At 33.6% G+C, this 144,179-nt stretch overlaps 4 protein-coding genes and 1 long non-coding RNA gene across 9 annotated transcripts; 1 reads left to right on the top strand and 4 right to left on the bottom strand.

Moving 5' to 3' along the window:
• Positions 1 to 367: 367 nt before the first annotated feature.
• Positions 368 to 2,240, top strand: LOC107422561 (probable F-box protein At4g22165). Its single transcript, XM_016032023.4, has 2 exons — positions 368 to 651; positions 925 to 2,240. Exons 1-2 carry the CDS (start codon positions 607 to 609, stop codon positions 2,041 to 2,043), a joined length of 1,164 nt encoding a protein of 387 aa, XP_015887509.3. The 5' UTR covers positions 368 to 606; the 3' UTR covers positions 2,044 to 2,240.
• Positions 2,241 to 22,252: 20,012 nt separating this feature from the next.
• Positions 22,253 to 32,201, bottom strand: LOC107422559 (uncharacterized). Of its 4 annotated transcripts, XM_016032022.4 has the most exons (18): positions 31,705 to 32,188; positions 31,354 to 31,412; positions 31,100 to 31,181; positions 30,886 to 30,953; positions 29,885 to 29,954; positions 29,500 to 29,581; positions 29,119 to 29,183; positions 27,634 to 28,680; positions 27,430 to 27,492; positions 27,300 to 27,346; positions 26,700 to 26,745; positions 26,504 to 26,586; positions 25,429 to 25,542; positions 24,904 to 24,985; positions 24,238 to 24,363; positions 23,531 to 23,611; positions 22,763 to 22,888; positions 22,253 to 22,561 (listed from the first exon to the last, which is right to left on the bottom strand). In XM_016032022.4, the coding sequence occupies exons 1-18, from the start codon at positions 32,005 to 32,007 to the stop codon at positions 22,484 to 22,486; spliced, it is 2,622 nt and encodes an 873-aa protein (XP_015887508.3). In that variant the 5' UTR covers positions 32,008 to 32,188; the 3' UTR covers positions 22,253 to 22,483. The 4 variants fall into 4 exon arrangements, with proteins under 4 accessions (XP_015887508.3, XP_024931688.3, XP_024931689.2 ...); XM_025075920.3 differs by lacking the exons at positions 29,119 to 29,183; positions 29,500 to 29,581; XM_025075921.3 differs by lacking the exons at positions 31,354 to 31,412; positions 31,705 to 32,188 and having other exon boundaries at positions 31,068 to 31,179.
• A 1,823-nt stretch (positions 32,202 to 34,024) lies between these two features.
• LOC107422557 (dihydroxy-acid dehydratase, chloroplastic) lies at positions 34,025 to 39,280 on the bottom strand. Its single transcript, XM_016032020.4, has 14 exons — positions 38,588 to 39,280; positions 38,387 to 38,458; positions 37,992 to 38,039; positions 37,124 to 37,278; positions 36,816 to 37,010; positions 36,629 to 36,740; positions 36,420 to 36,489; positions 36,278 to 36,336; positions 36,028 to 36,151; positions 35,846 to 35,916; positions 35,129 to 35,230; positions 34,876 to 34,956; positions 34,518 to 34,676; positions 34,025 to 34,421 (listed from the first exon to the last, which is right to left on the bottom strand). Exons 1-14 carry the CDS (start codon positions 39,119 to 39,121, stop codon positions 34,371 to 34,373), a joined length of 1,833 nt encoding a protein of 610 aa, XP_015887506.2. The 5' UTR covers positions 39,122 to 39,280; the 3' UTR covers positions 34,025 to 34,370.
• Positions 39,281 to 55,509: 16,229 nt separating this feature from the next.
• Positions 55,510 to 58,704, bottom strand: LOC112492284 (uncharacterized). The gene is made up of 5 exons (XR_009638238.1): positions 58,433 to 58,704; positions 57,833 to 58,181; positions 56,288 to 56,473; positions 56,028 to 56,183; positions 55,510 to 55,918 (listed from the first exon to the last, which is right to left on the bottom strand). It is a non-coding gene; the product is annotated as an uncharacterized LOC112492284 (long non-coding RNA).
• A 25,932-nt stretch (positions 58,705 to 84,636) lies between these two features.
• On the bottom strand, positions 84,637 to 88,291 carry LOC107422591 (receptor-like protein 50). 2 transcript variants are annotated; one of them, XM_016032059.4, is made up of 3 exons: positions 87,704 to 88,291; positions 85,046 to 87,568; positions 84,637 to 84,921 (listed from the first exon to the last, which is right to left on the bottom strand). In XM_016032059.4, exons 1-2 carry the CDS (start codon positions 88,219 to 88,221, stop codon positions 85,081 to 85,083), a joined length of 3,006 nt encoding a protein of 1,001 aa, XP_015887545.3. In that variant the 5' UTR covers positions 88,222 to 88,291; the 3' UTR covers positions 84,637 to 84,921; positions 85,046 to 85,080. The 2 variants fall into 2 exon arrangements, with proteins under 2 accessions (XP_015887545.3, XP_015887544.3); XM_016032058.4 differs by having other exon boundaries at positions 85,046 to 88,291.
• Positions 88,292 to 144,179: the final 55,888 nt, after the last annotated feature.

Here is a 144,179-nt window from a genome sequence, read left to right as displayed (position 1 = left end):
TAATTTTTTATTCGGATTTTAACACATGGGGTTGAAAATAGTATACTATTTAAAAAAAAAAAAAGAACTATTTAAATCGTTTACTATTTAAAAAAGAGTAAGAGTTGACAAGTAACTCTTTTTAACAAATAGCTTGCTCCTTAAGAAAAGAAAAATGATAACTGGCTGTTTCCATGGGGCAGACACGTGTTAAAAATAAAAAATAAAGGGTTAGTTTGGATAGTGGGTTGTACCTAATTCCAGCTCATTAAGATTCGGTGAGAGAATTGTTCAGTTCAAAATTTGAACTTATAATCATGATTCGGACACAAATTTAAAAAACAAAAAAAAGTGTATTTCCTGTGTTTTATTTATTTATTTATTTATTTTTTCATTTTTTATTACTGAAATGGAGCTTATAAGTTATAACTGATACTGATAGCTGCCACTTGTCAAAATATATGACGAAATTTGCGTCACCAGAAGCTACAAGCTCCGAAAAGCTCCAAATTTTCTTTTGTGTCGGAAAATCTTCAAATGAAAAATGTAACCCCATATAGCTATTATCTAGTTGGTTGACTTTTGCGATAGAAGAGGAAGCGATTTCGTGGTGGAAGAGAGAAAGAGATGGAGACGATCAACAAGAAGCCCAAGAGTGGCAATCTCAATTATGTACCAACTCTCTCCCTTTTATACTTTCTGTATCTCTATATGTGCCTTGCCTTTTATATACTCTGTATCTCTGTGGTTGGTTTATAATGGAAAAAATTATCACATCCGGATATTCCGATTTTGTTAGGTTACTGTGTATTTCCGTGGATTTTGTTAGGATACTGCGTATATTTCTGTGGGATTTTGTTAAAATCAGGATGGGAGAGAAATACTGTGTATTTTCAAATGCATATAAACTGTTTGATGAATTTCCTCTTTGAATTTTCTTTCCAGAACTCAAACTGGTCCGATCTTCCATCGGAAGTCTTGCAATTAATCATCAAAAGGCTTCCATTCGTGGACCTCCTCCGCTTTAAAGCAGTCTCTACATCATCTCTGTTGCTTCAGAATTCCTATGTCTCTTCTCCTTTTTACTCTCCAGTACCTCAAACTCCATGGCTGATGCTTCCTAGCGACCAAGAAGATGACCCCAATTCTCGCTGCTTCTTCAGTCTCTCGGAGAAAAAGGTTTACAAGCTCAACAACTTGCTGGATGGCTTTCGCGGCCCGATTCATTATGTAGGATCCTCATATGGGTGGTTGATAATTTGGGATGACAAATATAACCCAACTCTTCTCAATCCGTTCTCAGGGGCTAAATTTGCACTCCCACCAACAGTACCCAGGAATCTTGTTTACCCATCTCCCCGAAAATATAAGGAGTTGTCAATATGGATGGGAATTCGTAAAGCTATCCTCTTCTCCGATCCTTCTCGTACTGAAGACTTTCTAGTTGCAATGCTTTATGGCATTGGAAGACTTGCGTTCTATAAGCATGGTGAAAGTAGTCCATGGACCCACTTGACGAAAAATAGTAGAGAAACAAGGTACCATGGTATTGCATATCATAATGATAAACTCTATGCTTTACATGAATCAGGGATTGATGTTTGGGACTTTGGCAATCCTTTTCCGACAAAAGTTTCAACCATTGAACTTTCTAGACATATGACTCTTCACAAAAACCGATCCGATTCTAAAAACTTTAGATGTTACAGAAATATTGTGGAATCAATGGGGGAGCTTTTCTTTGTTTATCTATTTACTTTTTGCAATAGCTCTACTAGTACTAGAGGACATGAAATAAGAATCTATAAGTTCAATCCAGGTGAGAATACATGGGAACAGCAAGAAAATTTGTGTGGTCGATCTCTTTTTATTGCTAATCACCAGATTATGGCTGTATGTGCTAGAGATTTTCCAGAATGGGAAGAAAATTCGGTTTACTTTGCTGATGAATCTGATTTGGGGCTATACAAGTTACCGATTAATGGTGATGTTATGGAACCATTGTTTCAACAACGTAAGAGCAATACTTATTCGCCACCTTGTTGGATTGTTCCTAACTTCTGAGTTTTACATCTTTTTTTTCCTATGTAAAATTGTGATATATACAGTGTGATATGTTTATTGAAAAACAATATTCCATGACTTCCCAAGTACAATTTCGTGTCTGTAAGTTGGATTATAGCGGGGAAGGATGGAAAAGTTTATGGGATCTAGAAACCATCCGATGTTTTGTATAGATATTTTCCAGAATGTGTATGATACATTTCAGAATTTGTACATAAAAAAAAAAAAAAAAAAAAAAATTGTTAATATGGTTTTTTTGAATGCTGATGCTAGTATATACCAGTACCATACGAAATAAACAATAACATGCTAAACCTTGATTGTATGCTATTTATCCCTATCCTGTTTGTTGGAGTAGGATCTTGCAACAGTTTGGTAATTAGATCCTACATACTGTTGTTTCAAAAAAGGAAAAAAAATGTCTACATTCTTTTAAAAATAGATAAAAGTGGCTTGGAACCCAACTCAACTTACAACAAAGACATTGATATTGATTGAACAACTGAATATACAAAGACTAAAAATTATAAATATCTTCGTAGAAAGATGCTGCAAACAGTATGTTGAACAAAGCTTAGTGCGTGGAAAGGATGAAATCTATTGTGATTTTTATTTTAGTACATGATGTGGAAGATTCAACTCAGAATCATCCTTCGGAAGCAAAAATTAATAATATTAATTATAATAATGAAAAAAGAAATAAATATAAAAAACTCAGAATCATCGTCCTCTACAGGAAATTTATTGTGATTTCTTTTTATTTAATAGAGTAATGGGGTATTTGAACGGGAATCGTTGCCGCTTTTTGAGAAATTTATTGTGAGTTTTACATTTATAAACTGGATGTAAAAATATTTTTTTTTTGTTGAAGTTTCTATTAGCCACTTCAAATCTTTTACAAGTGAAATAACATCTGTTACAAGTGATACAAGATCTAGAGTAGACAAAGTTAAGCATGACTACAGGAGAACATGTCACATGCATATATATCATATCATGCTTTTGTCTTTTCTTCATCTGTTACAAGTGATACAAGATTTAAAGTAGACCAAAGTTGGCAATTCCTGCAGGAGAACATGTCACATGCATATCATATCATGCTTTTGTCTTTTCTTGTTTGCTTGTTTGTTTGTTTGTTTGTTTGTTTTTGTTTTTTTTATATTTATTTATTTATTTTTTTGACGATAATATCATATCATATTTAATTTTGAACCCGATGTTCTCACATGCAAATACAACTATTTATTATGCGAAAAAAAAAAAAAAAGTACAACTAAGGCATATTTAGCTTTATTTCACCTTCACGAAATCGGCTCAATTCATACGATAATATTGATATTTGAATGATAATAAATTAAAAAATTTTTTAAAAAAAGAACTCAATTTCGTCTAATTTCATTTAATTAGGAAAATACTATCTATCATCATACTGAGATTATTACTACTCATATATCATATGCTTTTTAACAACAACAACAACATAATAATAATAATAATATATCATGTGTAAATTTTAACTTTTTTGGATGATCATTTGTACAATCCATATTAAATTTGTTTATCTATATTAGACATAGTTTAGAAAGTTAAAATATAATTAAATGTAACTAATTAATACTATTTATGTTAATATTGAAAATCACCATAAATCATCATTGACTATTACAAACGGCAAAATTCAAATATATAGATGGGATGGTTGTAATTCCACTTCGTTTTAAGGGTGGTCTCTTTTGCATTTTATTTTTCATATTGTCACAGTGTTCAATCCACCCCTGGACTTTATCTTTCATATATGCATAATTTCGTGCGTATTATATATTGTAAATTTTTTTTTGCATATTATCGATCTCTCATTATGACAATAAGAGGCATCTTATAAAAATTAAAACCTGTTTGAAGATTTGCAATATTGAAGATATAAAGTTGCAGCCTACATCTTCTTGTTCAAATTTACCACTCCCAACCAATTTTTCAGTGTTCCAAATTGAGAGGGAGTATTGAATTCAAATTTGCAATATTAAGTTTTTAAGATTTAAGGGTCAACACAATCAATATGACTAATTAACTTTGATATTTTCTTGATCAATCATAATATCTAATGTGATTGATATAGTTCTTGTATTATATATACTCTAAAACATATATATAAGCATGGATGTTTGTTCATGAACTATAAAACAAACGAGAGTATAATGAAAATGTTGCCTTCTGGGTTCTATATCTTCTTGATGTATACCGTTATTGATCGAATCATGTTAAATCATCTTCATTATTTGTCTCATCTTTTACTCTTTTGTTTCTTCATGTTTGATTAGTAATTCCATTGAATTATATAAACTATCTAGTTGCAGAAATCATATGTATAATTAAGCAGTTGAACTAATTTACGTATTCAAATTGTTGAAACGGAAAAATAAGGTCCTGTTAATTTTTGGACATCGCCGAACTACATGCCTGCATCGCTTACTTTACATTTGACACAATGTCCTTTAAATGAGTTTTGACACCATCTCTTTTAGATGAGGTTGTAAATGACTCAGACCCTAGCAAATAGATTGGTAAAGAATTTGAACACTGATCAGTCTCATGGTTGATTGGGTTAAAAGTTCTATAACAGTTTGTACACATACAGAGTTGTGTTATATGTATATGTATAATAAATTCAGGACGATTGGACTTCTTTAAAATTAGAAATTACTTTCAAATCCTGACACGCGCTTAATTAATACGTATATATGCATAAAATTCCTGTTTATTACATTATCCAAAAAAAAGGTTCTTGTTTATTATTTTAGATTTTATTAAAATTCAAAAATTGAATATTGACCAAATCCTACCAATGGTCAAAATTAAATTTTGAAAAATGAAACACACATGACTTGCTCTTCCTTTCACTCCAAACTTTACGAAATCGACTTAATAAAATATTTCAAGGTAGCTGGTGATTCAACCATGGGACGCCTTGGGCAACCGAAGTTTTTTGTACTAAAATTAAATTGAAATTTATTGTGCAGGAGTGTTTTATAAATTTATAAGATGAAAAGAAATATAAAATGGAATTATATAATACTATTTAAGGATGTCTTGGTAATTTAAATTCTTTTGTCTTGATAATATGATAATTAGATTCGTAAAAGCAACCCTTTTAATGATTCTCAAATTTGTTATATAACTGTACTGAAATTATCAAATGATCCTGATAAATTTGATTTTATGAAAGAGTAAAAGCCTTCTAAATTAATGCACAATTGATTTTAGGAGGTCTAAAATTAAAACCAAACTAACTCTAAGAGCATCTTCTAACAACAGGCTTTTTAAAAATCTTTTTTTTTTTTTTTAAAGTTAAATCTCTTTTTATAGCTTTAAATTTTAATGCACTTTTTAAATTGAAAAAAAAAAAAAATGAGGTTTGGCTCTTCATAGAAAGTTATACTCATTTTTTAAATAAAGTTTTTAATACATACATTCATTACACCAATATTTTTCTATACATAATTAATATAACTTATTTGATTTCATTAAAAAAAAAAAGAAAAAAAAAGTAAATATTAATTATTTATTAAAAAATGAAAATTAAAGAGTGTAATAACAAACTCTATTAAAGTAAGATAATTTTTTTTTTTAATTTTCTTTTATAAGATTCTTCAATATGGTCATTAAAATAAACAAGGGTTAGGTTGATTTATTAAAAAATATTTGTCAAATTTTTTTGTATTAATGGCAATACATTAAACTCCTACTACGAAAAGTAGAGGAGGAAACAATTTTTGTTGCGTAGGAGAAAAGGATGAGGACGATATAAACAAGAAGCTGAGGAGTGACAATCTCAACTCCGTTGAACAGCCCCTTATTATACTCTCTGTGTCTCTCTACCTGTGATTGATTTTTATATATTTAATTATTTGAATGATTTTATATATTTAATTATTTGCTTGCGTATAAACTGTTCGATGAATTTCCTATATGAATTGAATTTTTCCTAGGTGTGAAATTTGTCCCAACTTCCAAAGGAACTCCAGCACTTAATCGTCGAAAAACTTCCTTTGGTCGACCTCCTCCGTTTCAAGGCAGTCTCTTCGGCATCTCTCTCGCTTCAAATCTCCTGTATCTCTTCTCCATATTACTCTCCGCCTCAAACTCCATGGCTGATACTTCCTAGTGGCCAAGAAGACCGACTCATATTCATGCCGCTTCTTCAACCTTGCATAGAGAAAGGCTTATAAGATCAACAACGTCTTCGTAGGCTTTCGCAAAGGTGTTTGGTATCTGGGATCCTCGTGTGCGTGATTGATAATTGCGGATGACAATGAAAAACCATCTCTCCTGAATCCATCATCAGGTCCTAAACTTTAACTCCCACCAATATTTACCGAGAATTTTTTCCTCAATTGGATTCCAGTGTACAAGCCTGCAAGAAAATTACGTAAGGCCATCCTCACATTGGATCCTTCTCGTACTGAAAACTTTAAAGCTGGGGTTCTAGATAGAGGCCAAATTGCATTCCATAAGTAAGCATGGAGAAAATGCATGGACTAGCATGGAAAATGGTACAAATATAGGCTACTGGGATATCACATTCAGTAATGGCAAACTTTATGCTTAATGTCGAAGAACAATTGAAATATGGAACTTTGACAATCCTTTTCCCACTGAATTAAGTTTTTATGTTTGAATTACATTCTATACCAATATACGGTGGAAGGTATGCAAATACGGATATAGTGGTCTTAGACGGTAAATGTATATAGTGGAATCGTTGGTGGGAGCTTTTTATTCTGCTTCTTGGGACTTTTCACCTTAGAGGCACAGCAAATAGAGCCCATGAATTCTTTTTCTACAAGTTCAATTTCAATGAGAGTAGATCGGAAAAGCAAGAAACTTTCTTGGGTCGGTCGTTTTTTGTGACGAAGACCACATTATGGCGGTCTGTGCCCGAGATTTAACACAATGCGAATGAAATTCGATATATCTTGCTCATGATGATTCTGGGCTATCCAAATTACAGAAAAGCAGTGTTGTAGAGCCTTTATGTCAATGTGGTAAGAGAAAGAATATGCCGCCACCACTTTGGATTGTTCCTAAGATTTGAATAATTTTGTTCTACTGAGCCTAGTTGCCCAGGTTATTAGTAAAAGCAATCTTTCAGCGTCTAAGGATTACCGACGCCCACCATAACCCAGATGACTATGTTCGGTGGAATGAAACTGATTGCATGAATTTACTTTTTATATTTTGAATTCCTATTATTATTATTGGTAGTAGTACAGTATTTCTGGAAGGAAGTAGCTATTTCTTTGTTAATCAAACTGTTTTTATTTTTTTATTTTTTTTTAAATCTTATTCCTATGTAAAGCTGTCACCTTGATATATTTACTCTGATGACAAAAATTAAATTTGGTATCTACGTGTACAATTTAGACAAAAGAAAAAGCATATATATATATATATATATGTGCATAACAGTTTCATATGAGTGATATTGCATATTATAATGGCAAGCTCTATGCTTTAAATTGAACAACAAGACTTTGGCAACCATTTTTCCACGAAATATATAGATTTGTGTAATATGGTTCCTCCCTGCAAGGATAGCAGGAGAAGTGAATGAAAACTGTTAATTAGAAAGTTAGATCATGCAACAATATTCTGGAAATTAAATCTCTCTCATTATTCTAAAAATAAAATAAAATTAATATTAAGAAAATGGTATCTTTTAAAAAATACCATCAATCTTATATTATTACTTTTTAATCAAAAAGCTTCAAATTTAATGATTTAACCGAGGGGCCGGGACCGTTTTATTTATCGATAAGAATTTATATATAATTATATTGTGAACTGTTTTAATACTAGAATTAAATTCGAATATATTGAGTAAGAGTGTTTTATAGGATAATGTATTATAATAATTAATTAAGGGTATTTTGGTCTTTTGAGTTATTTTGTCCCAATTATAAGACAATCAGATTTTGAGTAGTTTTATCACATTACAAAATTTACCATGCACAATACATTTTTAATAATTTTTTCATATTTAAAAAATACTCATTTATAAAATGTTAAAGATATCCTTAAATACTTAAATAATTAAATATAAGTTAAAACGTTTCATTGAATTTAATTACTGTATATTTTTTGGGTTAACCATTTACTAGACATTTTTTGTTTTTGCTTGAAAACCATTTACTAGATATATTGATACAAAGAATAAGCTAATTTATGAGAATTTTTAACTGGCCGATTCCTTGAGTTATATGTATATATATATATCCCATTGATTATTGTGTTATTTGTTATTAATTAAGTCAATCTGCAAGTTTCAAAATATGTATCTAGTTTTATTTTTCCATTTTAGAGTTGGTTCTAACTTTAGTTTATGAAATATTAATCTATATATACAACTTGTTTTTACATATGTTTGAGAATGAAAGTGGTGGTTTAAAATTTATTAAACAATGATGCTTATTTCATTTTTCAATATATAAAGTTGAATATCAATTTAGTTTTTAATCTAAAGAGTTTTTACTATTCAAAAATAGATCCTGTTTATTAATCTTAGACGCAGATATGGTCACTTTTCCTATTTTGAATGAACTGTAATTAATATTTAGGGTTGACTTTCTTTTGAACTCATATGTTTGCTTTTAATTTCAATTTATACCTTTATTTCATTTTTTTTAATTCGGTTTCAATACGCTAAAAATAAATAAATAAAAATATTGTCAAAGTAAATGTTATATTATAATAAAAATATATTATTTATACTTTCGATCAAATAAAATAGTTACCATTTTTAAAGTACTTGCAAAAACTTCAATTTTTTGTTTGTTCTAATTTTGAAGATCTAGATTTCATCATTTTTTTTAAATACAAAAATTATTTTTTAAAGAATTTTTATTTTTTATACAAGACCATCTTGGAAGAAAACATGCTTTATAATTTTTTGGGTTAGGTGTTTGATTAAAAATATATATATATATATATTATTAACTAAACATTCTATTTACTGCCAAAAAAAAAAGAACATTTTTTTAAGAAATAAAAACAAAAAATATTACCTAAACAAATTTTTTTTTTAAAAGTATAAAAATAAAAAAAAAGTATTGAAAAAAATGTAAAACTATAGAGTGACTTGAAAGATGAAACGAATAAAACCAAAATTGAAATTGAGCCTAAACAATAACACTAAAAGCACATCTAATTTTTCTACGGATTGTTAAAATTTATTTGCTATATTAGAAATATAAACACCCATTTTTAAAAAAAATACATACTCTCCAATAGATTTGTAAGCACCTATCAATTTGATGGGGAAAGAAAAATAAAAAAAAAATAACAAAATAAACTGTAGCATCAAATTTAAGAGATAGCCAAAAAAAAAAAAAAAAAAAGAAAGAAAAACATGGTAGCTTCAAAGCAATATTGAACTTAAACAGCCGCATCATTTTTTTTTTTTTTTTTATCATAAAGCGATATGATATAATTTAAATATATATATATATATATATATATTTTTTTTTTTTTAAAAAAATTTTCCATCACCAGAATTTAATAACTCTAGCACAGTTAAACCGTCCATTAATAGAAAAAGAATTGTTAAATCCTAAATTATAATTAGGTGAAAGTTAAAAAAAATAAAAATAAATAAATAAATAAGGGGTATCCCTCGATAATAAGTATGATATGGCATTAATCATTATCAACACAATTTGAGATAATAAATTAGCATATTATTTTGTGCCCGCCCTCCCCCCCCAAAAAAAAAAAGGCATATTATTATTTTGGAGCACCTTTCTTTAATTATTTATTAGATTTTTTTTTAAAGTTTATTTATTAGTTAAAAAGAATAAAAATCCAAATAAAAAAGAACTGTCCTGCGAAATTAGGGTTGACAATTTAGGTCATGAGATGGAATAAATGACTTTGGATTTATTATAAATGAGCTCGGGTCATAATCGGGTCAACTTGGTTAACACGATTATTAATCGTATCATTTTTGGATTGATTCGTTTAACTCGAAATTGACCCGTTATGATCCATTTATTAAACGTGTCAGTTTCAACTCGACACGATTATATATCAATTACAACCCATTTAAATTTAATTTTAAATTATATTTTTACCCCTAATATATTATTTAATAAATAAAAAATATTATAAATTAAAAAACTTTATAAAAGTAATTTTTTATAAAAGCACATATATTGAGATTTATGTATTGTGGATTAGAATTTGCAAATATAATTTGAGGGTATATTACTATGAAATTTAAAAATTGTATCTTAATTTTTTAATGTTTAAATTATTTTTATGTTGTTTTTTTCATTATTATTTTTAAATCCTTTTCAAATAAGGAGCTTGATTTTCAAGTTAGTAGAATAGATATATTAATAATACTAATAGGTATATTAATAAACAAATTAATTTTCAATAAATAGGTTAATTTTGGATTAATAAGTTAATTTTCAATAAATGGATTAATATTTAGATTAATAGGTCAATATTTAAGTTAATAGGTTAACAGGTCAACACGATCTATTAAAGTAATCGTGTTCAATGGGTCATGTTGGGTTGATCTATTTATAAACAAGTTGGGTTAGTATTTTAAATGTATGACACGATTAATAAATGGGTCGGGTTAGAGTTGAGCATTTTTGACACGATTATTAAATAGGTCGATACAAACCCGACACGTGGATACGAATTGCCACCTCTACGCGAAACCCATCCTCTTTAAACAGAGAAAAGTCCCGCGACCCAACAATTCTAAAACCACTACAGATAGCCCTATCCTCCTTAAGCTTACCTTAACTTGTTAGCCTTTTCAATCTTCAAATCTCTTCCTCCTCATTGTCCTTCAAATTGTTGAACAGCCACTATCTATCGGCAAATGGATTTGAAGATCGATTTTTGAAGCACTCAGAGTAGTCACTATCTGTTGAGGTATTCGATTCTTGAAACCGATTAAACTTTGTATATTAGATTCTTGAAACCGATTGAACTTTGTAATTTTGACCCAAAAAAAAGAAAAAAAAGAAAAAGAAATTATGTATCAAATTTGTTCTTGATTCTTGTTTCATTTCCTTCTTGATTTTTCTTAACATTGAAGAAACCGTAGCAATCTAATTCAATTTTTCAGTTGCTCTTATGTGAACAATTTCATTACATTCAGGTATATCTTATCGAATTATATTACAATTTGTGCAAAAGAAAAAAAAAAAAAACTTGAAAATACATGCAAATAATTTAATCGTAATTCATTCAATCTTGATTTTCCATTTAATTTCAGTCTTGAATTCCATCCTTGCTCCAAATAGAACAATCAAAATGCCTCCACATGTGTATAATGTGGGTGATATGATAGAGATCATCGAGTGGGAGGAAATTGAAAATGGTGGTGGAGTCAGAAACAACATATTACCAGTCTACCATGAAGGTGCATATGTTAGCGTGGATGCTAATCTTGCAATACATATGGTCATATACCATTTTCATTTAGATGAGCCAGTACGAAATCTAAACTCAAATGTAAATTACACTTCAATATGCCCATGATATCCATTTGAAAGTGAAACAGATTATATGGAAGGTGATCTTGTGGATGAGCAAGAAGAACAAGCTGCACCTTGGAGGATGTCAGGCTATGATTTCTTGGAGCTTGAAATGATTGCCAATGGCCTTCTGTAACACCGCGTCCTAAAGTACATCGGAAATTTCTCAAATTTGACCAAGGTTCACCGGGTTTGATCGTCGTTGACCGAGAAGGGATCAAATGTTGACTTTTTGCTTCTGGTGGAATTTTACATTGACCGAGGTACCATTAAAAATTACACATTGTCACGAGTTCATAGACTAGTAGCACGTCGAAAATGGAGCTACGGTTTGAAAGTTATGAGCAAAACAAGTTGAGGTCCAAACTGTCCAAGGGGTGCCGGAGTTGACTTTTTGTTCATGCAAAGTTGAGCTTTAACTTATGCATGGTTGTGAAGTACTTGTCGATACGAGTTTATAGACTAATGGCACATCTGATTTGGACATGTGATTTGAAAGTTATGGACCTATAGAAGTTTTCAATTACAGTATTATTTTAATATTATTTTTAAATATGTGAACAGTGTGCCATGTGTGACTTAATAAAAGATGCCATGTGTCACAACGGTGAGATGCCACATGTCAACTATAATTAAATACCATATTATTTTATTTTTATTCTATACAATAATATTATTTAATTATTTCTTTTATTTTCTTTTTATTTCTTTTTCTTTTTTTCTTTTTTTCTTTTTTTTCCTTCCCCCACGTGGGAAAAACACCCCCCCCCTTCTTCTTCTTTCTTCTTCTTTCTTTTTCTTTCCTTTTTCTCCTCTTAGGCCCTTGCTGTTTCTTAGATTCCGGCCACACGCGCCGGCCAGGGAAGGAGCCCATTTCCCGACGATGCCACCCTCCAAATTTCCCCACCAAATGCCGCTGGATGGGCCCAGATCGGTCCCGTGAAGTCGGCGACGGTGGGTTGAGTTTTCCGGTGATTCTCGCCGTTTTTGACCAACCCAGTCCGATCTTCCACCCCTTTTCCCTTATTTTGGGTCCTCTGAGTTCAAATATGGTCTCCAATTGTTTAAATTCGAAGTGGTTCGCGAGTTATGAGTTGGTGAATTTCGGCCGGTACTTCCCGGGCAAATTCCGACCACCACCGGTGGAATTTGGGTCAATGGAGGCCAGTAATGCGATCCTTGTTCCATAAGCTTCGATTCGGTATATTACTTGTAAATTTTGGTTAACGTTTATGTTAAACCCCCCGGATACCGGGTATTATTTACCCGAATAAAATATTAATTTATTTGAGTTGTGTAATATTGTTGTTCTAGGAGCACGTGTGCATCGTAGAATTGATCCCATGGAGGATCTTGGATTAATTGATTGCTCGAGATAAGTGACCCACCTTTAAAACTATTTTAGGGTGATTAATTATATTTATTTTGTGTTAATTTGATATTTAGAAATATGCTCATGTGGTGGAATTTAAATATAATTGTGGTAAATTTTTTTATTTTATATATATATAAATATAAATACTCTTATTGATGCTAAATGAAAATTTAGTTTATTAAGGAATTCTTGATTATTATTATTGTGATTTAATTGTATTTATTACGCATGAGCAATGTGTTTTCATTTAATTAATTGTATTTGGATTTTAATATTATTTTTGGGCATGATTTGATTTTAAATATTTCGAGAAAAATATTGATTTAAGTTATGGTGCTCTGAAAATATATATTTATGCACTTGAAATATTATCTAGTTGATTTTATGATATGAGAAAAAGTATATATTATTGATGGATTTATGCTGGTGTTATCAAACAAAAATGTGGGAATGTGAAATTGAAAAGCGATATAGTTCCAACAGTGAGTTTTGGAAAAATTGTTATTTTTAAAAATAATATGTTTATTTGTTTTACACGTACTCATACAGTACTGGTGTTCTGTACTGTATATGTGGATGAGCGCGCAAGTTATAATATCTCCCGTGAGTTGCCATTGGACCGAGGGTAGGCAAGTTTGATATTGACCATAAGCCGCCCCCCTCCATGGCCGGGATGATGGTTTAAGCAGCGGCGCTGTCGGGATGCCAAAGCGACCATATGCAAGTTTCTCTCTTTAACCTCCCGCCAGATGGTGCTCGGGACGCTGGATATCATAGGACATCACTGGTATATAGTGTGGTACGTCAAATATTATTTTTCTGATATAAATTTCAAATCCTAAAGTTTTAAAGCAGTATTTAAATTAGAATATATTTAATGTTGTTTTTATTATTTATTTCAATTGGAGATTTTAATACAAATTTTATGGAATTTTATTATGTTTTTTAATTACCTATTTATATTAATGTTTTAACAATGCATTTTATCTTTATTTTACTATTTACATTGATTTGATGATTTTAAAGAGATCTTACTATGTTTTTACCATTTATTTTAAATGGAGGTTTTAATTTGGTTTAATTATTCCTTTATTTAATTGTTCAATTAATTAATTAATTCTAATTATTTTAATTATTTCCTGAATTGTCTTAATGTAAGTTTCATTAATATTTTTATATTATTTGTTTATGACATTATCAATCATTTAGTAATTGTTACAAAATTATTTTTATTCTATTTCTATTTTATTTTCATTATAAATTTTGGATCCTTGATCTAGTATACTTTATTTGATATTTGGTTGATTAATTGTTTCCTTGGTTTTCGGGGCATACAAATAGCAGGTTTTGTAAAATGTTTTTAAAAGGGGAACATTTCTAATAGAGTGAATTGTAAGAGTTTTGAGAGAAAACATTATTTCAAATATTTATTATAATTATTTATCTAATTGTTTGGTATTGATTAATTAAGTTTCTTTTATTGTTAATCACTCATTGAGATGATTAGCATCTCATATTTCTAAATTTCGTTCCCCTAGGTACAAGGATTGGGAGACGTTGATCATCCGGGACGAGCCCGACGTCTCAGTTCATTGCCAATAGTCCAAGAAGCATTTCCTCCCTTTTTCCTCTTCATCTTGTATTGCTTCCTTATCTGACATTGAATAAATTTATATTTATTTGTATAATGCTCTGTATACTGTATTGGACACATTTTATTAAATACTGCATTAATTCCTGGTTATTATTTTGGAGTGCTGTAAATTTGTGGAAACAAATTGTAGTAAGATGGGAGGAATAAGGTGATGTTTATAGAAGTGTGTTTTCAGTACAGGAAATTTATGGTAAGTCCAACCCTTAGGGGAGGTTCTGCTGGATTTTCCATTGGAAGGTCCGGTAGGGTTTCCCTGGGATTAGGGCTTGTCTAGGATTCCGGTGAGGAATCTTGGACGGATCCTGACACCTTCCATGGGATCATCATTACTCGATGATCAGGCATCACTATGATGTCGTGAATGAGGATGATACTTGGATTTTAAGGTAATATGCTTTCTCTATCTGAGTCGATCTTGTTTCTACTAGTTAATTAATTTTTTTTTTCATGTTTTTTAGTAGGATGTGCATTTATGTGGGTTTATTATGTATTTATTATGTATATCAAGCTCTGGGTCTAATATTTCCCTCACTTGTAGATCATTTTTTATCTTTACAAGTATCAATTTCTTAAATGGATGGTAATTCAATATGGTATCAAAGCTCAAAATCCTAGGTTTGAATCTCATCCTCGGTTCAAATCCCACTACCATCACATTATTACCTATTTAAGAAATTGATACTTTTAAGAAATGGCCTACAATTGAGGGGTTGACACTTGTAAGCTATCGGGGTTATTGAGGGGTTGACATTTGTAAGGATCAAACGTTTGAAGGGTTTTATAATGTTTGTTTGTTGAAGTGTCAAAAATGGATGGCCTACATTTGAAGGGATTAGTTTGAAGGGCTTTCTATCGAGGGTTTTACAATGTTTATGTTATTTTATCCTACTATTGAGGGATTGACACTTGTAAGGATTAAAGTTTGAAGGGCTTTCTATCGAGGATTTTACAATGTTCGTTTGTTAAAGTGACAAAAATAGATGGCTTACAATTGAGGGGTTGACACTTGTAAGAATGAAAAGTGTAAAGGGCTTTCTATCGAGGGTTTTACAATGTTTGTTTGGGAAATGTAACAAGGGAATTGGTGAAAATGTAACCAGAGAATTAGGTTATCGAGGGTTTGACACTTGTGAGGATCAAAGGTTTGAAGACCTTTTATTGAGGGTTTTACAATTTTTTTTTTTAATCCTACAATTGAGGCTTGACACTTGTAAGGATCAAAAGTTTGAAAGGTTTTCTATCAAGGGTTTTACAATTTTTGTTTGTTGTAGTGTCAAAAATCGATGGCCTACAATTGAGGGGTTGACACTTATAAGGATCAGAAGTTTGAAGGGCTTTCTATCGAGGGTTTTACAATGTTTGTTTAGGAAATGTAACAAAAGAATTGGTGAAAATGTAACTAGAGAATTGAGAAAATGTTCCTATGGAATTGGGGAAATGTAACTAGAGAATTTGCTCAAATACAACTAGAGAATTGATATAGGCTGAAGTTGAATGGCTTTACGGTTTTACTGAGACAAGTTTATGATAGATTTTCTTTGAACTACTAAAAGTAAATGGTATTAAATTCTTTGTTTACTAAATCTAATTGTTCAATTACAGTTATGTTATAGTGATTAAATTTTATGTTCTTTATGAGTTTAATGATTAAATTTTATGTTATAGTGGATCTATAGATTTGGAGGAAGATCATGATATAGTTTGATAGGCATAAGCTATTTTTGATCATACCTCATTTGTTTGAGCCACCTAGAATATCGTTACTTTATAATTCACTGTTTTTGAGTTGATGCTCAGCATTCATCATAGTTTGGTGAAAGGCACGTGTTTGGGTGGCCTTTTTTTACCCCGTCTTCCCCTTCTTCACTATGCTCTGCTTATTTGCCAAGCAAGTTGGGTGCTAGGTAATCATTTGAATCTCACATTTAAGTAGGCATAATAAAACTTGGGAACCTAAAGTTCATACTACAATCGTGAGCCTGTTAGTGGAAAGTCTACAAGGTTAGAAATTTTAAGGGGGAGCAACTGAATGGTTTTAGACCAATTACGAGGTCTCATAAGCAAGTGAAACTAGTTAGCATGTCTGTTTCTTATAAGGACTTGGATGATTTGTCCCTTTGAAGTGTTTGATTGATTACATATTCTGTATTTGGAAGAATTATTCAAGGTAAAAACTATGCTTTTCTTAAAGAAGCAAGACCTTAAGATAGACTATAGTTTTTAAGGAAGCAAGACCTTAAGACAGACTGGTCGGTATAATTTTGTTATCTGTGATGCTAGGGACTCTTGCATTTGGGCGTGCATATTCTCAGGCCATAAGCCCATTGAACAAGAATTCAAACTTATTCCAATTTAGAATTAAAATCCAATTATTCGATCTTAATCTAGTTTTGGAAGTCCAAGTAATTTTTTCTCTTTTATTTTTTAAGTAGAGCCAAATGCACACCATCCCTGAGTTTTATAAAATTTACAATGACCCAATTTTTTTTGGTTGCAAAATAAACCTCGAACTTCAGTACGAAACAAAACATATGTCATCCTGAAGAAAAGAGGATAACCAAGGAGGCTCATCTTCCATCCAAGATTGATACAAAGACAGAGACAGGGAAAAACAAGCTAACTCGTGAGTGGCTATATTGTTTTCCCTGGGACAATAAGAACAAACGAAAGATCCAATAGAATTAAATACATTTTTCACATCCTTTATTAAATAACATTCCATTCTCACATATTCATTGTTATCATTAAGTAGACGGACAACTTCTGATGAATCATATATAAACTCGCCACTAGTAAACCCTGCAGGCATGCAAAATAAGTGTCTCTTTAATGACCAACATTTCAACTGTCAACACACTATGGAACTGATGAACCGGCTTTGACAGAGCTCCCATATGCTGACCATAACTATTTCACACAATAATAAGCCCACTCCAACAATTCCATGATACTCCGAAACAGCTCCATCTACATGCACCTTATACTCACCAGTAAGGGAGTAGAACCAAAGGATGTCACAGCCATATTTGTAGTAGCCTCCATATATTCAACATGAAGGTCAGTCACACTATCTAGCAGAGACATATCCTCTTTCGGTTTACTACCATGAACAATAATATTTCTTTGATTCCACATGGCCTAGCATAAAAAAATAACAATAATAAATAATAAAAAAAAAGAAAGGAAAAACCCTTTCTTGCTGCCAAACACTCAAAATAGTTAAAGCTTTGACAACAAAGCTCCCCAGAGGAGGAAAATCGCAATCTTCTCAAATCCATAACAAAATCCACATATTTCCAAACATTCTTCGTATTTTCACATTGCCAAAGAGCATGAAAGAAAGTCCCCTCATCAATATGACATAGGGCATGCGAACTGGAAGGAATCATCTTTCTCTAGCACAAAAGATGAGCACAAGGCAGAACTCTATAACTTACAGGCCACAAAACAGCTTAACTTGTTCGGGATTTTTAAACTCCAAATCAACTTCCACCATAAACAACTACTCCTTTTGGAGCTGCTTCACCAAGCTTCCTCGCCACACAGTAGTCTGATTGGACAAACTAAATTCCAAAAGATGAATGATGCCAGCTCACTTGATCTCTACACTGAAGACCACCAATTGGAAGCTTTAATATTGATTCAACTTCATCAACAGAGAAACAATTTCACACCAACACCTCATTCCCCCCTCCAGAAGGCGTTAGTAACTCTCCCACATAAGCATTTGTAGCAAGAATACAAGTAGATAAGATGTGCAAACAATTTAATGTGGCAACCCAAGGATTTTTGTAAATTTTTATTTCCTCTCCATTGCCAATACACCATACACAACCACTTTCAAGGACTCCACGACCCTAGCACAAACTTGCCCATAACTAAGAACCCCTTTTTCCCCTAGAAGTTTTTGTTAGAGAACAATTTGGAAAATAATGACCCTTTAGAAACGGTGAACTAAACTATATGGATTTTGTAAAAGGTGCCAACATTGTTTTGCCATAAGTGTATAGTTGAACTTCTCCAAGGAACTAAAACCAAGACCACCCATAGCTTTCGGTTGTCAAAGCTTTTCCTAACTCTTCCAAAAAATCCCACTCCTATCTCCCATATTGCCCTACCAAGACTTGCCATTAACCCATTCAGCTTTCTAACCATATACTTGGGAATCCGAAAACAACTCATGGAGTATGTTGGAATTGATTGGACAACCGCTTTGATTAACACCTCCTTACCCGCTCTAGACAATTATTATTTTTTTTTCCATCCCTAAAGTTTATCCCAAATCCTGTACTTCAAAGCCTGAAAGTGCTTCAACTTATTCCGACTAATGAAAGTTGGCAACCCCAAATAATGGTCATGACCTCTAGAGCAAGGAATTTAAAAAAAAGTGATGGATACAAGCCTACATATTAGGAGGGAATTAGGACTAAAAGAGATAGTAGTCTTCTGAAGATTAAATTGCTGGCTAGAGGCAAGTTGATATTTCTCTAAAATCTCCTTTATTTTAACCTTTGATATACAAGCTTTTGCAAATAGAATTGTATCATCAGCGAAAAACAGATGCGACATTATGATGCGCCACTTTAACACCATGCAAAATTCCCACATCTAAAGTGTACTTTAAAAGATTAGAAAGACCCTCTGCACAAATTAGAAATAAATAAGGGGATAAAGGGTCCTTTGTCTAAGACCACGTGAGGTTGAATATGATCATAAATCTCACCATTGATAATAACCAAAAAAAAAAAAAAAAAAAAACAAATGTTACAAAGAAATACAACTCATTATCAACTTAATCCATTGGCCAGCAAATCCCATATGCATCATCATATCATGAACAAACTCCATTCCACTCTATCATATGCTTTATACATATCTAAATTCAAAGCAAGTAAATGCTCATCTCCTGTCTTCTTTCCCAAAATAGAGTTCATGGTTTCAACTGCAGCCATAATATTATTAACTATCGGTCGATCCGGAACAAAGGCATCTTGTTCTTCGGATATGATGAAAGGTAAAATATTTTTCAAACGATTCACTAAAGTTTTTGTAGTCACCTTATATGAGACAATGCATAAGCTAATTGCTAGGAACTCTAACATAAGAGAAACATTATTTACCTTTGGAATGAGAGCAATCAATGTATGGTTTAAACGACCAAAAACTACCACCATGATTCAGAAAATACACACAAGCTGAAGTAATATCACCACCTACTATAGAGAGCTGAAAGACCATCAAAACCAGGAGCTTTTGTTGGGAACATCTGAAATAAGCTCTTGTGAATTTCCATTGGCGTGAATGGGAAACAAAGCATACGATTCATTGAATCTATAACATGACCTTCAATTCCATAGAACACCTCCTCACATAATCTCGAGCCATCAGATTAAAACAGCTTCTGATAAAAGTCAACGAAGGCTGCACCAATCTTATCATCACCTTCAACCCAACTACCATTAATGCCCACAATCCTTGGAATAGAATTGTGATGACATCTAGACCTCTTATAATTGTGAAAAGCCGCATATTTCCATCACCTGGGATGAGCCAATTGGCTCTGACCCTTTAGACTATCGACCTCGTTAGTTTGAAACGTATATTTTATTTGGACTTCTTTTAAGTATGCATTAAATTAATTCCTAATGCTTTGAAAATTATAATTAATTCCCCTAAAAGAGAAGATTGATATTATTTGAAAGGGTGTACATGCATGCAATTATCAGTGGAGCAAAATAAAGATTTTTTTAAGTAAATAAATAAATAAATAACCACACATGAAAAAGAAAATTCCTTTATTTATTTTTTTAATTTTTTTCACATGAAGAACAATGGGTAGGAAACGTTTTATTTAACCTAACTATTACTAGTTGGTTCAATCCAAAAAGTAGAGAAAGAATAGATTTTGTGGGGCAGGAGACCGAAGATGGTGATGGTAGACAAGAAGCCGAGTAGTGGCAGTCTCAACTTTGTAGATCGCTAGCTTCTTATACTTTCTGCATCTCTTTCTATATGTGATTTCTATTAATTATTTAATTATTTTAAAGCACATATAACCTGTTTGATGAATTTCCTCTTTGATTTTCTAGAACTCAATTGACACCCTTCTATCAAATTGGTCCGATCTTCCAACATAAATTCAGCAATTAATCCTCAAAAAGCTTTCTTTCGTTGACCTTCTCCGTTTCAAAACAATATCTTCATCATCTTTGATGCTTCAGAACTCCTATATATCTTCCCCCACATTACACTCCATGTCTGATGCTTCCTAGTGACCAAGAAGGCGAATCCTATTCTCGCTGCTTCTTCAGTCTCACCGAGAAAAAGATTTATAAGATTAACAATGTCTTCACAGGCTCTCATAACGTGTTCCAAGGCTTTTGGAAATGTGTTCGGTGTGTGGGATCTTCATACAGTTGGTTGATAATTTCATATGAAAACCAAAACCCATCTCTCCTTAATCCATTTTCAGGTGCTAAAATTGAACTTCCATCATCATTAACCGAAAGTCTAGTAATACCCTTTATCCCCTTAGCGTGATAAGAAATTCTGAGTTTGTGAGAATTGAGAAAGCCTTCCTTACCTCCAATCCTTCTCGTACTCAAAAACTTCAAAGGTGTGATAATATACAGAGGCTATCAACTTGCATTCCATAAGTATGAAGAAAATGCATGGACTACCATGAAAAATGGTACAAATAAAAGCTACTTGGATATTATATACCATAATGGCATGCTCTATGCTTCAACTTCAAGGACACTTGAAGTTTGGAACTTTGACAATCCTTTTCCCACAAAAGTTTCAAGCTACGAACGTTCTAGGCCTGCATTGATGGTAGCTAGATACAGATACGATTTTGAGAAATATGGATATTACTCATATATGGTGGAATCATTGGGGGAGTTTTTTTTTTTTTGGTCTAGTTCTAGAAAGATTCTACTCTAGGCTCAAAAAATGGCCTTCATAACTTTTTTATTTATAATTTCAATTTCAATGAGAGTCGATTGGAAGAACAGAAAACTTTGTTGGGTCGCGAGATTTTCCAGAATGCCGAGAAAATTCAATATAATTAGCTCATGGTGAATTTTATAACAGCTCAAACCACCCGCATGAGATATTGTCTGCTTTGGACCCAGCCCACACAGTTTTACTTTCTCTCATGGGAACGTATCTCAGGGGAACCCCTCTTAGGGCCAGCGTCCCTGCTGGTACACCGATCCGGATACTAGCTTTGATACCAACTATGATAGTCCAGACCACCCACATGAGATATTATCTGCTTTGGATCTAACCTGCACGGTTTTACTTTCCCTCATGGGAACTCGTCTAAAAGAAAATGTATCTATACCTTCTTATAAGGCATGCTTCATTTTCCTTTCCAACCGATGTGGGATCTCACAATTTGGACTACACAAGCTATAGAAAAATAATGTTATGGAACCTTTCTGTAATTCGGGTAAGAGTAAGAATATGTCGCCATCTTCTTGGATTGTTTCTAAAATATAACTGCTATTATTGTAAGCATTCTACTTGTGGTAGTAAATAGCTTATTAATATTTGTGTATATATATATATATATATATATATATCTAAGTATACTTCTCTCTATCAAATCCTATTCCTATGTGAAACTAATATCTACAATTTGATATGTTTATTGAAATACATTATCTATGCATGCCTAGCAATGTTATGTCTATAAGTTGGACTGTAGTAAGGAAAGATTTTCAAGTACAATTCAATGTACTTAAGGATAATATAACAGGGGAAAAAAAAAAAAAAAAAAGAAAGAATCATGATGCAATCATATACCATTGCTATACAAAATATTAACACAAGTAAGTATTACTAGAGATGCTAAATCTCAGTTGATTGTTGGCTGTCTCCTTCATTGGAGTTGAACCTTGCAACAGTTTGGTAATTAGATCTCACATTCTGGTAAAAATAAATAAAAATGGCTCAGAACCCAACTAAAGTTACAACAACAATGACAATTAATGAATAATTGAACAGGAAAACATTCTGAAAATTATCAAGATTTTGAAGTAATATGTTGCAATCAGTTTAATGAATAAAAATTTTATCCAAAAAAAAAAAAAAAAAGAAAAAAAGAAAAGAAGAAAGGGTGAAATTTACCTCTAGTAATGTGATGTAATAGAAATCCTCCATATGTTGCATAAGTGCACTGCCATCTCTGATTGATCGGAATATGTTTATTTCGGTTTGTAGTATTTTTTCAACAAGTTCCTTCTCACCCTTCATCTGTATATAATGAAGTCAGCAATTTTGTTGTCGAAATAGAAAAAGCTATATATTTGGAGATAAAAATATCAACTCATTGAAGAAGGATCTCCAGCTCTTAGAAGATTGCTAAAGATGAATACTAGGAATCTCATCAAAGAATGATCTCCAGCTTTTTGAAGATTGCTAAAGATGAATACTAGGAATCTTAAAAATCTGATGGTAAGCACTAAAAATTTTACAATAAATATAACTATATTTCAAGACTATCTTCCAGAAAGCAACAGAATAGGATTGAGATCATTATCAATATGTGGGTTATGCCTAGTTCATTTCACTTTCATGGGATTCCTTGAACTCTGCATTGGTGTGTTATTTGGATACAGTTTTTACAAAGCCACAGTGGGATATCAGAGGATAGATTTAGAGATCCAGTTAGACTTGAAGATGAAATATGCTACACCTATTTCTCTCCATCCACGGGCTCAAACAAAATGCTCGAAACACAAGTACACACAAAGTCAAATTTAAAACCATGCACAGTGAAGTTGAAAATGTTAACATCAATGCATCAGCACATCCATACTCATTTTGATGACATAACATAACAACAAATATTGATGTAGAAAAAATATAGCCAAAAAGAGATTAAAAAGTACGTACAAATTCACTGACAAGTACATCTGGTGTGGACTCCCCAAGCACATCACCCTGGTAATCATCTCCCATAAGCTCCAAATTTTCCTGGATAGCAGATGTTGCATTTATACATGATGTTATAGAAGGGAAAAAAAAGATACAGATTGGAATCATAAAATGTAGCATAAACTCCAGCTTTTGTTGTTGACGGTTACCAGAGAAAAATGAGAAATGGGTAAGAGAATTTATGTTCCCTTGGGACACGAATTTGATTGGTTCGTTCACAGGAATGCATCCAGATAATGAGGAACATCCTTTAAGAGTAAGCGCTGGTAAAAGCACTTAATGAGAAGTGAAGAAAACAATCACATACTCCAATATGCTAAATATTCCTCAGAAAGGACAGAGAGATTGGTAGACCTTAAAAACACAGGTCAAAAATGGCTCAAAAAGGCTTTCAAACAATTGAACTTGAGTGATGCTCAAAGGAACTCTAAACTAAGAACCTAAGCATTCTCCGGTGTCATATAGAATTTCTCTTTGAAATTTATTCTCAGAACCCAGCCACCTAACATGATGACTCCATTTTGTTTTCATCAATAATAAATATATATAGCACAGGCCATTAATATTCATCAGGTCAGCTAGTCAAATGGCTTGAACTCAGTTTCATGAATTTTGGCATATAAAAAGAGAAATGATCGGTCAATAAAACCGATAGAGCTACCTACCAAAGCATTTCTTAGATCGCCTGCTGCTAAATAAACAGGTTGAGCTACATGACAATAGCCCATCAAGCGCGGAACTGTAGGTATAATGTCTCTGTGGTTTACAACTCTCCAGCTATCTTTAACTTTCTGCAAATGCAAATGGCAAAAGTTATGTAGACATTCGCCAATAAACATATAGCTTCCAATAAGAGTAATTGAGAAACCAATCACTATTGTGTGAGAATGATTTCTATCTGACAGACTTAATATTATGGGTGGGTGGGGTTGTGCCTGTGGGAGAGGAACTGTTGCACATAAAAATGTGGTTCATCTGTGTGTTGCAGAGAGAAAAGAGAGGTCAACAACATATATTTACATTTTGGTATGTCTGGCAGTGGTAAGCATTTTTTGTAGCGCTATAGTAAGTTGGTAGCTAAGAAATGGGCCAGAATTCAGCCTTCTGAATTCCGATTGGTGACTGACAGAAAATGTGATTTTCCAACCAGAAATGACTTCAACAGAAACATAAAGAGTCATGGGGAAAAAGGAGAAGATGCTATTTACCCAAAGTGTCATTCAAGAACTTAAAAAAGTTAAGTAGAGATAGAAGGAGCCATTGTAAAAGAAAGGAGACAATGTCTTTGCGTCATAATGAAAGATAAATACTCATAAATATGTTTTTGTTACCTGATTATAAACTTCTGCAAATCTTCTGTTACCAACTCTAGGAGATCCAAAGTTATACATGGTCACAGAAATCGCCCCACGCCTAATATGCAGAAATATAGAACATTATGTTTAATTATATTGAATTTACTATCTTCTAATTATGTCATATTTAATATATTTTCGCATTAAACAATAATAAGATATCTGGTTTCAGATTACACGGGCTCACAACTTTCTGGAATATCCAACTATTATAAAAAGGTCATATGCAGCTTTATACTGGAATATAATTAATGTAGATGACTAAGCTAAGTTACATGGACTCTTCACTTTACCCTGTACTCATCTGCCAACAGAATATGGCCTTATTGCCTTGATAAGGTATGATATGACTAGCATACACTCGAATATGCAGAAATACTTGGGACGAAAGAAATTTGATACTTAGACTGGAGATGTATCATCCTCAAGTTTATGTACCGTGGAAGCAGGCAGATATTAGCATACATCTAATAATTTAACTGGTTTGGAAGAAAAACTCACTTTGCCAGTTGGCTTGACGAAAGTTCAAGAGCAAGAAGGGTAGCCAATGCACCACCTAGACTATGTCCGGTCACATAAACATGCCATTTGGGTAGTGGATCAGCATTATCTTCACTGTCATACAAAAACACATTGGTTTTGCTTAATGAATTGGAAGCAAAGAATAGGATTTCATAATACATATGCGTTATAAAGTGAAAGAAAATCAATTAAGTGCTCAACTTATACCAAAAGATTTTCCTTTATGTCCAAGTCAAATAATGTCCTGCAATATAACTTCTCTCCCTGTTGTTATTTTTTTTGTTTTTTCCCTTTAAAAATTATATAATTAAGAGAACTTGACAAGCAAGAGGATTCAACTATATATGATTACAAAGAAAGAAGACGTATGATGACATCCACTTTATAAAATCAACACAATCAAATCTGACTCAATTACATAACATATCAAATGAAATACTTGTTTCAACTTTAAATGATTACAAAGAAAGAAAACGTATTACTATATTCAGTTTATAGAGTCTGTACAATCAAATCTGACTTAATTTATATCATATCAAATGAAATACTTGTTTCAAAGATACATTAAAGATGATATGTTGTTATTGACGATCAAGTTATAATGTCAATCAAATGTAATGTCAAACTTCCATTTATTATTATTATTATTATTATTTTGTACCTTTTCTTTTCTTTTACTTAATACAATATCTGTATTGGAGGATGACAACTAACTTGTAGAAGGCATAAAATAATAAATGAAAACAGCAAGCAATAAATTGAGAGCAGGCAAATCAAATATTTTTAATATCATATTTAAGTTTGTCGAAACTTTATGCAAATTTATGTTTGATATAACTTTAAATGATACTAGAAGCAGTAAAATCTGCAGAAAGTTGACAGAAAGTATAGGATTATTCAAGCAAAAGTACATGAAAAAATCCTAATATAAATTAGTTCCACACAACTATTTCACATATCAACTCTCCTATGATAGGTTCTACCATCAAGAATAAAGAAATCAGTTTCATGCTAAGACCTAAGATATATAAATCTGAATGCAAGCATAACTTACAGATTATAACCAATAGCCAATTTAATGAGAGAGATGATCCTTATCCTGACTGAATCATATGCACTTAAAAAACCGCTGTGAACCTGAAATAGCTTTATCACAATTAGTATATGTAAAAGTTGGTCTTGTTTGTTTCAAAAAACCCTTTCACATGGTAAATACCACTTAATATACAGTTTATGAATCAGTTGCTCACCTGAACTTCTTGCTTGAAGTCTCCGCCTATCCTTTCAGGATTTAGCCTATAAAATATATGAACTCATGTCAAAATTATAAGATCTAAACTTAGATTTTGGAAAAGAAAAACCAAACTGGCAAAGAAAGATAGTGTATGTGAAATTATTTCTAACACCAGAGGGCAAATATGCTCCTCAAGACAAGATTTGCTTGCATGCAGTATGAGCAGGAAGATATCTTAGGAAGAATAATTGCAATAATCGCTGCCCTAAATATAAAACTTACCAATCATAGTAGCATATTTTTTTCTACCAAATTACCATGCAACTACTTATTTCTTTGCTGTTTAGCTAAAAGCTAATTTGAAATACAATTGAACTGTTTTTGCTGTCAACCAATGGAGTATTATTCTGTTCTGAATAATGATGTGACAATTTATATAACATAAAGGAAACCTCAACACTAACAGTAGCTGCCAACTTTTTTTTTTTTTTTGGGGACCAATAGCCGCTAAATCAATAAGGTTGCAATATCAGTTATGTTGCCACAAATGAGCTCTAAAAAAATGCACTTTTAATCATGAAACAAGTAATAACTTGGATAAATGAATAGATATTACCCAGCAGGAACCAACATTAGATCCGTTCTCAAGTCTTTCCATCTTGCCTGAAAAATTCAATATGTAAGCTTTTAAGAAATTAACATGTATGATATATCACAACTTCACGAACAATAGCGATATGAATTACCTGTTCTGTTCCCCGAAAAGCAATAACTAATCTTCTCCGCACAGAATCTCGCCAAATTGCCACCTGCAGCATGCTATAATTTAGTTATTCATAGAATATAATCCTTAAAACCAGCAATTAAGGTTTCACCACATACACCTCTTGTATTCTAAGAATTTTAGAGAAATATAACAAAAAGAAAGTCTCTATAAAAGAAAGCATTACTTGTGTGTCAGTTGTTGAATTATCTAAGAAACATATCTTCTCAAATTCAGATTTTATAAAACTTGGATGTCCCAGTGAAGTAGCAAGCATTGCCCAAGCCTCCATGGCAGTTTCTGCAGTTGAAAAGAGTGCTTTCATCTCCTTGGCTTTATTTTCATCCAACAGTGATCCATCTTGTAAGCTACCAAGCTCCCCCCTCTTGGAATATTTTAAAATACCATCTTTCACATTGGAAGCATCCTCTTGCTTAGAGTCACCCTTTCCAAAAAGACGTGCTTCCCTATTTGATTTAGAAACTGCAGCAGTCAAAACCATTAATGCACCTAAAACAGAATCGGTTTGCCTCAATAGATCCTCTGTTGCTTTCCTTATATCTGGTAGTGAAGACTGAATCGTGTTAATGGCAAGTGATCCATTTTCTTTATCTTTATCATCATCCATTCCATCTGGAGTTGCAAGTCCTGATTCAATATAGCCTGCTTCGGCTATCCTTCTTGACTGTAAACCAATTCTATTTAATAAGTCATATCCATCCCACTTCAGTTTATCCATAATTGGGAGATCAAGTTTCTGAACAACATTTTGATTGATAACATTTGCAAAGTTCTTCCAGAAATGCTTATCCGATTGCATTTCCTCACCAATTTTTTTTACTGGAACAGGGGCATCTCCATTGCCCACTCCATCATAGTCTCTGTTAAAATCCTCTAAATTGTTCCCGATATCTTCACTTGTGCCTTTCGAAGGGTCGTCAACAGTAATCTCCATCTGTGTAGAAATGTCTGTCAGAAGTGTAAGATTATTAGATTCTCCACTGCCTTCTGTGGTAGCACTGTTTAAAAGCTTATCCTTCCCAAGGTATGCATCATTGAAGGACCTCAACTGCCCAAAAGCATATTCCACAAACTCGCGTGCTTGGACAGTTTCCGAGCCAACAAACTTTTGAAAAGCAGCCTCAAAACCCTTTTGACGCAAAAATTCTGAAACAAATGGGACCCTCCACCACTTCTTTTCCTCCTCAATTTCATCAAAAGTTTTATACTTCACCTGAAACCTCACCATTAGAAATACAGCTCAGAATATTAAGTTGAAAAATTAACATGTTGGAAACATAGATCTTACAAGTTTATAAGTGTCTATGAAGCAATTTTGGAAAACTTAGAGAAACACACACGCACACACGCACACACACACACAAATGTTGTAGTGAAAAATAAATAAACAAATAAAGGACAATTAAAGAGAACAAGGAGATCACTGAGTTAAGGAGAAAACTAAATTATGTCAGTACCCTTATCAAGTGCACTTAAAAAATAGTAATTAGATTGTAAATTAAAAAAAAAAAAAAATTAAAAACACTTTTATGCAATTATCAGTAGTTGAAACAAATAGGAAACGATAATGTTGCAAATAGGAAACGCTGCAAGGTTCTTCTTCTCCCTGGAACTCTGTACCAATTGAAATTTTGCTTCACCAGAAACTTACCTCTAATTGTAACATTCCCCCACCTCCCATTCCTTCCAATTCAACCACTACCTCATGCGAGTTCCCTAGCAAAAACACAGTTTTTTTATTTTTTAATCATCTTGAAAACAAAATTTTGCATCTGTCGTTTCAATTTAAGCTGCTCAACATTAGACATCTTTCCTATTTATGTTCCTGGAACCACAACTTCAACTCAAACTAAAGGGCAATGCATGATAATAGCCCTACTGGCAATTAACATAGTTGGAGTATATTACAAAAAGCATAATGACACGTTTGCTTGGACTAAAAGAGAAAACAACTCCCTTTAAATATATTGCAGCATAATAATCCAATTAGTTTAAACATCAATGTCATGAAAGAGATTCATTGGACGCTCACCATCAAAGACATGTTCAAGACTGATGCCTGCATTCCCCATGCGTTTATGTGGAGTTACAAGGTTTGCATCCCAAGCTGCAATCTAAAATCTTACCCACTTGTTAGCTAACTAGAAACAACGAAGAAATTAAACTCCACAACCAACACTTCAAAGTAATTCAACTACGGGCACATCCTTTTTCAACTTAATTGTCCTAAGCAACTGAGAATCACTTCCCAAAAGAGGCATTCAATAAATGTATAATAATAAAGCAGCAAAGTTTTAACTAAAAGAAAACCACAAGCTTGTAATTTCAAGAAGCTAAAAGATAGGCTAGAGAGAGACAAGACTAGATCTTTGTGAAAGAAAAATTATATCGTAGATTCAACAAGGTTGCATAGTGACCTGAAGATTTTTGTTTGGCAGCTGCTTGATATTGAAAGTGAAGTCCTCATTCCACGTTGGCTCTTTTGTCCTGTCAATAATTAAACATTTGCACTAATCAAACCGATAAGTTGGGACAATTGACAATTCCATGGTTTCTGCATCAACTGAACTTGAGGCCATATTATATCATGAAAAAAAAATATATATGTATAGCTCTTAGATTTTCATTTTTTCTTGGACAACAGCTCTTACATTTGATGGCAATATTACCAGAAAGTCCATGGTTTCTAACCAATTAGACAGTTCAATATTCTTGAATTAACAAGTTTATTCTATGCTAAATATTCCCACCGGAAAATCCCAAGAAAAAAAATTTAAATCAAATGTAACTGTTAAGTTTTTAAGTAATAATGATCACTTTCCAGAGGTGCTTTAGAATCAAGTACTAAGAAGGAAATTGCACTACACACAATATTCAAAAAAGCTTTTTAACAAAAACATATTCTATTAAAATATAATAATTGTAAGGTTGAATAGATACAGACATACATGTATATTTATGTTCATATGATTGGATATCCTATTTTTCCCTTCTACACCAAACCTCATATAAAGAGAAATTTAAATTATCATCACACAAATAAGAAGGTAATCTCTTCCCTCATAGGCCTTTCCCTGGAGGGTAGAGTCCATGATGGGAATTATTCTCTACTCCTTAAACGTGAACATCATGAGCTATGGTAATATTGTTAAGTAATAATTATGTAACCGCTATTCTTGAATAATAACATATACCTTATTATGTAAGACTAAGTCCAGATGTAAGATCATTCTTTTACTATACAAGACAAAGATGGTCTATAGCAAGATATTTCTGAGAAATTTGACCCAAAAGAAATGTATCTCTATGAATCATGAAGATTCTTATTTTTCCAAGTCTCTAGAAGTTTTCACAAATAAATTTGGAAATACCAAGAATTTACCCCATTTAAATAAAATTGGAAATTCCAAGAATTTACCCCCATTTAATCTGGCTTTTGACTACTTGACCGTCCAATTGCATGACGACATAAGGATCACTAGTCCCCTGAGACAACATAAAAATTGTAACCGTAAAACAAAACAACTTCTAAATGAAAACATCAAGTATAGAGACAATAGAACAGAAAATTATTTGTCACGTAAAAAGTCACAGCTAAACCTCAACACAAATTGCCTGAAAGTTCAACCCACCCATGGGTCCATGGCAGGAAGATTGAAACCCTTTTGCAATTTTACAAACAATTGGCCATCATATATATCACGTACAAATGACCTGCAATGATAAAACTCAAATTTCATCACTGATGAAAGTTTATGAATTTAATAACCATTTTGCTTGTAATTTTGTTTTGAGTTGTGTTCATGGCAACAAAATAACTAAAATATTTTCATAAAAAAAAAATAAAAAAGAAACAGCTTAATTTTTATAGTAAGGAATTGCATACTCTGACAGATAGACTGTCTTGCAATCTGCAGCATCAACTTCTCGCCTACCAACATTTTCCTGAGCAAAGCATAGCCAAAGAAAATCAATCCCAATTAAAAACATATGGGATTCTTCTAGTAATTTTCTTTTAAACCCATTTCACCCATTCAATTAGCTAGAACGCACTTGAAAATGATCGCCATTATTACAAGTTTTCCAAAATTTTCTTTTTTTATACTTAAGTATCGGCCAACTCAACAGCAAATTTTTCTTTCCTTTCCTTTTGCCCCAAGTTTCCTAGTAACCAAACAAAACCCTTCAAAAAAAAAAAAATCAATAAAATGGAAATATGCCAAAGAAAGATTTATACGGGAGGGCTAGTATAGGCCTCGAATGCAAAACCGGCAAGAATAACAGCCAGATTGATATCGAACGGAGGCCGTTCGATTTCTTCCTCAACCGAAACCTTTCCAATCTCCGTACCAGCTTTGCATGGGCAAAATTTGCCTCTGAAGTTTACTCTGGAAGCCAAAACCCTAACTTTCCTAGAAACCGAGGGTGCCGAGAAACGCTGAGAGAGCTTACGGTTTCTTAGATAATAGAGTGTCGATGGGAGTGAAGAGAAACAGCGGTGAAATTGGAGATGGTGATGATGGGTTTGCAGAGAAGCCATGGATGAGAGAGAGAGAGAGAGAGAGAGAGAGCTGTGGAGCAGAGGGAGAGTAAAGGAAGTGAGCTTTTTGCGAAGTGTGGACGGAAGTGGCAGATGTGTAATTATGGAAGACGAAAGAGGATGATTTGGTGAATTGTGAATGTGGATTGCCTTATTGTGTACGTCCACGTAAGTGGAGAAGAAGCTCTGAGAAGAGCCAAGTCGTTTCCCGGTTGATGACAGTTATGGCTCTGAAAGCCAACGGTCTATTTTTTAAAATTTTTATATTTTTATTCTTATTTTTAGCACGATGTCCTGGTTATTAAAATCTTTAATTATTATTAATAAACAAACACAATTTATTGACTGTTCCTTTTCAGTGTATGTCAAAAAAAAAAAAAATTGATAAATTATGATGACAAAAGTGTTATAAAATACAATAATATTTACATCAATTTGATTTGGGTAGCAATTTTTGTCCTGAATAAAATGAATAAAGTTTCTTTTTTATTTTTTATTTTTTATTTATTTATTTTTTTTATAGGATGGGATATTAGTTTCTGTTGTGGTTTTCTAATTAACAATGATTTAAGCTGATATTTGTTTCTTTATTTATATAATTTCTCGTTTTGACAAAAAAAAAGGGGGTTATAAAATATAAAAATAATTAAAAAGCATATGATAAAATGTACTGTCATATTATTGTGCAATATGAAATTGTTATGGACATGATAAATAAAAAGCTTAATATTTAATAGAAAAAGAAAAGTCAAATAAAGATTCGAGTGAAAAGGACTTTAATTATTGATTTTGTCTTTTAGATATTGATTTAGAAAGAAAAAAAATAATGTTTTTCAAACACAAAATAGTGTTTAGACGATATATAATTCGATTGAATATTATAAATAGAAAAATACATAGAACAGAAAAGATAGGCAACCAAAAAAAAAAATGTTGGCTTATTTTGAAGGAAAAAAAATATGGATAATCATCCTTTTTTTTTTTTTTTGGATATTATAATTATTTAGGAGTGTTATAGGTATTAATTTGTATGTGCCAAAAGTTATAAACCATTAAAATCAACCTAAAATCAAATTTTTATTTAATATTGAAACTCAAAAAATTTTCTTTAAAATTGATTCATTTAAATTTTGGATATCTTCAATACAATTGATTATGAAAGTTCTAAAATCATAGTCCTTCATGGATTATAATAGAATTAATTTGTTCTGTTAATAGATAGTCGTTGTGGCATTAAATATATACTCTGTTTCAAAAGAATTTATTTGTTTTTAATAGTTGCAGTTGCATTTAGTTCATACTCTGTTTCATAGACTTATTCACACCAATATCTCTTTGAAATATCTATCTTTCACCAATATATATATATATATTTGAAAAAAAATCGTTATAATTATCCTACTACTTGTATTTTAGAGAACCCACTATGTAAGTTGTCTATGTACCTTTGCTTCAATGAAATATCGTTCGCAGCAAATAAGAGTAGAGAAAGAAAAGAAACAAACACGAATCAACAGGCATTTTTTTTTTTTTGGCTGAAGTGAATCAATAGGCATTGAAACCAATGATATACCCAGCTTTTATATTTCTCATTCATAACCAACATCTTGTGCCTCATACATGAATAGCTCTCTCATACAGCTTTGGCATAAAAAGGTACAATTGCAAATATTAAAGATTTTTTTTCATCATTTACTACAATTAAGGTAGAGGGAAACTTGCTTGGAAAGCTTATAGATGAATATGTATATGTAGTCAGATCTGCCATAATAAAATTTATACTACAATATATATATACACACATAGTAGCTGTTCTTGGAGTCAGGGCCTTCTTTTCACACTATCATGGATACAAAATTAATGGGAAAATTTTAATTCAATTGTCAACTATTCCTATTAGAAATAGGATTGATTACTTATTAGGGCAAAAGCACATGGTTTCATAAAACCATACTATTTTCCCGATCTAAATAAAGCAAGCAGGTTTTTACATGAAAAAGATTTGACAGAATAGAAGGATTAGCAATACTACAATAATACATTCCAACACTTGGACCATATAATGCAATGGAGTGTTTGAGAGCAACGTTTCCAACCGAAAGAGGCAACTAAACATTTTTTTTTTTTTCCACCACAATTAAGCTGGTGAAATAATGGCGAGCTCAATACAGAAAAAACCTTAAAGAGGAACTTCTTAAAATGTCAGTCATAAAAAATAAAATAAAATAAAATAAAATAAACATGCTAGAGAGAGAGAGATAGATGTCCTAGAGAACCTCATCATAGATCCTGGCACGCTTTGATACATAATACCTCAAACTCGCTATCGAACTCTATAAGCCTCCTATCATATTATTCTTTCCTTACTCATCGGTCACACATCCCTTGGAAGCTGACTGCACATTCTTGATGTACTGAGGGGTAAAAAAACAACAAATAAAGGTATATTTTGTAAATAAAGACGATTCAAAACGTGGAAATCATAGTCGACAAAGCAGGTTTACATGTACCTTGTATAGCACTCCACGGTTAGCCTTATATGGTGGTGAAATCCATTCTTTTCTTCGCTTTGCCATCTCCTCATCTGTTAACTGAACATCAATTCTCCTGTTTTGAACATCAATATTGATGATGTCTCCGTTTCTTATCAAACCAATGGGACCACCTTCCTGGAAACAATATGCAATGGTTTCAAAACAAACAAATTTATCAAAACATAAATAAGAACTAAAAATGCAACCAATTAAACAAAAAGGGAAAGCACCTGCTCTTCAGGACATTCATGGATGACAATAATAATATTGGAGTAAAATTAAATTTATTAAACACAAGAACTCAAATGCAATAGATAACAAAATGGTAAAGCACCTGCGCTTCAGGACAAACGTGACCAACTACAAATCCATGTGATCCGCCTGAGAACCTACCGTCTGTCAATAATGCAACCTCCTGCATAGTTCAAAAGCAGCATCTAGTTCAAAAGACATAAACCATATCATAGTAAATAGTAAATCGGTATAATGTAGCTTGAAGAGAACACCACTAATGTGGTTGATCGTATGCATTATTTTCCTTTACAACTGGAAAAAGAGGGAAAAATGCCAACTTAGTGTATCTATACCTTCCCTAGACCAGCTCCCATTATTGCACTAGTTGGTGTCAACATTTCAGCCATGCCTGGTCCTCCCTTAGGTCCTTCTCCTCTAATAACCACAACTTTACCCTGGAAAATACAAATATAAACAAGAAATCAGACATCCAATTCATCATGTTAGTTCCGGCAGAACATGTGCAATGCTAAACATTAGGTATGCTGATTTAATGTGCTACCAACTTCTGCAACAAGAACATTTGACATATAATACTCCAAACATTGGAATTTTCAGTTGGAAACTCATGAATTAATTTTCATATAGATCCATACTTTATTGAGTTGGATAGGAATAAAAAACTTGATGTAATTAAATATTCATGTGAAATGACCAACATCAGACTAGATTAGAGAAGAGGTAGAGTCATGATTTAAGGAAAAAATGAGCTAGAAGAAAGAGTACTTGAGATGGAAACAATAATTGGCAGAGAGCCATGTTTTATTTACAAGTTCCAAATTATGTCGGAAATTCTAAAACCTCACATGATTACTTATGAAAACTATTAAAATAAAATAAAAAACCAACTATTTGAAATTGTTTAACGTAATGATGAAAATTAAATAAAGTATATATATATATATATTATTATGATTGCTGAAAACTCTGGTATGATAATTATATGCCAAAACCATATATCACCAACCTCAAGGAATTTATTATTCTATCATACAGACTAGAAGTTGCACCTTAAAACTCATTGGATTCTCTGAGATAGCTGCAATCATTGCTTCCTCTCCTTCAAAGACAAGTGCAGGACCTGGAGAACATGTTCAAATCAACAATTCTTCCTAAAAAGTAGATTGAATTTTACCAAAGATTTGGGATATTCTACAAAACCGATAAAACAGATAATAAGACAGATAAGTACCAGAGAAATAAAGCCCCTCCTTTCCAGTAATCTTTGCTACAGATCCCTCTGGTGCAAGATTTCCGTACAATATTTGGATGTGACCAGTTTTTTTTATGGGGTTTTCCAATGGTCTTATAATATCCTGAGTGCCAAAGTTACCAAAGACAGAGAAAGAAAGAAGACAAGAGGGATCGAACACTTTCAATAAAGATGTCATTTATAAGATTAAGATAACATGCGTAACTGTAAGGAATCAAAAGCACCATACCTGCCCTTGGGACAAAGGAAGGAAACTTTTTGCATTTTCAGCTAGTGTCTTCCCAGTAACTAAAAACAATTGCTTCATTAAGAATAGTAATATAAGCTTAATTAGCTTCCTTAACAAGTGCAAAAAATCCAAACATGCATACCCGTCATACAATCCCCATCCAAAAATCCAAGCTCCAAAAGGTAGCGAATGACTGCTGGGGTTCCTCCAATCTATCAAAATCATCATTATCAACTAATGAGGATAAATAGCTAACATAGGATAGAAACAGACTGAAAAACATCATAGTCAAAAGCATTGAGAAAATCACATCGAAGTATTTAAAATAAAGCTAATGTATAAAATACAGACCTTGTGGACATCCTCCATAACATATTTCCCACTAGGCTTAAGATCTGCAAGAAATGGGACCTCATAGCTAACCTTCTGAAAATCATCAAGGGTCAATTCCAGACCAACAGACCTGTCAAGAACTCGTCATCAGCTATTTTAATGGAATGCAAATATTTTGACTGCCCAAGGAGATCTGGTTCTTCACCTTGCAATAGCAATCAAGTGTAACACAGCATTGGTAGACCCACCAAGTGCCATGACAATAACCATCGCATTACGTAGTGACTTTGGAGTGATAATATCTCGTGGTTTCAAGTCCATTTTCAATAGTTCTAGAAGATATTTTCCAGCTAAACGACACTCATCTAGCTTCAATGGGTCCTCAGCGGGCGTTGAAGAGCTATTGGGGTTTTAAAAGGGACAAAGCAAAAAATAAATAAATAAGCAAACAAAACGATAAGAAAAAATTCAGAGCAAAAATAAATTAAAGTCACCTGTGGAAGGATATTCTACCTGTATGGAAGAGACATTCCCATAGCTTCAATGGCAGAGGCCATTGTGTTTGCTGTATACATTCCACCACAAGCCCCGGCCCCAGGACAAGAGTTCAGTACTACATTCTTCCTCTGCTCATCGCTTATGGATCCGCTAACATATTCTCCATAACACTATGATGATAATCATAAGATTACAAATGATTGAGTTGGGATGGAGGGAAAATAAACATATAATTTTGTCATACTACTTGACATGTTATTCAAATTTCACTATCACATTACAAACTTGCCACATAAAACTAGGGACAAATAAAATAAGAAGCAACTTCAAAATTGATCAACAAAAGCAAAAAATAATAAAATCTATTCAAGCAGCATCCAAAATCATAAACTGTAGGTATACAGTATGATCATGTAGTGATGACACCATGGATTTCTCCTGCAACACGCAGGCATCCTTCCTGAGACAGCTATGTCACATTGCTCACACAACCACTCAACACAACTACAAGGTCAATATTCCCTTTACCCTTCTAACAACTATGTTGAATTTTTTTTTTTTTGGTTGATTTTCTTTTTTTTAAATACAGTTTAAGATTTAAAACCCAAAGGAAATTTCTGTTAGTTAGAAGGATACCATAGAGTGTAAAGCACAAATAATAAGTTGTAAGAAAGAATAAGGAATTCTAGTTTCACTGGACTAAATACCCAAAAATTTATTACTTCATCTCAGAGAGATGGTTCCAAGGAGGAAACAGTAATAGTAAAAAGCAAAAGCAAAGGCAATAGGAAATGAAAATTGAGATGATTTGATGAATATATATAACTCAAAAACAAGTTCTCAAATTAATAAGCGAAGTTTAAACAAAAATTAGACTGCATACCTGGAAGGCAGATACTATATCATACGTATGACCTTGAAAATGCCCAGGCTGCAACAAATAGAAAAGGAAGATAAGTAATATAATCAAGGTAATAAATAAAATAACAATAATTAACTTACTAGAAAGTTGAAACAGATTATAATGACCGGCTATAATACACATTAGAGCTACGTTTCCAGCAGTGGAAAATTGACCCATTACTAGTACAACCCAAATACTTGAGCAAAATACAAAATCATCCCAGACCTTATTCTTTTTTAAGCCTCCCTAGCCGTAATGTTACACTAAGATAACTTTATCCAGAAAATTGAAAGCTAGAAACCAGTTAAACTTAGGGTAAAGAATTTTGTAAGCTAATTATAAAACAAAAATCAGAGGCAACAGTAGTCTTTTACCTTGATAGTTCCACCGTATATCATAATACTTGGTCGGTTAAGCCGGCCCATTGCCATGATTGTACCTGGCATCTGCAACAAATAGCAGCAAAAAATTAAACATTTTTGCCAAAAAAAGAAAAAAAGAAAAAAAATACATATAACTAAGCCACAGAGTGATCATATATGAGAACAAAACCATAAAGTTAACATCTTTCTTACATTTTTGTCACAACCAGGAATTGAGATATTGCCATCATACCACTGAGCACTCATAACAGTCTCAATACTATCAGCAATCAAATCTCTTGACTGCAAACTATAGCACATTCCTCTAGTACCCATAGAGATAGCATCACTGACCCCAACGGTATTGAATCTAAACCCAACCATGCCAGCTTCTGTGACACCCTGTTTCACAGCCTCAGAGAGGCTCAAGAGGTGCATGTTGCAGGTGTTCCCTTCGTACCAAACCGATGATATCCCAATCTGGGGTTTACTTAAATCGTCATCGGAAAGTCCAACACCATGCAGAATTGCCTGAGACCCACCTTGGGATTTGGGCTCAGTGACTCGAGAGCTGTACTTGTTGAGCTTCTGGGTAGGTGGGGATTCGACAGCAATGGAAGGAGGTGACTGAACAGCGTCCGATACCGATGCTCTGACGGTGAACGGAGCTCTTGGGTGGGACCCATTTTGGGTAATGAAAGTTCTGATGGTGGGCCATGAAGATGGTGAAATCAGAGCCGCTTGCATGGCGGCGCGTGAGTGGAAAGCTGCGGGGGCTGAGAGTGTGAAGGGGGGTTTTGGGGGTTTAGGGAAGAATAGGATTGGTTGAAATATTTTTCAAACGTACAAAAATGACACAGAGAGTGAGAGAGAGAGGGAGAGGGGGGGAGAGAGAGAGAGAGAGAGAGAGAGAGAGAGTTGGGGGAACTGATTTGTTTGATTGAATGCTTTTCTATTTGTCTTTTTGTTGTGAGAAATGCGTTTTTTAGTTTTTTATTTTTTCTGCTGCTAATCATGTGCAAATCTGAGAGAGGTGGATGTGGGCTTTTGTAATTATGTTCGGAGAGACAGAAAAATGTGGAGGGAAACACAGATTGAAAGGAGTTAAAAAATAAACAACAAAAGAAGATAATGATGAAAATCCAGGATTTCTTTGTTTTGTTTTTGACTTGCTGATAGGAAATAATTATCCTTTTACAATAATCAAAACCCCCAAAACATATTGTTTTCTTCTCTATTATCTTATGAAAGTAAATAGTAAATACCTTATCATTATTTAGACTCAAAATTTTTTTTATTTGGCAGTTTTTTAAACTTTTTCTTATGCCGTTGAAAAATAAGAAATTAAAAGAAAGAAAGAAAAAACTGAAATAAAAGGGTAAAATTTATTGTAATATCATTCAGTTTGTATTTTTAAACATAAATACATATTATCAGGTAAAAAAAAAATATATATATATATATATATATATATAAATACATCTTTACTTTCAATTTCCTTTACTTATATTTGGGCTTCTCTTCTGTATAAATTGGGCTAGCCCTAGAAAATAGGCCGAAGGAACTAACTATCCAATGGGCTAGACAATCTTCTGTTGGCCTATTAAAAAGACCCTCTAATCTTCCCTAATCTCTACGTCACTCACATCGCTTTTGCGCAATTGCCATGTACTTCAGAAGTATACTATCAAATCAATGCCCTTTTCCAATTTCCAAATTAATCTGATTCTCAGATTGTTTCCTTTTCCAGCTCGTCTATATATCCACATAGATCTATTTGTTTGATTTTATTTTATTTTTTTATTTTTAATTTTATAAGAGCTCTTTTTTGTTTTTTTTATCAATAAACATAAAAGATTTTATTAATAAAACTTTATATTATAACAAACGGCGATTATTAATTAATTTTTATTCCCTTTCCAATTGATGATTATTTTTTTCGCTCTTTGGAAAATAGATACTGGTAATATCGTACTTTCCTAGTCCAAATCTAAATATGATTAATACAACTATATATATATTTATAGAAAACAACACAGTCTTTATTGTTTTTCTTTTTCTCTAGGTATAGAAATACTCAAGCTTCCTCATATACTACACCACCAAAAATGCCCCCACCCACCCCACCCCGCCACCCCCCCCCCCCCCAAAAAAAAAAAAGAAAAGCTGAAAATTCAAACTGGTCAGGGCTACCAACGGACATTCTGCAACTAGTACCAAAAACATATTCCTGATTTCCTCAATATTATCAGCTTCAAATCAGTTTGTTCATATGGTCCTATGGCTGCAAACTCCTACAAATCCTCTCCGCTTTACTCTTCATCACCTCAAATTCCATGGCTCATGCATCCTACTAACAAAATAGACGACGACAACGAAGAAGACAATGATGATGACATCGATTCTCGCTGTTTCTTAGGTTTTACAAACAATGAGGATTTCTTAAATTTCAAAAACAAAAAAGTCTACAAGGTGAAGAACATGTTCGAAAGGTTTGATAATTGATGGATTGGATCTTCATATGGATGGTTAATTAATATTTTTGGATCAAGAAAACAACCCATACTTCGTCAACCCTTTCTCAAATGTCCAAATTCGATTCCCACAGATAATTGAAATTCATGTTAGAAAAGCTAAAGCCATTCTTGTGTCCAACCCATCACATACAAAAAGCTTTACGGTTGTGGTTAGTGATAAGTATGTTAATAGTTCATTCCTTGTATTCTATAGGAATAATAGAAACCAGTCGTCGTCGACTCTTAATTTCGGTGTCGATGATGATGAAGAAGAGGTAGACTACTATTCGGTGTGATGGACTACTTTTGGTGTCGATGATGAGGTAGACTACTTGGATATCATTATGTGCTCGAGATTTTCCAAAGTGTAGAGCAAATTCAATGTACTTTGCAAATTATAATGAATGGGGTTCTATTGATCTTGGAATATGCAACTTAAGGAAAAATATGTTTCCAAGCTTTGTGCCGATGTGGAAGAATATAGTTCACCTCCTATTTGGATTGTTCCTAATCCGTGGTGATAGCATACACATACAACAATTCTATTATCGACATGGTTATCTAGCTTTCATGTGTTTATATGCGCCTATATATTAGTGTAGGAAGGCTAATAAGAGAATTTTTGTAAATTTCTATATATATATATATATATGTTAGCTAAGTTTGTCATGTCATTTTTGTTATATACTCATTTTAATTTCTTTGCGGGTATGTTTAATTTACAGTTAAAATTAATTTGTTATCTTTTAGCAAAAGGTACTGTTCTTTTCATTTTGGCACTTATAGTTATGAATGTGGGTTTTCCTTTTTTCTTTGTTTTTTTTTTATGAAATTAATTCTTTTAAAAGGAACTGTGCGGAAGGTGTTCTCGGCCATGGTGAATGAAAATAACTATGCCTAATTAATGAACAAACCTTTCTGATACCACTGATAGAATTTACTGAAAGATATCGTGGGATACTCTCGGCGGTGAAGAAAGAAAAAAAAAAAAATATATATATATATATATATAACTATTTTTTTTAATATAATTGTTATATATATTGTAGAAGGAATAGTTTCCTATTTATACAAGTACAAGGTGGATTCTTTGGTCAACTAAACCATTCATGAATGTTCTAAGTTCTAATAAGTCAAGTTTAATTTAAACATTTACATCTATAAGGAATTCAAGTCAAACTTAAACACTTACACATATGAATATTCTAGAAAATTAAATTAAACTTAAACATTTACACAAAATATCTCCATGTCTTACTTGCCACCTAAATAATTCTAAAAAAATATTTATTTATTTTTAATTTCTCTTTAGAAATGTGCAGCATTAATTGCAACAGTTTGATTTGGGAAAATGAATTGATTACAAAATCAAAACCAAAAACATATTGGCTTTGTTCTCTATTCTTTTCTCTAGCAAACATCATAAAATATATTATTGACAACCAAATTTAATACTTTTATTTATAGATTTTATGCTGTTTTTTTTTTTTTTTCTTTGATAATTTTTTTTTTTTTTTTTTTTTTTTTTTTTTTTTGCTGCTGATGCACAAAAACATGTGCTATATGCTTAACATAGGGAAGTCGGACTCTAGAAATTCCTTTTAACTGGGAACAACTCCTGTTCATTAGTGTCTCATTTTCCCGAAAGCAGGAAGCATCGCATTGTTCTTATTATATGAATACAAGCTGCTTGCTTATCAGCTGATTCAATTGCGACAAAGCAGCCTATTATGAGACTAAAGTCCCTCTGTGCATCCTACTACTAGCAGTTCCTTCTATGTCCCTTTTTATACAATGCACATGGATCCAGGAATGACATACCCATTCGTACCAAAACAATATAGTTCACCGTCCAAAATATTTTTATACCAGAAAAAAAAAAAAAAGGGGTAAAATTAAGCGAATAGTGAAGAGACAAGGGAAAAGAGGACCAACCTTGGATTTTGATTCTGACCAAAGCTCACCCTCCCAAAATTCCTTTCTTACAGACTCTAGGAGAGTTTGATGAAATTTCTGTGATTTTTTCGTCTGCTACCAAAACCAATACTTTTTGGTTTTTGCAACATATATATATACTGCGAAGACAGAGCTATAAAGGAAAATTCTTAACCATTTTCTTGTATATTTATACTGGACTCTGCTCAGCCTACCTATGTATACGTTGCATTAAGTATCATCACGAGAGCTTTATTGACTATATAAATGATTATATTTCCCACATTACTTGAAAGATCTTATATTTTGTATTTTTTACTCTTGGAAAATTACAATTACAGACAATTATATTATGTTATATTATCTTTTTGTTAGCTAACACTTGAACACAAAATCACAACTTTAATCATTATAATGTGTATCAAATAAGCCAAGAAAATATGCAAATTATTTTAATCAAGAAAGAATTTGATTTTAGTATATGATTTTACTCCTGCACACCAATTTTCATTATACATAACAATAGTTTTATTTTTTTATTTAAGCAAATACTCACGTTTGATGAAGACAATTAAGAGTAAAATATATATTTCTATTTTTTAATTTTTTATTTAAATAAATACTCACATTTGGTTTTATGCATTCCTTAATTCTTTCATGATTCATCCATCTTATTCATTTATACTTTTATCATGCACTTTCAATTAATAGCATTCAAAAACAATTTAAAAAAAATTTAATATTCGTACATATAGTACTAAAATAAATAGCTGACAAACATTTTTGGAAAATACTTAGTAGAAAAACTTTTTCTTTTAGAGATTGTTTGAGAACTAAAAAAAGGAAAAGAAAAAAAAAGCCTTTTGGCAAAATAATAGAAATTACGTAAAAAAAAAATGAGCAAGTGCTTTTCGCTTTCCTTACTTTTTTCCCGAAAGGCCTTCTTTCTTGTACTTTCTTGCAAACATTTTTGTGGTCGTTTCGTCTGTGATTCTTGTTATTAACAGCTTTCTCTGGTTTTTTTATTTGCTATTTGTTATAAAATAAATGGTTGTTTGGTCCTGATTCTTACCAGTTATAAGCCTTATAAGCCTTATAGCAAGGGCAAAGCTGAGAGGAGTAGAGCTTTTAAAGCATCAGGCACAAGGAAATTGTCATCAGCTGCCACATTAATGAGAAGTTAAAGGCCCAAACCTGTATGATAAGAAGACCCCTCCACCACTTGATAGTTTCAAGATTTTGCTTTTTTTCTTCAGTTTGCTTTTGTTGGTTGAAATGTCAAAGCTCTCAACATACTGATTTGAAGCCTCCAACTCCTCAATGGCTTTTTTCCTTTAGCCTAATATACTCAACAAAGCAGAAAACCAAAATATATATTCGGAAACTATGATAAACCAAACAAATTATCACACGACAAAGAAATTCATATATTTTACAATAAACTATCAAATGCAGGATATTTATTGACAAAAAAATAAATAAATAAAGAAAAGGAAAAAGGAAAACACAGGATATTACCTAGCTGAAGAAAAAAAAAAAAAAACTGCAAACTAGAAAAATATCTTCAATAACACTTTGGAGAGACTAGTAAAATAATGAATCAATTTTAAAAGAAAAACATAAAATACATAAATTAATGAACATTGAAAACTCAAGAAACTGTAGCAAGAAAGTAAAAATTTATGATAATAATATAAAGATGCAGGGTTTTGATAGAAACAGAAACAAAGAGAAAATTCAAAAAGAAAAAATTCATAGAATCAACAAAACATGTGAAAATCCAAGATGCTGTGGGAAGAAAGTAAAAAGTAAAAGTTTACGAGAAAGAAACACACAAATAAAAATAATAATAATAATAATAAGATGCAGCAATCAATAGAATCAGAAACACAAACAAACATAGAAAATCAAGAAACTGTGGGAAGAAAGAAGAAAATAAAAACGTACCTGAAGAAACATAAAATAAAATAAAATTACTATGAGATAAATTACTATAACCCGATTAATAAAAGAAAATAAAATAAAATAAAAAATGTATATATAGACATTTAAAGAAATTTTCAAATAAGGACTGTGTCCTTCCAAAGTTTAATTAGCAAGCTTACTACCAGCAATACAAGTCACAACAATGTCTAACAGTTGCGCTTAAAACAATGTTTACATTCTTTTTTTTATTTCATCACAAATTTATTATTATTAATTTTTTCTTAAAAAAGCTGAAAATATTATAAGTAAATTTTTTTTTTTTTCCCTTTCAACTTCTTCCTCTACATTTATTATTATTATTATTCTTGTTGTTGTTGTTGTTTTAGACTTACACGGTATAGATATTAGGCTTGTAGTTTTGGACTAATGGATCCAATTAGATCCATCCAATCCGCTACCCAATAGAAAGCCCCAGCCTTATTATTTCTTTATATGAATTCCCTCATTTTATTTTATTATTAGTAATTTTTTTATTAAAAAAATTATTTCACTAATTCAACTCGATTATTTATACCAAAATAAAATAAAAAAGAAACAAATAAAACCTAACTTTTCAATCACATTGCAGCACATCCAAGATGTAGCTAGTTATTTATAAAGATTTATTTTGATATATACATGGCTTGTTTTTGGCTTTACCCAATCACTTATTATTATTTTTTTTTAGTGTAATAAAGATATACCTATTTGAATGATATATTGAATCTATATATAAATACTTCCATCAATATGTGAATAATTTTTTGAGCCTTTTAAAGCCATACCAGCATACTCTTCTAAGTTTTACAAAACTGAAGCTGCAAGCAACAATTAATGGCGGTGGTCCACTCTGAAGAACCAATTAATTGGTTGGATCTTCCAGCCAATCTCCTTCAAACGATCTTCAAAAAACTAGATTACCATATTTCATCTGCTTGAAAGGAGTTTCTTCTTCATGGTACAAGACCTTAAGATTCTGTTTTCACCTGCCTCTTTGGGGTGCTTTGTTTCCATAGACCTGTGTAATATTATTAATTAGTAACAATTGAAATTAATTACTTAAATCTTGTTTATCTAGCGCCACAAAACTTCATCGGCGTTCATTCACATATTTTCCAACAAAACTTCTTCAAAAAGATTAGGATTTTTCTAATTTTATTTACTTATTTATTTTTTCGTTCTCTCTACAAAGTAGAAACTCAAAAGCTTCTCATATCACAAGCAATGACTGAAATATCGGAACCACAAATTGGAATCAGAGCTTCAAGACTTCAAACGGAACTTCTCCAATTAATCCTCCATAAACTTCCTTTGGTCGACATCCTCCGCTTCAAAGCAGTTTCTTCCTCATGGTTTTCGAAGAGAAAAAGGTATACAAACTCAAGAACCTGTTCGAAGCTGTTGATCATGAATTTTTATGCGTTGGATCTTCGTATGCATGGACGGTTGATACTCCATAAAAATTCTAATTTATTTCTCCTTAATCCTTTATCAAAATCTAAAGTTGAACTTCCATTCTTCAAGGTAAGTGTTAATTAAAGTCCAAAATGGTTTGGAATGTTGTATGGACAAGAGAAATTATTATTATATTCGTAAAGCTATCCTCATGTCCAATCCTTATCATAGCAAAAGCTTTTCAGTTGTAATTTTATAGAGAGGAAGATTTTCATTCTATTGCATGGAAAAATTTATACATGGATGAGGTTTGCTATATGTAATGCTTGAGATATAATATTCCACGATAATAAGCGCTATGCATTGTATATATGATCAAAGGTCACAAAATCGAAGTTTGGGACTTTGAAAATAATTTTTCCAAGATAATTTCCCAAAACAATATTTAAAATTCAAGGATACAAAACTATGGGGTTTTGTGAAAAATGATTTTAAATAGTGGAATCTTCCAAATGGAATAAATTAGTAAGGGTTTGAGATAAAACTATAATTCTAATTTTTTTTTTAAAATTTCTTAATTTACCATAGCCACTATAAAATTGTTAATTTCCTAATTAATTATTTATTTATTCATTTTATTTACTTATTCTGTTTTAGTTATTTATTTAAGTATTTATTTTTGTTTATCAAATATTATTGTTGGTGATTAGATGGGTGCCACTCACTTAGATCATTAAAATCTCATTAGTATTTTTCTTGTTTTAAAATTTATTCCCCTAGATCCAAATAACTAGTGGATCGGCCGTCCGATTACGAGTTCGTCTGGCTATGTTATTTCGTTGCTGCAACCGAAATAGAATTCTTCTTTCTATATCTATGTATTATTATTATTACTTCTACATATGTATTACCTTTGTTTCTTAAAATAATTTTTTATTGAATTGTGGATGTGTTGATCCATTAGATATTCTTTATTACTAATTATTATTTTGTGCCTAATTCCTTTATTATAATTTTTTTTTTTTTTAGATTGTTATAATCTTATAGAAAAATTGTGTAATAATGGGGGAGAAATAAGGCGGTTGAACCTTTAGAGTATATTTTTTGTATAGGGTATTTCTAGGGTAAGTCCAATTTTAGGAAAAATGTTGTCGGATTTACAATAGACTTTCCGATGTGGTTTCTCAAATCAAGGCTAGCCTAAGGTTCTAGTAGGGAATCCTAGGAAAGTCATGATAAGATTCCTACCACGATGCATTTAGAATGCTAAAAGGTAGTGATGAATTTTTTCCCCCTTCACTCACTAACTTGTGGTCTCTTGAAATGCTAAGAACCATATGGTAGTACCTAGTAAATAATATGGTTGGTATACATGGTCGTAGATACGCATGGGGGTTTAAGACTTAAAATGGTGGATTAAATGTTTAACATACAGTCTTAATGCTTGATTAAATTTGTGGAAGTTGTGTTGATTGTTACAATTAATTATTGTTGACTTATTCGATGGACAATTTTATTTGTTTAATTACACTTTTTGGTGTAACAAATATGCATTTTATGAAATGGTTTAAAAGGGGAGCTTTTCAAAAAGTGGATGAGAAATCTTGAGAGAAAGCTTTCAGCAAAAAAACCTATATATAATGACCAAAATTAGATGACCCAAGGCTCATATTTTGTAAGAGATAGTCCACTCGATGCCGAGTTAAAGCTTCAAATTAGTGACGAATTAGATAAACCAAAAACAACTCAATGGGTACCCACTGAGAAAGAAGTCATTCGGTCCAGGCTGAACTAAAGCGACAAGTAGTCTCGGACTGAACAATAAAAATCATAAAAGCTCGATTTGGTGTGCAACCTGAAGGGTTTAACCAGATATAGTCGAGCATCAACAAAAAGAGTTACAATTCATGTCCCACAGAAATGACAAGTAACCGATTATAAATGCTACAAAATGTTTGAACATAACATTACGAAAGCCATTTTTCAAAGTTGGTAGATTTAACATCAGCAAATGGAAAATGGCTACATTCCTATCTACCAACTTTCCGATCTAAATTAAAAATTATAGATCGGACACTGGTTAAATAAAAGTATGTTGCAAATATCGGAACAAATACGTTCGAATGAATATAAAGATTTTATTTTGTTAATGAATAAATCAAGGTACAAAATTAGCTTGCATGCTCAATTACAATAGTAAGCATGAGTATTTCCTAAAAGCTACAAATCTTCTACAAAAAGACAAATTTCTAAGCGGAAAGCTACAAAACAGCAGCAACTTAAATGCCATACAATTTTACCAGCTGCTCGGAACCACTTACGGGGATCAAACGACAAAAATTTTCCACCCTAAGGCAGATAAGCGGATCCAATTATCAATTGGATCTCTTCTTGCTGAAGAATTGAGATGCTTGAAACTTCGAAGCCTTCTTAAATGACACCCATGAAACTCAGAGAAGAGCCGCCCAAAACACTTAGAACTTCGGAGCCTCCTTCAAAATATATTCGTGAAACTCGAAGAAGGGCCATTTGAAACTGAAGCAATGATCTTCAAAAGAACATTCTAACAGTATTTTTATTATCCAATCAAGCTTTGAAAGTGCCATATACTATATGAAATTTATTCGCAGAAGATCGCAAATTGAAAGATCTGGTTATTATTTTATTATCCAAACAAGCACAAGAGCAAAATGTGGAACTTCTTAAAAAGCTCCATCGCATTTTGGTAAATCAAAAGCTTGATTGAATAATAAAACAGAAACCAGTCATTTGTTAAAAAAGCTAGACAAGTTCGACATGGCAACACTAGCTATAAATAAACAGCTTCAAGAGGAGTTTAAATTTTAAAGCAAATAAAGGAGTCAATAACTCAAAATTCAAACCAAGATAACGATAATATATATCTGCAAGTACAAAAAAGCTACAAATTGTGTTTATCAACAAACACAATAATCAAAATTTGAATTTGTCCAAACATTATCCCAAAAAAAAAAAAAATCATGCAAGCTTAGGATTTCCAGCCGCCACATCAAGGTTTTCGTCTTCATCGATCATGATAGGTGACTTCGGATCCGCCAAATTAAAAGTAATCAAGTTATCATTCGAAGCCGTAGTACTAGAAGGAACAGAGCCAGTATCGGTCATTTCTATTTGGGGTTAGCAGCAAGTTCAGAGTCCCCCACAGGAGCTTCATCATGATTCGGACCCCAAGTCTCCTCTCCACTTTCAATATCAGAAAGATTGAAAATGATATCACTCGACAAAGAAGCATCGGGAGATGCAATTGGAGGACCCTCAATTGCATATTTTTTCTTACACTCACTCCAGCTGCGACGATATCCTTTGTTCGAGTAGTTAGCCTTAATGAGACTTGCTAAGACCATGGCCTTTTTCAAATCCTTAGAAAGTTTTAAAGCCTTAGCAATCTTCATTTTTAGTGCTTAAATAGCATTCTCAGCTATAATTGTTTTTTCTTTCACATACCTTTTCAGAGTCTCGAATTCGAATCGCAGTTTATCCATCTCCTCTTCAACCTTAGCAAGCTCTTCTTTTAGCAACATTCAAAGAAATTTCGGCCTCATGGTTCTTCTAAGTCAAAGTTAAATTCAAAGAAGTTAACCTTTTCACGTTATCTTCTAGAAGTTTGACTCTATCAGCAGCCACAGTACAGTTTTGGGCCATCAAATAAAGAAGAGTAGTGGCTTGTTTCATAAGTCTAGCAGTAGTATTGTTTGCCATCCTGTTCTCGTCGTCAGGAGGTAGCATTGCCACAGTAAGATTAAGTAGATCCTGATCTGACTTGCTCACTAAAAAACCCTTGGGAAAAGTAATTACAACCTCCTTCCCATTAGAAGACTCGGATTGAAAAATCCTTCATAGGTTTCTGACACCCTCGGATCTTACTCTCTTTGGAGGAAGAGCTTTCTCCCCTCTACGAATAGAAGAACCAACCAAGTCCACCGAGCCAGCAGAAAGATTTGCAGATGTAACTTGAGTTTTTTCGGAAGCTCGGATATAATTCAAGACAGCTTGCATTTCTCATGTAAAACTTCTTCGACGTGAGATGTCTTGGGAGCTTCTTTCCTTTTTTGCATCTTGGCCTTCTTAGCTTCTTTAATCTTTTGAAGCCTAGATGGATCCATATCAGTCACGATTCTCTCACTAGTCATGTGAAGACCAGCTTTCTCAAAATTTTTGGTAGTAAAAATTGTGGGTAAGAAAAGACTTTCTACTATTGCTAGCTGGATTGAAGCTGCAATTTGTACCTCCGAATATTCTGGAAGAGTATTTAAAGAAAGATCTGTGAAAAGGAAAGGATGTAATTAAAACCAAAACAAGAGGTATCTGTATTTTTTATAAAGACACAAATAAAGAGAAGCTCACCAAAATGAAAATTTCAATCCGTCTTAACTGGCCTCGAATCTAGGACCTCCCAACCTCACTCGCCAGAAACAAAGAAATACTTTTTCTTCCAATATTTATCACCAGAGGAAGTCTCGGTGAATAATTTCTTATTTCGGCGGGCATGCAAGATATAATGGTGATAGTCTTAAGAATTCTCTCTTACTTCGTACCACAATAAAAGAGTATTTACGTTCAGTTTAATGTTACAGAGATTAATCAAAATCTGGATTGCTAAGAGGATACGCCATGTGTTAGACATCAACTAACTAGAGGAAAGGTTAAAATATAAAAGGAACTCACGAAAGGCAAAGGAAAATGAAGACACAAGTCAAGAAAATATTCATACATGCATCTGTCGAAATTCAAATAGCTTCCAGCTAACCAAAATGCTTATATGGCAAGGTGTTGACTCAATAACAGGTTGATTGATGAGCTGAGGATAATGCTGCTGCAATGTTTGCATGAAACTGTAAAACAAGGAAGAAAGAGATCACAAAGCTACCTTAGCACTGGTGTGGTTCCGGCCAAAGGTACTCCGCTGCTTAAGTCAGGCCACAAATAGATAAAAATGTATTTTTGTTGGGGTGAAAGAGTGTATTTTTTCATACCTTGAACTGGGTGCCATTGTCACCTTTATAACGGTTTGAATATATTTTGAACAAATTTGAAGCATATTCTCAGGAGGGTTTTGGGTGTTCTGTTGACCTGATTTGAATTTGACTTATATTTCTTCGAAGAGGATCTTGGTTGTTGCCTTAACCGTTTGAATCCTAATCTTTAGGGTCTTTATTAATAAAATCCCCATATTTATTCGAATGTTGTTTCAGTCCTTGCAATTGTTCTTGGTAATTTGACTTTTACATCGAATTCTGTGGTATTTGGAACTACCTCGAATAATTTATCTCGGATGAGTATAGTCTCAGATGAACACCTCAGATGAACTATTTTCGATCCGAGTTATTTACCTTCCCCCAAGATATTGTACCATCGCAGTATTGCTGATGTGTTATTTAATTCACACGTGGCAATGTTGTCGCTATCCATTGGACCATGTTTTGTAATGTGTCCTTAGTTCATTATTCTACCCATATAGTTAGCCCCCCCGAACTCTTGTGAGTGAAAGACTACGTCACTTATAAAAGTTATAATCCCACTAAGGCACCTCGTTTATTGGTGTCTTTTCACTTCTACATGCTCGCCAAAAATCCAAAATGTCTTTTCAACTTTCTTGGAAACAATGTTTTCACTCTAAACCGTTGGATGCGAAAAGGATGGTCATAAACTTTAACAAAAGGTATAAGGAGCTTTTCTTCTTATTTCGTACTTCAAAATTTTGTGGAGCCCTAGCAAAAAATTTAATATTTCTTTCCTGCAACTTATGCCGACTGGAGAAAATCTGGTATAGGTCCTTAGTTTTTTACTTTCCTTCTTTGTCAAATTGCTTTTGCCTTTGGTGCTTTCTGAAGATTTCCTCTGACTTCTTGGTTAGTTTTCTAATTTTCATTCTGCTTTTCCATCATTATGCGTTGTGTATTTGTCTCTCTCATTAGCTTAGAATGTCGAATCCAAAAGATAATACTGAAACTTTTACTAAGTACAGAGATCCCCTTGTTAATAGTAGTGACACCTCTTCTTCTAGTGATGACTTATACACCTCTTGGGCTGAAACTAAAACTAACTATACTCACGATCCAATTCCTCCGAAGATTTAGAAGACAATGAAGAGGAAGACGAATTCTTTCCTTCGGTCAAGGGTAAGAAAATCGATCCATCTAGTTTTAAATCTGTTTATACATCCATAGATGAGTTAAGTAATATCCGAGCCAAATATATGATACCTAATTCGGTCAGGTTATCGCTGGCTAAAAATGATGAACGTGCGGCTTTAAACCGGCTTGGGTATATATGCATGTATGAATATTTTCTTGACTTAGGTTTTCGTTTTTCTCTACCTTCATTCATTCGTGAGTTCCTTTCGTATTTCAACCTTTCCCTTAGTCAGTTGATGCGTAACACATGGTGTATCCTCTTAGCGACCCAGATTTTGATTAATTTCTATAACATTAAACTGAACACAAATACTCTCTTATTGTGGTACGAAGTAAGAGAGAATTCTCATAATTATCACCGTTATATCTTGCATGCCTGCTGAAATAAGAAATTATTCACCGAGACTTCTTCTGATGATAAATATTGGAAGAAGAAGTATTTCTTTGTTTCGGGCGAGTGGGGTTGTGAGGTCCTAGTGTAACAGCCCAGACCACCCGCATGAGATATTGTCCTCTTTGCGCCTGGGGAATCCTTTTACAACCCAGCCCTCAAGATTTTAAAAGGCCTCTCAAGGGAAAGGTATCCACATCCACTTATAAGAAGTGTTTCGTTCCCCTTTCCAACTGATATGGGACTTCACAATCCACCCCCCTTGGGGTCCAACGTCCTCACTGGCACACCGATCCAGGTACTGGCTCTGATATCATCTGTAACAGCCCAGACCACCCGCATGAGATAGTGTCCTCTTTGGGCCTGGAAAATCTTCTTACAACCCAACCCTCAAGGTTTTAAAAGGCCTCTCAAGGGAAATGTATCCACACCCACTTATAAGGAGTGTTTCGTTCCCTTTTCCAATCGATGTGGGACTTCACACCTAGATTCGAGGCGGCCAGTTAGGATGGATAGGAATTTTCATTTTGGTGAACTTCTCTTTATTTGTGTCTTTGTCCAAATACAGATACCTCTTGCTTTGGTTCTGATTACATGCTTCCCCTTTCACAGATCCTATTTTAAATACTCTTCCAGAATATTCGGAGGAGCAAATTGCAGCTTCAATCCAGCTAGCAACAGTAGAAAGTATTTTCTTACCCACAATTCTTACTACCGAAAATTTCAAGAAAGCTAGTCTTCACATGGCTAGTGAGAGAGTCATGGCTAAAATGGATCCATCTAGGCTTCAGAAGATTAAAAAAGCTAAGATAGCCAAGACGCAAAAAAGGAAAGAAGCTCTTAAGACATCTCACGTTGAAGAAGTTTTACGTGAGAAACGCTAGGCTGTCTCGACTTCTATTCGAGCTTCCGACAAAACTGAAGTTACATCTACAAATCTTTCCGCTGGCTCGGCAGACTTAGTTGGTTCTTTTATGCATAGAGGGGAGAAAGCTCTTCCTCTAAAAAGAGTAAGATCTGAGGGTGGGTGTCGGAAACCTCTGAAGGATTTTTCAATCCGAGTCTTCTAACGGGAAGAAGGTTGTAATTACTTTACCCAAGGGTTTTTCAATGAGCAAGTCAGATCAGGATCTACTTAACGTTACTGTAACAATGCTACCACTTGACGATGAGAACAGGATGGCAAACAATAATATTGCTGGGCTCATGAAATAAACCGCCGCTCATCTTTATTTGATGGCCCAAAATTGTACTGTGGCTGCTGATAAAGTCAAACCTCTAGAGGATAACGTGAAAAAGTTAACTTCTTTGAATTTGACTTTGACCTAGAAGAACCATGAGGCTGAAATTGCTTTGAATGTTGCTAAAGAAGAGCTTGATAAGGTTGAAGAGGAGATGGATAAACTGCGATTCGAATCAAGACTCTTAAAAGGCATGTGAAAGAAAAAATAGTGACAGCTGAGAATGCTATTGAAGCACTAGAAGTGAAGACTGCTGAGGCCTTGAAACTTTATAAGGATTTGAAAAAGGCCATGATCTTAGCAAGTCTCATTAAGGCTAACTACTCCGATAAAGGATATCGTCACAGCTGGAGCGAGTGTAAGAAAAAAATATGCAATTGAGGGTCCTTCAATTGCATCTCCTGATGTTTCTTTGTTGAGTGATATCATTTTCAATCTTTCCGATATTGAAAGTGGAGAGGAGACTTGGGGTCTGAATCATGATGAAACTCCTATGGGGGACTCTGAACTTGCTGCTAACCCTGAAACAGAAATGACCAATACTGGCTCAGTTCCTTCTATTTCTGGGACTCCAAATGATAACTTGATCGATGAAGACGAAAACCTTGATGTGGCGGGTATTCAGAGAATCAATGTTCCTCGAGTTTCACAAGAATCAATGTTCCTTGAGTTTCACATATTTGTTCCGATATTTGCAATATACTTTTATTCAATCAGTGTATAATCTTTAATTTTCAATTTAGATTGGAAAATTGGTAGACAGGAATGTAGCCATTTTTCATTTGCCGAGGTTAAATCTACTAACCTTGAAAAATGGCTTTCGTAATCTTATTTCCAAATATTTTGTAGCATTTATAATCGACTACATGTCCTTTCTATGGGACATGAATTGTAACTCTTTTTGTTGATGCTCGACTGTGTCTGGTTAAACCCTTCGGGTTGCACACTAGATCGAGCTTTTATGATTTTTATTGTTCAATCTGAGACTGTTTGTCGGTTTAGTTTAGCCTGGACCAAATGACTTCTTTCTCTGTGGATACCTATTGAGTTGTTTTTGGTTGATCTATTTCATCACTAATTTGAAGCTTTAACTTGGCATGGAGCAGATTATCTCTTACTAGGTACGATCATGCCAAGGTGTTGACTCAATAAAAGATTGACCTATGAGCTAAGGATAATGCTACTGCAATGTATGTGTGTAACTGCAAAACAAAGAACAAAAGAGACAAAGCTACCTTGGCACTGCTGTGGTATCGGCCAAAGGCACTCTGATACTCAAGTTAGGCCACAAATAGACAAAAATATATATTTTGTTGAGGTGAAAGAGTGTATTTTTTCGTACCTTGAATAGGGTGTCATTGTCACCTTTATAACAGTTTGAATATGTTTTGAACAAATTTGAAGCATATTCTCAGGAGGATTTTGGGGGTTCTATTGACCCGGTGTGAATTTGACTTGAATTTCTTCCGAGAGGATCTTGGTTGTTGCCTTAGTCGTTTGAATCCTGATCTTCAAGGTCTTTATTAATAAAATCCCAATATTTATTCGAATGTTGTTTCAATCTTTGCAATTCTTCTTGGTAATTTGACTATTACATCGGATTTTGTCGTATTTCGAACTACCTTGGATAATTTACCTCGAATGAGTACAGTCTTGGATGAGCACTTCAGATGAACTATTTCGAGTCCGAGTTATTTCCCTTCCCCCAAGATATTATACCATCGCAGTATTATTGCTGATGTGTTATTTAATTCACACGTGGCAATCTCGTCGCTATCCATTGGACCATGTTTTGTGAGATGTCCTTAGTTCATTATTCTACCCATACATCCTCCTCCTCATCATCATCGTTGTCGTCATTGTTGTCGTCATTGTCATCATTTTCATTATCATCTACAGTTTCCACCTCTTGATCTTCAGAATCAACACTGTTTTGATCATTGTACAAGTAATCTATCTCAGTGGTGCTGGCATCGAGTATATAAACATGGAATTTTGAAAATTCTTCGTATCTAAATACTAAACAGTATCCCTTACGGATAGAATAATGTCTTGTAAACGTTTGTCATCCATCAGCCAATGGAAATCTAGCTTTCTCCAACCAAGCTTCCACTTGCTACCATTTGGAAGAGAAATGGAAGCAATTAAAGACAATCCCCTGCCATAAATCTGCACAATTTTTTTTGGGATTTTCTGCAAAGAGCAATTAAGACAGTTTATATATTCTGTTCCGCTTACTTTATTCATTTCTCATAAACCAAACATAGAAATGAAAGCAAAAGAAGAACCCCCATCACCAGTTTTTTGCTGTCCAGGATGGATTGAAATATCATCCAAAAAACTGTGGTACCGGCTTTGTCTTGGAAGAATTTGGTTCATGAATAGTATTTGTACTTCTGCTTGGCCCTACTTTTTCCCCGCCACTCCTTTGCTTAGCAGCCATTGAATTTCGCTAAGCTAGTTGACAAGGATCCCCTGAAAATCTGTCATATATAATACAAGTTTTAGAAAAATGTGCATCCAGGTAAAAAGTTTACTCTCTATGTATGGAAAAAATAAGTTTTACTATATTCATTCACCAATGACACGGTAATAGAGTGACCAATTTCTTATACTCCAGTTAATTTCTCAGAATAAGTATGTATGTATATGTTAATTCTCAGTTACATCCAAGACTAAATAGTATGTAATATTCCTCAAAATATCAATTTCATATATACATGAGCATATATATGATAATGCCATTAAAAAATAATAATAAAATATGAACTAGAACTGATCAATAGGAACTTTATGACTAATTAATCCAAGTTAAATTTCTATTGCTGTGTTTTGAGTCCTTTCATAGAGATGCATGCCAAAAAAACAATCCATTGCAGAGTAAACTGTATGATTGATCTAATCAAGTAGTGTTTCAATTCTATCAATTTTCCATGTGCAAGCATGTTTCTCTCCAATTTCAAAGAAAAATAATCTTCCTATTGTGAGAATGATTTTTAAATTCTTTTCTTTTTATAAATTAAAAAAAATAAAAAATAAAAGATGAAGATTAAATTGGTTACTAGCAGGGGTACCCGCCTCTTCTATGTTGCAAGAACAATATCACATCCCCTGTATGTAAGTATTAAAACAAAACTCTCTTTATATATATTTAAAAAATCATGAATAAAAACAAATTGATAAGACGAGATTATCAATTCCAAAACAGCAAAATTTCACTCATTGCAAATTGTTGAGCTTGAATATAATATATTTAATCACATAAAATAAGCCAATAGAGATCTATGTGAAATTAATTAATTATTCCCCTGTAATTATTAACCTACAATAATAATTATAATAATAAAACATTTGGAAAAGGGGGGGGGGGGGGGGGGGGGTGGGGTTGTTGGTGAAGTCATTGCATATGTGCTTTGAAGATTCAATACAATGCAAGAAATAAACAGATCTTATCCATGTTCCATCAAAATAAGGTCAATCACAAAAGAAGATGAACTATGCAGATCAGAAAGTTACATTAGCTGCATATGTCAGAAAATTAAAAATAAATAAATAAATAACTGTGGGGAAACTAAAAAAATAAAAATAAACTGAGAAAAAAAAACAAAAAAAGAAGTTCCTCATCAAAATGTTTTCCGGGAAAAAAAAATTAACGAGGAAAAGTGGAACCTTGTTCCTCTCTATGAAGCTCTTAAAGTGTTTACTAGAAAAAAAAATAAATAAAATGTGAAAAATTAAAAAAAAATAAAAAAAATGAGGAAAAAATAAATCAATAAAAAAAGAGTTCCTCATCAAAATGTTTTCCGAGAAAAAAAATAAATAAATACGAGGAAAAGACGAACCTTGTTTCCCCCTCAACTATGAAGCTCTAAAGTGTTTTGCTCTGTCTATCAGAGAGATTTTCTTCGCAGAGTGATTTTGGAGAGAAAAACAGGTTTTGCCATAAACAAATGCTTTTTGCTTTCTCTATTTCTCTCTCTTCTTTTAATAATTTAAAACAGAGATGGTACTTGGATGTCATTGGGCAATGGCCACTGAGCTATATCTGCATATTGCAGTGATATCGTAACTGCATTTGTGTTTTGAAGATTCAATATGTTGCAAGAAACAAACAGATCTTATCCAAGGTCCATCAAAATAAGGTCAATCACAAAAGAAGAGGAACTATGCAGATCAAGAAAGTTACAATAGCTGCATATCAGAAAATAAAAAAATAAATTAAAAAAAATGGAAGTTCCTCATCAAAATGTTTTCGGGGAAAGAAAAAATTACTAGAAAAAGTGGGATCTTGTTCCTCCCTATGAAGCTCTTATAGTGTTTACTAGGAAAAATAAAAACTTGAAAAATTAAAAAAATTAAAAAAAGTGAGGAAAAAAACAATAAAAAAAGAGTTCCTCATCAAAATATTTTCCGTGAGAAAAAAATACCAGGAAAAGACGAACCTTGTTCCCTTCTCAACTATCAAGCTCTAAAGTGTTTTGCTCCGTCTATTAGAGAGGTTTTCTTTGCAGAGTGATTTTGGAGAGAAAAACAGGGTTTTGCCATAAACAAAAGCTTTATGCTTTCTCTATTTCTCTCTCTTCTTTTAATAATTTGAAACAGAGATGATACTTGGATGTCATTGGGCAATGGCCACTGAGCAATATCTGCATATTGCAGTGATAGCATTCCTTTTTGTGGCAACCTGCTATCCTATTCTCCCTAAAAGCACAACACCGCCATTCATGAAACAAGTAAACTATGCTGTCAACCAGCTGGTGATCTTTATATATAAGTAACAAAGGCTTCGTTTTGATCAAAAGTAAATTAATGGGCCTGCCATATTTATGTATTTTGTCGCTGAGTGGTAATGCATTGCTTCTTTTTTTTTTTTCTTTTTCTTTTTTTTTCTTTTTTTAAATATTTACTATTATTATTATTATTATTATTTTGGGTAAAAACGGTTTGGTTTGGTTTTCATCTATTTATTCCAATATGATTTTTTTGGGGATTCGGCAATTGGCAGAAGATTTTATAAAAAAAAAAAAAAAAAAAAAAAGAAGAAAATTATTGGGACATGAGAGTTGTTTTTTTTTTTTTTTTTCTTTTCTTTTCTGAATAATAAAGTTTAGTACTTCTACTGTTAGGGACTGATTTATATATATATATATATATATATATATTTAAATCTCCATATATGAGGAATTAATAAATAAAAAAATCATAAACCCTAAATACTACTCCAAATCTCAACGATTGAAAGCAATTCAATGACTGGTAAGGAAGATTCGGATGTGAGAATTTAACTGGATTTGACTGGATTATTTTATGTCCACTTCAATAAGGTTTCAGCTAGGCATTAGACTAGATTTGAAATAGCTTAGTCCAATCTAGCCTAATAACGAATGATAAAAAATAAAAATAAAATTCTAAATGCTTTTTTAAATTTCAAAGGATTGAAGCAATTCGTGAGAATTTCTTGCTCTATATATATATATATATATATATATACACATTTGAAACATGATAAACCTAATAAATTTCAATCTGATTCTCTATTTTTTCACCTCTTTTTTCTCTGCCCTTTAACAATGGCCAAAATCTCTCAAAAATCAAAATCAAAACAGTCAGATATTCTTATCGAGCTCCTGGAACTAATTATCAAAAAGCTTTCTTTTGTTAGACTTGTTCCACTTCAAGGCTGTTTGTCGTTTTTGGTTAATGGCCCCAAAATCCTATACTTCTTCTCTGCATTACTCTCGGTCGCTTCAAAATCCATGGCTCATGCTTCCTCCTAGTAACCAAATAAAACAAGACGACCATGATTCTCGCCGTTTCGTAACATTTGGAGACAAAGAGGTTGACAACAATGTTTTCTTAAGTTTTAGAGAAGAACAAGTTTGCAAGGTCAACAACGTGTTCAGAGGTTTTCATGGATGTATTGGATCGTCATATGGATGGTTAATACTTTTGGACAAAACAAATAAGCCATCTTTCCTTAACCCTTTTACAAGAGATTTAATCGGACTTCCATCGTTCAATGAGCCGATTTACGTCTCATCTTTTGCAAAACAATATCATGCTAAAGCTATTCTCTTGTCCAATCCATCACATACGAAAAGCTTTATTGTTGTTGTTATAAATAATATATTCAACGCAGGATTTGCATTCCTTGCATTCTATAGGCAAGGAGACGAGTCATGGACTACTTTCGGTGACCATGGCAATGAAAAGCTACCCAATTGCTATTTGGATATAATATGCTACAATGGTCAGCTCTATGCATTAAAAAAAACGACCATATACTAGAAATTTGGGACTTTCTCAATAATGATAATAATCCTAATTTTCCCAAAAAGGTTGTTACTCTTAAACCTAGTGGCAAGTACATACTGTACGATTTTAGTAGCCAAGTTTTTTGTTCTGGTTTTGTTCATATGTACATTGTGGAATCACTGGGAGATATTTTGCAAGTGATAATGCTTGCTTATAGGAAGGGTTCCCGGAAATTTTATGTCTATAGGTTGGAGAATAAGGAGAATGAGGGGACTGAAGAAATATGGGAAAAGGTAGAAAATTTGGGGCATCAAACTCTTTTTTTAGGTAGAAACCATTCGATATCATTATGTGCTCGAGATTTTCCAGGATGCGAAGAAGATTCAATATACTTTGCAGATTATGACATCAATGGAACTCCTAATCTTGGAATATACAACTTAAAGAAAAATCTTTTAAAGCATCATTCTGTCGTGGGAGAATATAGTTCAGCACCTATTTGGATTGTGCATGGCTGATCTTTTGGTAATGTGTATTTATATAAACTTGCTATAGGGGATGTGCAAGTCTATCATATAGTGGGTAGTTGGACAATCTTTCATAGACTACTTTTTTGACATGAATTTGTAATCAACAGTTTTTCAGCATCAAAAGATTGTTCATGTCCATACTATGGTGAGTTGTGAAGAGCCAAAATTTTAGTCTTGAGGATCAATTTAGATGGGATACAAATAACTTATTACTTGGACAAATTTGTTGGCTGAATTTGTCATTTTCTTTTTCTTATGTAGTCATTTATTATCTGTGAGCAAGAAGTACTATTCTTTTCTCTTTTTGGCAAATCATGGTTCTGGGTTCTTTGTTGATAAAATTATTCTTTTAAGTTACTTCAAAGTTGTGGATTATATCATATCATATGCATAATTTTTGAATTTACCAGTTTTTTTTTCTTCAATAAGCTAATAAGTAGTAAAATTATTTTATAACCAACCAAAAATGGGTTACTTTATTTAAATGAAAACCTTAAATTTAACTCCTTTTGATAATAAATTTTAAAAGCTTAAAGAATATTCTATTTCAATCGGAAATATAGAACTACATATATAAAGCTTGGAAAAAACGAAATCATTTTTTAGTAGATTAAATCATGAAGATATAATTAAAGAATACATGAAGATCCTAATTTAGACTTCGTTTTTTTAACAGAGTTTTTGCATGGTGGAATTATTGGGTGGGATCCACACGCGTATATTTCAGAACCCAACAAATTTATATCTATAATGTTTTTTTTGAGAGAAAATTTATATCTATAAATTGATTGGTTTATTTTATTTTTTTATTATCATTTTTTGGTAAATATAAATTGGTTGGTTTATGGTGATGAGAAAAAGGTTGACATATGAAGGTTAGGCTTTGTTTTTTAGGTAGTAGTTAATCGATTTTAGTATTTGCTCGAGATTTTTTCAGAATATATATCTGTATCCTTCAGAAGGTAAATGACTATTATAATGATCCAAAACTTGGAGTATACCATAGAGAAAAGTAAGGTTCCAAAGAATTTCTATTAATTAATTGGGTAAAATTGATCCATATTACCCTGTTGGATGACCATGTGCAATTTATGAAACACACTGAATTTATGGATGGCCATGTGCAATCAAGATTGGCTAAAAGTTGGTTGGTAAATTTGTCAGTTTACTGATGCGCACCGTTTCACTTATTTTAAAACGTTGTCGTTTCGTTTCAATTTGTTTTGTTTGTTCAGTTTGTCAGAGGCTGTTGCTTAAAAGTTAAAACGCAACGTTTTGATGCCTTAATTCATGCAAAAATTAAATACCTCGTCTTCTTCGATGGAAGACAGACGTTGCTATCCGCCCATTTGGTATTCGCGAAGCTGGCGGGTTTTCAGCTTGTTAATAAAAGCTTTTTGACGCCTTTGACTTTCAGAGCATTTTGGAGTTAACCAAGTGGGTTTTATTCAAGTTTGTTAGCTTACTTCATCAACAAACCTGTCCCAAACTGCCTTATTAAAAAAAAAAAAAAATGTAATTATATGTCCTAAAAGAGAGAAAAAAAAAAAAACTTGAGATATATAATTCCCTACTGCCAAAAAAATAAAATAAAAATCCATATTTCCTATTTATCAAATTAAGGTAAAATATATATATATATATATATATATTTTTGGAACGTAGAATAAAATATATGACTCTTGGTTGTGTAGCTTTACTTATAATCAAATATCAAGGAGAGTTGCAGCCTGCAAAGAATGGTCCGGCATAGAGGCGTTAAAATGGGCCAGACAACATAGGTTCAGTACGAGCACATCACATTAAAATTGGGTACACTATGCATGGAATGGTACAAATTGTGCAATATTACGCCCAAGTATGGAAACATGTAATGGACCGTACTTGATTAAAAACGGTACGAGTCCATGATAGATCAGATACGATACCAATTCATGACACGACCGACCTGGATAATAAATTATATTTATTTATTTATATTTTTCATTATTTTGTTATTTTTTTCAAACTAATCATTATAATGCTTTATTAAATTAATCTTTATTTACAATTTAAATTTTGTAGTTGTTTGTACTATCATACTTTTTTTTTATTTAAAGTTTTTTTTTTTTGCTTAAAAATTATGTGATTAAATAATTGTGTAATTTTTCCTCTTTTATGTAAATATTAGTTGCCTAGTAAATCATAAAAAAAATTTATTGTGGAGAATTTAAGTTGTTTGTTATTTTTACGTTATATAATTTATAATTTAAATCAATAAATAATTAAAAAATAAAAAAAATATTGGCACAAATATAAAATGAGTTGGCATGAACACAAACATACTAATATGGGTATGGTACAATAAATAAATGGACTAGCATAAACATGGCATGATAAATAAATATGTTGATATTTTTTTTATTCAGAGTTTCATAGGAAGTTATCCATATTTAAATTACTCTCGCCTAAGCATGTTTAATTTTAAAGTTTTTCAAATCATGCAGCTAACTACTTTAAAAAAGTTTTGGTGTTATGAAAGTGACTATTATTACATTTGAATCATCTCCTTATCTATGCCTAGACAATGTGGGATTAGATACTAAATAGTATGCCAGTGCCCCAAATTTGCCCACATTAGTCGTCATAATCCACTCTCTTTGAGGCTCAGAATCATTGCTGGTATACTTTTAATTAGATACAGGATCTTATACCATTTTTAATGTCCTGCCTCCAATTACGGACTTTGTCCCAAATTTAGCCACCTTATTTGATATGAAATTTTTTGTTCAAAGCTTCCCAGGAGGTTATCCATCCTAATTTCCAATTTAGCCCCAATTCAGCTACCACACTCAATATGAAGTTTTTTGTTCAGAGCTTTCTAATAGATCATTTATTCTAGGATACTCTCACTTGAGCATATTTAACTTCAAAGTTATTTCGATCCTTGAAAAACCTCTATATTATGAGAGTGATTATTATTATATTTGAATCATCCTCTAATCCATACTCAGAGGATGTGGGAGTGGACATCAGGTAGCCTACTGGTGCCGCACATCCACCCACACTGATTGTCAGGACCCGTCCAGAATTCCTTCCCCGGAACCCTAGACAAGCCTTGATCCCAGGGAAACCCTACCGAACCCTCCAACGGAAAATCCGGCAGAGCCTCCCCTAAGGGATTTACTTACCACAAATTATCTGCACTGAAAACACACTTCTATAAACATCCCCTTATTCCTCCCACAAACTACAAATTGTTCCACAAATTTCAGCACTTCTCAAAACAACAACAGTCCAGTGCATAAATAAAACAGAAGTATCCCAATAGTATACAGAGCTTTAAGAAGTGCTAAACAACAGAAATACAACAAGGCTAAAAGAAATAATACACTGAAATGAAAGAGTACAGAAGTACTTCTCGAAACACAACAGCAGCGGAAAACTTGGTTCGCTCCGGAAGAACGTCTACCACCACTTGCACCTAAGGGAACGGAATTTAAGAGTGTGAGATGCTAATCATCTCCGTGAGTAACCCGAACTACTGAACACCTTTTGTGATAATAAAAATAATAGTAATAGCAATTAAGGAATAGAACACATACCAACAATTAATAAATAAATAATAATAACGGTTGGAAAATAATAATTTCCCTCAAAATTCTCACCAATCGCTCCGTTTGAAATGTTCCCTTTTTAAAACTTTTTCGCAAAACCCAATGTACATACCTCCCGAAAACCAAGGGATTAAACCATTTGATAAACAATGAATAAATAAAAACATACCCCAATATATATAATAAAAATATAATAAATTATAGTAGATAATTTTGAACACCTTTGGGGTTTAAACCATTATTTGCAATTTATACCGACGCACCACACCATATACCGGTGATGCCCTCCGATACCCAGCGTCCCGAGCACCGACTGGCGGGGGGTTAAAGAGAGAAACCTGCAACGGTCACTTCGGCGTCCCGACAGTACCGCTGCTACAACCATCACCCGGCCAAGGAGGGGGACGGCTGTGCGCAACAATAACCTTGCCTGCCCACAGTCCAATGGCAACTCACGGGTGAAGTAATAACTGCACGCTAAACCACATAATAACCGCGTGCTACCACGTGTCCATACACCATACACCAGAACACCAATACTGTATGAGTGCGTCTAAAAATAAACATTAATAACCAACCGTACCGTTTTTCCAAAAACCACCGTGGGAAGTATACCAAATTTTCACAAAACACCATCCCACATATTTTTATTCAACAACCCGGTACGAAACAGCGATAATCAACAAACCACAATTTTCTCGAAGTACGAGATGCAACCATAAAAATACAGCGGGCATAATTTATAAAATATAACCAAATATTTTCGTAAAATATTTAACCCAATTATGCCCCGAAAAATTAATACTGAAAACCATGTACAATACTACCGAAACATACTATGCTCATGCATAATAAATAAATTAAACCAAAATAAAACCATAAATAACCCACACCACATGAGCATAATTTAAATACCAAATTAAATACCAATTAAATATAATTAATTGCCCAAAATAATTTTTTGAAGGTGGGTCACTCACCTTGAGCACGCAAATCAACTAAGATCCTTCTCGGGATCAACTCCACCACTCGTACGCGCACCTAAACAACCACAGTGCACCAACCAAAAATATTAATATTTTATTCGGGTAATTCCCAAATGGGTACCCGGGGAGCGAACACCAAACGACATCTAAAGGGTTACGAGTTATATACCGAATCGAAGCTCGCGTGATGAGGATCACAGATTCGGTCTTACTTTCTGGTGATCGGACCCGACGGGGTCGGAATCTCGTCGGAAAGCTTTTCGAGTTTCGGCTCCGCAATTCTCCCAAACCGTCGCGAATTGGTGGAAACGGAAGCCAGATTCGGGTTCAGAAGGTCGAACACAACGGACTAGAGCTGGCCGAAAAACTGGGTACTCGCCGGAACAGTACTTTCCGGTGAGCCGCCGCGGTCACCGGCAACCGTCGCCGGCGGCCAGCTCTAGTCCGTTGGTGAAATTTTGCAGATTTGTAGATCGTGAGGAGAGCAACCCAACGGGACCGGCGGTGAGCAAAACGGAGGTCGGACGGCGGAGAAATCACAGTTTGAAGTTTTCCGGCCCCTTGCCGGAAAACGCTCCAATCCCGGCGCATCGGTGGTCCGATGGCCGTGCTTTTTGGTGGGTCGGCCGGACTTGAGGAGAGGATCAAGGGTGTACGGCACGTGTGGCCGGAAAATGGCCTGAAGTGGGTCGATTTGCGGTGGCCGGCGGTGGAGGGGAAAAACTCACCGCCGATCTTCGGACGTCCAATCCGGGCGCGTCCGGCGGCCGTTCGCCGTGAAACTTGGAGGTTTTGCCGAAAATGGGGAGGGCAACCTTGCTGGCCGGTGCGTGCACAGTAACTCGGTCGCAACAGTGGAAAAATTTCGGTGGCCGGCGGATCCTCTCTCTCTCTTTCTCTCTCTTCCCCGAGAATTTTATCAAATAAAAACCCATGTGTGACACTGTTCATGCCACGTGGACCAATCAGAAGCTGACACGTGGCATTTCACTGTTGATCGACCCAAAAACATTAAAATATTACGGTATCCGGTAAGCTTCAAACGTCCATAACTTTTTAACCGGATGTCCGTTTTGAGCGTGCCGCTAGTCTGTGAACTCGTATCGACGAGCACTTCACAACCATGCACGAGTCAAAGCTCATTTCCCCATAAATAAAAAGTCAACTTCGGCATCCCTTGGACAGTTTGGACCGCAACTTGTTTCGTCCATAACTTTCAAACCGTAGCTCCGTTTTCGACGTGCTACCAGTTTACGAACTCGAGGCATCGTGCACTTCGCCACAGTACCCTGGTCAACTCGAAATTCCCATCGAGTCAAAAAGTCAACTTTTGACCCCCTTCGGTCAATGGTCAACGGTCAACCTCGGTCAACGTGCATGGATTCCGGTGCGATTTTGGGACGGGGTGTTACACTGATCATCACAATCCACCCCCACTCCCTTAGCACTCAACGTCCTTGCTGGAACACTTTCAATCAGGTACAGGTTTTGATATCATTTGTAACATCCCATCTCCATTGACAGATCTGTTACTCTTTACTGTTATTGTCTCTAATCTAACCACACACTTGGTATTAGATTTTTTTATTTAAAGCTTTTCACGAGGTCATTTATCCTTAAATTACTCTTGCCTGAGCAGTTTAACTTCCGAATTCTTTCGAACCCTGAAGCCAACCGCTCTGAAAAGACTTTGACATTATGAGAGTGACTATTACTTTATTTGAATCATCTTCTAATCTATATCAGAATGATGTGGGATTGGACACCAGGTAGTTTACAAGTACCCCACATCTGCCCACATTGATTGTGACACGAATGATCAATTATTTAAATGGGTCATGCTAGCACAACAAATCTTGTCCAACAAGATCAAGCCACAATGGAGAAGTCTTTTACATATGTGGAGATAAAATATGCTATTTTTGGTCAATAATATAACATAATATTTTGCTGGGAACATATTTATAACATAAGTGATCAAAATCATTGCTGGTGATTTAAAATTTAAAATTTATTTGGGTACATGATAATTCAAAATTATATATGTATAAGTTTGTGATTTGTCACCCTATCATTATAAGTGAGACCTGCTAATTTTGCATGTGTAATTGTTAATTGATTATTTTATATTTTTTCCTACTTTTTAAAATTTTAAATCTTATATATATATATGTATATATATATATATATATATATTTTTTCTCCTTTGGAAGAAACTCAAATCTAATATGGGGGAAAAAAATACTTATGCTTTTAGGCAATTACATTGTCAGTTAAGTATATATTTGTAGGTTCTCGGCTCAAAGAAATGCCACAGTCGAAGTTGGTACTTTGATGATAATTTTCCCTAAAAAGATAGTGAATGTGTCAAACCTCCTGATTATTTGCCAGAAGGAAATTTTGATGGAGCCAAATTGTAATATCTTTATTATTTGGCAGTATCATTGGGTAAGAGATTTTATATGTCTTACAGGTTGTTGCTACATTTACTGGTTAACGCCATACCAGTGATCATTTTCATGTGTATAAGCTGGTTTAATGTGGCAAAAGATGGGTAAAGGTGGAGAATTTTAAAGGTTAATCTTCTTTTTCAGATATAAACCAATCCATATCGATATTTGCTCGTGAATTTCCAAATTGGGAAGAAAATTTAACATACATCACATTTTTTGAATTTCATTGAAAGATTTCATCCTTGTTGATTTATAGTCTATAACTTTGAAGAAAAAACTATGAAGCCTTGTTTGAAATTGAATGATTACAGTACAGGAGATCTTGATTATTTAGCGTGTTTTTGGATTGTTCCTAACTTTCGGTGATGATGTGAGATATCGCCATGGTTGTTTTTAATTTTTAAATAGAGTTGTTGAATTTCAAACTTTGGATTTCAAAGATTTTGACTTTGGTACCAAATTAAACTACTATTTTTCTGAACTAATAGGAGGTGAATTATCACTTCTTTATTATGTTTTTCTCTAATATTGATTTGTAGGTGTGTTTTACGGCAAAAGAATTTTTCCTTTTTTCAAAAAGCCAAGTGTTTGTGTCAGGACCTGTCCAAAATCCCTTCTTGGAACCCTAGACAAATCCTAATCCCAGGGAGACCCTATCGGACCGTCCTATAGAAAATCCAACAGTATCTCCCTTTAAAGTAAAACATGCCCAAAATTTATCTACACGAAAATGCACTCCTATATGGTACCACCTTATCCTTCCCATCTTACTACAATAATTTCCACAATAGCAGTACTTCGATAACAATTTATATAAAATATTTATACAATGGAAGTAATTTAGTAAATAGACAATCAGAGTATACCATCATTGATTTTCGTCCGCCCACACCACCCACTTAGTGTTGCGAATTTCAAATACATTTCAAATGTCGTTTTACAAATATGTCAATACGTAATATAGAAAAAGGTGTACAAACCAATTACCACACCAACAATAATAATAGTAAACATTTTAATGATAATAATAACTATATTAGTACAATTCATCTGAAGGCTACGTATAACCATACATATTCAAAGGTTATCACATAACCACACCTGCACTGATAGGAGCCGCCCCGGGAATCCTCCCAGGACCTCCCGGGTGATCCCGCCTAGTGAGGTCCCATTGGTCAATCTCTAGAAAATATCCAATGGAACCTCACCTTAAAATGTAGATAATCAAACACCAGCATTAACATTAATACCTCAATATATATATATATATATAAATAAGTCCACAACTGGCCTACTATGCTACAGGCCATAACTACACATATAAGTACCATGGTCTCTATTGAGTCCCATATTTAAAATCAGAGCATTCTAACATTGTCCACAAAGTCTATGAGTACAAATAAGTAATAAATAAGTCCAGAATATAACAATAGGTAAAGAAAAGATAAATACGGCTGCTGTCATGGAAGGAACAAAACGATAAGCTGTGGGTGAGGTAGACTGCTACTAGTTGCCTGGGCCTAAGGGAACGAATTTAAAATAATAAAACGTGAGATAAAGAAATCTCAGTAAGTGGTATAGTACAATAGAAAAATAATGATTTATTTCTGAAAAATCTTTCTCTCAAGACCTCTCATTCCACTTGTTTGAAAAGTTCCTTGTTTAAACATCATTTCACAAAACCCAAACTTGTACCCCAATTAATATCATAAAAACCGATGCTCAAAAGTATGAATGAACGATCATTGTAATATTATGAAATGTCTCAAATCAAGATATAAACATTTGAGCATAAACTATAATAAATACAGTTCCACCAAATAAATATGAAAATGCAAAATTCACCACAATATTTGTAAATCAACAATATATATAAACATATACAATGTACCATACGATGTACCAATCTGCAAACCGTGGGATACACCCACCTCACGACTCTCAGTATATGAACGATGTTGTGGAAATAATAATTAACCGTCGGGACGTACCCAACCTCATGGTCCGTGGCAATAATAAACCGTTGGATGATACCAACCTCACGGCATCGTGGTAATAATAATAAACCGTCGGATAAACCCGATCTCACAGTCCGTGGTAATAATAGATAACCGTTGGATGAAACCAACCTCACGGTACCGTGGTAAACCCAGCGCACTGTAATATAATATTGAACAAACTCTAGTACTATACGGTACATCAATTTAAAATAACCGATATAGTATCCTACCGTATTATAAATCATAATTTAACATTCACGCTTAACCGCTTGTCTAAATATTTGAAAAAAATTCAAATCATGATTTCTTACTAAAATAAAAAAAATACCACAGTGAAATATATTCGCTATAAACCGATTTTAAGCATCTAAAAATTTATAAAATATTTGAACATGCTTAAAATCATATAATTTTTAATATGCTTTCTCAAATCGATTAATTTCCAGAGTGATTTAAAATCTCAATTCAAAATACCAAATTATTTAAATACCACAAGTTCATTCATGAACTCATTAGAATTGCCAAACATTTAAAATATTGACAAAAGTCATATAAAATGATAACACATATATGTAAAAGCAGATCCTCGTGTATCCATAGAATGAACATTCAAATCAAACGATAGGTATAAGTAAAATACTCAAACCATATATATATATATATTATACTATATACCCAAAACCTTTTTAAAACTCATAACCACTCACAGTATTGTAGATGCTCATGCCTGCTCCTCTACAGGATCGCCTCCAGGCTCAACTCGAGTGCCTGTAATATAATAAAATATTCCTCAGGCTCCAAACAACTAAACCAGAGACACTTGTATAACCCAATTGTCTCAAAATAATTTATAGTACTACAAAATTGCATAAATTGGACACCAGGCAGTCCAATTATACAGCATGTCCTTAGGACTCGATACCCAAAATTAGGGATTTTCATCCGAAGCCTAATATTTCAAAATCGAACCACCTAATGGGTCCTAATAATATCCAATTTCACTAATTCAACTCCAATTTTAACTAATTTGACTAATTTTATCTAAACACAGTCCCCAACTTATCCGAAAACTAACTAATTGATCCAAAAATGGAAAAATTATCAAACGACCTCCAAAATTCACAAACGTTATATTGACGGAAAGCCCAAGAGACAAGGAACTCATCAGTATGCTCATCTTGGTCCAAAGTTTCCTTCCGTGGCCGGAAAACACTGTTGAAGCGTCGGCCGAACTTCCCGTTGTTGGATCTTTCAAACGATGAGGAATCTGGACAAAATAACCACGGAAATGAGCTCAGAGGGGTCGAAAATAGTGGAAAATTTGTATGGGTTGGCTTGAAACGGCCAAAAAATGAGAAAATCTGGCGACCCACCTCGCCGGCTGCCGCGGAATTCACCGGCCCGATCTGGGCGCATTCGGCCGCCTGTTGCCGTGAAATTTTACGGCTGAGCTTGCCTTCAAGTGACCTTTCTAGTTGGCTGGTGCGTGTAAGTGGTGGTTGGCCAGAAATGGGCAAAACGGTGGTGACCCGGTTCGACGGTAAACGGGTCGAAACGACCCAGTTTGGACCCACGGGTCTAAAGAGAGAATTTCTCGGGTTTTGAAGAAGAAATGGGTATTTTGGGCTTTGTTTCCTGTTTGACACACTTACCTAGGCTTATATAAAGCCTTGAGTCACTAAAAGATAAAGACTGGGGACTGGCTTGAACATTGATTTAAAACTTATGCTTAAAACTTCTCAGAACCATAACTTTATATTCGTAACTCAGAATTTGGCGTGCCGCCAGTCTATGAACTTGTATCGATGAGATCTACACAATGGTACCTTAGTCAAACCAAACATATTGGCTATTGAAAAAGTTAATTTGAACCCATATATTGTTCACTTGGTCAAACTTGGTCAAACTTAGTCAATTTGGTCAAACTTGTTTAATCATGTATATTTTTTTGGTACGGGTGTTACATGCCCAATGGCTAGCACATAACCACACCTGTAACAGCCCAGTCTACCCACATGCGATATTGTCCGCTTTGGTCCCAACCCGCACGATTTTGTCAAAACGCGTCGCAAGGGAAATGTATCCACACCCTCTTTTAAGGCATGCTTCATTCCCCTTTCCAACCGATGTGGGATCTCATAACGCCTACCCAATGACTATCACATAATCACACCTACCAAGGGCTATCATATAACCACACCTGCCCAGGGCTATCACATAAACACACCTGTCCAATGGCTATCACATAACCACATCTGCCCAAGGGCTATCTTTCTCACCCGTAGGTTGTAATACTTGTTTAAAGTTACTATATGGTAATAACGATGATAAAATTTATTAATAATATTCTCACCTGCTCAAGGGCTATCTTTCTCACCCGTAAGTTGTAATACTTGTTCAAAGTTACCGTATGATAATAATGATGATAAAATTTATTAATAATAATAAGAATATATAATAAAATCAATAGTAAGAAATCAGATCACAATAGACAAAGTAGCATAAGATAAAATATTATCTTAAAATCTGTAACACATAATAAAATGTGCACAATCGTAATGGAGATATATACAATACCATCTAACATACTGTGCGATCCATGATTCCAACTGTCGCCGCTACTCTGCTACCCATACAGTCCGAGGTGGTTGCCTAAATTGGCCATCCAATCGCCTGGATTCGTAAGCAACATATATACGAGGCTAGCTTTACATGGACCACATCGGATCGCCACCCCGTACGGTGTGGTATATAAAACATAGTATAACATGACATACATATGTATATATATATATATATATCTATATTTAAAATACTTGATGCTCATACTATATATCAGTGGCGCCCAAAGGTGCCCAGTGTCCCAAGGCATCGATTGACAGGGGGGTTAAAGAGAGAAAATCGGCATCCAAGCCGCCTTGGCGTTCCAGTAGCGCCGATGCTAAAAACTCAATCCCGACCATAGATGTAACACCCCGTCCCAAAGTACAACGGAAAATTTCCAACTTTGACCGAGGTTGACCGTTGAGCGTTGATTTTGACTTTCACTGTTGACCAAAAGGGCTCAAAAGTTGACTTTTTGTTCCGGTTGGAATTCTAGGTTGACTGAGTTACCGTTACGAAGTACACGTTGGCACGAGTTCGTAGACTAGTAGCATGTTGAAAAAGGAGCTACGGTTTGAAAGTTATGAGCAAAACATGTTGAGGTCTAAACTGGCAAGGGGTGCAGGAGTTGACTTTTTATTCATGCAAAGTTGAGCTTTGACTCATGCATGGTTGTGAAGTGCTCATCGATACGAATCCGTAGACTAGCGGCACATCCAATTTGGACATGTGGTTTGAAAGTTATGGACCTGTAGAGTTTTTCAAATACTGTATTATTTTAATATTATTTTTAACGTGTAACGATGTGCCACGTGTGACTTAATAAATGTGACCATGTGTCACCATGTTGAGATGCCACAAGTCAACCGTGTTTAATATCATATTATTTTATTGTTATTTTATATAATAATATTATTTTTAATATTATTTAATTATTTTTTTGATTTATTTTCTTTTTATTTCTTTTTCTCTTTTCTTTTTTTTCCTTTTCCCCACGTGGGAAAACACCTTTCTCCTCTTTTCTTTTCCTTTCCTTCCCTTCTCCTTCTTCCCCGAGCCCGTCAAGCACTAGCAATGAATTCTCTCTCTCTCTCTCTCTCTCTCTCTCCTTTGACTCTCTCCCCCTCTCTCTTTGACCGACCGTTTTGGCCAGATTTTAGTGGCCGGACGGTGACACGCACCGGCCACAGGTGAATCCCAATTCCCCGCGACCCCAACCTCCAATTTTCCCGGCCAGACACCGCCGGACGTGCCCAGATTGGGCCGGTGAAGTCGGCGGCGGCGGGTTAAGTTTTTTCGGCGATTCTCGCCGTTTCCGAGCCGAAGCTTTCCGGCCAAATTCCGGCCACCGCTGGTCGAATTGAACTCAATAGAGGTCGGTATTGTGATCCTCATCTCACAAGCTTTCCATAGACATATAATTTGTCAATTTTGGTTAACGTTTGTGTTAGACCCCCCGGGTACCGGGTATTATTTACCCGAATAAAATATTAATTTATTTGATTGTGTGTGAATTGTGTTCTAGGAGCATGTGTGTGTCATGGAATTGATCCCATGGTAGATCATGGTTTAATTGCATGTTCCAGGTGAGTGACCCACCTTTAAACCTATTTTGGGGTAATTAATTATATTTAATTGTTGTTAAATTGATATCTGGAAATTATGCTCATGTGGTGGAATTTAAATATAATCGAAAAAAAAATATTATTTTATATATATATATTTTCCCATTGATGCTAAACGGAATTTTGGGTTACTAAGAATTTCCCGATTATTAATTTATTGTGATTTAATTGTATTTATTACACATGAGCAAGTATTTTTAGTAATTCATTGTGTCTGGATTTTATATTATTTTTGGGCATAATTGGTTTGAATATTTTAAGAAAATTATTTGTTTAAATTGGTGGTTTCGAATTTTATAATTATGCCCGTGGTATATTATTTGTTTAACCTTGTGTTACGAGAAAAATTATTTTTACATTGTTATCGATGGCTTCGTACCGGGTATGTTAAAGGAATATGTGGGATGGTGAAATTGAAAACTGGTATATTTCCCACGGTAATTTTTGAAAAATCGGTACGGTAATAATTAATTTAATAATTATTTTAGACGCACTCATACAGTATTGGTGTTCCGGTGTATATGTGGTTAGCGCGCAAGTATTATGTCTCCCGTGAGTTGCCATTGGATCGAGGGTAGGCAAGTCTTATATATTGCGCATCAGCCGCCCCCCTCCTTGGCCGGGATGACGGTTTCAGCAGCGGTACTATCGGGATGCCGAAGTGCCGTATGCAAGTTTCTCTCTTTAATCTCCCGCCAGTCGGTGCTCGGGACGCTGGGTATCGGAGGGCATCACTGGTATATGGTGTGGTGCGTCAAGTATAAGTTTTCGGATAGAAATTTCAAACCCCAAAATGTTCAAAAATTATTTATTATAATTTACTACATTTTATTTATATTTGGGGTATTTATTTATTGTTTATTAAATTAATTGATCCCTTGGTTTTCGGGAAGTACGAATATCGGGTTTTGTGAAAATGTTTTAAAAGGGGAACATTTCCAACGGAGTGAATAGTGAGGGTTTTGAGAGAAAATATTACTTCAATTATTTATTTATTATTTATTTATCTAATTGTTGGTATTAATTAAATTCCTTTATTTGTTATATTATTAATATTAAAGGTGTTCAGTAGATAGGGTCACTCACTAAGATGATTAGCATCTCATGTTTTTAAATTCCGTTCCTTAGGTCCAGGTTGGGAAACGTTGATCGTCCGGGGCGAGCCCAACGTCTCAGTTCGTTGCCGAAAGTGCAAGAAGTATTTCTTCCATTTTTCCTCTCCATCTTGTATTACTTCTTTATCTGTCATTGTATAAATTCCATATTCATTTGTATAATGCTCTGTATACTGTATTGGACATGTAGTTATTATTTATGCACTGATTTACTGTTCTTTGAAGTGCTGTACATTTGTGGAATCAATTTATAGTAACGTGGGAGGAATAAGGGGATGTTTATAGAAGTGTGTTTTCAGTATAGGGAATTTGTGGTAAGTCCTACCCTTAGGGGAGGTGCTGCCGAATTTTCCGTTGGAAGGTTCGATGGTATTTCTTTGGGATCAGGGCTTGTCTAGGGTTTTGGGAAGGAATTCTGTACGGGTCCTAACAATAGAAGGGGGCGACTATGGCCAATATCAAACTTCTCTACCCTCGATCTGATGGCAACTACAGAAGAGTACAAACCTGCGCACTCATCACACTCCACCAGCGTGCTAATCACATCCATAACTACAGAACACCAGTACTATATGGTGCATCGAAAATCAATAAAATTTATAATATTATAAAATTTGAATTTTGAGAAAATATAATCAAATCGTACACCTTTATCAGTTTCATAAAATTTCATGCTCTCTTGTAATCCATCATCAAATACATCAGATTAAATATTTCAATGAATTAATAATAAAAGATGCATAAAAATTCATATGGAATTTAAATCACATAATGCAGCATTTACATAATAAAATCTCAACATTTAAATCAACAATATATTTAAGAAATATTAAACCATAATCTCATAAAATTAATCTCTTCCACAACAATTCAATTTCATAAATAATTAAATAATTAAACACACACACACACACACACACACACACACACACACACATATATATATATATATATATATATATATTATCCTAATAATTTAATATAATTAATTCCTCAACCTACAAACCAATTCATACTAAATATCGTTCCAACCACATTTATTCAATTCAGCACAATTTGACATCTTCAATATAAATAATAATTATTTAAATATTAAACAGACATTTTTCAGAATATCTTATTAAAATAATAATATTTTATTCAAAAATGTTCTCTTTCAAAATACTCTACCATAATTTGCAAATGATATACCAATAGAAAGCTAAAGAGACGAGAAATACGTTGCCAACTTCCGTTGGGCTCAAATTGACCCGCAGTGACCGGAAAATGGACGGAAAGTTTCAGTCAAAGTTCAACTGCTCATATCTCTCAAACAATAAGGAATTGAGTTGAATGGATCTCAAAATTGAGCTTAGAGGGTCCGAAAATAGTAGAAAGGAGTATCAATTTGGTCGAGTGATGGCCGGATCGCCGGAAAACCAACTTGCCGTCACCGACGATGGAGGCCCGATTCGGATGCGTCTAGCGACGTTCGGCCTTGTCCTTCCGGTTACCGGCCGGGTTTTCCACCGGCTTTCTACCTATCTGGCACGTGTGGCCGTCCAACGGTCGGAAAAGATGCAGCAAGGAGAGATCGATGGGAGGGAGAGAGGAAGAAGAAAGAAGAAGAGGGGGCCCCGTGGGGGGGAGGGGGGTGTATTTTTTCCCACATGAAGAAAGAAAGAAAATAAATAAATAAAATAAATAATATAATAATATAATATTTACTTGTGGCTGACACGTGGAACTTTTATAATGCTACAAATGGTGCATCCTTTTGGGTGACAAGTGGCACACTGTTCACATGTTTACAAAATAATATTAAAATAATACGGTAATCGAAAAACTTTGCAGGTCCATAACTTTTTAATAAAATGTCCAAATTAGACATGCCACTAATTTATGAACTCGCCTCGACAAATACTTCACAACCATACATAAATCAAATCTCAATTTTATAAGAATAAAAAGTCAACTCTGACACCCTCGGACAGTTCGGACCTCAACTTAGTTTACTCATAACTTTCAAACTGTAGCTCCATTTTTTACGTGCTACTAGTCTACGGACTCGAGTCGATACGTACTTTGCAATAGTGTCTTGGTCAACCTAAAATACTTACCGAGTCAAAAAGTCCAAAATTTGACTCTTCTCGGTCAACGACGGTCAAACCTGGTCAATCTTGGTTAACATAAGAAAATTCCAACTTACTTCGGGACGGGATGTTACAATTTGATTATAAATAACTTAAAAAGGAAAAAAGTCCACAACAAGCATATACATATGGATAAACTGATACCTAAGCCTTTATATATTTGCCATGAAAAGTTAGGAAAAAAAGCAAAAAAAGGTTCGAGACTAGAAATAATATTTTTTTCAAATAACTACAAATAATAATTTTTTTGAAAAAACTAAAAATAATAATTAAAAAAAAATTATAAACATATGTGTGGTCAAATGTTTACATTTGTTTCCATATATGAATATTATCATATTCCTCATGATATAAACAAGAGGAGAGACCATTCTTTGTAATTTGTATTATGAATAACGCTAGAGATCCACTCAAAAAAAAAAAAAAAAAATTGTTAGAGGAATCAACTAATCTAATAAAATAATTTCTTTTAAAAAAAAAATCTTCCAAAATAATTACAAAATGATAAGTATTATTATACCATTTAAAGGGTTCACTTATTTTTATATACGAATATCACTAAAACCTGATTAAAAATAGGGCAAACTCTGGAGTATATTTATATATCATTATATATATATATATATATAAATGATCTTCTCTTGTTTTATCTGGCTCAAAGTTCCCTCAAAATTGTTCTCGATTTTTTTTTTCCCCTCCAAAGTTACCAACAATGGAAGCTCAGAGCTTCCAACTAAAATTTTCGAATTAATCCTCAAAAAGCTTGGTCGGCTCGAATTGTTCCGGTCAAAAGCTGTTCCTTCATCATGGTCTAAGCTGCAAAGTCCTATATTTCAATCTCCGTATTCTCAATCTCCATGGCTCATGATTGACAAAACCCTCTTCTTCAATTTCGCAGATCAAAAGGCTTATAATTTTAAAAACGTGTATGAAGGGATTTAGGAACCTTGGTTCCTTCAATCCTCATATGGTTGGCCGATAATTTTCCATGGAATAGGCAAAGCCAATTTATGTCTTGTCAATCCATTTTCAGGATCAAAAATTGAACTCCCACCGACCAAGTTTCATATGAATGACATAGATCATTCCGTTGCCAAAATCAATCTTTTTGTCCTATCCATCTTGAAATTTTGATGGAGCCGAATTACACTATATTTTCGATCTGGCAGAATCATTGGGTGAGATTTTTTTGTATCTCTTACAGGTTGTTGCTACAAATACTGGTACACGCCGCCCTATTAGCAATCACTTTTATGTGTATAAGCTGGATTATTGGGGCAAAAGATGGGTAAAGATGGAGAATTTGAAGGGTCAAGCTCTTTTTTCAGATGTAAATCCATATGAATATCTTCTTGTGAATTTCCGGAATAGGATGAAAATTCTATGTACATCACATTTTCGGATTCGATTGAAAGATTTTATCCTTGTAGGTATCGATTCAGTTCTGGGTTTTGATTCAGTTGTGGGTTGTTTCACTCTGATATGGGTCCTGGAATGGTGGGATGAATTAGAGAACTTGTAGTAGTACTATATTTTCTTTGATAATTTAGATATTGCTCTGTTGGAGTTGCTTTTTTTGCTTGTTTATTTGTTTATTTATTTTGATGATTGCCATAATGCCATTGTCAATCACAGTTCTTATTGATTAATTGTTTAAATAAGTATAATAATTATAAAAGAAATTTAAATTATAGGTCAAAGGGTGTTTTATTTTTTTGAACATAATCTACCTCCTACTCCTGTACTCTAATATGCGTTAACTCTTCTGAATTTTATTGAAAATAAGCAAAACAATTATAAAAGAATTTCTTAAAATTTTATTGGTTAAAGCCGGTTTTATTTATTTCAAAATAATATACATCCTTCTCTTTGTAATCTAAATTGGTTGACATTAACTTTTATGTATTGAAAAAAAAAAAAAAAAAAAAAAACAACAACAACAACCGTGCCCATAACTTGTGCGCAAAAATTTTGGTAATAATATTATTTTTTTAAAAAAAAAATCACCCAAGACAATCATACTGCTCCACGGCAGCAGCTTCAGGGGATTTAGCCAAGAGAACTATAAAATTCAAATTTTAGGCAAGTAGATAACAAGCTAGTCTCTAATATTTTCACTATGAGATAAATTACTATAACCCGATTAATAAAATAAAATAAAAATGTATATATAGACAATTAAAGAAATTTTCAGATAAGGTCTGTGTCCTTCCAAAGTTTAATTAGCAAACTTACTACCAGCAATACATGAGTCACAACAATGTCTACCAGTTGTACTTAAAACAATGTTTACATTTTTTTTTTCATCACAATTTATTATTATTAATTTTTTCTTAAAAAAGCTGAAAATATTAGAAGTATTCTTTCATCACAATTTATTATTATTAATTTTTTCTTAAAAAAGCTGAAAATGTTATAAGTGACTTTTTTTTTTTTCTTTCAACTTCTTCCTCTACATTTATTATTATTATTGTTGTTGTTGTGACTTACATGTATGGTAGAGATATTGGGCTTGTAGTTTCGGACTAATGGATCATTTAAATCCATCCAGTCCGTTATCCAATAGAAAGCCCCAGCTTTATTATTTCTTTATATGAATTCCCTCATTTTATTTTTTTATTATTAATTTTTTTATAAAAGAAATTATTTCACTAATTCAACTCGAATATTTATACTAAAATAACATAAAAAATAAGAAAATAGACCCTAACTTTTCAATCACTTTGCAGCACATCCGAGATGTAGCTAGTTATTGATCATAAAGATGTATTTTTGATATATACACGGCTTGTTTTTGGCTTTACCTAATTACTTATTGTTTTTTTTCTTAGCGCAATCAAGATGTACCTATTTGAATGATTGAATGTATATATAAATACTTCCATCAATATGTGAATAAAATTTTTGAGCCTTTTATAGCCATACCAGTGTACTATTCTAAGTTTTACAAAACTCAAGCTTCAAGAAACAATTAATGGCGGTGGTCCACTCTGAAGAACCAATTAATTGGTTCGATCTTCCAGCCAATCTCCTTCAATCAATCTTCAAAAAACTCGATTATCATATTTCATCTGCTTGAAAGGAGTTTCTTCTTCATGGTACAAGACCTTAAAGATTCTGTTTTCACCTGCCTCTTTGGGTTGCCTTGTTTCCATAGACCTGTGTAATAGCATTAATTAGTAACAATTGAAATTAATTACTTAAATCTTGTTTATGTAGATTCACATATTTTCCAACAAAACTTCTTAAAAAAGATTAGGATTTTCCTAATTTTATTTACTTATTTATTTTTTCGCTCTCTCTACAAAGTTGAAACTCAAAGCTTCCTATATCACAAAAGCAATGACCGAAATATCGGAACCACAAATTGGAATCAAAGCTTCAAGCCTTCAAACGGAACTTCTCCAATTAATCCTCCATAAACTTCCTTTGGTCGACATCCTCCGCTTCAAAGCAGTTTCTTCCTCCTCGTTTTCGAAGAGAAAAAGGTTTACAAACTCAAGAACCTATTCGAAGCCGTTGATCATGAATTTTTATGCTTTGGATCTTCGTATGCATGGACGGTTGATACTCCATAAAAATTCTAATTTATTTCTTCTTAATCCTTTATCAAAAGCTAAAGTTGAACTTCCATTCTTCAGGGTAAATGTTAATTAAAGTCCAAAATGGTTTGGAATGTTGTATGGACAAGAGAAATTATTAGAGCATCTCCAATGTTTGTTTCTATTGGAGTTTATGTGGCATTGATTTTGAAAGTGTTCATGCTTATATATCATTCTCTTTATTTAATAGATAATGTTTTAGACAATTGTTCTTCAATGAGTTCTATTTGAAATATCTAGAATGCTCTATTATTGAATTGTGGATATGTTGATCCGTCAAATGTTCATTTACTAATTATTATTTTGTGCCTTATTCCTTTATTATTATTATTATTTTTAGATCGCTATAATCTTATAGAGAAGTTGTGTAGTAATGGGGAGAAATAAGACGGTTGAACCTTTAGCTTATGTTTTTTTTTATAGGGATTTCTGGGATAAATCCAATTCCAAGAAAAATGTTGTCGGATTTACAATAGACTTTTCGGTGTGGTTTCTGAAATCAGGGCTAGCCTAAGGTTTTAGTAGGGAATCTAGGAAAGTCCTGATAAGATTCCTACCTAAACACATTTAGGAGGCTAAAGAGTAGTGAAGAATTTTTTTCCCCTTCACCCACTAACTTGTGGTCTCTTAAAATGCTAAGAACCATATGATAGTACCTAGTATATAATATGGTATACATGGTTGTAGATACACATGGGGGTTTAAGATTTAAAATGGTGGATTAAATGTTTAACATACGGTCTTAATGCTTGATTAAATTTGTGGAAATTGTATTGATCGTTACAATTAATTATTGTTGATTTATTCGATGGACAATTTTATTTGTTTAATTAGACTTTTTGGGGTAACAAATATGCATTTTATGAAGTGGTTTAAAAGGGAAGCTTTTTAAAGAGGGGATGAGATGTCTTGAGAGAAAGCGTTTGGTTCAAAACCTATATATAATGACCAAAATTAGTTGTCTAAATATGGGTTTTTTAATCACACGCATTAATTTATTAAGTAAGGAGGGCTCAATTGGTAAATCACGTACATTTACATATAAAAATTTTGAATTCAATACACCAAAATAGAAAAATTATTATAAATGTGTGGGGTGTCTTATTGTAAATGTCCCAAAAAAAAAAAAAAAATCACACTGATAAATTTGCCAATCCAATCCATCATGCAGTCTACTTGTTTGCTTTATTTTCCCGTCCTCCGGGTCTGTTTGCGTTTAATTTGAAGTAAATGATAATTGATGGCTAGTCTTTGAGATAGACGCATGGGTAATTCTCACACCGGATAACTCGTTAAGCGAGTCGGCATCTACTATTTTGGCTTCTATACTGATGTAGGTCCCAATATTTATTTGGATATGAAATTGTTATCGATTTTTATTTTTATTTAATTTTTGCATGATTGATAATTTTGATCTTTTCCGGAGGGCATGTGTCATCAATCGTGTATCCGTTCCAACTGAAGAATTAAGCTGAATGGAAGATTTCAACCAAGATTCTTTTCTTTTCTTTTTTTTTTTTTTCAATGAAAGAATTAAGCTGACTTTGTCACTTGATTACGGCTAGATGATATAAATTTCGATCGAGCAATTTTTATACCATTGATTTTAAAAATAAATAAATAAATTCCATGATAACACCCTGCATTTTGAGAAGAGTGCTTAAAATGGTTTTAGCATTTTTTATTTTTTTTTTAATCAATGTAACTTTTCTATACTTTGTTAAAATGTCAAATAGGTTCTCCATTATGGATCGCTTTCTTCTGTCTCTACATCCCTGTCTAATATTAATATAATGATATATCATTCAAAAACATTAGCAAACAAACTAAAATAAACTAAGAAAAAAATAAAAAATAAAAAATGAAATAGCTTTTTTTCATATGAGCTAGGAATATTTTATTGCTGGCTACATAATTAGGACATAAGATCTTCTTCCCTTTATTATATAGATAGTTATGTAAGGCTCAATTTTTATTTATTTATTTATTTTGGGTGGGGGGCGGTTGGTGGTCAAAGTCCACTTTGATATGTAATTTTCTTTTTTCTTTTTTCTTTTTTTTTTTTCCTCCTTTGGGGAAGCTAAGGCAAATTTGGTATAATATGTCATTAATCATACTCTCAAGTGAAGAATTATAATTAATCATACTGAAGCATGCACTCTACATGTTTATTATTTTTTTAAAATTATTTGGACTTGTAAATGTAACATGTTTTACTTATACAGCTTTAATTAATGTGGATGCGTCAGTCTGTATACTGTCAACATAAAAACAAACAAAATCAAGATAATATATATTTTATTGTAAATTAAATTAGAAAAATAATATTATACAAGTATAATTGCTTATACATGTATATGGTTTTGTTACAGAAGACAGCAAATGGTTTTGTGACAGAAGACAGCAAATGGTTCATGTGCAACAGTTTAACTAATAGGACGTCCAAAGAGATCAGAGTACTGTTTGGACCGGAATTTCTACGCCAGAAAGTCCAAATTCACTTCTAGGCCGTTAAACCATCACTATAAGCAATATACAAGCTAGGTCGTTAGCGTCCTGAATTTAAGATTCTCATCAATCCAACAATACTACAAATTTAATATAGGAAAAATAAACTTTAATAGTAACCAATTACAGATTATCACTCAGCATGTTAGCAGCACCAATAATAGCAAATAACACTTTTGCAGGAAGACCAAATATACAAGCTCATTTTTATTATGATAGGACAGAGAAGTTGCATACTTGCATTTAGTATACAGTTTGTGTTGCAATCTTTGTAACATGATAAATGTGGAATTCCATAAAGTAGTTTACTTCGTAATAAATATGAGCCGGTTGGAATTAAAATCATGGATTAATTAAAAAAATAAAATGAAAAAGTTCCACATATTCCTGCAAAAACACTTGTTGATTATTATAAGCTTTCTGTGTGTTTGAATTCCTTTAGACAATTCACTTAACAGTGCCATACACAAATTTTAAATAGCTTTACAAGCAGACAATGCAGGCCCAACAAGCTCTTGAACCACTTATCACTTATGTTAAACAGAATACTTAACAATGTTCTTGTTGTAAGGTTCTAACTGCTCTGCTTACTGTCCCCGCAAGACTCCTTTTGTCTACTTAATTTAGAATTTTATTTTATTTTTATTTGGTTGCCTTTGAAAAGTCATCATAGAGAAAGTAATTGATGGAAACTTATTATTTCCTGAAGACTCTTCCTGCATTTGTCTTGCACTATGTTCAACAGCCGTCCCGCATTGCAACTTTCCTCTCTGCTACTAGTCAGTAACACACCAAAATCAAATTTAAATTATAAAACAGTATGTTAAGGAACATAGATTGAAATATATTAACCATGGAATCCAATATTATGCCTCATATTAAGTTGTCAAGCATGTAAGAAACCATGTTATTATCAGTAATAACAAAGTGGCTGCCTTGAGTACTCTTTACATTTTTATTAACATGTGGTATTGGGAAGTTAAAGGGCTTGTTCACCATCAGCTGGGAATATTTCCTTGAGCAAATATGCGAAGGATGTTCTCCCAAATAGGCTCAAGTGCCAGGTTTACTCAATTTTTCATTCATAGAGGTTAGATTCATCTCTGTTGCTAACAAGCTCGTTTGGGATTTCATTAAATGGAGATTCGAGCTCATGTTTAAAGAAATTGGTCTATGGATTTCAGAGCAGAAAGAAGAAAGTCTGACAAAGAATATGCTTCCTGCTCATATAAAAATCATGTGACCGAATTCCTAATCCAAATAGCTGATATAAAAAATAACTAATAAAAAACATAAATGTGGAAAATGATTATATAATTCAACCACTAATACATGTATCATTTAACTGTATCGACACAAGTATAACAAAAGACGAATATAGAGAATCAAAATAAAGAAAACATAACATATATATATATATATATATTCTTTAGCTTGACCAAGTGTTTATCATCCATCAGTGGCCCAGTTGTCAATGACTACTGTGAAGATTCTGACTTCCTCTGCAATTTTGCGGTGATTCTTGCTGTTGAATTGAGTAAAAATAGCGATTAATAGCAATAGAATTTAGTAACATGATCTTTCCTTATGTAATTATTATTCAAGACACATGAGAAAGACATAAAAAATTATAGAAAAAAAAAAAATACCTTGCAGCAATTTACATCTATGTTATGCTCCAAATTCACCAGCGTGCATCGATGTATCTTCTCATGAAACTTGTCCAAAAAAGAGCAGTTGGGCCTTGTCGAAAGAGAGTGACATATCCGATGATAAATCCAACCATTAATCCACATCCATATCCCATTACTACCGGTTTCCAAGTAAAACCATCTTCTGATTCTACATCTTTGGTTTGGTCAGAAATTGGTGTCTCCTCGACCTCACATTTCTTTGACAATAATTGGGAACCACATAATCCTGGATTTTCCTCAAAAGATGAACTTGGAAATGTATCCAAATGTCCCCCTTGTGGTATGGAGCCGTTGAGTTGATTTCGAGAGAGGTTTAAATATGCAAGAAATGAGAGATTTGTCAACTGTTGAGGAATTCTGCCAAACAACTTGTTGTTTGAAAGATCTAATGATTCAAGTTCCTTCATATTTCCAATAGATGATGGGATGGTTCCTGTGAATCTGTTGCTGGATAGGTTGAGCGCAACCAAAGCCTTCAAATCTCCTATGCTACTAGGAATTTCTCCGTCAAATTTATTGTTTGAGAGGTCAATGGATGTGAAGGCACTTGAGATCATTTTGTCTTCCATTTCTACTCCCTTGATCACTAGGGATGTTTGGTAAAGCTGAATCCAATATTGGGATGAAGATAATCTAAAATATGTGAAGTATGGATTCTTTTGATTAGGATCTTTAACCGTCATGCCACCCCAACTTCTAAAGTATTCTGATGGTAAACTTCCATTAAAATTATTAAAAGCTAGATCCACAAATCCCAACTTTACGAAACCCAAAAGTTTATCTGAATCCCATATTGGACCATAAAATTTATTGGAACGTAACACCAAGACTTGCAACTCTGGGAAATTTTGTAACCAAAAAGGGAATATGTCACTTATCATGTTGTGTCCAAGATTTAAGATTTGTAGCTTGCTACAGTTAACCAACGAATGTGGAAGCTGTCCTTGAAACTGATTATGGCTGAGGTCTAGCAACTTCAAATTATGCATGCCTCCACATGTGAACATCTGGTGTAGACTCCCTTCAAAATTGTTCCCTTGCAGATTCAACGTCTCTAGAGAACTACTGAAGTTGCAGAACCATTTCGGAACAGTTCCGCCAAAGTGGTTATTAGAGATGTCAAGGACCTTAAGATTGCTCCAGTTTTGAAGTGATGGATGAATTCCTCCACTGATATTATTTTTTGAGATGTAGAAGTAGGATATGGACAATGGTGGAACAATAAGTGATCCATGCAACTTGTTGCTTGTGAGGTCTAGGTAGTTCAATTTCATTTTCCCTTCGGCACCCCATAACCAATTTGGAATTTCATCTTCAATTCTATTGTAACAAAGATGTAGTGACTCTAATTGATCTTGGGTCTTAAGGAAATTTGGAAATTCACTTATGTTGCATGAACACAAACCTAACATTTGAAACTTTGGAAGTACTTCAGTTGTACTCAAGTTTGTTACAGATAGACTATTATACGAAAGCCATAGCATTTGGAGCTTGACCAGTTTCGAGAAGTTGCTTAACTCAACTGTGCCACTTAAGTTGTTGCTTATAAGGGAAATATATTCTAGGTTGACCAATTTGAACATCGACTGGGGAATTTGTCCACTTAATTTGTTTATTCCCAAATCCAAAATCTCTAGTTGAGATGAAGAGATATTTTGGATAGAAAGGGAGCCTCTAAACTGATTGTGAAGCAGATACAACACTTTCAAAGAAGACAGCATAAACAAAAATGAAGGAATGGCTTCACCCAAGTTATTAAATGAAAAATCTAAAACTTGCAGCACCGTGAGGTTTCCAAGCGATGAAGGAATTTGACCTCTAAAACTATTACGTGAAAGATTTAAATATTGCAACTGTTTGAGGTTTCCAAGTGAATTAGCTGGGATTGGACCGCTGAAACCATTATTTGAGAGACTAAGATATCCTAGTCGTGTGAGGTTTCCAAGTGAAAGGGGTATTTCACCACTAAGCTCACAAGAATCAAGGGCTAGAGCAGTAAGTTTTGCAAGGTTTCCCAATGTAGATGGAAGTTCATGACCTTTGAAGTGGTTCAATGAAAGCTCAAGAAACGTTAGCTCAGAAAGGTTCCCAATTGAAGAAGGAATAGGCCCTACAAAATTACAATTCCAAAGAGCCAATCTATTCAAGGACTTAAGGTAGCCAATTGTTTCTGGGAATTTCCCCGAGAAATTTGTGTTGTCAAAAACCAACCACCTCAGAGAGTTAGAAGGTTCAATTAATTGCGGAAGGGATCCAGATAGAAGATGGTTACATGCTAGAGAGATGACTTGTACGTTAGGAAGGACAAAGACATTCTCCGGAAACTTGCCATGTAATCCACATCCACCAAGTCGGAGAGATGACAAAGAAGTTAAATTTTCCAAGGATTCAGGTATTGATGATGAAATGTCAACTTGGTGCAGGTGAAGGTGACTTAAATTTGTCATATTTTGGATGATGTTTATGAAGTCTATTTTTCTGAGATGCAAAAGAGTAGTTTCGTCATAACCCTTAAAAGAAGAGAGATCAAGAGAATCCAAATTGTTAAGAAATGAGATTTCAGATGGAATATGCCCAGAAAACATAGAGAAAGAGAGGTTGAGATTTATTAACCTCGAAAGCTGGCCAAACTCAGAAGGGATGAGGCTGAAATTGAAGTTGTTGAAGGAAAGGTTGATCTTTTTAAGTTGACGCAACTGAAAGAGGCTGCTGTTGGAATGCAAAGGTCCTTGAAGCCAGCTGTTAACCAAGTCCAGGCCTACCACTTGTCTAGTTTTGAAGTCGCAAGTAACACCATCCCACGAGCAGCAATCCGTTTCTGCCTTCCAAAACTTCATTTTCGGATAAGACTCGAAGATACCGCTGTAAAAAGAATATGGGTATATGGAACAGAAACGACGATAAAAAGTGAAGTTGGGTTTTTGAAATGCAAACTCTTGTTTGAACTGCAACAAAGCAGAGCGCTGTTGAGGGAGGCATAAAAATTTTGGTGAAGAGGAAGTGGTAGAGGCATTGGAATAACATGAGACATATGGACAGCAAGAGGAGATGATGATGGTGATGAGGATCATGATGAAGTAAAATATAAGAGGGTAGTGATGATTTTTGTGATTGATGATGCTCTTCCACATCTTGGCAGAGAGGCAGATGGATTACTTGAACGTACAGGTAGTGCTTGAATTGTGCAGGGATCCAAGGTTTTGGGGGATTTATATAGATAGATATAAAGCCTTTCATTTCTGTGAGTGTTACAAGGTGGTTATTATCTGGGGAAGGTATTATTGGAGTGAGTGACCCAAAACAGGGTTTTGCAAATTTTTCCACACAAAGAAGATTAGAATTGGATGATCAACCCAAAGGTCCAACCCTGGCAGTGACTTTATTTCATCGTTATAAATGTACGAGTACAACTCTAGCTAGTTGTCATTCTTTGCTTCTACTTCACAAAACATCTTTTTCTCACTGCTAAATATATTAATATTAATATAATTACTTCAAAAAGGAGGTTGTTATTTAAGTAATTGACACATTTGAATGAAATAATAATCCAAAAAAAACTACCAAGGTCATATCATTCATTTTTAGAGCAAGGGCTTGATTGCCTAACATCCATTTAGTAATAGAGATGGTTGCTAAAAATCTTTTAAACTGCAATAATTCCATATATAGTAAACGAAATAAAAAGCTTCTAATAATTAATTTATGTAAAACAAATGAAGAAAAGTTAAAGATGTATAAAATCTTTTTTTGTAGTGGGAATCTAGATTACTAAAACGTTAGACAAATACATTCCAATGGATTAAAAATAAGTTGCCAAGACTATTAAAATATTAAAGAACTTGTTCCGGGCTGGGATAACGTTTTACCTTTTCCTTTGCGTATTATTTTGTTCTCTCATTTAATATGGGATGATATAATATGTTTTTTTTTTTTTTTAATGAAAGTTATCTTTTTTAGCCCCAAAAAAATAAAAAAATAAAAAAAATAAAAAGCATTGAATTTGAGCCAACCAATGGGAAAACTATTCTATTGTAAATTTATAAAACAAGTCAAGGTCGTGGAGCCCATGTGTTGTAGCATCTGAAGTGAATCTTAATTCTCTTTATTTATTTTTTATCTATTTATTTTGTAAATTTTTGTATACTCCTGTATCTGGACCGCTACAAATTAAGCTCCAAATATCCTCTTCAGCTTCAGCTAAATTTAGAAAGTATAGTATGTAGGATATCAGAAACATGGTGTTCTTCCACATGCAGTGTATAAAAAGTGCCGTGCATTTTAGATTTGGAAGTTAATTAATGAGTATAAAAATGAGATTTCTGTTCCCTAAATAAAAAAAATTTGGATTTTTTTCTTTTGGGAGTAAGGTGGAAAATACATATAGATGATTTCATATTTCGTGTCTTGTATGTTTTAGAACAGTTTCTAGAACCATCTTAAGGAAAGAACCATAGATATGCCGGTTTCTCAATTTTTATATTAATCTTAAGATAGTCCTGCATTTTTTATATTCGCCATTTTTTTAAGATTAGTCTTTAGTGGGTTTTATTGATTCTGATGCATTTCTTTGAGGACCTATTTCAAAGCTATTGCAATCAATAGTGGGTTAGTTAGTTGTCCAATCTAATAGCAAAAATGTCAGAGATTAGTTAGCAACCATTAAGAAAAGTAGAAAAAATAAATAAGACTTCATCATGATCCTCATCACCATCATAATCTCCTGTTGACATAGAGGTAGATGGATAAATTTAATGTACATGTGTGCTGGGATCCAAGGCTATGGGGGTTTTATATAGATAGATATAAAGCCTTTAATACCTGTTTGTGTTATATTATTATTACTTGAACAAGGTGGTCATTATCTGGGGAAGATATTACTGGAGTGAGTGACCCAAAACAGGGTTTTGCAATTTTTTCCACACAAAGAAGATGACAATTGGATGGCCAACCCAAAAATCCAACTCTATTGCTAAGTCTAAGCCAATAGAAGGGAAGAGAGGCAGTGACTTTATGTCGTCCTTATAATGCACGAGTACGACCATAGCTAGTTGTCACTCTTTGCTTCTACATCACAAAAATCTTTTTCTCACTGCTAAAAATATTATTACTAATATAATTACTTCAGAGGAAGTTGTTATTTAAGTAATTAACATATTTGAATGAAATCAAAATCCATAAGAAATTAACCAAGGCCATAAAATTCATTTTTCGAGGAAGGGGTTGATTGCCTAACAATCATTTAATGACAGAAATGGTTAGTAAAAATCTTTTAAACTGCAATAATTTCATATTGTTAGAGAAAAATATAAATGAAATGAAAGTCCATCTTCCATCAGTTTAAATTTTTGGGATTAATGGTATTTCAACTTGGTAGCAGAATCAGAGATCCAAGAGTTCCTGGGTTCAAAATTTAACAACTCTATCTAAAAAATTAAAAAACACATATAAAAATCCAAAAAAGCCCAAAAAAGAAATGGCCTAAATGTGAGAGAGAATGTTAGAGAAAAATATGAATGAAATGAAAACCCAGCTTAAACTTTTAGGATTGATGGTATTTCAACTCATATATAGTAAATGAAATAAAAAGCTTCTAATAATTAATTTATGTAAAATACATAAAGAAAAGTCAAAGATGTATAAAATCAATTTTTTTTTTGGGGTTAATATATAAAATCGGTTAATACTATCAATTGATACTATCATTGTATAATAACCATATATTATGTATTTTTCTTATTTAGAAAAGGAAAAAAAAAATCTATATCTGTTTCAACTCTCTGGTCCTAAATACACCAAATAGTTTTGTCATGTTATAGTTTGCTTTACTTTCCCATTTATTAGGGGAAGATTGGGTGTTATTTTTGGCATCCAATCTATCTGTTAGACTTATATATGCAACCATGCAAATTTCTCGAGTTTCTGATTTTGATTTTTTCTTTGTTTTTTGGTGGGATGCTTGGTAGCTCTTTTTCTGGAAATTATGAGCCATTATTCTCTGGATGATGCAGATACAGTTTAAATAATTAGGATGGGCAATTTTATACCATCAACTTAAAAAAGACAAAAGGGAAAATCAAAATACAGAAAACTATAAAATATTATTCTAGAAGCTTGAAACTGTTCATGATGCTACAGTTGTGAGCAACTACCTTGAAGATTCTGTTTTCCTCTGCCTCTTTGGTGATGCTTTGTTTCCATAGACCTGTGTAATAGCATTAATTTTAGTAACAGTTGAAATTAATTAGTTAAATCTTGTTTATGTAGCATCACAAAATTCCACCAGTGTTCATTCACATATTTTCCAAGAAAACTTCTCCAAAAATATTGGGATTTTTTAAGAAGTATTTAGGATAAAAATATAGAAGAGATAAAAATGAGAAATGCAAATAATTTCATTGTTGATTTAAGATTCTCAATGTATTCAGTACAAGTTCATATGCTCTATTCATAAAGCTTGATAAAAGATAAATAAATCTAATTATAGAAATAATTATAGGAATGACCATATAAAGATTGTACTAGTAAGCCCTTCCATTCTTAAAAACTTGCGAAATTCCTTTTCACCGGGAACAACTCTTGTTCATTAGTTCAAGCAGCTTGTATTCATATAATAACAATGCGATGCTTCCTGCTTTCAGGAAAATGAGGCACATTCAATAGCAGCCTATTCTGGGCATGAATATGAGACTAAAGTCCCTCTGTGCATCCTACTACTAGCAGCTCCTTCTATGTCCCTTTTTATACAACGCATATGGATTCACGGATGACATACCCATTCGTACCAAAACAATATAGTTCACCGTTCAAAAATTTATTATACCACCAAAAAAAAAAAAAAAAAAATGGATATGAAGGGTAAAATTAAGCGAATAGTGAAGATACAAGGAAAAGAGGATAAACCTTGGATTTTGATTCTGACCAATGCTCACCCTCCCAAAATTCCTTTCTTACAAACTCTAGGAGAGTTTGATGAAATTTCTGCTGATTTTTTCGTCTGCTACCAAAACCATTACTTTTTGGTTTTTGCAAGATATATGTACTGCCGAGACAGAGCTATAAAGGAAATTTTTACTCATTTTCTTGTATGTATATATATATATATATATATATACTGGACTCTGCTCAGCCTACCTGTGTATATGTCGCATTGAGTATCATCACGAGAGTTTTATTGACTCTATAAATGATTATATTTCCCCCATTCCTTGAAAGATCTTATATTTTGTATTTTGTACTCTTGCCAAATTACAATTACAGACAATTATATTGTTCTATTATCTTTTTGTTAGCTAACACAAAATCACAAGTTTACTCTTTATAATGTGTATCAAATAAGCCAAGGGCAAATATGCAAATTATTTTAATCAAGAAAGAGTTTGATTTCAGTATATGATTTTACTCATGCACACCAAATTTTCATTATACATAACAATAGTTTTATTTTTTTATTTAAGTAAATACTCACGTTTTATGATGACAAAAATGTAAGTTTAAAATTAATACATATATATATATATATATATATATATATATATGTATATATATATCATATAAAGAGTAAAATATATATTTCTATTTTTTAATTTTTTATTTAAGGAAATACTCACATTTGGTTTTATGCATTCCTTAATACTTTCATGATTCATCCATCTTATTCATTTATACTTTTATAATGTGCTTTCAATTAATAGCATTCTAAAACAATTTAAAAAAATTTTAATATTTGTACATATAGTACTAAAATAAATAGCTGAAAAACATTTTTTTCAAAAATACTTAGTAGAAAAACTTTTTCTTTTAGAGATTGTTCGAGAACTAAAAAAGCAAAAGAGAAAAAAAGAAAAAAGAAAGAAAAAAAAAATGGCCTTTTGGCAAAATAATAGAAATTACGTAAAAAAAAATGAGCAAGTGCTTTTCGCTTTCCTTATTCTTTCTTTTTCCCGAAAGGCCTTCTTTCTTGTACTTTCTTGCAAACATTTTTGTGGTCGTTTCGTCTATAATGGGTTCCGATTCTTGTTATTAACAGCTTTCTCTGGTTTTTTTATTTGCTATTTGTTATAAAATAAATGGTTGTTGGTCCTGATTCTTACTAGTTGTAAACCTTATAAGCCTTATAGCAAGGGCAAAGATGAGAAGAGTAGGGCTTTTAAAGCATCAGGCACAAGGAAATTGTCATGGGTTTTTTTGTCATCCGCTGCCACATTAATGAGAAGTTGAAGGCCCAAACCTGTATGATAAGAAGACCCCACCACCACTTGATAGTTTCAAGATTTTGGTTTTTTTTTTTCTTCAGTTTGCTTTTGTTGGTTGAAATGTCAAAGCTCTCAACATACTGATTTGAAGCCTCCAACTTCTCAATGGCTTTTTTCCTTTAGCCTTATATGCCCAACAAAGCAGACAACCAATATATATATATATATATATATATTTGGAAACTATGATAAACCAAATAATTATCACGATAAAGAAATTCATATATTTTACAATAAGCTATCAAATGCCGGATATTTATTGACAAAAAAATAAATAAATAAAGAAAAGGAAAAAGGAAAACATAGGATATTATCTAGCTGGAAAAAAAAAATGCAAACTAGAAAAATATCTTCAATACCATCATCAAAAGACTAGTAAAATAATGAATCAACTAAAAAAGAAAAACATAAAATACATAAATTAATGAACATTGAAAACTCAAGAAACTGTAGCAAGAAAGTAAAAATTTATGATAATAATATAAAGATGCAGGGTTTTGATAGAAACAAAAACAAAGAGAAAAAGAAAAAAGAAAAAATTCATAGAATCAACAAACATGAAAATCCAATATGTTGTGGGAAGAAAGTAAAAAGTAAAAGTTTACGAGAAAAAAATACATAAATAATAATAATAATAATAATAATAATAATAAGACGCAGCAATCAATAAAATCAGAAACACAACGAAAAGTACGTAGAGTTTACAAAGATAGAAAATCAAAAAACCGTGGGAAGAAAGAAGAAAATAAAAACGTACAGGAAGAAACATAAAATAAAATAAAATTACTATGAGATAAATTACTATAACCCGATTAATAAAATAAAATAAAAAATGTATATGTAGACATTCAAAGAAATTTTCAGAGAAGGACTGTGTCCATCCAAAGTTTAATTAGCAAACTTACTACCAGCAATACAAGTCACAACAATGTCTACCAGTTGTACTTAAATCAATATTTACATTCTTTTTTTTTTTTCTTTCTTTCATCGCAATTTATTATTTTTAATTTTTTCTTAAAAAAAGCTGAAAATATTATAAGTAACTTTTTTTTTTTTTTCTTTCAACTTCTTCCTCTACAATTATTATTATTATTCTTGTTGTTGTTGTTATTTTAGACTTACATGTATGGTGTAGATATTGGGCTTGTAATTTTGGACTAATAGATCCAATTAGATCCATCCAGTCTGCTATCCAATAGAAAGCCCCAGCCTTATTATTTCTTTATATGAATTCGCTCATTTTATTTTATTATTATTAATTTTTTTTATAAAAAAAATTATTTTACTAATTCAACTCAATTATTTATACCAAAATAAAATATAAAATAAAAAAAATAAACCCTAACTTTTCAATCACATTGCAGCATATCCGAGATGTAGCTAATTATTGATAAAGATGTATTTTGATATATACATTGTGAGATCCCACATCGGTTGGAAAGGAAAATAAAGTATACTTTATAAGGGTGTGGATACCTTTCCATTGTAACGCATTTTAAATCCGTGCAGGCGGGATCCAAAACAGACAATATCACATGGGAATAGTCAGGGTTGTTACAGTTGGTATCAAAGCCAGTACCTAGATTGGTGTGCCAGCGAGGACGCTGGATTCCAAGGAGGGTGGATTGTGAGATCCCACATCAATTGGAAAAGGGAACGAAGCATGCCTTATAAAGGCGTTGATACCTTTCCCTTGTGATGCATTTTAAATGAGTGCGGACAGGACCCAAAGCGGACAATATCACATGCGGATGGCCTAGACTGTTACATACACGGCTTGTTTTTAGCTTTACCTAATTGCTTATTATTATTTTTTTTAGTTTAATCAAGATGGTATCTATTTGAATGATTGAACTATATATAAATGCTTCCATCAATATGTGAATTAAATTTTTGAGCCTTTTAAAGCCATACCAGTATACTCTTCTAAGGTTTACAAAATTCAAGCTTCAAGCAACAATTAATGGCAGTGGCCCACTCTGAAGAACCCGTTAATTGGTTGGATCTTCCAGCCAATCTCCTTCAATCAATCTTCAAAAAACTCGATTACCATATTTCATCTGCTTGAAATGTAACACCCCATCCCGAAGTACATCGGAAATTTCTAAAATTTGACCAAGGTTGACCGAGTTTGATCGTCGTTAACCGAGAAGGGATCAAATATTGAGTTTTTGCTCCTGATGGAATTTCACATTGACCGAGATACTGTTAAAAAGCACACGTTGTCACGAGTCCATAGACTAGTAGCACATTGAAAACGGAGCTACAGATTGAAAGTTATGAGCAAAACAAGTTGAGGTCCAAACTATCCAAGGGGTACCGGAGTTGACTTTTTTTTCATGCAAAGTTGAGCTTTGACTCATGTTTAGTTGTGAAGTACTTGTCGATACGAGTTCATAGACTAGCGGTACGTTCGATTTGGACACGTGGTTTGAAAGTTATGGATATGCAAAATTTTTCGAATACCGTAATATTTTAATATATTTTGACTTGAGTGAACAGTGTGTGCCACATGTCGTATTTTCAGCCAATCCCGTGAGTGAACAGTGTCACCCATGGGTGGCTTTTATTTTGGCCAAAACGCATAAGCCGGGGGGAAGAGAGAGAAAGAGGGGAGGAGAGAGAGAGAGGGAGAGAAGCCACCACCACCGGCCACCACCGTTGACCACCGTCCGATCACTTTTAAGCCACATGCGCCACCCTAGCTTGAAGCCCATCTGAAGACCGGCCGGCTAGCCAAAAATCAAGGCCAGATCGCCGGCAACATGCCCGGATCGGGGCATTTTCCAGCAAGTGGTCGATTTCCTTCTCTCGACGATATCTCCCAAACCAGACCTCCATTTGCCTCACCGCCAATCCCGTTGAATTACCCATCACCATATCTACCATTTACCAAGTTTCACAGCCAGTAGCCACTGGACGCTTGTAACAGCCCAGTACCACCCGCATCAAGATATTGTCCTCTTTAGCCCAAGGTTCACTCCCTCTCTCCCCCCCGGCCTCAAGGTTTTGTCAAAACGCGTCTTGAAGAGAGAGGTATCCACAGCCTTATAAAGACCTCTTCGTGCCCCTCTCCAACCGATGTGGGATGTTATAATCCTCTATCAGGACCCGTCCAAAATTTCTCACCGGAACCCTAGACAAGCCCTGATCCCAGGGAAATACCACCAAACCTTCCAACGGAAAATCCGGCAGCACCTCTCCTAAGGGTAGGACTAACCAAAAATTTCCTGCACTGAAAACACACTTCTATATTCATCCCCTAAATCAGTGCATAATTAACAACTAAAGGTCCAATACAGTATACAAAGCATTATAAAAATAAATGTGAAATTTTATACGATGACAGATAAAGAAGTAATACACGATGGAGAGGAAAAAGGGAAGAAATGCTTCTTGGACTTTCGGCAATGAACTGAGACATCGAGCTCGCCCTGGATGATCAACGTCTCCCAACCTGGACCTAGGGAAACGAAATTTAAAAATATGAGATGCTAATCATTTCAGTGAATGACCCTATCTACTGTACAAATATAATAGTAACGATAATCATAGTACGTTTGATTAATTAAGAATAAATAAATAAATAAATAATAATCATTTGAAAGTAATATTTTCTCTCAAAACCCTCACTATTCACTCCGTTGGAAATATTCCCCTTTTAAAATATTTTCGCAAAACCCGATTGTTAGTATGCCCAAAAATCAAGGAATTGTTAATTTAATAAATAATAATCAAATAGCCCAATCATAAATAAAATGTAATAAAATACAATAAATAATTTTTGAACACTTTAGGGTTTGAAATTTCTATCTGAAAGTGTATACTTGACGCACCACACCATATACCAGTGATGCCCTCCGATACCCAGCGTCCCGAGCATCGACTGGCGGGGAGGTTAAAGAGAGAAACTTGCATACGGTGCTTCGGCGTCCCGACAGCGCCGCTGCTGAAACCGTCATCCCGGCCACGAAGGGGGACGACTGATGCGCAATATATAAGACATGCCTGCCCTCTGTCCAATGGCAACTCACGGGAGACATAATAACTTGGCACTAAACCACATATACATCCAGAACACCAATACTGTATGAGTGAGTCTAAAACCAATTATTAAATTTCTTTATTACCGTACCGATTTTCCAAAAATCACCATGGGAATTATACCATTTTTCAAATTCACCATCCCACATTTTCCTGTAACATTTCCGGTACGAAACCATCGATAACAATATTCAAATAATTTTTCTCGTATCACGAGGTCAACAAATAATGTTCCACAGGCATAATTATAAAATTTGAAACCACCAATTTAAATAAATATTTTCCTTGAAATATTTAAACCAATCATGCCTAAAAGTAATATCAAAATCCAGATACAATTTAATTAATGAAAATACCTTGCTCATGTGTAATAAATACAATTAAACCACAATAATGATCAAAAATCCATTAATAAACCAAATTTTCATTTAGCAGCAATAAACATATACGTACTTATAAAATAATATTTTTCCACAATTATAATTAAATTTCCACCACATGAGCATAATTCCAAATATCAATTTAACACCAAGTAAATATAATTAATCATCCCAAAATAGTTGTAAAGGTGGGTCATTCACCTGGAGCACGCAATTAACCTAAGATCCTCTATGGGATTAATTCCACGACACACACGCGCTCCTAGAACAACAATTCACACACAGTCAAATAAATAAATATTTTTTTTCAAATATACCACCAACATAAAATGTACACAATTTATTAACCCAAATTAACTTTCCAAACTTCTTCAAAAATCAAAATATGATTTATGAAATTTACTAATTAAATAAATGGAATAATAAATAATAAGAAAATTATTTTAATTAGTTTAAAAATATCTTAACTTGCATAGGCAATTGTTAAAACTCCACATTGGAACAATAATAAAAATATGAATAAATGCATAAAATCATATCTTAAAATCCATAACATAAAATGAAATATGCACGCTCGTAATGGAGGTACGTACAATACCTTCTAACATGCTATGTGATCCATGATTCCAGTTGTCGCCGGCACTCCACTACCAATACAAACCAGGATGGTTGCCTATATTGGCCGTCCGATCCCCTGGACTCGTAGGCAACATGATTATGGGCTAGCTCTACATGGACCACATTGGTTCGCCGCCTCCGTATGGTGCGGTATATGCAATATAATATCAAACAATATAACATACAAATACATGTACGAACATAAACAAAAAATACTTGAATACAATACCTTTAAATTTCAAATATCACTTTGAAAAGTATTTAATTTTTAATAATCGATCGGAAAAATATCTTGACCTTAAGGTTGATCGACACACATTCATACTCGACAACAAGTATCGATTATGGGTGGTCACCTTGTTAGGTCGCTGGTAACCGATACACACCCTTAGGCAATCATCTTTCTTCTCCATGAACGAAACAGATGCTATTCACGATGATAAGCTTGATCTAATGAAACCTTTATTCACTAAATCTTGCAGCTAAGCCTTCAAGTCCTTTAACTTTAATGGAGTCGCACGGCATGGGGGTACTGAAATAGATCGATGTCCAAAGCCAAATCAATAATGATTCGATATCCTTTTTATGGTTGTAATCTAGATAATTTGTTAGGAAAAATGCTCTCGATTTGCTTCCCACTATTAGCGGTTCCAACGCTCACCATCTTCTTTGGCATCAACCACCTGGGCCATAGACCCTTAACAACCATTCTCCAATAGCTCCTTACAATGACGGCAGAAATTAACCTCCTAACTCCTCCACGAAGCACCACTTTAGGTAAACTGAAACACTTTAACTTTGCTCCTTTATGGTAGCGGTCCATAAACATAAGATGCATAACTACTCAATCCATATCTAGGGTCGCTTCAGATCCCAAAAAGATTCAAAGATTGGATCTGCCCCCATTACTTGACCTTCAAAAAGAAAAGCCAATCCTCGACCATCGACTAGGCCATAGGAATTCCCCGTTAGGATAGATGATTCTAATTGACACCCTCGAAGATTAGAGTTATTCAAACTCGGGCAATGAATTTGCTTCGAGACAAAAGGAAAGAATGCTTTAAGATGGGTAAAACAAGAGATTAGATGCGGATGGGATGCACAACAATGCACAGTCCCTTAGGAATACTAAAACCTAGAGCTCTGATACCAACTGTCACACCCCGTCCCAAAGAGGACAATATCTGATGGGTTGGGCCGGACTGGGTCCGCTGTGCCACTCTGAAAGAGGCCTTTTGCTAGTGGGACTGGCAGAAACAAAACCATGACGGACTAGGTAGCCGGGGCTAGGAGGGCCTTGGGCCTGAACCCGATGAACCCAAAGCGGACAATATCTTGATGCGGGTGGTCTGGGCTGTCACACGCTTCGCCGACAATGGCGGATTCCAGTGACCATGGTGGCTCACTGGAAAACCCAATTCCAGTGAATTTCCGATCACCCCACCTATCCTTTCCCACTAATTTGACCTCCCTAAACCCAAATCCGAGGTCGCTTTCCCCTAATTCACGACGGATTGAGAGAATCGAGGACTTAAATTCTGAGGGATTTCGGACAAGATCCCGGGCAGCACGGGTCTGATCTCCGGGAGGTAAGCCTCAATCCAGAGATCCTCGTCCCATAAGCTTTGTTTCGGTATATTACTCACAAATTTTGGTTAACGTTTGTGTTAAACTCCCCGGGTACCGGGTATTATTTATCCGAACAAAATATTAATTTATTTGAGTTATGTAATATTTTTGTTCTAGGAGTACGTGTGCGTCGTGGAATTGATCCCCTGGAGGATCTTGGGTTAATTGCATGCTCGAGGTGAGTGACCCACCTTCAAATTAATTTTGGGAATAAAATTTGTGAATATTTTGTATTAATTGAATATTTGAAATTGATATTCTATGTGATAAATATTTAGTAGATTTATATTTGGAAATTTGATGCTCAATTGAGTGAATCAAAATATTTATATATTAAGAAATATTTTGATCTAAAAAAATTTATGAAATTGAAATTGAAATTATTATTTATTAAATTAATTTGTTGGAATATTTCATAATTGAATATTTCCAAAATATGTTTCTGTGTTCGATATTATGAGAATTTCTATCTAGAATTGTATTGCCAATTTATAATGTTTTTAATATATGTTTTGGTGCCAAAAGAATATATTTGGGAATTTAAAGAAATTGTGGTTTTGATTTATTTTAATCGTTGCTATAGTTATTATTCCATTATTGTGCACAATTATATGAATTAATTATATATGGAATTTATATAGTTTTCATATTATTGATTTAAATTGATTTTTGAGAATTTGAGAAAAATATGGATTTAAATTATTATGTTTCAAAAATATTTATGCATTGAAATATTAATGGCTTGACCTTATGCCATTGAAAAATTTGTATATTCAAATTGATAGATTCGAACTTGATGGATTTATAATGATGATTTAAAAGAGGATGTGGAAAATTACGGGTTTAATTGGATGGAATAAACCCGATGATATTTATGAAATTTTGAACCAAGTATACTATGATTGTTATTATTACCATAATTGTGTATATAGATTGGGTCACTCACTGAGATGATTAGCATCTCATGTTTTTAAATTCCGTTCCCCTAGGTTTAGGTTAGTAGACGTTGATCGTCCGGGGCGAGCCCGACGTCTCAGTTCATTGTTGAAAGTCCAAGAGAAGCTTTTCCTCCCTTTTTCCTCTCCATCTTGTATTGCTTCATCTGTCATTGTATTAATTTCATAATTATTTGTATGATGGTCTGTATACAGATTGGACAGATAATTGTTTAATTGCTTATTAATTTTCTGTTGTTATTTTGGAGTGTAGTAAATTTGTGGAAACAAATTGTAGTAAGGTGGGAGGAATAAGGGGATGTTTCTAGAAGTGTAATTCGTGCAGGAAAATTCTGTGGTAAGTCCAACCCTTAGGGGAAGTTCTGCCAGATTTTTCATTGGAGAGTCTGATAGGATTTCCCTGGGATCAAGGCTTATCTAGGGTTCCGGTGAGAAATTTTGGATGGGTCCTGACATGAAAGGAGTTTCTTCTTCATGGTACAAGACCTTAATGAAGTGCCACAAAATTTCACCAGCGTTCATTCACATATTTTCCAACAAAACTTCTTTAAAAAGATTAGGATTTTCCTAATTTTATTTACTTATCTATTTTTACGTTCTCTCTACAAAGTAGAAACTCAAAGCTTCCCATATCACAAGCAATGGCCAAACTATCAGAACCACCAAGTTGGAATCAGAGCTTCAAGCCTTCAAATGGAACTTCTCCAATTAATCCTCCATAAACTTCCTTTGGCTGACATCTTCCTCTTCAAAGTAGTTTCTTCCTCATGGTTTTCGAAGAGAAAAAGGTTTACAAACTCAAGAACCTGTTCGAAGCCGTTTATCATGAATTTTTATGCGTTTGATCTTCGTATGCATGGATGGTTGATGTTCCATAAAAATTCTAATTTATTTCTCCTTAATCCTTTATCAAAATCTAAAGTTGAACTTCGATTCTTCAAGGTAAGTGTTAATTAAAGTCCAAAATTGTTTTGGAATGTTGTATGGGCAAAAGAAATTATTATTATATTCCCAAAGCTATCCTCATGTCCAATCCTTATCATAGCAAAAGCTTCTCAGTTGTAATTTTATATAGAGGAAGATTTTCATTCTATTGCATGGAAAAATTTATACATGGATGAGGTTTGCTATATGTAATGCTTGCGATATAATATTCCACGATAATAAGTGCTATGCATTGTATATATGATCAAAGGTCACAAAATCGAAGTTTGGGACTTTGAAAATAATTTTTCCAAGATAATTTCCTAAAACAATTTTTAAAATTCAAGGATACAAAACTATGGGGTTTTGTGAAAAATGATTTTGAATAGGGAAATCTTCCAAATCGAATAAACTAGTAAGGGTTTGAGATAAAACCATATTTCTAATTTTTTTTTTAATTTCTTAATTTACCATAGCCACTATAAAAATGTTAATTTCCTAATTATTAATTTACTTATTCATTTATTTACTTATTCTATTTAAGTATTTATTTTTGTTTATCAAATATTATTGTTGGTGATTAGATGGGTGCCACTCACTTAGATCATTAAAATCTCATTAGTTTTTTTCTTGTTTTCCAATTTATTCCCCTAGATCCAAATAACTAATGGATCGGCCGTCCGATTACGAGTTTGTCTGACTATGTTATTTCGTTGTTGCAACCGAAATAGAATTCTTCTTTCTATATCTATGTATTATTATTATTACTTCTACATTTGTATTGCCTTTGTTTCTTAAAATAATTTTTTATTGAATTGTGGATGTGTTGATCTGTTAGATATTCTTTATTTACTAATTATTATTTTGTGCCTTATTCCTTTATTATTATTATTATTATTATTATTATTATTTTTAGATTTCTATAATCTTATAGAAAAATTGTGTAGTAATGGGGGAGAAATTAGGTGGTTGAACATTTAGAGTATATTTTTTGTATAGGGTATTTCTAGGGTAAGTGCAATTTCAGGAAAAATGTTGTCAGATTTACAATAGACTTTCCGATATGGTTTCTCAAATCAAGGCTAGGCTAAGGTTCTAGTAGGAAATCCTAGGAAAGTCATGACAAGATTCCTACCACGATGCATTTAGGATGCTAAAGGGTAGTGATGAACTTTTTTTCCCCTTCACTTACTAACTTGTGGTCTCCTGAAATGCTAAGAACCATATGGTAGTACCTAGTATATAATATGGTTGGTATACATGGTTGTAGATACACATGGGGGTTTAAAACTTAAAATGGTGGATTAAATGTTTAACATACCATTTAATGCTTGATTAAATTTGTGGAAATTGTGTTGATCATTACAATTAATTATTGTTGATTTATTCAATGGACAATTTTATTTGTTTAATTAGACTTCTTGGCGTAACAAATATGCATTTTATGAAATGGTTTAAAAGGGGAGCTTTTCAAAGAGTGGATGAGAAATCTTGAGAGAAAGCTTTCAGTAAAAAACCTATATAAAATGACCAAAATTAGTTGACCCAAGGCTCATATTTAGTAAGAGATAATCCGCTCGATGCCGAGTTAAAGCTTCAAATTAGTGACGAATTAGATCAACCAAAAACAACTCAATGAGTACCCATTGAGAAAGAAGTCATTCGATCCAAGATGAACTAAAGCGACAGTAGTCTCAGACTGAACAATAAAAATCATAAAAGCTCGATATGGTGTGCAACTTGAAGGGTTTAACCAGACACAGTCGAGCATCAACAAAAAGAGTTACAATTCATGTCCAATAGAAAGGACAAGTAACAGATTATAAATGCTACAAAATGTTTGGAAATAACATTACAAAAGCCATTTTTCAAAGTTAGCATATTTAAGCTCGCAAATGGAAAATTGCTACATTCCTATCTACCAACTTTCCGATCTAAATTAAAAATTACAGATCAAACACTGATTGAATAAAAGTATGTTGCAAATATCAAAACAAATACATTCGAATGAATATAAAGATTTTATTCTGTTAATGGCTAAATCAAAGTAAAAAATTAGCTTGGATGCTCAATTACAATAGTAAGCTTGAGTATTTCCTAAAAGCTATAAATCTGCTACAAAAAGACAAATTTCTAAGCGGAAAGCTATAAAATGGCAGCAACCTAAATGCCATACAATTTTACCAGCTGCTTGGAATCACCTACGGGGACCAAAGGACAAAAGTTTTCCACCCTAAGGCAGATAAGCGGATCCACTCATCAGTTAGATCTTTTCTCACCGAAGAACCAAGTTGCTCGAAACTTTGGAGCCTTCTCAAATGACACCCATGAAGTCTAGAGAAGAGCCGCCCGAAATGCTCAGAACTCCAAAGCCTCCTTCAAAAGATACATGTGAAACTCGAAGAAGGGCCATTTAAAATTGAAGCAACGATCTTCAAAAGAACATTCCAATAGTTTTTATTATCCAATGCAGCTTTGAAAGTGTCATATACTCGATGAACATTGATTCGTAGAAGATCGTAAATTGAAAGATCTGGTTATTAGTTTATTATCCAAACAAGTACAAAAGCAAAATGTGGAACTTCTCAAGAAGCTCCATCGCATTTTGCTAAATCAAAAGCTTGATTGAATAATAAAACAGAAACCAGTCATTCATTAAAAAAGCTATACAAGTTCGACATGGCAACACAAGCTATAAATAAACAGCTTCAATAGGAGTTCAAATTTCAAAGCAGATAAAGGAATCAATAACTCAAAATTTAAACCAAGATAATGATAATATATATGCAAGTACGAAAAAGCTGCAAATTGTGTTTATCAATAAACACAATAATCAAAATTAGAATTTGTCTAAACATTATCCCAAAAAAAAAAAAATTTCATGCAAGTTGAGGATTTCCAACTGCCACATCAGGGTTCTCATCTTCATCGATCATGATAGATGACTTCAGATATGCCAAAGTAGAAGTAAGTAAGTTATCATTCGAAGCCGTAGAACTAGAAGGAACCGAGCCAATATTGGTCATTTCTGTTTCGAGGTTAACAGCAAGCTCAGAGTCCCCCGAAGTCTCCTCTCCACTTTCAATATCGGAAAGATTGAAAATGATATCACTTGACAAAGAAACATTGAGAGATGCAATTGGAGGACCTTAATTGCATATTTTTTCTTATACTCGCTCTAGCCGCAACGATATGCTTTGTTCGAGTAGTTAGCCTTAATGAGACTTGCTAAGACTATGACCTTTTTCAAATCCTTAGAAAGTTTTAAGGCCTCAGCAGTCTTCACTTCAAGTGCTTCAATAGCATTCTCAACTGTCATTGTTTTTACTTTCACATACCTTTTCAAGGTCTCGGATTTGAATTGTAGTTTATCCCTCTCCTCTTCAACCTTAGTAAGCTTTTCTTTAGTAACATTCAAAGCAATTTTGGCCTCACGGTTCTTCTAGGTCAAAGTCAAATTCAAAAAAGTTAACCTTTTCATGTTATCCTCTAGAGGCTTGACTATATCAGCAGCCACAATATAGTTTTGGGCCATCAAATAAAGATGAGTGGTGGCTTGTTTCATGAGCCCCATAGTAGTATTTTTTGCCATCCTATTCTCGTCATCTGGAGGTAGCATTGCTACAGTAAGGTTAAGTAGATCCTGATCCAACTTGCTCACTGAAAAACCTTCAGGAAAAGTAATTACAACCTCCTTCCCATTAGAAGACTCGGATTGAAAAATCCTTCATGGGTTTCCAGCACCTTCGGATCTTACTCTTTTCGGAGGAAGACCTTTCTCCCCTCCACGCGCAGAAGAACCAACCAAGTCCCCCGAGCTAGCAGAAAGATTTGCAAATGTAACTTGAGTTTTGTTGGAAGCTCAGATAAAAGTCAAGACAGCCTGCGTTTCTCATGTAAAACTTCTTTGACGTGAGATGTCTTGGAAGCTTCTTTCCTTTTTTATGTCTTGACCTTCTTAGCTTCTTTAATCTTTTAAAGCCTAGACGGATCCATGTCAGCCATGACTCTCTCACTAGTCATGTGGAGACCAGCTTTCTCAAAATTTTCGATAGTAAGAATTGTGGGTAAGAAATGTGCTAGCTGGATTGAAGCTGTAATTTGTTCCTCCAAATATTCTGGAAGAGTATTTAAAGCAGGATTTATGAAAAGGAAAGCACGTAATCAAAACCAAAGCAAGAGTATTTTTGACAAAGACACAAATAAAGAGAGGCTCACCAAAATGAAAATTCCAATCCGTCCTAACTGCCCTCGAATCTGGGACCTCATAACCCCACTAGCCCAAATCAAAGAAATACTTTTTCTTCCAATATTTATCACCAAAAGAAATCTCGGTGAATAATTTCTTGTTTTGGCAGGCATGCAAAATATAACGGTGATAGCCTTGAGAATTCTCTCTTACTTCGTACCACAATAAAAGAGTATTTGCATTCAATTTAATGTTACAGAGATTAATCAAAATCTGGATTGCTAAGAGGATACGCCATGTGTTAGACATCAACTAACTAGGGGAAAGGTTGAAATACAAAGGAACTCACGGAAGGCAAAGGAAAACGGAGACCTAAGTCAAGAAAATATTCATACATGCATATGTCGAAATTCAGATAGCTTTCAGCTAAGCAAAATGATTATTTGGCAAGGTGTTGACTCAATAACAAGTTGATTGATGAGCTGAGGATAATGCTGCTGCAATGTATGCGTGTAACTTTTAAATAAGGAAGAAAAAGACAAAGCTACCTTAGCACTGGTGTGGTATTGGCCAAAGGCACTCTGACACTTAAGTCAGGCCACAAATAGATAAAAATATATTTTGTTGGGGTGAAAGAGTGTATTTTTTCATACCTTGAACAGGGTGCCACTGTCACCTTTATAACGGTTTAAATATGTTTTGAACAAATTTGAAGCATATTCTCAAGAGGATTTTGGGGATTCTGTTGACCCAATTTGAATTTGACTTGAATTTCTTCGAAAAGGATCTTAGTTGTTGCCTTAACCGTTTGAATCATGATCTTCAGTGTCTTTATTAATAAAATCCCCATATTTATTCGAATGTTGTTTCAGTCTCTGCAATTGTTCGTAGTAATTTGACTTTTACATTAGATTCTATGGTATTTGGAACTACCTCGGATAATTTATCTCGGATGAGTACAGTCTAGGATGAACACCTCAGATGAACTATTTCAAATCTAAGTTATTTACCTTCCCCCAAGATATTGTACCATCACAGTATTGTTGATGTGTTATTTAATTCACACGTGGCAATGCTGTCACTATCCATTGGACCATGTTTTATGACGTATCCTTAGTTCATTATTCTACCCATACAGTTAGCCCCACCGAACTATTGTGAGTGAACGACTGTGTCACTTATAAGAGTTATAATCCCAATAAGGCGCCTTGTTTATTTGTGTCTTTTCACTTCTACGTGCTCGCCAAAAGTCCATAACGTCTTTTCAACTTTCTTGGAAATGATGTTTTCATTCTAAACCATTAGATGCAAAAAGGACGGTCATAAACTTTGACAAAGGGCATAAGGAGTTTTTCTTCTTATTTTGTACTTTGAAATTTTTGGAGCCCTAGCTAAAAATTTAATATTTCTTTCCTGCAACTTATGCCGACTGGAGAAAATCTGGTGTGGGTCCTTGAGTTTTTTACTTTCCTTTTTTGTCAAATTGCTTTTGCCTTTAGTGCTTTCTGAAGATTTCCTTTGACTTCCCGATTAGTTTTCTATCCATACCCTTTAATTTTCATTCTGTTTTTCTGTCGTTGTGCATTGTGTATTTGTCTCTCTCATTAGCTTAGAATGTCGAATCCAAAAGACAGTGCTGAAACTTTTACTAAGTATAGAGATCCCCTTGTTAGTTGTAGTGACACCTCTTCTTCTAGTGATGACTTATACACCTCTTAGGCTAAAACTAAAACTAAACATACTCACGATCCAATTCTTTCCGAAGATTTAAAAGAAGACGAAGTGGAAGATGAATTATTTCCTTTGGTCAAGGGCAAGAAAACTGATCCATCTAGTTTTAAATCCATTTATACATCTATAGATGAGTTAAGTAATATCCGAGCCAAATATAGGATACCTAATTCGATCAGGTTATCGCTGGCAAAAAACGATTAACGTGTGCCTTCAAACCGGCTTGGGTATATGTCAAGACCCATCTAAAACCCCTCACTAGAACCCTGGAAAAGCCCTGATCCCAGGGAAACACCACCGAAGCTTCCAATGGAAAATCTGATAGCATCTCCCCTAAGGGAAGAACTTACCACAAAATTTACCTGCCCAAAGATACACTCCTATATGGTACCACCTTATCCCTCCCACCTTACTACAATAATTTCCACAGTGGCAGCACTTCGATAACAATTTATATAAAACACATATGTATATATATGCTATCGGAGTAATCAACTAAATAAACAACCAATTATACCTTTAATCATTCACATCCGCCCACACCACCCATTTATTGCAGTACATTTCAAATACATTTCAAATATTGTGTTACAAAATATACTGATGCATAATATAGAAAGAAAAGTAAAACAATCATCACATCAATAACAAAAATAATAATAGTAATCGTTTTCATGATAAAAATAGTAATAATATCATCTGTCATATTTACTCGAAGGTAATCACTTATCCAAGGACTATCACATAATCACAGCTGTCCCAAGGACTATCTCATCTGCTCAAAGGCTACCACTTATTCCAAGGACTATTATACTTACCCAATGGCTATCTTTCTTGTTCGTAGGCTGTGATACTTGTCCGAATATACCAAATGATAATAATAATAATATAAATAATACTAATTAATAAAAATAAATAATGGCAATAATAAAAATAATAATAATAATAATCATAATGATGATGATAATATTAGTAATAATGAAAATAATTGTAAACATAATTTTGATAAATAATAATTGTAATATTAATAACAAGAATAATATTAATAATAATAATGACAATAAAAGCAAAAGTACATTGTTAGAAAATCAGGTTATGAATAGATAGAATAGTAAGAGGTCAAATAATATTTTAAAATTAAAAATATATTATGAAATATACACTTATATCAAGGGTACAAACGATACCCTCTAACATGTTGCACAATCCATGATTCCAGCTATCGCCGGCACCCTGCTACCAATACAGTCCGGGATGATTGCCTAGATTGGCTATCCAATCCTCTGGACTCGTAAGCAATGTAATTACGAGGCTAGCTCTTCATGGACTACATCGGATCGCCGTTCCCGTACGATGTGATACATACAAATATAAAATATATATATATATATATATACACAAAAGATACTTGATGCACATACTATATACCAGTGGTGTCCTACAGTGCTCAGCGTCCCCAAGCATCGTATGATGGGGACGTTAAAGAGAGAAACCGACATACGGTCGTGTGATGTCCCACCGTGCCACTGTTAACAGGCATCCTCTGTAACAGCCCAGACCACCCGCCTCAAGATATTGTCCGCTTTGGGCCCGGCCCTCACGGTTTTGCTCTTCCCGACCCCAGTACAACGGTGGGTCACAGGAAAAGGCCTTTTGAAGGGAAAGGTATCCACACGCTTATAAGCCATGCTTCGTTCTCCTTTCCAACCGATGTGGGATGTTACAATCCACCCTCCCTAGGGCCCAGCGTCTTCGCTGGCACACCGATCCAGATCCAGCTCTGATACCACTGTAACAGCCCAGACCATCCGCCTCAAGATATTGTCCGCTTTGGGCCCGGCCTGCACGATTTTGCTCTTCCCAACCTTAGTACAACAATGGGTCACAGGAAAAGGCCTCTTGAAGGGAAAGGTATCCACACGCTTATAAGCCATGCTTCGTTCCCCTTTCCAACCGATGTGGGATGTTACAGTGGTATCAGAGCCGGATCCGGATCCCACATCGGTTGGAAAGGGGAACGAAGCATGGCTTATAAGCGTGTGGATACCTTTCCCTTCAAGAGGCCTTTTCCTGTGACCCACCATTGTATTGGGGTCGGGAAGAGGAAAACCGTGCGGGCCGGGCCCAAAGCGGACAATATCTTGAGGTGGGTGGTCTGGGCTGTTACAGTGGTATCAGAGCCGGACCCGGATCGGTGTGCCAACGAAGACACTGGGCCCTAAGGAGGGTGGATTGTAACATCCCACATCGGTTGGAAAGGGAAACGAAGTATGGCTTATAAGCGTGTGGATACCTTTCCCTTCAAGAGGCCTTTTCCTGTGACCCACCGTTGTACTGGGGTCGGGAAGAGCAAAATCGTGCGGGCCGGACCCAAAACGGACAATATCTTGAGGCGGGTGGTCTGGGCTGTTACACTGTATTGGACGCATTTTATTAAATACTACATTGATTCCCTATTATTCATTTGAAGTGCTGTAAATTTGTGGAATCAATTTGCAATATTGTGGGAGGAATAAGGAGATGAATATAGAAGTGTGTTTTCAGTGCAGAAAATTTTTTATTAGTCCTACCCTTAGGGGAGGTGCTGCTAGATTTTCCGTTGGAAGGTTCGGTGGTATTTCCCTGGGATTAGGGCTTGTCTAGGGTTCCGGTGAGGAATTTTGGATGGGTCCTGACAAGGATCCCCTAAAAATCTGTAATACATATTACAAGTTTCAGAAAAATGTTCATACAGGTAAAAAGCTTACTCTCATGTATAGAAAAAATAAGTTTTAGTACATTCATTCACCAATGACACGGTAACAGAGTGACCAATTTCCTACACTCCAGTTAATTTCTCAGAACAAGTATGTACGTATATGTTAATTCTCAGTTACATCCAAGCCAAAATAATTTGTAATATTCCTTAGAATATCAATTTCATATATATTAGCATATATATGATAATAACATTAAAAAAATAATAATAGAATTAATAAAATATGAACTTGAACTGATCAATAGGAACTTATGACTAATCCAAATTAAATTTCTATTGCTGTCTTTTGAGCCCTTTCATAGTGATGCACTGCAAAAAAAAAAATCCACTGCAGAGTAAACTGTATGATTGATCTAAGCATGTAGTGTTTCAATTCTATCAATTTTCCATAAGCAAGCATTTTTCTCTCCAATTTCAAAGAAAAATAATATTCCTATTGTGAGAATGATTTTTAAATTCTTTTATAAAAAGAAAATTAAAAAAAAGAAGTTAAGATTAAATTGGTTACTAGCAGGGGTACCTGCCTCTTCTATGTTGCAAGAACAACATCATATCCCCTATAGGTAAGTATTAAACAAACTCTCTTTATATATTTTATGTAAAAGTAAAAAATCATGAATAAAAACAAATTGATCAGACAAGATCATCAATTTCGAAACAGCAAAATTTCACCTCATTGCAAATAGTTGAGCTTGAATACAATATATATTTTTAATCACTTAAAATAAGCCAATAGAGATCTATGTGAAATTAATTAATTATTCCCCTGTAATCATTAATCTAGAATAATAATTATAATAATAAAACATTTGAAAAAGGAAAAAAAAGCCATTGCATTTGTGCTTTGAAGATTCAATATGGTGCAAGAAATAAATATATCTTATCCAAGTTCCATCAAAATAAGGTCAATCACAAAAGAAGATGAACTACGCAGATCAAGAAAGTTACATTAGCTGCATATATCACAAAATAAAAAAAAATAAATAAATAACTGTGGGGAAATTAAGAAAATAAAAATAAAGTGAGAAAAAAATATAAAAAAGGAGTTCCTCATCAAAACGTTTTCCGGGTAAAAATAGAAAAAAAAAATACTAGAAAAAGTGAACCTTGTTCCTCACTATGAATCTCTTGCAAAGTTACTAGAAAAGATAAAATGTGGAAGAATTAAAAAAAAAAAGTGAGGAGAAAAGAAATCAATAAAAATAGAGTTCCTCATCAAAATGTTTTAAAAATACTAGGAATAGACGAACCTTGTTCCCTCCTTAACTATGAAGGTCTAAAGTGTTTTGCTCCATCTACTAGATCATACGAACCTAGAGTGACTTGCCTCTAAACTCATAATAAAGATTGATTTGGACCATCTAAGTACAAGTTATCAATGGAAGACCTCGACCTTTTACTTATATTTGAGGTAAGAACCTTGGTATAGTGAAAACGCCACAATAGAGTGCCGAATAACCTATTGATAAGTCAAATTTGAAATCCACAAACAAAGCTTGAAAAGTTCAATCTAGTTCCTAGAAAACCAAGAGAATCACTCTCACTTTTAATCAAAATTGTAATACGCATTTATTCATGACTTATGTGCCTTTAAATAGGCAAAATAAATTACAAAGCTTTCCTAAATATGTTAAAAGCCATTATGGCCGAAATTTAGGTTTAGGAAACCTAATTTGGTTAACTTTAGAAAACCTAGTTTAAATGGCCTTTAATTATTTGACCAGTCAATTCTAACTAAAATAGGAAAGTAATTTAAAATCCTAATAAAACTAAATTAGAAAAGTAAAATAGGCAACATGCCAAAATCCAATCAAGACATAAATAAAAATTTTATGTTTCCTAATTATAAGATTCGGCCAAGCTTAGTTGAATGCCACGTAGGCACATATCACCCTCCATGTGGCAAAAGTGCCATGTCACCACATAATGCCATGTCACCATCCATGTGAAGTCTCACATTGGTTGGAAAGGAAAACAAACACTTCTTATAAGTGGGTGTGGATATCTTTCCCTTGAGAGACCTTTTAAAACCTTGAGGACTGGGTTATAAGAGGATTTCCCAGGTCCAAAGAGGACAATATCTCATGCGGGTGGTCTGGGCTGTTACAATCCATGTCAACAAAACTTGCCACATCACCATGTTGTAGGATTCCATGCATTAAGCTCTCTTTAATGTTGGCATCCTCCATCCCAATCATATGGACCAATTTTGGTTCATCTTCAGTAATGAACTTGCTTCTTTGAGATGTGAACACCTCCTGGATTAAACCATTTAGTGCTTTTTTTTAACCTCTTTGCTCTAGCCCTAGTTATTGGTCCCGTAGAGATTTGAAGTGGCTCTAGACTCCATCTTGAGGTGCTCCTAGTCATATCCTCCTCATTCTCCTCCTCTTGAAAAAGATTTGTTCTCAAATCATCACCTGCACAAAAAGGAGATAAATCAGCAACATTAAAGGTAGCACTTACATTATACTTACCTGGAAGATCCAATTAGTAAGCATTGTCGTTAAGTCTTTCCAATACTTGGAATGGACCATCTCCATGTGGCATGAGTTTAGACTTTCTTTGTGCTACAAATCTTTCCTTTCTCAAATGCAACCAAACCCAATCTCCAGACTCAAAAACAACTTGTTGGCGCATTTTGTTTGCTTGTTTCATGTATTGTTTGGTTCTCTGCTAGCTCAATGTTAGCTCTAGCCTTCGCATGTATTTGCCTAACAAAATCAGCTTTCTTATTCCCATCTAAATTAGGACTCTCATTCAAAGGTAAAAGTGTTAAATCCAATGGAGTTAAAGGATTAAAACCATATACAATTTCAAAAGGTGAAAATTTATGGCTGGGTGTACAAATCTATTATAAGCAAATTCAACATGAGGTAAATATTGTTCCCAAGTTTTATATTCTTACTTATCAAAGCACGCAACAAAGTAGACAAAGTTCTATTTACAACCTCTGTTTAACCATTAGTTTATGGATGACAAGTAGTAGAAAACAATAATTTAGTCCCCAACTTAGCCAACAATGTTTTTCAGAAGTAACTCAAAAATTTTGCATCTCTATCAGATACAATTGTCCTAGGCATTCCATGCAACCTAACAATTTCTTTAAAGAACAAATCAGCAATATGAAATGCATCATCAGTTTTATGACATGCAATAAAATGTGTCATTTTAGACAACCTATCCACAACCATAAAAATTGAATCCCTATTATTCCTTGTTCTAGGTAACCCTAAAACAAAATCCATAGAAATATTTACCCAAGGGTGGTAGGTATAGGAAGTGGCATGTACAACCCATGTGGTTGCAGCCGTGATTTAGATTGCTTACATTTAATGCATCTATCACAAATTCTATCTACATCTCTTTTCATATGTGGCCAATAGAAGTGTTCTTGTAGAAAAGCTAAGGTTTTAGCTATTTTAAAGTGTCCCATTAATCCCCCACCATGAGATTCTCTAACAAGCAAATCACGCAAAGAACAACTTGGCACACAAAGTTTATTTTCCTTGAACAAAAATCCCTCAAATCTATCAAACTTTTCCTTAGCATGCTTTTCACAAAGTTTGTAAATTTCACCAAAATCATGGTCTAAAGCACATAATTCTTTAATTTGATCAAAACCAAGTAATATAGCATCCAAAGTAGAAAGTAGCACACACCTAAGGGATAATGCATTAGCTACAATATTTTCCTTACCTTGCTTATAGTGAATAACGTAGGGAAATGTCTTAAAGAATTCCATCCAATTGCCATGGCGCCTATTTAGCTTTCCTTGTCCTTTTATATGCTTCAAGGACTTATGATTTGTGTGAATCACAAACTCTTTAGGCCATAAGTAGTACTGCCATGTCTCCAATGCTCTAACCAATGCATATAGCTCTTTGTCATAAGTTGGATAGTTTAAGGCTGCCTCACTTAGATTTTCACTGAAATATGCAATTGGTTTTCCCTCTTGCATAAAAAAAACACCTATACCTATTCCTGAAGCATCACATTCAATCCCAAAAGTTTTGGAAAAGTTAGGCAACACCAATAATGGAGCATTTGTTAGTTTTTCCTTCAATAAATTAAAAAACCTTTCTGGAGCTTATCCCCATTGGAAACCTACACTCTTCTTAATAATCTCTATTAAAGGTGCAGCAATAGTACTAAGATCTTTGACAAACCTTCGACAGAAACTAGCCAAACCATGGAAACTTCTAACTTGTGTGATGCTAGTTGGCGTGGACCACTCTTGAATGACTTTCACCTTCTCTTGATCAACTTTGATACCTACAGCATTAATCACAAAGCCTAGAAAAACAAGCTCAGATTGGCAAAAGTCACACTTTTTATGTGAAGTCCCATATCGGTTGGAAAGGGGAATGAAGCATGCGATATAAGTGGGTGTAGATACCTTTCCCATACAATGCATTCCCATGAGGGAAAGTAAAACCGTGCGGGCTGGGCCCAAAGCGGACAATATCATGATTGGGCCTGGGAAGCCCGTGCCAGTGGGACTGGTAGGTAGGGGTTGTAAGAGGATTCCTCGTAACCATTACGACGTGTTTTGACAAAACCTTAAGGGCTAGGTTGTAAGAGGATTCCCCAGGCCCAAAGAGGACAGTATCGGATGCAGGTGCTCTGGGTTGTTACAGCGGGTATTAGAGCCAGTACCCGAATCGATGTGCCAGCGAGGACGCTGGGCCCTATGGGGGGAGGATTATAAAGTTCCACATCAGTTGGAAAGGGGAACAAAGCATGCCATATGAGTTGGTGTAGATACATTTCCCGTACAATAAGTTCCCGTGAGGGAAAGTAAAACCGTATGGTTTGGGCCCAAAGCTGACAATATTGTGATTGGGCTTGGGAAGCCCATGCCAGTGGGACTAATAGGTAGGGATTGTAAGAGGATTCCCCCTAACAATTACGATGCATTTTGACAAAACCTTAAGGGCTGGGTTGTAAGAGGATTCCCCATGCCCAAAGAGGATAGTATCGGACGCGGGTGGTCTGGGCTGTTACATTTTAAGATTGGCATAAAGTCTTTCTTTCCTTAGAAAATTTAATACTAGCCTAAGATGCCCTACATGCTCTTCTAGACTCCTACTATATACAAGGATGTCATCAAAGTATACAACTACAAACTTTCCAATGTAAGCACGCAAAACATGATTCATAAGTCTCACAAAAGTACTAAGGGCATTAGTTAACCCAAATGGCATAACCAACCACTCATACAAACCATGCTTTGTTTTACATTCATCACCTTCCTTCATCATATTTGATGATATCCACTCTTAAGATCAATTTTGAAAACATGCTTGCACTATACAATTCATCAAGCATGTCATCTAACTTAGGAATAGGATAACGATATTTGACAGTTATTTTGTTAATAACCCTACAATCTACACACATTCTCCATGTTCCATCTTTCTTAGGGACTAATAACACAGTTACAGCACACGGACTCATGCTTTCTTTGACATATCCCTTTTCAAGCAATTCACATACTTTCTTTTGTCTCTTTTGGATTACTCCTATAAGCCGGTCGGTTTGGAATTGTTGATCCTGGAACAAAATCAATTTGATGTTCGATCCCTCTAATTAGTGGTAACCTACTTGGAATCTCCTTAGGAAAGACATCATTGAACTTCTACAAAAGAGAAACAATAGAACTAGGCAAAATAGATTCATCAAGATTAGTTAAATGATTCATATATGCTTCTTTGTACATCATTACAATCATAGGCTTTTCACAATAAAAAACCTTATTTTTTTCACTCTGTTTTGCATAAAAACTCTCTTTTTTCCTTCCACTTTTTTTCTTTTCTTTTTTTTCTCACTCTCAGCCTCACCACTCTTTTTCTTCTCTTGGCTGTTGGACACAGCTTGATTTTGTTGTTGTTCAACTTCTCTCATCCTTTGTAAAGCCAATTGATTATCAAAAACCTATTTAGGAGTCATTGGCATAAGCACCATTCGTTTACCTTTGAAGTGAAAGACAATCTTGTTAGTGTGACTATGATGGTTAGTATCTCTATCAAATTTGTCCCAAAGGCATATGACCAGCTTATATTGGCACTAGATCACAAATAACCTCATCTTCATAATCACCAATAGAGAATGCAACCTTCACCTGCTTGTTCACCTTCAACTCTCCATAATCATTAAGCCATTGTAGCTTATATGGCTCTGGATACTTCATAGTGAGTAAACCTAATTTTTCAACCATAATAACACTAGTAAAATTAGTACAACTTCCACCATCAATAATCATACTACATCCCTTATCCTTGACTTTGCACCTAGTATGAAAGATGATCTCCCATTGCACTTCCTTCTCATCTTTGTACACAGTTAGAGCTCTCCTAGCAACCAATGACAAGTCCCCACAAACTGGATACTTGTAATCATCTTCATCTTCATCACCAACATCCTCCAATGGTGGCATAGATTCATTATCTAACTCTTCCTCCACAGATTCAATGTCTTCACTTTCCCGAATCACCATGACCCTCTTGTTTGGACATTGACTTGCAATATGACCCTGCCTTGACATTTAAAGCACATGATATCTCAATTTCTAGTTGAAGATGAATCTGATTTACTTACTTGCTTAGATGAGGATAATTCGGCCTTAGCTTTGACTTTAGGTCGTGTGGTGGCTTTATCTTCAAACTTAGGCTGATTGAGTTTCCACGTGGATGAGCTTGCTATCCAAGTGTTTTGAGCAATACTAGGTCTTGTGGTACCCCTCCTCTTGAGTTGTTGCTCTACTTTGATGGTCATGTGCAACATCTCCTCAATCTCCACATAATGATACAAATCCACTTGATTTGTTATTTCCCTATTCAAAGCAGCCAATAAACGTGGCATAGTAGCTTCCCTATCCTCTTTAACATTAGCCTTCATCATAAGGATTTCCATCTCCTTATAATAGTCCTCCACATTCCTATTTCCTTGAGACAACTTTGTAGCATTTGAAAATGCTCCTATAGTAATGGCTAGGTTCATCTCCTCCCATGTATCTATAGGTCTTTGTCTCGCTCGCCTCCTAGAAAGTGAATCTTTGTCCCACCATCCAATAGCATAGTCCGTGAATTCAATAGCAGGTAGTTTAATCTTTTTGGCCTCCGAATAGTTTTAAAAATCAAATACCATCTCAATCCTTTTCTCCGACTCAAGATAAGCTTCTGGATCACTTTTACCTTGGAATGATAGTATTTTAATCTTAATTCATTCATAATCATTGCCTTGATCTAATCTCTCTCTCCCATGGAATTGGTTGGCACCCAAACCAAATCTTCTTCTTCTTCCTCATAGTCATCTCCCACTGGTTCCAAATCTTCCCCTCTTAGAGAGTTTCTTTCTCTTCCGTGACCATGAGTGAACCTTTGTGGTGGTCGTTGCTATGGTGTTTGGATTGATGATTCCATCCTATCCAACCTGTCATGGATTTGCCCGATCTCCAACCGTAATGCTCTTTGGAGTTCTCCCACCATGGCTTAAATGTATAACTTTGGATTAGCCACACCTGGTGTTTCTTCCATACTTTCTTTACTTTTGTCTTGTGACATGTTTTTTTGCAAAAATTGTTAGTAAAAAGGACCTCACGACACTCCCTCACATGTTTCGCTCAAATTCAAGGTCTCAATTCACTTGTGTTTGCACTCTAGTTATATTTTGGCTTTTAACTTATATAATTATCACCTCTCTTGCCTTTTACCACTCTAGTAATTCTATTTGGTTCTTTACAAACTAATTTCAAACTAATTAAACTATCAAGTAAAAACCCAAATAGGCCTACCAAACAGTGATGAAAGAAAGGCTAAGAAGACAACTATAACAGAAAGTAACAAGAAAAGGACAATGATGATAGATTTGATTATCAACAAGAAATTTGACACAAACAAAAGAAACTAGAATGTTAAGAACAAATTGGAATCAGATTTGCAAGTGGAACTAATAAATAATCAACAAACCTTATTTTCGATATTGATTTTGGCTTGTTTTTGGTGCTCCTCAAATCAACCAAAGATTTTCACTACCTATTTTCTCTTGAAATCTCAATAATTCATTGCCACAAATGACAAGAACAAGAAAAATTTTAAGGATGAATTTTTTATTTTTATTTTTTTGGCATTCAAACAACAAGAACAAACTTATCACATAAGCAGCAATACAAATCGCACCAACCTTCAACGAAAACAACACTAAGCCACCGACCACAAGGGTTAGAAAAATTGGCTAACAAATAAATTTTGAATTATGTCCAATCAGTTTTGAATAACAAATAAATTTTTTTTTTTGTATAAGATCTGATCGAATAAATGAAGAACCAAAAAAAAAAAAAAAAGAACGCAAAGAAAAATGCAGCAACCAAACATAAAGAACAACCAAAGAAATCAAAGATGCAATTTCTAACCTAATGTTAAAATCGCAAAAACCAAGAAAAACAATGAAACAAAAGAAAAAAAAAATGAATAGATCAAACATGTAATTAGAACCAAATTGATATGAACCTCTAAACCTGTAATAAAGATTGATTTGGACCATCTAAGTACAAATTATCAATGGAAAACCTCGACCATTTACCTATATTTGAGGTAAGAACCTTGGTATGGTGAAGACACGACAATAGGGTGCCGAATTGTAACATCCCACATCGGTTGGAAAGGAGAACGAAGCATGGCTTATAAGCGTGTGGATACCTTTCCCTTCAAGACGCGTTTTGACAAAACCTTGAGGCCAAGGGGGAGAGAGGAAGTGAACCCTGGGCCAAAGAGGACAATATCTTGATGCGGGTGGTACTGGGCTGTTATAGTGGTATCAGAGCCGGACCCGGATCGATGTGCCAGCGAGGGCGTTGGGCCCCAAAGGGGGAGGATTGTAACATCCCACATCGGTTGGAAAGGGGAACGAAGCATGGCTTATAAGCATGTGGATACATTTCCCTTCAAGATGCGTTTTGACAAAACCTTGAGGCCAGGGGGAAGAGAGGGAGTGAACCTTGGGCCAAAGAGAACAATATCTTGATGCGGATGGTACTGGGCTGTTACAGAATAACCTATTGATAAGTTAAATTTGAACTCCACAAACAAAGCTTCAAAAGTTTGATCTAGTTCCTATAGAACCAAGAGAATCACTTTCACTTTTAATCAAAATTGTAATCTGCCTTTATTCATGACTTATGTGCCTTTAAATAGGCAAAATAAGTTCCAAGTTTTCCTAAATATGCTAAAAACCATTATGGCTGAAATTTAGGTTTAGGGAACCTAATTTGGTTAGGTTTAGGAAACCTAATGTAAATGGCCTTTAATTATTTGACCAGTCAACTCTAATTAAAACAGGAAAGTAATTTAAAAACCTAATAAAACTAAATTAGAAAAGTAAAATAGGCAACATGCCAAAATCCAATCAAGATATAAATAAAAATTTTATGTTTCCTAATTATAAGATTTGGCGAAGCTTAATTGAATGCCATGTAGGCTCATATCACCCTCCATGTGGCAAAAGTGTCATGTCACCATATGATGCCACACCACCATCCATGTCAACAAAACTTGCCACATCACCACGTTGTAGGATTCCATGCATTAAGCTCTCTTTCATGTTGGCATCCTCTGCCCCAATCATATGGATTAATTTTGGTTCATCTTCAGTAATGAACTTGCTTTCTTAAGATGTAAACACCTCCTAGATTAAACCATTTAGTGATTCTTTAAATCTCTTTGTTCTAGCCCTAGTTATTGGTCCTATAGAGATTTAAAGTGGCTCTGGACTCCATCTTGAGGTGCTCCTAGTTGTGTCGTCATTAGAGAGGTTTTCTTTGTAGAGTGATTTTGGAGAGAAAAATAGGGTTTTGCCATAAACAAAAGCTTTTCGCGTTCTATATTTATCTCTCTTCTTTTAATAATTTAAAACAGAGAAGGTACTTAGATGTCATTGGGCAATGGCCATTTAGCTATATTTGCATATTGTAGTGATATCATTTCTTCTTCTTTTTTTCTTTCTTCTTTTTTTGGATTTGACTAGATTATTTAATGTCTAGGTCAATTAGGTTTAAGCTAGGCCCAACTTAATTAGACTAGATTTGAAATAGTTTAGTCTAGACTAATCCAATACAACAACTTTATATGTAGCGTATTATAAAAAAATAAAAAATAAAACCCAAAATGCTTTTCTATTGAAGCCATTCTGATTTGAGAATTTCTCACTCTATATATATATATATACACACACACCTCTGAAGCAAGATAAACCTAATAAATTTAAGTCGGATTCTCTATTTTTTCACCTATTTTTTTCTCTACCGTTTAACAATGGCCAAAATCTTTGAAAAGTCAAAATAAAAACAATCTGGTCTTCCAGTCGAGCTCCTGGAACTAATAATGAAAAAGCTTCCTTTGCTAAACTTGTTCCACTTCAAGGCTATTTGTCGTTCTTTGTTAAGCGCCACAAAATCCTATACTTCTTCTCTGCATTACTCTTGGTCGCTTCAAACACCATGGTTCATGCTTCCTCCTAGTAACAAAATAGAACAAGAAGACCATGATTCTCGCCGTTTCATAACATTTGGATATGAATAGGTTAACAACAATGTTTTCTTAAATTTTATAGAAGAACAAGTTTGCAACGTCAACAACGTGTTCAAACGTTTTCATGGATGCATTGGATCGTCATATGGATGGTTAATACTTTTGGACAAAACAAATAAGCCATCTCTCCTTAACCCTTTTACAAGAGATGTAATTGGACTTCCATCATTCAATGAACCAATTTATGTCTCGTCTTTTCCAAAGCAAAATCCTGCTAAAGCTACTCTCTTGTCCAATCCATTACATACCAAAAGCTTTTTGGTTGTGATTATAAATAATATATTCAAAGTAGGATTTGCACTCTTTGAATTCTGCAGGCAAGGAGACAAGCCATGGTCTACTTTCGGTGACCATGGCAATGGAAAGGAACCAATTGCTATTTGGATATAATATGCCACAATGGTCAGCTCTATGCATTAAAAAACAACTATTATATAGTTGAAATTTGGGACTTTCTCAATAATGATAATTGGGACTTTATCAATAATGATAATAATCCTAATTTTCCCAAAAAAGTTGTTACTCTTAAACCTAGTGGCAAGTATATAATGGACAATTTTAGAAGCCAAGTTTTTTTTTTTTTTTTTTTTATGGTTTTGTTCATATGTACATTGTGGAAACACTGGGAGATATTTTGCAAGTGATAACGCTTGCTTACAGTGAGGGTTCCCAGAACTTTTATGTCTATAAGTTAGAGAATAAGGGGAATGAAGAAATATGGGAAATGGTGGAAGTTTGGGGGATCAAGCTCTTTTTTTGTGTAGAAACCATTCGATATCATTACGTGCTCGAGATCTTCCAGGATGCGAAGAAGATTCAATATACTTTGCAGATTATAACATCGAAGGAACTCCTGATCTTGGAATATGCAACTTAAAGGAATATCTTTTAAAGCATCATTCTGATGTGGGAGAATATAGTTCAGCTCCTATTTGGATTGTGCATGGCTGATCCTTTGGTAATGGTTATGTATATAAGTTTGCTATACTGTGTGTGCACACCTATCATATAGTGGGTGGTTGGACAATCTTTCGTAGTATCGAAATATTGTCCATGTCCATACTATGGTGAGAATCAATTTATTTGGGATATAAATAGCTTACTACCTAGACAAATTTGTTTGTTGAGTTTGTCATTTTCTTTTTCTTATGTACTCATTTGTTATCTGTGAACAAGAAATACTGTTCTTTTCTGTTTTTGGCACTTATAATTATGGTTTGGGGTTCTTTGTTCATAAAATTATCCTTTCACGTTACTTCGTAGTCGTGGATTATATCATATTATATGCATAATTTTTGAATTTGTCATTTTTTTTTTTAATAAGCTAATAAGTAGTGAAATTATTTTATAACCAACCAAAAATTGGTTACTCAATAAATGAAAACCTTAAAGTTAACTAAGCACTTTTGATTCTAAATTTTAAAAGCTTAAAGAATATTCTTTTATAGTTGGAAATTGAAATACAGAATTACATATATAAAGCTTGGAGAAAAACGAAATAATTTTTGAGTAGATTAAATCATGAAGATCCTAATTAGATCTCCTTTTTTTAGAGTTTTTGCTTGGTGGAATCATTGGGTGGGATTCACACGTGTTTGTTTCAGAACCCAACTAATTTATATCTATAATTTTTTTTTTTGAGAGAAAATTTGTCTATAAATTGATTGGTTTATTTTATTATTATTAGTATAATTATTTTGGTAAATATAAATTGGTTGGTTTATGGTAATGAGAAAAGGGTGAAATTTGTACGTCAAGCTTCGTTTTTTAGGTAGTAGTTAATCGACTTTAGTATTTGCTCGAGATTTTTTAAAAATATATATCAATATACTTCAGAAGGTAAATGACTATCATGATGATCCAAAACTTGGAGTATACCATAGAGAAAAGTAACGTTTCAAAGAATTTCTATTAATAAATTGGGTAAAATTGATCCATAATACCCTGTTGGATGACCATGTGCAATTTATGAAACACATTAAATTTATGGATGAACATTTGCAATCAGGATTGGCTAAAAGTTGTGTGGTAAATTTGTCATTTTACTGATGCACAACATTGCACTTATTTCAAACATTGTGGTTTCGTTTCAATTTGTTTTGTTTGTTTAGTTTGTCAGACCGTTGCTTAAAAGCTAAAGCACAACATTTTGATGCCTTAATTCATGCATAAATTAAATACTTCGTCTTCTTAGATGGAAGACAGACGCTGCTATCCGCTCATTAGGTATTCGCGAAGCTGGCCGGTTTTCAGCTTGTTAATGCAAGCTTTTTGACGCCTTTGACTTTCAGAGCATTTCTGAGTTAACCAACTATATGTATTATTCAAGTTTTGTTAGCTTACTTCTGTTACCAAAGATACATGGAATAATATAGGATAAATAAAATTAATGTAAAATAAAATACAGAAAATTTAATGATTTTAGAATTAGAACCTATATATCCTTGTATTGATTTGCTCCTTAAAAATTTAACCGAGATCTGTGTGGTACCACAGCTTTCTTAAGACGATTTCCATCCACCGGTACAGATGATTTTTAACAGTCGTCTCCTAAGATACAACACTTCTGAAGCTTTTCTTTTCGAACTATTAATGTACCTTCACTTTACCACAGTGAACAGTTTTTTTCCCTCTGGTTTTTCATATTATTTTCAAAACAATTTTTCTCTATAAAAACCTTTTCCAACTGACCAGAACGTTGAAAGAAAACGTGAAAGCAAAAAACACTCAATCCAGAGTTGTGCTTCCTAAAAACACTCAATCTCCACATTTCAAAATTATTATTATAATTTTTTTTAATCAAAAATTGATCAAATCCCTCATCTTTTTCAATCAAACCGTAAGGTAAATAAATAAAAGCCCAAAGCCCAAAGCAGACCCATTACAAATCATTCACTCAGGCCCTAGAAACTATAACAACTCCATCAACAAACTTGTCCCAAACTGCCTTACAAAAAAAAATGTAATTATATGTCCTAAAAAAAAGAAAACTATGAGATATATAACTCCTACCGCCAAAACAAAAAAAAATAAAAAATAAAAATCTATAGTTCCTATAATCAAGTTCTTATCAAATTAAGGTAAAATATTTTTTTTTTTTTTGGGGGCATAAGATAAAATATATGACAATTGGTTGTGTAGCTTTTTACTTATATAATCTAATATCAATGAGAGCTGCAGCCCGCAAAGGATGAGGTGTCAAAATGGGCAACATAGGACAGCACATTAAAGTTGGGCATGGGCATGGTAAAACAAAAATTGTGCTCTACCATACCGCGGATGAAGCACATTACGAACAGTATTTGATTAGACACAGTATGAGTCCATGATAGGCTAAATTAGATATGAGTCTGTGACACGACTGACATGAATAATAAATTATATTTATCAACTTTTATTTTTCATTATTTTCTTAATATTTTCAAATAAATCATTATAATAATTTATTAAATTAATCTTTATTTACAATTTAAATTTTGTAATTGTTTTTACTACCCTACTTTTGTTTATTTGAAGATGATTTTTGCTTGAAAGTTATGTAATTAATTAATTATGCATCCTCTTCTATGTAAATATTAGTTACCTAATAAATCATAGAATAAGTTTATTGGAGAGAATTTAAGTTGTTTGTTATTTTTACCCTATATAATGTATAATTTAAATCAATAAAAATTTAAAAAATATGTTGGCACGAATATAAAACGAGTGTGCATGAATACGAACATACTAATATGAGCATAGTACAATAAATAAATGGGTTCACACAAATACGATATGATAAATAAATAAACTAACGTAAACACAACACAGGCACAAATAAGCTATTGTTTAAATGGATCATGCTAGCATGACACCTCTAAGTCCGACAAGATCAAGCCACAATGAAGAAGTCTTATACATATGTGGAGATATAATATGCTGTTTTTAATATAACATACTATTCTGCTCGGAACATATTTATGACATAAGTGATCAAAATTATTGCTAGAGATTTAAAATTTAAAATTTATTTGGGTACATAATAATTCAAAATTATATATGTATAAGTTTGTGATTTGTCATCATATCATTACGAGTGAGACCTGTTAATTATGCATATGTAATTGTTAATTGATTATATTTATTTTTTTCCTACTTTTTAAAACTTAAAATTATATATATGTGTATATATATATATATTTTTTTTTCCTTTGGTACTGGTATGGGAACCAAATATATATATATATATATATATATATATAATAAGTATAATAATTATAAAAGAATTTATTAAAATTGTAGGTCAAAGCGTGATTTATTTTTTTTGGACATAATCTGGCTCCTACTCTTGTACTCTAATATGCGTTAACTTTTCTAAATTTTATTGAAAATAAGTAAATATATATATATAAGAATTTTTTTTTTTTTTTGGGGTTAGAGCCTGTTTTATTTATTTCGAAATAATATACTTCCTTCTCTTTGTAATCTAAATTAGTTGGCATTAACATTTATATGTTGCATAAAAAAAAAAAATGTAATGATTGCAACGATCCAATAAAACCGAGTTGATTTTCAAATGCATTCCGAGAAGCCACCGTGCTGATAACTTGTCGGCAAAGATTTTGGTAGTAATATTATTTAAAATAAAAAAAAAAAAATTACCCAAGACAACATACTGCTCCAACGTAGCAACTTCAGGGAATTTAGGCAAGGAAACCACGAAATTCAAATTTTAGGCGAGTAGATAACAAGCTAGTGTAAGATTTATTTATACATAGTCAAGTGAAATCTGTCTAGAAGCAAGTCCCTAATATCCACACTATGAGATAAATTACTATAACCCGATTAGTAAAAGAAAATTAAAAAGAAAAAAAAAAGATGTATATATATATATATACATATTTAAAGAAATTTTCAGATAAGGACCGTGTCCTTCCTAAGTTTGCTTAGCAAACTTACTACCTGCAATACAAGTCACGACGATGTCTACCAGTTGTAATTAAAACAATGTTTACTTTTCTTTTTTGTTTTTTGGTTTTTTTTTTTTTTTTCCTTTCTTCACAGTTTATTATTATTTTTTCTTTGAGAAAAAAAGTGCTGAAAATATTATAGGTAACCTTTTTTTTTTTCTGAACTTCTTTCTCTATATTTATTATTATTATTATATTAATATTATTATTATTACTGTGTTAGACTTACATGTATGGTATAGATATGGGGCTTGTAGTTTTCGACTAATGGATCCAATTAGATCCATCCAGTCCGCCAACCAATAGAAAGCCCCAGCCTTATTATTTCTTAATATGAATTTCCTCTTCTTCTTTTTTTTATTATTTAAAAAAACTGATTTCACTAATTCAACTCGATTATTTATACCAAAACATAAACTTTTCAATCACATTGCAGCATATATCCTAGAGGGGTCGTTTGGCGCGCCGTATTAGCATGTATTAGAGTTTGGGATTGTATTAGCTAATCCATTATCCTTGTTTGGTGATGCAAAAAGCAGGCGTATAAGATAATACACCTCATCAATTTTATACGCCCCACGCTGGACAACTAATACAACTCAAATGGTTGGTATTATATTATACAATTGATACTGAAGAGTGAAAAGAGGCTGCAACTCCACCCAACTTCTCCAAGGTCGACTGCGATCTTACGTAAGGCAACGGTGTGGGTGATGACATAGGCAACGGCAACAGCGATAAGGACGACAATGATATAGTCGATGACGATGACATAGGCACCGGAGTGGACTAGAATTTTTTTGCCCCAGCAGACTGCTGCTAATTCATTTATTTATTTATTTATTTATTTTCAATGAATCTGTTGATGATGTTAGGAATGTTGCTATTTTGAGCTTAGTAAGAACAATAGATTAATATTTTCTTTTGTTTTTTTAGATCTGGATTAGTTGAAAGCAATAGAGGGATTAATTCGCCGGTAGAGCTTTAGTTACCTGCAGGTCATAAGCTGGTAACCAATGGAAGAGCAAGAACTTTCAGGTGAAAGACCCTCACTTGAACTCAATAGGAAGCTAAGCACACACGAAATAAGCTTCCCGAGCGACTCTGCTGCCTTTACCTTCTTCCTTGGGAGACAAGTCTTTATTTCATTTGGCCTTTCAGTCACTGCTTGTTCTGGATCTAAACTGATGGTGGCAATCGAAATTTGTGGCGGTGATTTTTATTTTTTTTTTAATGTAGCTTTTTTTTACTTGAATATATATATATATATATATATATATATATATATATATATATATATATATATATATATATATATATTTTAAGATCTCTTTCTTTCTCTGATTTTTTTTCGCAATATTATTTCTCTCTCTTTGAATATTGAACAATTTTTTTAATTAAACTTTTATAAAAGCACCATGAATACTAATTAGGACTCAAAAAATATTAATAATAATAAAATATATAAATTTGGATATTTTATTTCAATAAATATAAGATATATAATATAATATATTACAGCACCAAACACAGTAAAATATTAATATTATACAATTCATTCCAATCTATTCTTATACAATACATCCCAATATAATATGGTGTGTCTTGTGCTTGTTTGATATGCAATATTATATTGTGGTATATTATATTGACATGAATTGTATTGTATTAGATTGTGATGTAATGTATTAAAATTATATCTATCCTATGTTTGTTGTAAGATTGTATAAAAGCCTATATAAACAATATCTTGTTTGATGCAAATACTGCAGTGTAATGTACTATTTTTGTTGAACTATTTAATTAAGATAATCATTAAAATTTATGGAAGTTGTAATAACAATGCAATTTATAGAAAAAGAAATAAGTAAAATAATAATAATAATTCTTATAAAGTTTTTTTTTTTTTTTTGACTAAAACAATTTGTTTATGATTAATTATTTGAAATCGTGCATGATTCCAAACATAAGTACAACAAGTTTAATTACAGATATTCCTTTTTAGAAAAGAATTAAGATGATTTTATTTTCTTAATCTAGTTAGTTTAATTATCATCAGTATTAAAATATAAACATAAATTTTATCTATTAAATTTTTAATAGATATCAAAGTTTATTTTTTCCCAGTAAAGTGACATGAAAGAGACAATAAAATAAAAAGATTTAACAATAGAAATAAAATTAAAAAGTTAATACATTTCAAAATTAGCGTAGAGTAAAGTTTTTATATAATGTAGGTTCATGGAATGAAAGCAAAGAATATTTGTTCAAATCCTATCAATAAAAGACATGTCATATGAAACATCAAAAGAAGCTGAGGTATCTACAAGCAGGGAAGACTTCATTGCATCTGAGGTATCTACAAGCAGAGAAGACCTCATTGCATCATAATTAATAGAATTAGAGACTGTGGCGAAATGTTTTAGAGAGCTCAAATTAGGGGATGAAAAACTAGTATGTTGTATGTCATCTATCTTGTTTCCAAATGTGAATTTGTTTTTCTTGACAGCATCCATTTTGGGTCGCCTAGCACAAAGGTGTAAGACCGATATTTCCTTGTTTCCTCCTCACCCTCATTGTGGTTGTAGAGTACAAAAGCATGGTAAGTTGGTGAAACTATGACAAAAGTTCAAAAGGAAGATTTACTAGTTAGCTTGAGCAATGATAAGAATTGAAAATCTTCAAGAAGAGCGCATTGAATTAATAACATGTAAGGCTCACATGGTGGGCCTGTCATGGTAAAAAATAAAAATCATTTAACTTCAAGGCATGTGCAAGGCTTCCTGTTAGACCACAAGATCCACCAATATTTGCACCAGCATACTCCTTGTATTGAAATGCAAAAAGATGACCAATGGCAGCAATAAGCATCTCAAAACATATAATAAAATTTTGAACTTGAGCAGCTTCCTTTGCATTGTCTATGAATCCTGATTTTACAGCAAGAAAAACCAATACACCCTAAAAGGCAAACAAAAATATCAATACCAAAATATACTAAAATGAATTACAATTAGACTTATCTATCAGAAAATAAAAATATAACCTATCCAAGACCAAAATATACTGAGAGATAACAATTAGAAATCTGTCAAAAATATATATATATATACAGAACCTGATTTACAAGAGTGCCAAAAAATTATCTATTAACCTTTTTAAAGAGACAAGTTTTTCCATATACAGAAGTTATACATAACCATTTACCTATTAATTACAAATATTTCTCAATTCTAAAAATCTGAAAGTAAAATAGAAAGAGTGCCTAGCATTGCCAATTTGGCAAGACTTAGAAAATGAAAATAGAATAAAGTAGGCAGCAATTGACTTGTTAGACAAAGTGATTTCCAAAATTATTAGTAAGGTGCTAGGAGAAACCCAAACTCACAGAAAATGATATAACTATTCTATGCATGTAACATCCCGTCCCAAAGTACATCAAAATTTTTGCACGTTGACCGAGGTTGACCTTTGATCGAGAGGGTTAAAATTTTGACTTTTTGTTCTGGATGGAATTTGGCATTGGCTGAGGCACTGTTGCGAAGTACACATTAATCCGAGTTTGTACACTAGTAGCACGTCGTAAACAGAGCTTGTAACAGCCCAGTCCACCCGCATACGATATTGTCCTCTTTGGGTCTGGGGAGTCCTCTTACAATCCAGCCATCAAGGTTTTGTCAAAACGCGTCGCAGGGGAAAGGTATCCACACGTTTATAAGCCATGCTTCGTTCCCCTTTCCAACCAATGTGGGACTTCACAATCCACCCCCCTTGAGGCCCAGCGTCTTCACTGGCATATCGATCCGGGTCTGGCTCTGATACCAACTATAACAGCCCAATCCACCGGCATGCGATATTGTCCTCTTTGTGCCTGGGAAATCCTTTTACAATCCAGCCCTCAAGGTTTTATCAAAATGCATTGCAAGGGAAAGGTATTCACACGCTTATAAGCCATGATTCATTCCCCTTTCCAACCGATGTGGAACTTCACAGAGCTACAATTTAAAAGTTATGAGCAAAACAAGTTGAGGTCCAAACTGTCCAAGGGTGCCCGAGTTGAATTTTTATTTTTGTAAAATTGAGCTTTGACTCATGCATGATTGTGAAGTACTCATCGATACGAGTTCATAGACTAGTGGCATGCCTGATTTGGACATGTGGTTTGAAAGTTACCCATCACTAGATCTACCACTTCACCAAGTTTCATGGCCAATGGCCACCGGACAAGCCACCGGAGGTGGTGGATTCCGGTGATCATGGCGGCTCACCGGAAAACCCAATTTCGGTGAGTTTTCGATTCCCCCACCTATCTTTCCCCACTAATTAGATCTCCCTAAACCCAAATCTGAGGTCGCTTTCCTCCAATTCGCGACGGGTTGAAAGAATCGAAGACTTGAATTCCGAGAGCTTTCCAACGAGATTCCGGCCACCATGGGTCCGATCTCTGGGAGGTAAGCCTCAATTCGTGATCCTCGTTCCATAAGCTTTGTTTCGGTATATTACTCACAAATTTTGGTTAACGTTTGTGTTAAATCCTCCTGGTAACCGTGTATAATTTACCCGATTAAAATATTAACTTAATCCGTTTGTGTATTGTCAATGTTTTAGGAACACATGTGAATTGTATAATTGATCCTATGGAAGATCTTGGTTTAATTGCATGCTCAAGGTCAGTGACCCACCTTCAAAATTATTTTGGGATGTTAAAATATATATATATTGTGTTAATTGGTTATTTGAAGAATATGTTTTATGTGTTGAATATTTAGTAAATTTATATTTGGAATTTTGATGCCAAAATTGAATGAATTATAATTATTTGTGCATCAAGAAATATTTTGATTTCAAGAATTTTTTGGATATGGTATTTTGTTAATAATTGTTAAATTTTATTGTTGGAATATTGTGTAATTAAAAATGCTTTCATGTGAATTTTAATATATGTTTAATATTTGAAGAAATTTCCATTTAAGTTTACAATGCGGATTTATGATGGTTTTAATATATGTGTTGTTGCCAAAAATATATTTGGGATTTTAAAAGAATTATGGTTTAAGGTTTTTAATTAATTATTGTTGAGTTTGATGTTGATTTTATAATGCATAACAAATGCATTTATATTATTTTAAGAATATATGAATTTCATGTGGTTTTAATATTATTTTTGGTATGATTTGATTTTAAAGATTTCAAGAAAAATATTGGTTTAAGTTATGTTGCTTTCAAAATATATATTTTTGCACTTGAAATATTATTTGGTGGATTTTATGATTTGGGAAAAATTATATATTATCGATGGATTTATGTTGATGATATTAAAGAAAGATGTGGGAATATGAATTTGAAAAGTGACATAATTCCCATGGTGAGTTTTGGAAAATTTTTTATTTTTAAAATAATATGGTTATTTGTTGTAGACGCACTCATACAGTACCGGTGTTCTGTACTATATATGTGGATGAGCGCGCAAGTTGTAATATCTCCCATGAGTTGCCATCGGACCGAGGGTAGGCAAGTTTTATATAGTGCACATAAACCGCGCCCCTCCATGGCGAGGATGATGGTTTAAACAATGGCGCTATCGGGACGCCGAAGAGACCGTATGTAAGGTTCTCTCTTTAACCTCCCGCCGGATGGTGCTCGGGACGCTAGATATCGTAGGGCATAACTAGTATATAGTGTGGTGCGTCAAGTATTATTTTTCAGATATAAATTTCAAATCCTAAAATTTTAAAGTCGTATTTAAATTAAATGTATTTAACTTATTTTATCACTTATTTCCAATTAGTATTTTCTAAAATGTATTTATTCATATTTTATGTCACTTATTTTAAATCAATATTTTTAAAATGCATCTTGCCATATTTTTATTATATAGATTGGTTGAATATTCCAAAATGAATTTTATAATATTTTTTACCACTTAATTTACATGATTGTTTGTAATTATTTAAATTATATTTTTGACACTGTTTATTTTGATTTATTAAATCAAATTTTACGAATTATATTTGAATTTCACTTTTATGTTATATTTTTTTAATGTAAGTATTTTAAATTATTTTATTGTATTTTATTCGTATTTGGATGATTTAATTATTTATTAAATTAATTATTCCTTGATTTTTGGGGCATAAAAGATTGGGTTTTGCGAAAATGTTTTAAAAGGGAAACTTTTCCAACGGAATGAATGGTGAGGGTTTTGAGAGAAAATATTATTTTCAATTAATTATTATTTATTTACTTATTTATTCTTAATTATTCATGTGTACTATGACTATCGTTTCTATTATAGTTGTATAGTAGAAAGGGTCACTCACTGAGATGATTAGTATCTCACATTTTTAAATCCATTCCCCTAGGAACAAGGATTGGTAGATGTTCGTCCGGAATGAGCTTGACCTTCGTTGCTGTCGTATTTCGAGGAGTTCTCTTTCTTTTCATTTATTTCTATTGTAATATTGCTTTCCATCCTTTGTTGTATAACTTTCATACTTAATTGTACCCTATGATGCTCTGTATACTGTATTGGATATATTTTATTAAATACTGCATTAGTTCCTTGTATAATTTATGGAAGTGCTGATTATTGTGGAATTAAATTGTAGTAAGGTGGAGGAATAAGTCGGTATATATAGAAGTGCTTTTTAGTGCAGGGAATTTATGGTAAGTTCAAGCTTTAGGAGAGGTTCTACCGGATTTTCCATTGGAAGGTCCAGTAGGGTTTCCCTAAGATCATGGCTTGTCCAGGGTTCCAGTAAGGGATCTTGGACGGGTCTTGACAGATTGGTGTCAGAGCTCTAGGTTCTAGTATTCCTAAGGGACTCCGCATTGTTATGCATCCCATCCACGTCCTTTCTCTTATTTTAACCGTCTTAAAGTGCTATTTCCTCCTCGTCTTGAAGCGAATTTGTTGTCCGAGTTGAAATAACTCTAATCTTCAAAGGTGCTAACTAGAAATTGCCTCGCTTCAAGGGGAATCCGTATGGCCAAGTCAAATAGTTAAGGATTTTCTCTTCTTTACCGAAGATCAGGTGAGGGAAGGAGACTTGATTGAGTTGTACATTTTAGACTTTAAGTAATCCTAGACGTGAAATGGCTTGCTGCGAATCTTATGTTGTGGATCACTACCATAAGGAAGTAAAGTTTAAGCGATTTGGCCTACTTGAATTGGTGTTTCTTGGAAGAGTTAGAGGCATGTATCTAAGTTAATTTTTACTCTCGTTGCCAAGGATCTATCAAAGAGAAGTTGCCAAGGGTATCTAGCCCATGTGGTTAATGCCTGAGTAGATGGTGAGTGTTGGAAGACGTACTTGTCGTGAGACTGTTATAATGTGTTTCCCGACAAGTTACCTGGTTACTATCGGAAAAGGAGATGAAGTTCGCCACTAAATTGGCTTTCGACACCGACCTATTTTCCTACCACCTTATCATACGGCTCCAACAGAGTTAAGAAAGCTAAAGGCTCAGCTGCAAGATTTGGTGAATAAGGGTGCTAGACCAAGCATATCATCGTGGAAGGCACCCATTTTGTTTGTGGAGAAAAAGTATGTGTGTCGATCAACCCTAAGGTGTTAAGGTATTTCCAAGATCAACTTAAGGTTTAGGTATCGCAATTGAGAATCCAAGGGTCGGATGTTGTTGCATCCAAGCAGGAGATCCTAAGGGAAGCACACGATTTGATGTACGCGATACACCCCGAAAGTGTGAAGAAGAGGATTCTTTAGACCTAGTCAGATGTTCAAGTGTAGTTATTTTTGTTTCATAGAAACTAAGATTTTGATAGTTCATTTTCTTAGAGATTAAAGGTTTTATATTGCCAATGATTTATAGATCTAAGGTTATTAATATCATTGGTGATAACTTAACCTCATAAGGAATATGATTTTTGGGGTATAGTTAGAATATAAGAAAGAGTTGAATCTTTTCGAAGATCTAGTAATTAGTTCATAGTATTGGTTGTGATAGTAGAATTAAGTTTAAATTCTTTATTGCTTGAGGTATGGATTCTTGGAGTTTGTTGAAATTGGAACAATTTAGAGTGTCTCAAGAATGATATTTGGGATGTTGAAAGGATTCAGATTTGATCTTATATATATTCCTTCACTTTGGTGATGATAATCTCAAGGATTATACGAGGTTTCCTAAGCGATTTAAGATCTTGCAATAGAATGAATATGAGAAAAAAAATTTTATGACTTTTGATGAAATTAATTGAAGGAAAGATGGTTGTCGAGGTTAAGGTAATTGGATAATCAATGAGGAGTAAGGATCTTATAATTGTAAGTTTGAGGAGTGTAATCAATGCAACAAGAATAATCTCAATCTTAAATTGGTGACATTGGTATTTGGTTTGGGAAAATTAAGGTTAAGTTCTAATCGTTCTTTTTAAATTGATGGACGGAGTTACCTAAGGATTATGATTGCATTATCGACCACCATCTGGGCAAGACAACTGTGGTGGCTGATGCACTAAGTAGGAAGTCTATAGGTTCATTGACTTATATGCAGACAGTACGACTTCCATTGATGGTTGAGTTGCGAGAGTTGGGTGCCAGTATTGATTAGTATTTAACAAAAAATCTATGTTTTACTTCGAGGTTTTGGAAGATTAATGAAGGAACTAGGCATTAAGTTGAATTTGGGTACCGCCTTTTCACCCTATATTGATGGAATCTGAGAGGATTACTTAGACCATAGAGGACATTTGAGCTGATGTGTGTTACAATTCAAGGAAAAATTGGAATGGGTATCTCCGCATTAAAATGTCACCTTAAAAGGCATTGTATGAGAAACAATATCGAACTCCATTATGTTGGAATGCGAAGGATGAAAGGAAACTTCTAGGTTCTAAGATTGTACACGTAGAGCGCAAAAGTTCGTACTTTGGAAGGTATACTACGAACCATGCATTATGCAATGTTGGAAGAAACTGGGATGAGTAATTGCTGTTGATAGGAGTTGTTATAATATTAGCTACAAAGCGAGCATTGAAATGTCTTTGTATGAGGCTCTATATGGAAGGCAGTGTCGAACCCCACTATGTTGGAATGAAGTGGGTAAGGAGAAGCACTGTACGATGACCAATGTGATAGGATCTGAGTATTTACGGATGACCTTGGACAAGGTGAGGATCATTCAGGATCGATTGAAGGCTTGCCTAAGATTGACAGAAGAATTATGCCGATGTGCATAGGAAGGATTTAGAATTTGAAGTTGCAGATTAGGTATTCTTAAAGTTATCTTCATGGAAAGGAGTAGTACGCTTTGGTTGACGAGGTAAGTCGAGTCCTCGTTATATTGGGCCTTACAAGACTATGGAGAGGATTGGCCCCATGGCATATAGATTAGCATTACCGGAAGAGCTAGCATGGGTGCACAACGTATTTCATGTTTCGATGCTACGGAAATATATCGCAGACCCATCACATGTACTCGAGACTCCTAACATCGAGTTGAGGGATTGTCTATCGTACGCGGAGCAGCCAGTACAGATTTTGGATCGCGAGGAGCAAGTGCTGCTTAACAAGACCATTCCTTTAGTCAAAGTCTTGTGGCGCAATCACCTGGTCGACTAAGCAACATGGGAACCCGAGGCACAGATGCGCGACCAGTACCCCTATCTGTTCCAATGATGTACGAAATTTCGAGGATGAAATTTTTGTAAGGGGGGAAGGTTGACCGTTGATCGAGAGGGTTAAAATTTTGACTTTTTGTTCTGGATGGAATTTGGCGTTGGCTAATGTCAGGACCCATCCAGAATCCTTCTCGGAACCCTAGACAAACTCTGATCCCAGGGAGACCCTATTGGACCGTCATATGGAAAATCCAGCAGCATCTCCTCTAAGGGTAGAACATGCCCAAAAATTTACCTGCACAAAAATGCACTCTTATATCGTGCCACCTTATCCCTTCCTCCTTAATGACAATAAATTCCACAGATTGCAGCACTTCGATAGTATATTTATATAAAATATTTATACAATGGAAGTAATTTAGTAAATAGCCAACCAGAATATACCATCATTGATTTTCGTCCGCCCACACCACACACTTAGTGCTGCAAATTTCAAATACATTTCAAATGTCGTTTTACAAATATGCCAATGTGTAATATAGAAAAAGGTGTATAAGCTAATTACCACACCAACAATAATAATAGTAAACATTTTCATGATAATAATAACTATATTAGTACAATTCGTCTAAGGGCTACGTATAACCATACATATTCAAAGGTTATCACATAACCTCACCTGCACAAGGGTTATCACATAATCACACCTGCCAAGGGCTATCACATAACCACACCTGCCCAATGGCTATTATAACACCCTATTCCGAAGTACACCGGAAATTTCTCAATTTTGACCAAGGTTGACCGGGTTTGATCGTCGTTGACCGAGAAGAGATCAAATGTTGACTTTTTGCTCCTGATGGAATTTCACATTTACTAAGGTACCGTTACAAAGTACATGTTGTCACAAGTACAGTTTATAATGTTTTATGTGTTCAATATTATGAGAATTTCTATCTAGAATTGTATTGCCAATTTATAATGTTTTTAATATATGTTTTGGTGCCAAAAGAATATATTGGGGAATTTAAAGAAATTGTGGTTTTGATTTGTTTTAATTATTACTATGGTTATTATTCAATTATTGTGCACAATTATATGAATTAATTATATGTGGAATTTATATGGTTTTTATATTACTGATTTAAATTGATTTTTGAGAATTTGAGAAAAATATGGATTTAAATTATTATGTTTTAAAAGTATTTATGCATTGAAATATTAATGGCTTGACCTTATGCCATTGAAAAATTTGTATATTCAAATTGATGGATTTGAACTTGATGGATTTTAAAGTGATGGATTTATGATGAGGATTAAAGAAAAAAATGTGAGAATGTGAGTTTGAAAAATGGTATAATTCCCACGGTGAATTTTGTAAAAACTTACGTATTTTAATAATAAATTTGATTATTTGCTTTAGACGCACTCATACAATACTGGTGTTCTGTACTATGTATGTGGATGAGCGCGCAAGTTATAATGTCTCCTGTGAGTTGCCCCCTTTCTGTGAGCGGCGCTGTCGGGATGCCGAAGTGACTGTATGCAAGTTTCTCTCTTTAACCTCCCGCCAGATGGTGCTCGGGACACTGGGTATCATAGGACATCACTTGTATATAGTGTGGTGCGTCAAGTATCATTTTTCAGATATAAATTTCAAATCCTAAAGTTTTAAAGTCGTATTTGAATTAAATGTATTTAACTTATTTTATCACCTATTTACAATTAGTATTTTCTAAAATGTATTTATTCATGTTTTTATCACCAATTTGAGCACCCTGGGTATCATAGGGCATTACTTGTATATAGTGTGGTGCGTCAAGTATCATTTTTCAGATATAAATTTCAAATCCTAAAGTTTTTTGAATTAAATGTATTTAACTTGTTTTATCACCTACTTACAATTAGTATTTTCTAAAATGTATTTATTCATGTTTTTATCAATTATTTTAAATTGGTGTTTTAGAATTTTATTTTACCATGTTGATATTATTTATTTAAATTTTGAGATTTTAACATAAATTTTATTGTATTCTTTTATCTATTTTAAATTGAGATTTAAAATATATTAAAATGTTTATTTGATTATTTCATTGATTTAAACAATAAATTTTATAATTTATACATTGAGTTTGTTTTTGTTTTATGCCAAATTTCTTTAAGACAATTTTATTTACGATTTTATTTATTTTATCTCGTGATGTTTACTCTAAATTTAATTATTGGATTTTTTAAAATGTTTTCAATGTATATATTGAGTTCTAAATTAATATTTGTATTTATGTGCATTCTAAATTATTGCATTCCGTTTAATTTGATATTTCCTTGATTATTTTTTTTGTGTAAATTTTATTGTGATTTTGCTTATTTTATTTATGACATTTTGTGTACAATTTAACAATTGTTATTAAAATTATTCTTGTTTCTTATTATACATTCTAGATCTTTAATTTAATGTATTTTATTTATAATTTATTTAATTAATTATTCCTTGATTTTTGGGGCATAAAAGATTGGGTTTTGAGAAAATATTTTAAAATGGAAACTTTTCCAACTGAGTGAACTGTAAGGGTTTTTGAGAGAAAACATTATTTCAAATATTTATTATAATTATTTATTTAATTGTTTGGTATTGATTAATTTAGTTTGTTTTATTGTTATATTATTAATATTATAATTGTGTAATAGATTGGGTCACTCACTGAGATGATTAGCATCTCATGTTTTTAAATTCCGTTCCCCTAGGCCTAGGTTGGGAGACGTTGATCGTCCGGGATGAGTCCGACGTCTCAGTTCTTTGTCGAAAGTCCAAGAAGCATTTCCTCCATTTTTCATCTCCATCTTGTATTGCTTCATCTATCTTTATATTAATTTTATATTTATTTGTATAATGCTCTGTATACTGATTGGACACATATTTATTGAATCATGTATTGATTCCCTGTTATTATTTTGGAGTGCTGTAAATTTGTGGAAACAAATTGTAGCAAGGTGGGAGGAATAAGGGGATGTTTCTAGAAGTGTTTTTCTTGCAGGAAAAATTTGTGGTAAGTCCAACCCTTAGGGGAGGTTCTGCCGGATTTTCTATTGGAAGGTCCGGTAGGATTTCTGTGGGATCAAGGCTTGTCTAGGGTTCCAGTGAGGGATCTTGAACGGGTCCTGACACGATCACATAACCACACCTGCCCAACGGCTATCTTTCTCACCCGTAGGTTGTAATACTTGTTTAAAGTTACCGTATGATAATAACGATGATAAAATTTATTAGTAGTAATAAGAATATATAATAAAATCAATAGTAAGAAATCAGATCACGAATAGACAAGGTAGCATAAGATAAAATATTATCTTAAAATCCGTAACACATAATAAAGTATGCACAATTGTAACAGAGATATATATGATACCATCTAACATACTGTGCGATCCATAATTCCAGCTGTCACCGATATTCTGCTACCCATACAGTCCAGGGTGGTTGCCTAAATTGACCGTCCGATTCCCTGGATTCATAGGCAACATATATACGAGGCTAGCTCTACATGGACCACATCGAATCATCGTCCCGTACGATGTGGTATATAAAACATAGTATAGCATGACATACATATGTACATATATATATATATATATATATATTTAAAATACTTGATGCTCATACTATACCAGTGGCGCCTGAAGGTGCCCAACATCCCAAGGCACCAATTGAAAGGGGGGTTAAAGAGAGAAAATCGGCATTCAAGCTGCCTTGGTATCCCAGCAGCACCGATGCTAAAAACTCAATCCCGGCCATGGAGGGGGGTGGCTATGGCCAATATCAAACTTGCCTGCCCTAGGTCCAATGGCAACCACGGAAAAGTATAAACCTGCGTGCTCATCACACTCCACCAGCGCGCTAATCACATCCACAACTACAGAACACCAGTACGTGTATGGTGCATCGAAAAACGATAAAATTTTATAATATTATAAAATATAGAATTTTGATAAAATATAATCAAATCATACACCTTTACCAGTTTCATAAAATTTCATCCTCTCTTGTAATCCATCATCAAATACATCAGATTAAATATTTCAATTCCTATCACCATAATACCAAGTCCTAGCATACATAATTATTAAACTCATAAATACATTTTAAATATCTTTTAATTAAATATTTCCTTCAAATTCATAAAATCAATTCACACCAAACTAATAATAAAAGATGCATAAAAATTCATACGGAATTTAAATCACATAATGCATTATTTACATATTAAAATCTCAACATTCAAATCAACCATAGATTTAATAAATATTAAACCATAATCTCATAAAATTAATCTCTTCCACAACAATTCAATTTCATAAATAATTAAATAATTAAACACATATATATATATATATATATATATATTATCCCAGTAATTTAATGTAATTAATTCCTCAACCTACAAATCAATTCATATTAAATATCGTTTAAACCACATTTGTTCAATTCAGCACAATTTGACATCTACAATATAAATAATAATTATTTAAATATTAAACAGACATTTTTCAGACTACCCTATTAAAATAATAATATTTTATTTAAAAAAAAGGGCATCTTTCAATATACTCTACCATAATTTGCAAATGAGATACCAATAGAAAGCTAAAGAGATGAGAAATACGTTACCAACTTCCGTGGGGCTCAAATCGACCGGTGGTGACCAGAAAATGGATGGAAAATTTCAATCAAAGTTCAACTTCTCACATCTCTCAAACAACAAGGAATTGAGCTGAATTGATCTCAAAATTGAGCTCAAAGGGTCCAAAATAGTATAAAGGAGTATCAATTTGACCAGGTGATGGTCGGATCACAAGAAAACCAACTTGCTGTCACCGACAATGGAGGCCCGATTTGGGTGCGTCCGGCAACTTTCGGCCTTTTCCTTCTAGTTACCAGCCGGGTTTTCCGCCGTCTTTCTGCTTGTCCAGTACGTGTGGCCTTCCGGCGGTAGGAAGAGATGCAGTAAGGAGAGACCTACGGGAGGGAGAGAGGGAAGGAAGAAAGAAGAAGGAAGAAGAAGAAGGAGTCGGGCGGGGGGGGGGGGGGGGGGGGGGGCTGTGTTTTTTCCCACGTGGGGAGAAGAAAAAGAAAAAGAAAAGAAAAAATAAAAATAAAAATAAAATAATATTAAAAGAATTAAATGATAATATAATATTTAATTAATACAACAGGTGACAGTTTGTAACACCCCGTCCCGAAGTACATCGAAAATTTTTTTTACACATTGACTGAGGTTGACCGTTGACCGAGAGGGTCAAAATTTGGACTTTTTGTTTCAAGTGGAATTTTGCATTGGTCGAGGCACCATTACAAAGTACATGTCATCCCGAGTTTGTGGACTAGTAGCGTGTCGAAATCAGAGCTACCGTTTGAAAGTTATGAGCAAAACAACTTGAGGTCCAAATTGTCTAAGGGGTGCTAGAGTTGACTTTTTGTTTGTGCAAAGTTGAGCTTTGACTCATGCATGGTTGTGAAGTACTCATCAATACGAGTTCATAGACTAGTGGTACGCTCGATTTGGACATTTGGTTTGAAAGTTACGGACCTGTGAAGCTTTTCCGAGATAGCATTTTCTATTTATGGATCTGTATGTGTGTGAACAGTGATGCCATGTGTCACAAAAAGTGGACCCAGCCGTGAGTGCACAGTGGCACCCACGAGCATTTTTGACTGGTTGAGAAGGGGAAGGAGGAGAGAGAAGGAGAAGGAGGAGAAAGAAAGAGGATAGAGAAAGAGAGAGAAAAAGGGGAAGGACCGGCCAACCACCGTTCACCCATTTTCGGCCACCAGCACAGTACACGCACCTAACCACCATGACCCACCCATCAAAACCGGCCGGCCAACCAAAAATCACGGCCAGATCGCCGATGACGCCACTAGATCGGGGTGTTTTCCAGCCAGCGGTCTGTTTCCTTCTCTGGTCGATTTCTCCCAAACCAGACCTCTGTTTGCCTCACCACCGGTCTCGTTGAGTCACCCATTCCCCGATCTACCTTCTCACCAAAAATCATGGTCAATGGCCACCGGACGCGCCGCCGGCAGTGACGGTTTCCGGTGACCATGGCGGCTCATCGGGAAATCACCTTTCCGGCAAGTTTCCAGTTGCACTGCCCATCTTTTCCCACTAATTCCGACCCCTGAACCCAGATCTAAGGTTGGTTTCCTCCAATTCACGAAGTTTTGTGAGAGCCAAGAACCTAAAGACCTAAACCTTCCCGGTAAGATTCCGGCCACCTCGGGTCCGATCTCCGTAAGGTAAGGGTCAATTCTTAATCCTTGTGTTGTAAGCTTCGTTTTGATATATTATTTGCGAATATTGGTTGTCGTTTGTGTTTGCTCCTCTGGATACCGAATATTATTTATCCAAATAAAATATTAATTTATTTGATCCTGTGTAATATTGTTATTCTAGGAGCACGTGTGAGTCATAGAATTGATCCTATGGAAGATCTTGGTTGGATTGCGTGCTCGAGGTGAGTGACCCACCTTCAAAATTATTTTGGGATGTTAAAATATATATGTTTTGTGTTAATTGGTTATTTGAAAAATATGTTTTACGTGTTGAATATTTAGTAAATTTATATTTGGAATCTTAATGTCGAAATTGAATGAATTATAATTATTTGTGCATAAAATATATATATATATATATATTGATTTCAAGAATTTTATGGATATGGCATTTTATTAATAATTGTTAAATTTTATTGTTGGAATATAATGTAATTAGAAAGTTTTCATGTGAATTTTAATATATGTTTAATATTTGAAGGAATTTCCATTTAATTTTACAGTGTCGTTTTATAATGGTTTTAAGATATGTGTTGTTGCCAAAAATGTATTTGGAATTTTAAAGGAATTATGGTTTAAGGTTTTTAATTAATTATTGTTGAGTTTGATGTTGATTTTATAATGCATAACAAATGCATTTACATTATTTTAAGAATATATGAATTTCATGTGGTTTTAATAATATTTTTGGCATGATTTGATTTTAAAGATTTCAAGAAAAAAAGATTGGTTTAAGTTTGGTACTCTCAAATTATATAATTATGTCCTTGAAATATTATTTGATTGATTTTATGATTTGGGAAAAATTATTTGTATATATTATTGGTGGATTTATGCTGGAGATATTAAAGAAAAAATGTGGGATTGTGAATTTGGAAAATGGTATGATTCCCAAGGTGAGTTTTGGAAAAATCGTTATTTTTAAAATAATATGGTTATTTGTTTTAGATGCATCATACACATACTGGTGTTCTTTATGCATGGATATGATTAGCAAGCATGTGGATGTGCTGAGTGTGCAGGTGGGTATGAGTGGCGCACAGGTGATTATGTGGTTGCCATCGGATGAGGGTAGGCCGCCCCTCCATGGCCGGGATGCCTGTTTGCAGCGGCACTGTGGAACGCCACATAACCGTATGCCAGTTTCTCTCTTTAACCTTCTATCTGGTGGTGCTTGGGACGCTGGGTACTGTTGGTACTACTGGTATATAGTGAGTGTATCAAATGGTTTTCACGACGTGATTTTAATCATACAATATTTTAGAATTTTATTTAAATTAAAATGTTTTCTAATAGTGTTTTATAAATTAAATTGTTTTGGCATTTTAAATTGAGATCTATTATTAATTATTTGGTTTTATTTTATTTATTTAAATATTTTTTGGATCATTTTTGTTAATGTAAATTTTATTGTGTTTTCGTATTAATTTTTTACAATACTTTATTCCCAATTTAATATTTGTCATTAGGCATATTTTTTTATAATTATTTCTCACTAAAATTTTTGGATTATTAATTTATTGTCTTTTATTTGCAAATTATTAATTAAATATTTTCTAGATTTTTGGGGCATAAAATGTTGGGTTTTGCGAAAATGTTTTAAAAAGGAAACTTTTCCAACTGAGTGAATTGTAAGGGTTTTGAGAGAAAATATTATTTTTAACTACCTATTATTTATTTACTTATTTCCTATTAATCAATTAACTAAGTTATTTACCTTTTTATTATTATTATTATTGTATAGTAAATTGGGTTACTCACTGAGATGATTAGCATCTCATATTTTTAAATTCCGTTCCCTTAGGCCATGTTAGTCGATGTTGATTGTTTGAGGGTGAACTCGACGTCTTGGTTCATTGCTGAAAGTCCAAGAGGCTTTTCCTTTCCTTTCTATCTTGTATTATTTATTTTTATCCTATATTGTGTTTAATTTCATATTCAATTGTACTGATAACACTCTGTATACTATTTGAACGTTTATTTATTTAATTATGCACTGGTTGCCTGTTATTTATTTGAAGTCCTGAAAATTTGTGGTAATAAATTGTAGCAAGGTAGGAGGAATAAGATGGTGTATATAGAAGTGTGTTTTCAATGCAGAAAAATTGTGGTAAGTCCAACCCTTAAGGGAGATTCTGCCGGATTTTCCATTGGAAGGTCCGGTA

The sequence above is a fragment of the Ziziphus jujuba genome, chromosome 3, assembly GCF_031755915.1.
Source record: "Ziziphus jujuba cultivar Dongzao chromosome 3, ASM3175591v1".
Taxonomy (NCBI): Eukaryota; Viridiplantae; Streptophyta; class Magnoliopsida; order Rosales; family Rhamnaceae; genus Ziziphus; species Ziziphus jujuba.
This window is presented reverse-complemented; position numbering and strand designations above follow the sequence as displayed.

Excerpts from the sequence above, each read along its gene's own strand:
- LOC107422561 (XM_016032023.4), top strand. The coding sequence starts at position 607 with ATGGAGACGATCAACAAGAAGCCCAAGAGTGGCAATCTCAATTAT. Across the intron at positions 652-924 it reads AGAGTGGCAATCTCAATTAT|AACTCAAACTGGTCCGATCT; the intron begins GTACCAACTCTC and ends TTTTCTTTCCAG.
- LOC107422559 (XM_016032022.4), bottom strand. The coding sequence starts at position 32,007 with ATGGCTTCTCTGCAAACCCATCATCACCATCTCCAATTTCACCGCTGT. Across the intron at positions 24,986-25,428 it reads TCGTCAAGCCAACTGGCAAA|GCGTGGGGCGATTTCTGTGA; the intron begins GTGAGTTTTTCT and ends TCTGCATATTAG. Across the intron at positions 24,364-24,903 it reads TTGCAGAAGTTTATAATCAG|AAAGTTAAAGATAGCTGGAG; the intron begins GTAACAAAAACA and ends TTGCATTTGCAG.
- LOC107422557 (XM_016032020.4), bottom strand. The coding sequence starts at position 39,121 with ATGCAAGCGGCTCTGATTTCACCATCTTCATGGCCCACCATCAGAACT. Across the intron at positions 37,011-37,123 it reads GGAATGTCTCTTCCATACAG|CTCTTCAACGCCCGCTGAGG; the intron begins GTAGAATATCCT and ends AAACCCCAATAG. Across the intron at positions 36,337-36,419 it reads GGATGGGGATTGTATGACGG|TTACTGGGAAGACACTAGCT; the intron begins GTATGCATGTTT and ends AATTGTTTTTAG.
- LOC107422591 (XM_016032058.4), bottom strand. The coding sequence starts at position 88,221 with ATGTGGAAGAGCATCATCAATCACAAAAATCATCACTACCCTCTTATA.